The sequence below is a fragment of the Marmota flaviventris genome, chromosome 9, assembly GCF_047511675.1.
Source record: "Marmota flaviventris isolate mMarFla1 chromosome 9, mMarFla1.hap1, whole genome shotgun sequence".
Lineage (NCBI taxonomy): Eukaryota > Metazoa > Chordata > Mammalia > Rodentia > Sciuridae > Marmota > Marmota flaviventris.
Genome location: NC_092506.1, coordinates 58,057,194 through 58,201,372, shown reverse-complemented (window position 1 = coordinate 58,201,372; position 144,179 = coordinate 58,057,194). Strand labels below are relative to the sequence as shown.

Sequence of the window (144,179 nt, the reverse complement as noted above, 5' to 3'; positions counted from 1 at the left end):
AAGGTCTCACTACATTGCTGAGGCCAGCCTTAAACTTGCAATCCTCATTTCCTCAGCCTCTGGAGTTGCTAGGATTACAGGAACCACCACACCCAGTGCATAGAAAATATTTACAGGGTTGTGGACTAATACATATTTTTCTTTTTCTTTTTTTTAAGATTTGTAATTCCAGTACTTTTATTTGTAATTAGATGTGGTTTAGTTAACTTATATCACTATAACAAAATGTCTGAAATAATTAACTTATAAAGAGAAAAAAGGTTATTGTGGTTTATAGGTTTAAAATATTTAGTTTCCAATTAGGCAAAGTACTGAGAATGGGTAAGAAAATTTTGAAGACAAAATTGCAGATCATATCAATAATTTAGAAAGCCTTAGTTGTATTGGAATAGTATTGATGTAAGTTTACAGAAAAAGACAACTGAAAGAATACTGAATAATAACAAGAATATTCTAGACTTCTGAGAATTTTGCCTCAACTGATGTTGTCTGATTTATCTAGAGCTGAATCTCCTAGGGGTTCAATATCCAGAGGCTATTATAACCCCTCGTGACATTCCATTTCAAAATAATTACTTAATATGATGGCTTTTGTCTCTTATGAGGAAATGGGAGTGGAGTGGCCCATCTAATCTGAAGACCCTCTGGGAATATGAGCAAAAATGTATAAATGTTTCATTTACCTCTTACTACAATCTTTCCCAGTTTGAAATTATACTCAGTTTATTCTAAATAGATACTTCCTACTAACCCTGTTCATTCAGAGACAGAATTCAGAGTCTGGTGAGTTAAAAACTTCAGTTACTTAGTGAAGAGAAAGGCCTTCAATGGCTCTGTCATTTCATTAGGCAATGCAGACTCCCTTTACTCAGAGTCCAAGTATGGGCTGAGCCCTGAAGGATCTGGCCCTGGGAGAAAGCGGTTCTTTTGGCACCAATGATTCTATGAAAAGCAGATAGAGCCTGAGGAGGCTATTGACTTCAAGTGCAGACTGGCAAATATAGCTGGAGATGAAGCCAGGAATACAGAAGGAAAGGGCTCTTTGGGCAAAATAAGTGAGATCAGAATAGGTTTTGATTGAAGCAGAAGACCTTGGTTTGGATGTGTTGTTTTGCCTCCCTTTTTAGTTGTCATGATGGTTGGGTTTTCTCTTTCTGAAATGATTTCCTTGTGACACTGAGGAAATATGCTTCCTGTTTCGGGAAGGGGAACAAATCTACTACATGTAGATGAACTCTGTCCTCTCCAAAATTCCAGAGACATTTGGAGACTATCTTGGATAATCTGCTTTTGAGCCACAGAAGACCATGTGGTCTTCATCATTTTAAGTAGAATTTCATGGGGACCCTGTTGCTATACAGTCTCTATAGAAGCTCAGTCCCTATAGGAGTTCAGTCTGCATCAGCCTGAAAATGGAACTTAGAGCAGGCATTCATATAGGGTGCTGGCTGCCTTGGGCAATGGGAACTAGTAACATTTCTCCTAGGTAGATGTAGTATGTTTGCTTGGGCTGACTGAGGACTCAAATAAATCAAAACTAAGAGAGAGTCCTCCTTCTGTAAAGCTTTGACTGGGACCTAGAAGAGATGACAAGAGATCCCTGCCAAACACATGAAAATGCAGCTGTTGTGACTTGCTTGCAAGGTCCACTTCCTATCCTAAAAAGCTGTTTTAATGACTACAAATTTGTCAGGGACGGTAAAAGCCCAACCTCTTCAAAACTTATTCTAAGTGTGGCTCATGTTCTGTTTGGTTCTGGTGTATCACTGTGCCCAATTCCCATTCCTTCCCTTACAGTGATTGGTATATAGTTCATATGAAGAACTCTATCAAATACATCACAGAAATGGAGTTAAAGGTTGATGGGGATTTTCAATGCAAAAGCCACTCCTGCAGGCTTGACGCTATTTAATGCAAAGTTGTAGATACCCAAAGATGATGTTCAAACTCTGTTAGTCCAGAAAGGAGAACTTTGGGGCAAAACTTCTTTTTTATTCTTTAATTAATCTCCAGCAGGGGAAAGTCTGCTGTGTTCAGTTTTGCCTGTGACAGATTGCGCTGGCTGTTTTCAGTTTTGGAGGCACTGTCAGACTCACTGATAGCTTGAGCTGTCTTCCCTATCGACAAGGGGGAGCAGCCTCTAAGGTTTTGGATATTGCCTCTGAAGTCCTAAATTATCTTCTGAACTCACTGCTCTCTAAGCAGGGGAATGTTCAATTATCCTTGTGCATTCTCTATTGGATGCATTCAATAATATTCACATCTCAGTAAGGATAATTCCTAATATAAACCATACTTCCATCACTGTGCAATAAATGTTCCCACACCACCCTGGCACTAAAATACTCCTTTTCTTTCACTTTTTATTATTTTTATCCTGAATTATTCAAACTCTTCAGTTTATTTTGCCAAATTCATTGCCTGAAACATCATATTTCCTCTATAAAATTTGTATTTATTTTACAAATATCATATTACCTCTATAGAATGCTCCCCACTCCAGCCAGTTCATATTTATTTAGTATAATATTTTAAATATTTTTATCCCTCAAATACCCAGTCCTGTCTCTCCTCAGCCCTTTTTCATTCATGCACGCCCCCACACACCATTTGAACTAGGCTTATTCTAAACAATCTGCATTGAGAAAGAAAATCATTAAGTGGAATAAATTAAAATTTCTAACTTACAAAAATAATCATTTTATATGGTTCCATAAGTGTATAAAAATCCATATTCCATAAGTATATAAAGAAATGAACCAGGGCTAATGGAAAGGGGAAAGTGCTGTGGCTACTTAATTCCACATGTGCCAGCTCACCAGGGATAGCCATTCTTTTAATGTAGGAACCCTGAATGTGACAGTTGCAGTAACCAACTATTTTCAGCTCCACAGTAGAATTGGCAGATTTCATAATTCACACTGACAGCTGGTTTGTCCTTAGGCTCAAGAACCAGTGGATCCCAGACTGAAGAGACCATGTATAACTCAAGCTGCTACAACCCAAGTTCCTTCATCCTTCTTGGAATACCTGGCCTGGAGCACTTCCACCTCTGGATTGGGATTCCCTTCTGTGTCATCTACCTTGTGGCCATTGTGGGCAACTGCATCCTGCTCTACCTCATTGCAGTTGAGCGCAGCCTCCATGAGCCCATGTTCTTCTTCCTGTCCATGCTGGCCAGCACGGATCTCATCTTGTCCACTGCCACAGTGCCCAAACTGCTCAGTAACCTCTGGCTTGGCTCCCAAGAAATAACCTTCTCTGGTTGTCTCACACAGATGTTTTTCCTGCACTTCAGCTTTGCAGTGGACTCAGCCATTCTATTGGCCATGGCATTTGATCGCTATGTGGCCATCTGCTTGCCCTTGAGATACAACACCGTCTTGACCCCACAGGTGATCATCAAGCTTATGGTGAGCATTGTTGTGAGGAGCTTTTCCGTCATCCTGCCAGATGTGTTTCTTTTAAAACGGTTACCATTTTGCCGGACCCGCATCATCCCACATACATACTGTGAGCACATAGGTGTTGCTCGGCTTTCCTCTGCTGACATCTCTGTCAACATTTGGTATGGATTTTCTGTACCTCTCATGACTGTCATCTCAGATGTCATCCTTATTGCTGTGTCCTATGTCTTCATCCTCCGTGCTGTCTTTCAACTCTCATCCCTGGGTGCTCGCCAAAAGGCCCTGAGCACCTGTGGCTCCCATGTCTGTGTTATCCTCATGTTTTACACACCTGCCTTCTTCTCCATCCTTGCTCATCGCTTTGGGCACGGTGTCCCTCGGAATGTCCTTATCCTATTTGCCAACTTCTATGTGGCCATCCCTCCTGCCCTAAATCCTGTTGTTTATGGCGTGAAGACCAAGCAGATCCAGGAGAAATTTATTCTTCTCTTCACTTGGAAGAGGCCACAGTGAGTGGACACCAAAGGAGAAATTTAGGTTACTTTAGTTTTTTAAAATTTTTCATAACTTAGAAATATACAAACTGAAGATATATTTTTTACTAGTTTGAAATGTAAGCATTCTACCCATGTGAAAAACACAGGGAAGTAGAAAGTGGAGGAAAAAAAAAATCACATAAACTTCTGGAAAATCATGTACTTTTTAAAATTAATTACATTTCATTTTTGTGGAAAAGCTGATGATAGATGTGGAAAAACACCAAAACTAAGGTTCACATTATTCTTGTTGCTGACTTTGAAGATATTTGAAAGATAGATATTTCCCCACACACAACTCATCCTATCATTTCTCAGATTTTGAATTAAACTCAAAAATCTTCCTTTATCAAGTGGCTATGAATTCTTTCCACCATAGTTATCAATGTGATGCCTCAAACTTCATTGTTCCAGGAAGTATATGTTATTATTATGTCTTGGTATTTCCTTCACTTGATTTAGTTTTTCCTTGCCCATCTTAGTTTGCATAGAATTGTGTATCTTTTATACTTGCTTTCTTTAATTGCATGGTCCAAGAAAAGTTCTTCTTTATTTTAAAACTATTTGATTATATTGTTTAAACATTAACATTTTAAATTAAATAAATTATGATTATATCACTTAATTTGGTTTACAGATGAGAAGACTGAGACTTTCAATGTTAATATAAATATAATTAATGAATATAGGATCCAAACACAAGTCTGATTCTCTGAAGTCTTATATAGGGAAAATAAAAAGAGTCACAGAGACAAGATGTAGAGGCAGGAAAGATGGCAGAATGGCAGAGTAGCCAAGCTGCCAGATTTATTTATATCAATAGGTTACATTAGGTCATTGACATCAGTAGTACATTATTGTTCATCCTGTCATTAGGCAGGTTACAGAGTTATCAACATTATGCAGCTTATTCCTTAGTTACATACCATAGTTGCAATGTGCAATGTTAGGAGCCCTTTGTAGTTCTCAAGAAAGTCCATTGTTTAAAGTTACTGTTAACAGGCAGGTCCAGAAGCACTAGAGCTTGGTGAAATATTGTAGTTGTCTAACAAGAGGGTTACTTATTTTCAGGAGCTGTGTGCCTGAGATCAAGTTGGAGGCTGATAAGACTCTAATACAGAGCCTTCTCCTGAAGGGCATTGCCAAAGCAGACAGGCATTTCCTAGAAGAAAGGCATTTTCTAGCAGTCAGGCATTCTGTGCCTTTGTGCAGAAACTTCCTTAGCCACCAAGCATGCCATAGTCATGAAGCTATAGGGTACCCCAATCCTCAAAACAGACAGTCTTAGTCTGATTACTTCCTGGGATTCTACTCACACAAATATCTTTCAAACTTCTCAAAATTAGTTTCTCTCAAAAATTGACCTGGAAACTCACTACTTGCCTCTGTAAAAAGGGTTCTTTCCTGGCTTCCTTTGTGTTATATGGTACTATCAAAAAAATATAAATGCTAATGCCTAAGACATGTGACTTGTCTTTATTTCTCCTAGGATACCATCCTCCAAGAAAATTAACTCAACACTTAAATTGAACATTTAAGTCTAAGGCGTTTATTAGTCATCCAGCTGGATATAAACATCACTGTCTGACCTTTATCATGGCATTGGGTTTGACTGAGCTCTAATGTAACTTCTGTCTCTCTCAGAGCATTTCAAAGTCTTTGTTCCTTCAAACGCACCCTATTAAAGCCAGAATGGGCATTTTACAAGTCATATAGTGAGAAATATAAAGTCTGGTGGTCCCTTTTGAGAATACAATATTTAGCTTCACATGTAACATGATTTGGGATGTAAGAAAGGCAGCTTGAGAGGAGAGCAGAATGAAAAGTTACAAACAGTTAACACCAGAGTGTAAAAACTCACAGCCCTTTCACAGACAGGAGGTGAGAATAAAGAGGACATGATTAATGGAGGTATACTATGTTTATGCCAAAGGACACTCAACTCAAGGGGACTGTGCTGCCACAAAATACAAAGGGCAGTGGGGACAACTAAAAGTATGTTTCTGTAAATAATCAAGGTGACAGTAAAAGCTATGTAGCATCCAGAAAGATTATACACACACACACACACACACACACACACCAGTACTCAGACAATGAGGAGCCAGGAAGGGATCTTGCATAGAGAGGGGATAAAATGCTAGTTGGATCCAATCTGTGTGTCCCTAACCACCAGGCACCCAATCTTGCAAAAGCATTATTAAAGTAAAGCCTTAGAACTGGGGATATAGCTCAGAGTGCTTGTCTCGCATGTACATAGCCCTAGGTTTAATCTGCAGCACACACACACACACACACACACAAAAAAAAGTCAAGTCAAGTCTTGCTTTTCCCTGAACCTTGTGTATCTTAGTCTATTCTTTGGGCTTAGACCGGTGAGCGTGTTTCTCACAATATGTTATTGTGTCACTTTTTCATTGACATTTTTAAGTGATTCGAGGTCTTCAAGGTTATGCATAAACAATTTCCTGTTTTAGGGTTATTGTAGTGAATAGCAGACTTAAATGCACAGAGCTGCCTCCCATGAATCTCCATTTATTTACATTTAATTGATGTCTATTCACAATTCATCTGTGGCTCCCTGAATCTTCAAGCAAATAATTCCAGTGAGGATGTTTTTTCTTTTATGTGTCATATTTACTATCTTTTTTTGTATGTTCTTTTTTTATTATTATTGGTTGTTCAAAACATTTAAAAGCTCTTGACATATCATATTTCATACATTTGATTCAAGTGGGTTATGAACTCCCATTTTTACCCCATATACAGATTGCAGAATCACATCGGTTGCACATCCTCGTTTTTACATATTGCCATACTAGTGACTGTTGTATTCTGCTACCTATCTTATATTAAATAAATCTTGGTGTGGGTGTATAGCATGTAATTAGAAGTAGACAGATGTGAACCATTGTTATTCCTCTTAGGAAACTGTCCTAGGATACCTGCCTATTTCCTAAATCTCCACAGAAAATTCAGTGCATTTCATTGTGATGAACACATTTAATTACTTGGAAGTAAGAAGTTAACTGTAAAGTTGATATTATAACTGCAATCTTATGTATGTGTATTCATGTTTGTGTGTTCACTATTTTTTTTTCTTTCTGAAATGCCCATAAGTCAGCTCAGAAAAACTTTATGCAAGGGCTCATTTATTTGTGCCAGTAGTAACCACCATCATTATTTATTTGCTTATATATCTTTCTAACACCTATTATATATGCTCCGTGAAGGCTGAAACTCACTTTACATTTTTACATTATCTAATGAAAATACCTAACACACCATGCTTCTCAAAATGTGTTGCATGCATATTCAAACTTCATCTAAAACCTCTTCTCTAAGCCCCAACATTTTTTATCTTCCTTTATTAACCAGCTTAGTTTTCAGAGTACATTATTTCAGTGGTGGTCTTGTTTATGTCCTAAACTCCTTGTCTCTCCGACACACTCGGTTGAAAAAGAATTTCTGAGATCTTGGTGAAATTAGCTCTATAGTTTGGGGAAGTTGGGAAAATGATGCCACAGGCCAGACCCATACAACTGTTTATGAGTTAAAACAAAATCCCACCATATAATCACTTGCTTAGTTTCAGCTTTTCAAATACAGAAATTTCTGTTTACTGTTTTTTGCTTAGCAATTCCTTTTTAGGCTTCGATTAAACCTTCCTTAGATATTCCACAATTCTATATACTAGATTAGTTGTATACTTCTAATGGGACACATATTTTTGATTTTAGGATTTATTGCAACCTTAATAGGATAATCACCTGTAAATTCATTCTTTGAATGATCAATGATTTCTTTCACTCACCGAGGACCAGGTTAGCATCTGCCTTCTTTGCTGCTGGGTTCCTGTTGTGTACAGTGTTCTCAGCACCAAACAGGCATTCAAGAAACTTGCCAAATAAATGTATTAATGCAAATTAGTTTCAGTTGATGTATAAAATCCCTATTTTGCAATGATGTAAATATCCCTGGATTTATAACTTAACCTAAACAGAAAGAAAATTCTAGAATCATAAAGAAACATTTTTTCCATCATCTTATTGATGATAATTGTTAACCCACTTAATCCTCCAAGGCTGTCTTTTAAATAAGTATTTTCAATTTATTATTATCCTTTCACAGATGGGGAAACATTTCCAGAATTGTGGGCAAGGAACTTGAGGAGTTTATTTGTACTATTTTGATTTTTGGATTGATACACTGTAATTTTACATATTTATGAGGTTTGATATGATGTTTTGATTCATGTATATACTGGGCAAATCAGGTAATCAATATATCCATCAACTTAAACTTACATCATTTCTTAACATATGCAATGCATTATTGTTAACTATAGTCACTCTACTGTGCCACAGAAGACCAAAATTTATTCTTCATATCTAACTGTAACATTGTACCATGAGTTCAATATATTTATAAGTGGATAATACTTATCCACTCCTTCTGCCCCCTACTCTCCCCTATCTCTGTTAAGAACTATTCTTTTTTCAAATTTGATGAGAACTGAACTTGAATTAATCCCATCAAAATGAAACCGGAGTTTAAAGATGAAATTCAATTCTCTGGTTCACTAATTCCTTTCTGGATTCTTGTCTCACAAATTTGAAGAATAAAATTCACAGACAATAATGGAAAGGAAGAGTAAACAAAGTAGAATTTATATAAATGAGAAGAGAAGAGATAGAACACCTGCAATATGGGAGGGAATCTGATGGCAGGAAATATGGGTGTGCTAGCCTAGTGGCTTATCTATTTTTTTAGGGGTATGAGACTTGATAAAAATCTATGTTAAATAGTCATTGCAAAAGTACCAAAGTTATGTCCATCCTGGTTCATCCCCAACTTCCACCAACAGTCCTCTCACACATATTCCCACTACTCTGGCTACTCTGAGACAAAGGAGTTGGTTGCAATATTTCCACAAGTAAGCCTCATAGTCATTGTTTTTTTATCTTTTTAGTTACACATGACAGTAGAATCTATTTTGATATATTTATACAAGCATGGAAGATATCTTATTCTAATTAAGGTCCCAGTCTTGTGAATATACATGATGTTGAGAATTACTTTGGTGTGTTCATCATATATATACATAGGAAAGCATTGTCAGATTCATTCCACTGTCTTTTCTATTCCTATCCCCTCTCCTTTCTCTTCATTTCCCTTTGTCTAATATGTCTACTATTGATAACCCACCTTGTTGTGGGTTATCATCCACCCAGAGAAACATTCAACCTTTGGTCTTTTGGAATTGGCTAATTTCACCTGGTATGATAGTCTTCAGATCCGTCTTTTACTGGCAAATGTCATAAAGTTATTCTTCTTTATGGCTAATATTTCTTTATTCATTCATCTGTTGAAGAGCACTTAGATTGGCTCCATAGCTTATCTATTATGAATTGTGCTGCTATAAACTTTGATTGGCTGCATCACTGTAGTACGCTGATTTTAAGTTCTTTAAATATATACCTAAGAGTGAGAGAACTGGGTAAAATGGTGGTACCATTCTTAGTTTTTTGAGTAATGTCCATACTGTTTTCCAGACTGGTTGTACCAATTTGAAGTACTACCAACAATGTATGAGTGTACCATTTTCCCCACATCCTTGCCAACATTTATTATTTCTTGTATTTTTTTTTGTACCAGTAATTGAAGGATTCATGGATACTCAACTACTGAGCCACATCCTGAGCCCTGTTTGGTATTTCTATTAGATACAGGGTCTCGCTGCATTGCTTAGCACCTCACTTTTGCTGAGGCTGGCTTTGAACTCACCATCTGCTGCCTCAGCCTTCTGAGCTGCCGGGATTACAAGCATATGCCACAGCACTTGGCCTGTTTCTTGTATTTTATATAATTGTTGTTCTGACTGGAGTTAGAATTTGTTTGCTTGAGTGTAAAGTTTTGACTTCTTTGTATATCCTGGAAATTAATGCTTTATCTGAGGGGTGGGTAACAAAAATTTTATCCCATTCTGTAGGCTCTTTCTTCAAGCTCTTGGTTGTTTATTTTGCTGTGAAAAATTGTTTGATACCATCCCATTTATGGATTTTTGATTTTATTTCTTGTACTTTAAGAGTCTTGTTAAGGAAGTCAGGTCCATGATGATTTGGGCCTACTTTTTCTTCTAGGCATAAGGTCTTTGTTTTAGTGCCTAAGTCTTTGATCCACTTTGAGTTGATTTTTGTGGAGGGTGAGAGTTAGGGGTTAAATTTCATACTACTATGTATGGATTTTCAGATTTCCAAGCACCATTTTTTGAAGAAGCTATCTTTTCTCCAAGGTATACTTTTGGTGCCTTTGTCTAGTATAAGATAACTCTATGTGGGTTTGTCTCTGTGTCTTCTTTTCTACTTCTTTGATCTTCATTATGGTTTTGGTGTCAATACCATGCAGTTTTTGTTCCTAAAGCTCTGTAGTTTGATTATCTCAATAGATGTATAAAAAGCATTTGACAAAATACAGTATCCATTCATGTTCAAAACACCAGAAACACTAGGGTTAATAGGAACTTTATCTCAACATTGTAAAAGCTATCTATGCTAAACCCAAAGCCAACATCATTCTACATGAAGAAAAACTGAAAGCATTTCCTTTAAAAACTGGAACAAGACAGGAATGCCCTCTTTTATCATTTCTATTCAAAAAGGGCCTGAAAACTCTAGCCAGAGCAATTAGGAAAAATAAAAAATTAAAGGAATATGAATAGAAAAAGAAGAGTTCAAACTGTTTTCTAACAACATGATCCTATATTTAGAAGACCTAAACTACTCCACCAGAAAACATACAGAACTCATAAATTAATTCAAAGTACCAGGATACAAAATTAACACACATAAATCAATTATATATTTCCGGGAAGGAAGATGGCGGCGAGGGGAGTGCATTGTCCCCGTGTGCTGCTTCACTGGGTGGGAGTATGACAAGTCAGGACGGCTAAAGGATATTTTGTTAGGAATTTCCAGCAATAGTGGGGTGCTCCGGAACCTGGAGGAAGGATTTCCATCGCACGAGGATCGGCTACGGGGACTCAAACGCGAGAGGTTTGTTGCATGGAGGGTAACACTGCTTATTCAGCAAATCGCCCCGCGGCTAAAGTCTGCAGAGCGCACTGGGATAGAGACGCAGGGTTACAGCGCTGCAGTTTCTGCCAGCCGCGCAAGCACCGTACTCAGGGCTGAATTCTGGGTTCGAGACGGGGGAAGGAAGCGGTCCATCTCGGTTCTCCACACCGGTCAGACCACAGAGGAGGCCAGCAGCCACCATGTTGGTAAACTGACGTCACCACCCCTGTTTTCGTCTGACCGCAGCTCATTCAGTCATAGATCAGGTAATTTCAGGCTGCAATTCGCCTGCGGCTTGCAGACAGATTGCTAGGGTTCAGCGCCTGGGTGCTTCTTAGAACCTGATCCTATCGGAGCGAACACCGAGCGCGGGGCGGCCAAGTTCCGGCTCCCGGAACCGTCCCGGAACCGCCCTGGCCCAGGGCTGCGGAGCCTGCGGAGGCTGCTTCTTGGACCCTGCGCCTATCAGAGCATACACCAAGCACTAAGTAGCCGAATTCCGGCTCCCGGAACTGAGCCCGCGGGACTGCTTCTTGGAGCTTACACTTATAGGAGCTTACACAGAGCACGGAGCGGCCGAGTTCCGGCTCCCGGAACCGTCCCGGAACCGCCCTGGCCCAGGGCTGCGGAGCCTGCGGAGGCTGCTTCTTGGACCCTGCGCCTATCAGAGCATACACCAAGCACTAAGTAGCCGAATTCCGGCTCCCGGAACTGAGCCCGCGGGACTGCTTCTTGGAGCTTACACTTATAGGAGCTTACACAGAGCACGGAGCGGCCGAGTTCCGGCTCCCGGAACTTCCCTGGCCCGGGGCTAGGAGCCCGCGGAAACTGCTTCTCGGTCCGGGTACTGCTGAGGGCCGGTCAGGACTCACCCGTTGCTTTGGTTGCCTGGCAAGGGGAACGAAATGCTGCCATTCGCATAGGATACCAACATGGCAGAGATCTGATGTCAGCAGAAAGCGGCGGAGGAGAGAACTTCATCAATACCAGCGGTGACATAAGCAGTTGGTCTCCTGGTAGGGGGGGTGAGGCACAGTCACCCGAGTCTCCTCAATTTGTCATCGAGCCAGAGGGGAGGAGCCGGGCCGCCGCCAGCGCCCAGAGCAGGCCCAGCGACTCGCCAGCGTGGTGACCACGTGACCCCAATTGGAGAGGGGGCGGAGCGGAGCCGCCACCCGCACCCGCAAGGTGCGCAGACCCGCAACCCAGTGGTACATGGGCGTGGTAGGAGGGGCAGGGCAGAGCCGCCGTTCGCGCGGGCAAGGTAAACAGACCTGTGACAGCATGGCGGGTCAGGCCCAGTGGCTTGCCAGTGTGGTACACACATCACCCCAACTGGAGTAGGGGCAGAGCAGATCCTTCTGCCACGCCCGGATCAGGCCCTGCCGGTGTGGTGGTTACGTGACCCCAATTGGAGTGGGGGCAGAGCGGAACCGCCCCCCGTGTCCGCAGGGCGAGGAGACCAGTGATTAACCTGCAGATCAGGCCCAGGGGTCCGCAGGCGTGGTAGGAGGGGCAGGGCAGATCCGCCGCCCGCGCCTCCAAGGTAGGCAGACCTACAACAGACCGGCAGATCAGGCCCAGGAGCCTGCCGGCGTGGTACAAACACCACCCTAATTGGAGTAGTGGCAGAGCAGAGTCGCCGCCCGTGCCAGGAACAGGCCCAGCGTCCTGCAGGCAGGGTAGTCACGACACCCCAATTGGAGTAGGGGCAGAGCAGAGCCTCCACCCGTGCCCGAAAGGTGGGCAGATCTGCGACCGACCAGCGGGACAGGCCCAGTGGCCTGCCGGTATGACAGACACGTCACCCCATTTGCAGTAGGGGCAGAGTAGAGCCGCCTCCCGCGCCTGCAGGGTAGGCAAACCTGCAACCGACCGGCGGATCAGGCCCGGTGGCCTGCCGGCGTGGTACACTCGTCACCCCAATCGGAGCAGGGGCAGAACAGAGCCGCTGCCAGCTCCCAGAACAGGCCCAGTGACCTGCCGGCGTGGTAGCCACGAAACCCCAATTGGAATAAGGAGAGAGCAGAGCCGCCGCCCGCACCTGCAGGAAAGATACGCAAGCAATATGAAAAGACAAGGAAAGAAAGGACCACAAGCAATGCAGGTCAACGCAACTTTAGAAGAGGTAACAGCTGCAGCAGATGGAATGTCAGATAAAGAATTCAGGATATACATGCTTCAAATGATCTGGAGTATCAAGGAAGACATTAAACAGCAAAATCAGACAATGAAAGATCACTTCGACAACGAATTACGCAAACAAATCCAGGAAGCAAAGGATCAACTATACAGGGAGATAGAGGTTATAAAAAACAAACAAACAGAAATCCTAGAAATGCAGGAAGCAATAAACCAACATAAAAACTCAATGGAGAATACTACCAGCAGAGTAGAACACTTAGAAGATAGAACATCAGACAATGAAGACAAAGTATTTCAACTGGAAAAGAACATAGACAGCTCAGCAAGACTGTTAAGGAACCATGAGCAGAACATCCAAGAAATATGGGATAACATTAAGAGACCAAACTTAAGAGTCATTGGGATACAGGAAGGTACAGAGCTCCAAACCAAAGGAATGAGAAGTCTATTCAATGAAATAATACAAGAAAACTTCCCAGACTTGAAGAATGAGACAGAATCCCAAATCCTAGAAGCCTACAGGACGCCGAATGTGCAAAATCATAAGAGATCCACACCTAGACACATTATAATGAAGATGCCCAACATACAGAATAAGGAGAGAATTTTAAAAGCTACAAGAGAAAGGAAGCAGATTACATTTAGGGGTAAGCCAATCAGAATAACAGCTGATCTCTCAACACAGACTCTGAAAGCTAGAAGATCCTGGAATAACATCTTTCAAACACTGAAAGAAAATGGGTTCCAACCAAGAATTGTGTATCCAGCGAAATTAAGCTTCAGGATGGAAGATGAAATTAAAACCTTCCACGATAAACAAAAGTTTAAAGAATTCGCAGCTAGAAAACCATCTCTTCAAAACATCCTCGCCAAAGCATTACAGGAAGAGGAAATGGAAAATAACAATGAAAACCAACAGTGGGAGGTAGGACAGTAAAGGGGGGGGAATAATCAAAGAGGAAAACAAACCATGTTTAGTAACAGAAATAAACAAATATGGCTGGAAGAACAACACATATCTCAATAATAACCCTAAATGTTAATGGCTTAAACTCACCAATTAAGAGACACAGGCTAGTAGAATGGATCACAAAACAAGACACAACAATATGCTGCCTACAGGAGACGCATTTGATAGGAAAAGACATACATAGGCTGAAGGTGAAAGGTTGGGAAAAATCATATCACTCATATGGACTTCGGAAACAAGCAGGAGTGTCCATACTCATATCAAATAAAATAGATTTCAAGCCAAAGTTAATCAAAAGAGATAAAGAGGGACACTACATACTGCTTAAGGGAACCATACAACAACAAGACATAACAATCATAAATATTTATGCCCCAAACAATGGTGCAGCTATGTTCGTCAAACAAACTCTTCTCAAGTTCAAGAGTCTAATAGACCACCATACCATAATCATGGGAGACTTCTACACACCTCTCTCGCCACTGGACAGATCTTCCAAACAAAAGTTGAATAAGGAAACTATAGAACTCAATAACACTATTAATAACCTACACCTAATTGACATATATAGAGTATACGACCCAACATCAAGCAGTTACACTTTTTTCTCAGCAGCACATGGATCCTTCTCAAAAATAGATCATATATTATGTCACAGGGCAACTCTTAGACAATATAAAGGAGTAGAGATAATACCATGCATCTTATCTGATCATAATGGAATGAAACTGAAAATCAACGATAAAAGAAGGAAGGAAAAAGCATACATCACTTGGAGAATGAACAATAGGTTACTGAATGATCAATGGGTTATAGAAGACATCAAGGAGGAAATTAAAAAATTCTTAGAGATTAATGAAAACACAGACACAACATATCGGAATCTATGGGACACATTGAAAGCAGTTCTAAGAGGAAAATTCATTGCTTGGAGTTCATTCCTTAAAAAAAGAAAAAACCAACAAATAAATGATCTCATACTTCATCTCAAAATCCTAGAAAAAGAAGAGCAAAACAACAGCAAAAGAAGTAGAAGGCAAGAAATAATTAAAATCAGAGCTGAAATTAATGAAATTGAAACAAAAGAAACAATTGAAAAAATTGACAAAACTAAAAGTTGGTTCTTTGAAAAAATAAACAAAATCGACAGACCCTTAGCCATGCTAGCGAAGAGAAGAAGAGAGAGAACTCAAATTACTAGCATACGGGATGAAAAAGGCAATATCACAACAGACACTTCAGAAATACAGAAGATAATCAAAAACTATTTTGAATCCTTATACTCCAACAAATTAGAAGATAGTGAAGGCATCGATAAATTTCTTAAGTCATATGATCTGCCCAGATTGAGTCAGGAGGATATAGAAAACCTAAACAGACCAATATCAATTGATGAAATAGAAGAAACCATAAAAAGACTACCAACTAAGAAAAGCCCAGGTCCAGATGGGTATACAGCAGAATTTTACAAAACCTTTAAAGAAGAACTAATACCAATACTTTTCAAGCTACTTCAGGAAATAGAAAAGGAGGGAGAACTTCCAAATTCATTCTATGAGGCCAACATCACCCTGATACCTAAACCAGACAAAGACACTTCAAAGAAAGAAAACTACAGACCAATATCTCTAATGAACCTAGATGCAAAAATCCTCAATAAAATTCTGGCGAATCGGATACAAAAACATATCAAAAAAATTGTACACCATGATCAAGTAGGATTCATCCCTGGGATGCAAGGCTGGTTCAATATACGGAAATCAATAAATGTTATTCACCACATCAATAGACTTAAAAATAAGAACCATATGATCATCTCGATAGATGCGGAAAAAGCATTCGACAAAGTACAGCATCCCTTTATGTTCAAAGCTCTAGAAAAACTAGGGATAACAGGAACATACCTCAATATTGTAAAAGCAATCTATGCTAAGCCTCAGGCTAGCATCATTCTGAATGGAGAAAAATTGAAGGCATTCCCTCTAAAATCTGGAACAAGACAGGGATGCCCTCTCTCTCCACTTCTGTTCAACATAGTTCTCGAAACATTGGCCAGAGCAATTAGACAGACGAAAGAAATTAAAGGCATCAAAATAGGAAAAGAAGAACTTAAATTATCACTATTTGCAGATGATATGATTCTATACCTAGCAGACCCAAAAGGCTCTACAAAGAAACTATTAGAGCTAATAAATGAATTCAGCAAAGTGGCAGGATATAAAATCAACACGCATAAATCAAAGGCATTCCTGTATATCAGCGACAAATCCTCTGAAATGGAAATGAGGACAACCACTCCATTCACAATATCTTCAAAAAAAATAAAATACTTGGGAATCAACCTAACAAAAGAGGTGAAAGACTTATACAATGAAAACTACAGAACCCTAAAGAGAGAAATAGAAGAAGATCTTAGAAGATGGAAAAATATACCCTGTTCATGGATAGGCAGAACTAACATCATCAAAATGGCGATATTACCAAAAGTTCTCTATAGGTTTAATGCAATGCCAATCAAAATCCCAATGGCATTTCTTGTAGAAATAGACAAAGCAATCATGAAATTCATATGGAAAAATAAAAGACCCAAAATAGCAAAAACAATGCTAAGCAGGAAGTGTGAATCAGGCGGTATAGCGATACCAGACTTCAAACTATACTACAGAGCAATAGTAACAAAAACAGCATGGTACTGGTACCAAAACAGACGGGTGGACCAATGGTACAGAATAGAGGACACAGAAACCAATCCACAAAACTACAACTTTCTTATATTTGATAAAGGGGCTAAAAACATGCAATGGAGGAAGGATAGCATCTTCAACAAATGGTGCTGGGAAAACTGGAAATCCATATGCAACAAAATGAAACTGAATCCCTTTCTCTCGCCATGCACAAAAGTGAATTCAAAATGGATCAAGGAGCTTGATATCAAATCAGAGACACACCATCTGATAGAAGAAAAAGTTGGCTACGATCTACAGTCGGTGGGGTTGGGCTCCAAATTCCTCAATAGGACACCCATAGCACAAAAGTTAATAACTAGAATCAACAAATGGGACTTAATCAAACTAAAAAGGTTTTTCTCAGCAAAAGAAACAATAAGAGAGGTAAATAGGGAGCCTACACCCTGGGAACAAATCTTTACTTCTCACACTTCAGATAGAGCCCTAATATCCAGAGTATACAAAGAACTCAAAAAATTAGACAATAAGAGAACAAACAACCCAATCAACAAATGGGCCAAGGACCTGAACAGACACTTCTCAGAGGAGGACATACAGTCAATCAACAAGTACATGAAAAAATGCTCAACATCTCTAGCTGTCAGAGAAATGCAAATCAAAACCACCCTAAGATACCATCTCACTCCAGTAAGATTGGCATCCATTAAGAAGTCAAACAACAACAAGTGCTGGCGAGGATGTGGGGAAAAGGGTACACTTGTACATTGCTGGTGGGACTGCAGATCGGTGCAGCCAATTTGGAAAGCAGTATGGAGATTTCTTGGAAAGTTGGGAATGGAGCCACCATTTGACCCAGCTATTCCCCTTCTTGGTCTATTCCCTAAAGACCTAAAAAGGGCATGCTACAGGGACACTGCTACATCGATGTTCATAGCAGCACAGTTCACAATAGCAAGACTGTGGAACCAACCTAGATGCCGTTCAATAGACGAATGGATAAAAAAAATGTGGCATTTATACACAATGGAGTATTACTCTGCATTAAAAAATGACAAAATCATAGAATTTACAGGGAAATGGATGGCATTAGAGCAGATTATGCTAAGTGAAGCTAGCCAATCCCTAAAAAACAAATGCCAAATGTCTTCTTTGATATAAGGAGAGTAACTAAGAACAGAGTAGGGACGAAGAGCAGGAGAAGAAGTTTAACATTTAACAGGGATGAGAGGTGAGAGGGAAAGGGAGAGAGAAGGGAAATTGCATGGTAATGGAAGGAGACCCTCAGGGTTATACAGTGGAGGAGGTAGAGAGAGAGGAGGGGAGGGGAGGGGAGAGGTGGGGAGGGGGGAGGGTGGAGGACGGGAAAGGCAGCGAAGCACAACAGACACTAGTATGGCAATTTGTAAATCAATGGATGTGTAACTGATGTGATTCTGAAATCTGGGTATGGGGTGAAGGTGGGAGTTCATAACCCACTTGAATCAAAGTGTGGAATATGATATGTCAAGAAATTTGTAATGTTTTGAACAACCCACAATAAAAAATTAAAAAAAAAATAAAAAATAAATAAATAAATTATATTCCTATACACCAGTGATGAATCAGCTGAAAGAGAAATTAGAAAAACTACCTCATTCACAATAGTCAAAAAAAAAAAAAAAAGGAAATAAAGAAAGGAAGGAACTTGGGAATCAATCTAACAAAAGAGGTGAAAGACATCACTATAGAACACTTAATAAAGAAGTTAAAGAAGACCTCAGAAGATGGAAAGACCTCCAATGTTTTTGAATAGGCAGAATTAATATTGTCAAAATGGCCACACTACCAAAAGTGTTATACCAATTTAATGCAAATCCTATTAAAATTCCAATGATGTTCTTCATAAAAATAGAAGAAGCAGTCATGAAATTTATTTGGAAAAACAAGAGATCCAGAGTAGCCAAAGTAATCCTTAGTGAGAAAAGTGAGGCAGGAGGCATCAAAATACAAGATCTTAAATTATACTTCAGAGCAATAGCAACAAAATTGGCATGGTACTGGCACCTAAATAGACATGTAGACCAATGGTACAAAATAGAAGACACAGAGACAAACCAATATAAATTCAGTTATTGTATACTAGAAAAGGGCACAAAAACATATATTGAAGAAAAAATAGCCTCTTCAACAAATGTTACTGGGAAAACTGGAAATCCTTATGTCATGAAATGAAATTAAACCTCTTTCTCTCACAATGCAAAAAAAAAAAAATCAACTCAAAGTGGATTAAAGGCTTAGGCATTAGAACAGAGACCTTACACCTAATAGAAGAAAAAAATAATCCAAATTAAAAAAAAAGACAAAAAAGAAAAAGTAGTCCAAATCTTCATCATGTCAGATTAGGACTCAACTTCCTTAAAAAGACTCCTAAAGCACAAGAAGTAAAATTAAGAATAAATAAATGGGATGGATTCAAACTAAAACGTATTTTCTCAGCAAAAGAAACAATCAATAACATGAAGAGAAAGCCTATAGAGTTGGAAACCAAACTTTACCACATGCACCTCAGATAGAGTACTAATCTACAGGATACATAAAGAATTCAAAAAACTTAACACCAAAAAAACCCCACAAATAACCCAATCAATAAATAGGCTAAGGAATTGAACAGACACTTCTTAGAAGAAGAAATTCAATCGATCAACAAACAGGGGAAAATGTTCATCATCTGTAGCAATTGGAGAAATACAAATCAAAACTACTTTTAAGATTTCTTCTCACTCCAGTCAGAATGGCAATTATCAAGAATACAAGCAATCATAAGTGTTGGTGAGGATGTGGGGGGAAGGTACACTCAAACATTGCTGGTAGGACTGCAAATTGGTGCAATTAGTCTGGAAAGAAGTATGGAGATTCCTTAAAAAAACCTGAAATGGAATCACCATTTGACCCAGCTATCCCACTCCTAATATATACCCAAAGTCAGCACACTACAGTGACACAGCCACATAATGTTTAGCAGCTCAATTCACATTAACTAAACTTTGGAACCAACCCAGATGCTCTTCAACAGATGAATGGATGAAGAAAATGTGGTAACTATACACAAAGGAATATTACTATATCAAATGAAATTATGGCATTTGCAGGTAAATGGCTAAAACTAGAGAACACCATGCTAAGTGAAATAAGCCAATCCCCCAAACTAAAGGCTGAATGTTTTCTCTGATAAGCAGATACTGATCCATAGTGGAGTAGGGGGAGGGTAGGGAAGTATGAAGGAACTTTGGATTGTGTAGAGGGCAGTGAGCAGAGGAGTGGGGCTGTGGGGATGGGAAGGATGATAGAATGAGACAGACATTATTACCCTATATAAATGTATGATTACGTGACTAGTGTGACTCTACACCATGCACAGCCAGAGGAATGAGAATTCGTGCTCCATCTGTGTCAAAATGCATTCTATTGTCATGTTTAACTAATTAGAACAAATTAAAAAAAAATAGAAAAAAATAGCATCAACTCCATAATTTTGAATTAATATCCTGATCACTTCATTTTTTTGTCAGCTTGCTCCTGACTCTCTAAAACTATCTTTCTGCTTGTTCCCATTGTTCACTTGGATGACTTAAGTCACACACTTCATGTTCATTGTAACCTAATCTGAATTTAGTCTTCTACACCTAGTCCCACTCTAACCATACCTAGGCATATGAATAACATCTCCTTTCCCACTGCCTGTTCCAGGACCTTGGAGCTGCTAATCCAACTTATCCTATTACCTCAAGAACAACATCTCACATCATAAACAACCCACCACACACATCTCGAGTATTCCAGTAACATTTATTATTTTGTGTTACATTAAATGTGCCATGGTACCTCTAATTAAACATTTTTAAGTTCCCAGAATTCTTTCATTTCCCACCCTCACACCTATACCATATTGAAATGCTTCTCAATCCTTTGACCTTAGATCAAGATGGTATTACTTCAGGAAATCCTGACAAGGAGATTATTCCCTTCAATACACGCTTTTATATTACAGAGTGCTTTTGTTTAAAACATTTATCTCAGTCTACAATTCTATATTTGCTTGCTTTCTTATTTAGTATTCTATTCCTTCACCCCTTGTAGACCAGAGTTTCCATGAGAATAGAGAAAATGACCTCATCAATCATTTTAATAAAGTCTATCATATTTTCCAAAGACAGTAGAAACTCTGTTTTTGAATAAATAAATGTTTTCTTCTTTTAATATATTTAAAGAAACTGCCTAACCACAGAATTTAAATTTCTCTGTATTTTTGTGCCTAAGAACAAATCAAATCTTCCCATCTATCATAGAAACACCTTGGTTTCATGAGTGCAACTATTTTTCTATTTATGCAGGTTCTGAAGTTGTATTAATACTAATTTAAAAAAAAAAAAAAAACCTTATCCCTGCATTAAATACCTTGTTGCACTTTTGGGATTTAACATCTTAGGAATTCACTTTCTCTGTGGGCCTTTCTCTCCTCATGCCTCCAAAGGAGGCCTATTACCCTTAGATCATTTAGCTGTTTACTATTTCCCATAAATTCTTGACTTTCATAATTTGTGTGTCATATCTCAGACGAGAATACATCTTCATCTCTTGACAAAGCTTCTTTCTCAAAATGCTCTATGTTTGTCCAGTAGGAAACTCCTTCCACTGTGAAGATATCAGACTGTGAGTCTCTGCTCATAACCACAGTAAGTTCTAAAACCATATTAAGGGCACACTGGCTGAACCTCAGATCATTTGTTGCATCATTCTAAACAGAATGGTGTTTTGGTAACACCTGGCAAAAGAAATTGACCTTGCCTTATACCCTAGTAGGATACACAGGCTTGTAAAGTGTTTGCAAAAGGAGTTATAGATAGTATGAGAAAATATGAGGACAATATGGTACAAGAGAAGATACTTGTCTGTAAAGAACTTCCATATTGTCTTCAGTATTAATAGTATATTAACTGTTTTTGTAACAGAATCATGTTTTATTTCACATTAGAATCTAATTGTTAAAAAAAATGGCAAAGGCAACTCTTCTTCTGTGAGCTCAAATCCTTTGTTAATTGTTTCCAACAAATGTCAACTAGGGAGAAGCATAAAGAAGAAAATAAGGAAAACCAAACATAGAATTACTATATGATTCAGTATATGTTCACAAAAGATTTTAAATCATTATGACAAAGAGATGCCTGAAACATTGCAACATGATTCACAATTGCCAAGTTATGGAATCAACCTAAGTGCCCCTCAAGAGATGGATGGATAAAGAAGAGATGATACATATGAATAAATAGTACTCAACCCTAAAGAAAATCTCTTTTTAAACATTAAGGGAATTAGATAACATTGTGCTTAGTGAAATAATCCAAACACAGAGACAATACTGCATGCTCTCACTTACATGTGGAATCTAAAACAATTGAACTCCTAAAATCAGAGAATAGAATTGTTGCTACCAGAGTCTCCAGGGTGGGGAAATGGGCAGCTGGTCCTCAGAGGGGACAAAGCCTCAGTTAAGAGGAATAAGTCTAATTTTTAGGTCAATTGCACAGAATCTGGAATATAGGTAATGATTGAGTCTGTACATTTCAATATCACTCAAAATAAATTTGTAATATTCTAATGAAAATATTTAATATTTCAGGTGATGGGTACATTAATTAATTTAAACATTTAGAATTATATTAACATTAGAATAACACATTGTGTCCTACCAATATATACAACCACGATTTATCAATGTGTGTAATAAAATAAGTAAATAAATAAAACATGCACTTTACAAAGAAGGAAATGGAGTATATGAAAGATAAAAGGCTATATGATATAAGAGTGTGAATAATATATGAGGGTTTCACAAAGTACAAGGTTTTATACAATCAAATGGCTCCCATGCTAGTTGTCTTTTGGAGCCATTATATGAAAGCTCAGAGAAAAAGGTAGTATTATCTTTACACCTGACTGTGCCTTTGATTCATTAAATTGTGTTACAGATAGGTTTAGATGATTTTATTCTTCATCAAATTACATTCATCAGAAACATAATGATTTTTATCTCATTAGAGAATGTATTTTTTAAACATGAAATCTGTGAGAAATATCTGAAAGGAAATACACCTAGTTGTGAGGAATAATCTCTTCTTGTGATACTACAAGAGAATTGTGTTTTCTTTCCGTTTTCTCTGCACTTAATAGTAATTATGTCAAAATAGACCTATAACTAATGTAATTGCCTACATCCTATTTAAAGATATCATCTTAAAATTTCATTACTAAGAAGACCTAATATTTCTTTTTTTTTTCTTGCTCACAAATATACAATAGCATTCATTATGGCAAAAAACAACAACAAAAAACTGACAATGAAATGCCTTGTAGAATCAACAGTTGTTGTAAAGAGAACATATGCTGGATCTATTCAAGTATTATGTACCTCTGAAGTCAGGATACAAGGAATTGCAAACCAAGATATGATGCTCAGTTGTGTTTGCATCACAGCTCAGAGTGCCCTCTGCACAATGAAAGTGTTTGGGGATCATTTGAATGAAAGAGTATAGGCCTAAATGATTTTAACCAAGGTAATATCAATTTTAGAGCATATTGTTGGGAGAACTGTGAAGAAATGAGAAGCAATTGCAATGAGGCAGGTTACAGAAGCAGTAGTCCTGAAGAATAAGGGTACAAATGAGTGAATCAAAGTAAAGAAATGCACAGGATGAGGGAGCAATTGAATATGGAAAGAGCAGGCTGTTTTGCAGTTTTCAGGCTTGACTGGTTTGGTGATCATACAAGATAAGAAGAACCTGAAAACCAATTATTATTATAATTGATAATATTATAAGATATTATCTTTTAAGGAAAGATAATAAGTCCAATTTTAAACAAAATTCTGAGCATCTCCTTAGAGTTCTTTAAATATGATGGATAAGTCATTCTTGCTTACTAGATAGGATAGAATTCATACTTAGTGGTTGTGAAGTTTCAGTTATAACAAATTGAGTTCTAGATATCTTCTGTACAACACTGTACATATTATTAACAATACTGTATCATGCATTTAAATTTTTAAGAGGGTACAAATTGTATTCAGTGTCTTACCAGCATGACTTTTCAAAATCATATTACTTGTACTAAATTCTGTTTGTAAAATTGTCTAAGACTCAATCAGGAAAAGAAAAGTGCTAAGGTCTATATCTGAAATATCTGGCCATTTATTAATTATTTTCCTGTAAAGGTATTATTTTTCTACCTTCTCAGATGTGCATGCAAAAAAGTACAAAAGGAAATATTTTTATCCACAATCTACAACATAGTTTACTTATTATAAATCTTTTGAAGTTCGCTATAACAAATTCTTGTCAGACTATATAAAATATCAATAGATATCTATATCAAATTGGAATGGAATAGCTAAAAAGATCAGTTGGTCATAATTGCACACTAAAAAAATCTAATTATTATTAGTTAAAACATCTGAGTCAAGCAAAATTGGGAGAAATAAAAAGGAAACAAGAACATCCACTGTATTCCAAAATTTTTTTTGAAAAAAAGAGAAAAACTAAGTTCATATTTATATGGTGGTTCACCCTGAGATAATTGGAATTGAGAATAATACAAATAGAGATTTAAGATTTATGTTGAAATTTCCATGGATATTCAATACTATAATTAACTTTTTTTTCTTTTTTGATAGTGTTAAGGATCAGACTCAGTGCCTCATGCATGCTAGGCAAGTGTTCTGTCCCACTGATCTGCACCCCCAGTTCAACCATTGTGACTTTTAAAATTACCTTCTGCTGCTAAAATCCTGGAACTTTCTTGTAATTCATCTTAAATTACTATAAGAGATAGACAACAACAGTCATTTTATTATAGCCCCAATCTATATGCAGAGAGATAAAAAATAATGTTTAATAATGATAATATTCAGAGATAACAACATTGAAAAAATTTTTTTCTCATAGGAAAATATGTCTGCATCTTTAAAGGGCTCCAATAGCTCCAAATTCCAGGTCTCCGAGTTCATTCTGATGGGATTCCCAGGCATTCACAGCTGGCAGCACTGGCTCTCCTTGCCTTTGGCATTGCTCTATCTCTCCACAATTGGTGCAAACATCCTCATTCTCACCACCATCTACCAGGATCCTTCTCTGAAGCAGCCTATGTACCTTTTCCTGGGCATCCTCTCTGTGGTGGATATGGGCCTGTCCACCACCATCATGCCAAAGATCCTGGCCATCTTCTGGTTTGATGTCAAGGCCATTAGCCTCCCAGAGTGCTTTGCTCAGATTTATGCCATTCACTGCTTTGTTGCAATGGAGTCTGGTGTCTTCCTCTACATGGCTTTTGATAGATATGTAGCTATTTGTCATCCTCTTCGCTACCCATTGATTGTCACCAATTCCTTCATCACCAAAGCTACCCTGTTCATGGTGCTTAGAAATGGCTTGTTTGTCATTCCAGTGCCTGTACTTGCAGCCCAGCATCATTATTGTTCCAGGAATGAAATTGAACATTGCCTGTGCTCTAATCTTGGAGTCAGAAGCCTGGCTTGTGATGATAGGAGGCCCAATAGTATTTGTCAATTGGTTGTGGCATGGCTTCTAATGGGTGGTGATCTTAGTCTTATTGTACTGACCTATGCCCTGATTCTGCGCTTCATCTTTAGGCTGAACTCTGCTGAAGCTGTCTCCAAGGCTCTGAGCACTTGCAGCTCCCATCTCATCCTCATCCTCTTCTTCTACACTGTTGTTGTAGTCATTTCAGTAACTCACCTGACAGAGACTAAGGCTACTTTGATTCCAGTTCTACTCAACGTGCTGCATAACACCATCCCTCCTTCCCTCAATCCTATTGTTTATGCACTTAGGACCAAAGAACTTAGAGAAGGCTTCCAGAAGGTGTTTTGCTTAGGTTTACAAAAGAAATAAGACATTAGATGGGAAGTAATACTATCCAAATTATAGTTATTTGCATGTACAAATGTGTAACAATAAATCCCATCATTATATAGACCTGCAATGTAAAGATAAGAAATGTGGAAAAAATGTTGAATATTCAAAAAAAAATGAGGGAAAACAGTCTGATGAAAAAAAGTGTCTCAAATTGCTAAATGGACCTAAATTTTCCAAGTGTTCACACACATATATTATAATAAAGCCTCAACTTCACTCTTAAAAACGTCAAATTTTATTCTGTTGAGGCAGCAAATACCTAGGTCGTGTGTGTGTAAACCATTAACTTTCATAAGCTGTCATATGCTAGTAGGTGACATTTTACATCCATTGTACTTTATTTATTTATTTATTTTCTTTTATTTATTAATTTTTTTAATTTTTTATTGTTGGCTGTTCAAAACATTACATAGTTCTTGATATATCATATTTCACACTTTGATTCAAGTGGGTTATGAGCTCCCATTTTTACCCCATATACAGATTGCAGAATCACATCAGTTACACATCCATTGATTTACATATTGCCATACTAGTGTCTGTTGTGTTCTGCTGCCTTTCCTATCCTCTACTATCCCCCCTCCCCCCCCTCCCCTCCCCTCCCCTCCCCTCTTCTCTCTCTACCCCCTCTACTGACATTCATTTGTCCCCCTTGTATTATTTTTCCCTTTCCCCTCACTTCCTCTTGTATGTACTTTTGTATAACTCTGAGGGACTCCTTCCATTTCCATGCAATTTCCCTTCTCTCTCCCTTTCCCTCCCACCTCTCATCCCTGTTTAATGTTAATCTTCTTCTCATGCTCTTCGACACTACTCTGTTCTTAGTTACTCTCCTTATATCAAAGAAGACATTTGGCATTTGTTTTTTAGGGATTGGCTAGCTTCACTTAGCATAATCTGCTCTAATGCCATCCATTTCCCTGCAAATTCTATGATTTTGTCATTTTTTAATGCAGAGTAATACTCCATTGTGTATAAATGCCACATTTTTTTTATCCATTCATCTATTGAAGGGCATCTAGGTTGGTTCCACAGTCTTGCTATTGTGAATTGTGCTGCTATGAACATCGATGTAGCAGTGTCCCTGTAGCATGCTCTTTTTAGGTCTTTAGGGAATAGACCGAGAAGGGGAATAGCTGGGTCAAATGGTGGCTCCATTCCCAGCTTTCCAAGAAATCTCCATACTGCTTTCCAAATTGGCTGCACCAATTTGCAGTCCCACCAGCAATGTACAAGTGTACCCTTTTCCCCACATCCTCGCCAGCACTTGTTGTTGTTTGACTTCATAATGGCTGCCAATCTTACTGGAGTGAGATGGTATCTTAGGGTGGTTTTGATTTGCATTTCTCTGACTGCTAGAGATGGTGAGCATTTTTTCATGTACTTGTTGATTGATTGTATGTCCTCCTCTGAGAAGTGTCTGTTCAGGTCCTTGGCCCATTTGTTGATTGGGTTGTTTGTTCTCTTATTGTCTAATTTTTGGAGTTCTTTGTATACTCTGGATATTAGGGCTCTATCTGAAGTGTGAGGAGTAAAGATTTGTTCCCAGGATGTAGGCTCCCTATTTACCTCTCTTATTGTTTCTTTTGCTGAGAAAAAAACTTTTTAGTTTGAGTAAGTCCCATTTGTTGATTCTAGTTATTAACTTTTGTGCTATGGGTGTCCTATTGAGGAATTTGGAGCCCGACCCCACAGTATGTAGATCGTAGCCAACTTTTTCTTCTATCAGATGGTGTGTCTCTGATTTGATATCAAGCTCCTTGATCCATTTTGAATTCACTTTTGTGCATGGCGAGAGAAAGGGATTCAGTTTCATTTTGTTGCATATGGATTTCCAGTTTTCCCAGCACCATTTGTTGAAGATGCTATCCTTCCTCCATTGCATGCTTTTAGCCCCTTTATCAAATATAAGAAAGTTGTAGTTTTGTGGATTGGTTTCTGTGTCCTCTATTCTGTACCATTGGTCCACCCGCCCGTTTTGGTACCAGTACCATGCTGTTTTTGTTACTATTGCTCTGTAGTATAGTTTGAAGTCTGGTATCGCTATACCGCCTGATTCACACTTCCTGCTTAGCATTGTTTTTGCTATTCTGGGTCGTTTATTTTTCCATATGAATTTCATGATTGCTTTGTCTATTTCTACAAGAAATGCCATTGGGATTTTGATTGGCATTGCATTAAACCTATAGAGAACTTTTGGTAGTATCCCCATTTTGATGATGTTAGTTCTGCCTATCCATGAACAGGGTATATTTTTCCATCTTCTAAGATCTTCTTCTATTTCTCTCTTTAGGGTTCTGTAGTTTTCATTGTATAAGTCTTTCACCTCTTTTGTTAGGTTGATTCCCAAGTATTTTATTTTTTTTGAAGATATTGTGAATGGAGTGGTTGTCCTCATTTCCATTTCAGAGGATTTGTCGCTGATATACAGGAATGTCTTTGATTTATGCGTGTTGATTTTATATCCTGCCACTTTGCTGAATTCATTTATTAGCTCTAATAGTTTCTTTGTAGACCCTTTTGGGTCTGCTAGGTATAGAATCATGTCATCAGCAAATAGTGATAATTTAAGTTCTTCTTTTCCTATTTTGATGCCTTTAATTTCTTTCGTCTGTCTAATTGCTCTGGCCAGTGTTTCGAGAACTATGTTGAACAGAAGTGGTGATAGAGGGCATCCCTGTCTTGTTCCAGATTTTAGAGGGAATGCCTTCAATTTTTCTCCATTCAGAATGATGCTAGCCTGAGGCTTAGCATAGATTGCTTTTACAATATTGAGGTATGTTCCTGTTATCCCTAGTTTTTCTAGAGTTTTGAACATAAAGGTATGCTGTACTTTGTCGAATGCTTTTTCCGCATCTATCGAGATGATCATATGTTCTTATTTTTAAGTCTATTGATGTGGTGAATAACATTTATTGATTTCCGTATATTGAACCAGCCTTGCATCCCAGGGATGAATCCTACTTGATCATGGTGCACAATTTTTTTGATATGTTTTTGTATCCGATTCGCCAGAATTTTATTGAGGATTTTTGCATCTAGGTTCATTAGAGATATTGGTCTGTAGTTTTCTTTCTTTGAAGTGTCTTTGTCTGGTTTAGGTATCAGGGTGATGTTGGCCTCGTAGAATGAATTTGGAAGTTCTCCCTCTTTTTCTATTTCCTGAAGTAGCTTGAAAAGTATTGGTATTAGTTCCTCTTTAAAGGTTTTGTAAATCTCTGCTGTATACCCATCCGGTCCTGGGCTTTTCTTAGTTGGTAGTTTTTGATGGTTTCTTCTATTTCCTCAATTGATATTGGTCTGTTTAGGTTGTCTATATCCTCCTGACTCAATCTGGGCAGATCATATGACTTAAGAAATTTATCGATGCCTTCACTATCTTCTAATTTATTGGAGTATAAGGATTCAAAATAATTTTTGATTATCTTCTGTACATCTGAGGTGTCTGTTGTGATATTGCCTTTTTCATCCCGTATGCTAGTAATTTGAGTTCTCTCTCTTCTTTACTTCGCTAGCATGGCTAAGGGTCTGTCAATTTTGTTTATTTTTTCAAAGAACCAACTTTTAGTTTTGTCAATTTTTTCAATTGTTTCTTTTGTTTCGATTTCATTAATTTCAGCTCTGATTTTCATTATTTCTTGCCTTCTACTTCTTTTGCTGTTGTTTTGCTCTTCTTTTTTCTAGGATTTTGAGATGAAGTATGAGATCATTTATTTGTTGTTTTTTTTTCTTTTTTTAAGGAATGAACTCCAAGCAATGAATTTTCCTCTTAGAACTGCTTTCAATGTGTCCCATAGATTCCAATATGTTGTGTCTGTGTTTTCATTTATCTCTAAGAATTTTTTTAATTTCCTCCTTGATGTCTTCTATAACCCATTGATCATTCAGTAACCTATTGTTCATTCTCCAAGTGATGTATTCTTTCTCCTTCCTTCTTTTATCGTTGATTTTCAGTTCCATTCCATTATGATCAGATAGGATGCATGGTATTATCTCTACTCCTTTATATTGTTTAAGAGTTGCCCTGTGACATAATATATGATCTATTTTTGAGAAGGATCCATGTGCTGCTGAGAAAAAAGTGTAACTGCTTGATGTTGGGTGGTATATTCTATATATGTCAATTAAGTCTAGGTTATCAATTGTGTTATTGAGTTCTATAGTTTCCTTATTCAACTTTTGTTTGGAAGATCTGTCCAGTGGCGAGAGAGGTGTGTTGAAGTCTCCCATGATTATTGTATGGTGGTCTATTAGACTCTTGAACTTGAGAAGAGTTTGTTTGATGAACATAGCTGCACCATTTTTTGGGGCATATATATTTATCATTGTTATTTCTTGTTGGTGTATGTTTCCCTTAAGCAGTATGCAGTGTCCCTCTTTATCCCTTTTGATTAACTTTGGCTTGAAATCTATTTTATTTGATATGAGTATGGACACTCCTGCTTGTTTCCGAAGTCCATATGGGTGATATGATTTTTCCCAACCTTTCACCTTCAGCCTATGTATGTCTTTTCCTATCAAATGCATGTCCTGTAGGCAGCATATTGTTGTGTCTTGTTTTGTGATCCATTCTACTAGCCTGTGTCTCTTAATTGGTGAGTTTAAGCCATTAACATTTAGGGTTATTATTGAGATATGGGTTGTTGTTCCAGCCATATTTGTTTATTTATGTTACTAAACATGGTTTGTTTTCCTCTTTGATTATTTTTCCCCCCTTTACTGTCCTACCTCCCACTGTTGGTTTTCATTGTTATTTTCCATTTCCTCTTCCTGTAATGTTTTGCCAAGGATGTTTTGAAGAGATGGTTTTCTAGCTGCAAATTTTTTTTAACTTTTGTTTATCGTGGAAGGTTTTAATTTCATCTTCCATCCTGAAGCTTAATTTCACTGGAAACACAATTCTTGGTTGGAACCCATTTTCTTTCAGTGTTTGAAATATGTTATTCCAGGATTTTGTAGCTTTCAGAGTCTGTGTTGAAAGATCAGCTGTTATCCTGATTGGCTTACCCCTAAATGTGATCTGCTTCCTTTCTCTTGTAGCTTTTAAAATTCTCTCCTTGTTCTGTATGTTGGGCATCTTCATTATAATGTGTCTAGGTGTGGGTCTCTTATGATTTTGCACATTCGGCGTCCTGTAGGCTTCTAGGATTTGGGATTCTGTCTCATTCTTCAAGTCTGGGAAGTTTTCTCGTATTATTTCATTGAATAGATTGCTCATTCCTTTGGTTTGAAACTCTGTCCCTTCCTGTATCCCAATGACTCTTAAATTTGGTCTCTTGATGTTATCCCATATTTCTTGGATGTTCTGCTCATGGTTTCTTAACAGTCTTGCTGAGCTGTCTATGTTCTTTTCAAGTTGAAATACTTTATCTTCATTGTCTGATGTTCTATCTTCTAAGTGTTCTACTCTGCTGGTAGTATTCTCAATTGAGTTTTTAAGTTGGTTTATTGCTTCCTGCATTTCTAGGATTTCTGTTTGTTTGTTTTTTATAACCTCTATTTCCCTGTATAGTTGATCTTTTGCTTCTTGGATTTGTTTATGTAATTCATTGTTGAAGTGATCTTTCATTGTCTGATTTTGCTGTCTGATGTCTTCCTTGAAACTCCAGATCATCTGAAGCATGTATATCCTGAATTCTTTATCTGACATTCCATCTGCTGCAGCTATTACCTCTTCTAACGTTGAGTTGACCTGCATTGCTTGTGGTCCTTTCTTTCCTTGTCTCTTCATACTGTTCGCGTTCCTTTCTACTTGGTGAAACTGTTGTGCTATTGAATTTTCCCCCTATATATTTATATTGGTCTTGTATAGTTGCAAAGTCTCCCTCACAGGCGCGGACGGCGGCTCTGCCCCTCTTCCAATTGGGGCAATGTGCCTACCACGCCGGCAGGCCACTGGGCCTGCTCTGCCGGTCGGTAGCAGGTCCGCCTACCTTGCAGGCGCGGGCGGCGGCTCTGTCCCTCTGCGGGCCGCTAGGCTTGTTCTGTCGGTGGTCGCAGTTCTGCCTAGTTTGCAGGCGCAGGTAGCGGCACTGCCCCTCTGCAGGCCTCTGGGGCTGTTCTGCCAGTGGGTCGCAGGTCCGCCTACCTTGCAGGCGCTGGGGGCGGAGGCTCTACCCTTCCTCAGGCCACTGGGCCTGTTCTGTCTGTTGGTTGCAGGTCTGGCCTGTTCTGATGGTGGTCACAGTTCCTTCTACCTTGCAGGTGCGGGGGAAGGGGGTGGCTCTGCCTCTCAGCAGGCCGCTGCTCCTCTTCTGCCGGTGGGTCGCAGGCCCGCCTACCTTGCAGGAGTGATTGGAAGCTCTGTCCCGCTGCGGGCCACTGGGCCTTTTCTGTCAGTGGTCACAGTTCCGCCTACCTGGCAGGCGCGGGGGGTGGCGGGCGGCTCTGCCCCTCAGCAGGCCGCTGGGCCTGTTCTGTGGGTGGTCCCAGTTCTGTCTACCTTGCCGGCGCAGGGGGAGGGGGCGGCTCTGCCCCTCAGCAGGCCACTGGGCCTGCTCTGTGGGTGGTCACAGTTCCCTCTACCTTGCCGGCGCAGGGGGAGGGGGCGGCTCTGCCTCTCAGCAGGCTGCTGCTTCTCTTCTGCCGGTGGGTCGCAGGCCCGCCTACCTTGCAGGAGTGATTAGAAGCTCTGTCCCACCGCGGGCCACTGGGCCTTTTCTGTCGGTGGTCACAGTTCCACCTACCTGGCAGGCGCGGGGGGTGGGGGGCGGCTCTGCCCCTCAGCAGGCCCCTGGGCCTGCTCTGTGCGTGGTCACAGTTCCCTCTACCTTGCCGGCACAGGGGGAGGGGGTGGCTCTGCCTCTCAGCAGGCCGATGCTCCTCTTCTGCTGGTGGGTCGCAGGCCCGCCTACCTTGCAGGAGTGATTGGAAGCTCTGTCCCTCCGCGGGCCACTCCATTGTACTTTAATTTAAACATTTTTGTTCAACAATTTGATCATGTTTATTGAAGTTTAAAATGTACCTTCCTTTTGCTCAACAGATTTTGAATAGGGGATTTTAGGAATTACCATAAAATAATATTTTCACAATGTGAAATAATATATTCAAAACTGTTTAGTTTGTCATTGTTTTAATAAACTAAAGCTGGAAATAAACAAACAAGCAAAAGACATACAAACTTCAGCCTTTTTTAAACTGTGTAGTAGAATTCCAAAGAGGGTGGAGGGGTGCACGTCTTTGAGATCCCTTTTTCATATTTGTACATAAATAATTGTGAAAGCTTCTGAAGGGGAAAAAGAAAAACTTTCATAGACTTTTCAAATTTGGCAAAAGTTAAATGTATATAATATTAAAGGGCTGTCTGCTAAACCTATCAAATGGTATTTAAAACAAAACCCCAAACTGGGAATGAATTATATGCCATGCTCTTTTCATAACCTTAAAACCAATGAAGAAAGGAAGTAGGACATGATATATTTTGACTTGTATTTCAACCCGATCCAGGCTGCTTTCTTCTGTATTCAGGTTTAGAGTATATTATAAAAAATTTGGGATATTTTATAGGATATATCTTCAAATATGAGTATTAATTTGGGTAAAAGCCTTAGAAATCCATTTTGTGCTGTCACTCTCCTTTCAGTTAGATAAAAATGGTGACTCAGGTATAATGAAAATAACATGAAATGCTTTCTTTATTAGCATGAATTGATTTCTTTAGAAATCAGTTAAATTGAATTTTCTTGTGAAGACTGATAAAGACAAAAGACACAGTGTTTTATGGATTCATGAAATAATTTTTTAATGATGATATATTTTAGGACATTAAGACAATTTAAGGAAATATATGCTTGATATTTACAGTTTTTGCTAAGTAAGCACTGCCAGTGAAACATGACAGGAATGACAGCTTTTTTCCCATAATTTTTATTGGTGCATTATATCCAGTAATGCATGATTTCCAGCAGAAACAGTGCACACATTACAGTCCAGCAGAATCAAAACTGTCATGAATATATGCAAGAGCCTCTTAATAAAATGTCACAAAGCAAAAAGAAAATGAAATTGTGAGAAGAGATAAGGAGTATAGACCATGGATTTCCAAAGTAAGCTATGATATTATCAAAGAAAAGAAAAAAAGCAAAGGCAACCCAGTGTTCATTGGAGATGCAGATTGAAGAGTGCTTACTCTATACCACTGGGCTTTGCCCACCATTTCTCTTGACACAGATGATTACTTAGTTAAATTATATTAATTTCTTTTTAAGAAATGCTAAGAGCCAAGTATATGATGCATCGCATTTTTGGTTGAAAGGTGACACCAGCTAGCCATTGAGATGATATGATTATGTTTAGATTTGCATTCATATGGATATTGGACTCCTGTTGTTCACCTGGACCTGCTACGGGACTCCTGGAGAGTTCCCATTGGTTGGGGAAGTACAGTAGAAGGGAGTTCCGGAGGAGGAGCTCTCTCTGGCGGTTCCGGGAGGAGGCCGCATGTGTGGATCGGCAATCTTCCCGGGGGTGTACAGGACATTGGCGGCAATTTCAAAAAATAAAGTTTGTTCCTGCTTGAGTGGCTCGTGATTTTGTGCCCAGCCAGACTGCGGCAAAGAAACCATTATTCATCTATTTTCTTTGGGTTGAATACATAGAACATCACTGAAGAGTACAGACACGTGAATTGATTTATGAAATATATTTATGGTTAAATAATATCTTCCTAAAGTTGAAATTCTATAAATATTCTTATTATCAAGATTAGAAGCATGTTACAATTGGAAAATATTACTTAATATCTTTTGAGATTTGGGAATCATAAACAAGTAGATAAAACTTGAAATTAATTTAAAAATTATGCTTTATATCCCAATAATAGACAATATTTTTTTCTGGATATATATATATATATATATATATATATATATATATATATATATTAATTGTCAGTGGATTTTTATTTTATTTATCTATTTATTTATTTTTATGTGGTGCCGAAGATTGAACCCAGTGCCTCACACATGCTAGGCAAGTGCTCTACCACCGAGCCACAACCCCATCCCCTTTTCTCCAGTGTATTTGAAGCATTCACAAAAATTTTGGATTTATCATTTCAAGAAAATTGTATTAGGTCAATAGGAATCTCAATGAGATTCACAAGGAATAAATGATAAAAACAATACTTCAGAACGGAGTGCAATAAAGATAGAAATTAAAAAGTATCTTCAGTTACTAAACAAATTGTAAATTAAATGTTATTGATATATCCATTTGTCAAGTGAACTTTGCATAGACTTTCTAATGACAGACCTGACCATGACATAACAGAATGGAAGTTTATACACTGCTAAGCATTTGTTTTGAATAAATAATAAAATCAGAGGTGTCATGTGTGAAACATGAACAGGTACATTTATTATAGCTTTTATTAAAAATAAAATGATATCAAAAGAAAGAAAGTCATTAATATAAATTATATTCATCTTTGATAGAGTTCTATGCAGTCTTAAAAAACCTCTTAAGGAAAAATGTTAATGTACTAATTGTATACTCATTTATAAGCACAGCAATATTTACATAATGATTTAGTATTATTACATTTCCGTTCAAAACATCTACCTGAGCACATAATCTTGTTAGTAAAATAAGAATACATTAATAGATTTACTTTAATGCAGGGACAAATAAATATATTTTAAAAGATAATTTTAAAACGGCAATTTAAGTAATGATTATGTGAATACTCCAGATGATCCTTGAAGGGTATTGGCTAACCCAAGTTTTTCTATTAGCTGATGTACACAAAGCCTACAGTCTCAAGATAACAGAAAAAAGATTAACTTTTTATATTGTTGTTCTCCTTTTTTCCTTTGTTTTATTACTAACATTGCTTAACACTAATTTAGCATATCTCAGAGGTCACAAAGCGTTTTTCAATGCATTTAAGCAAACCTTTACTATAATTATAGACTAATAAAATATTTCTCTGCTATGTAATATAAAATTAAATTTTCTAATGTGTGCTATGTGTGTGACTGCAGCTAATCTTCTGAATGTGATTACTAGATTTGTCATCCCCTATACAATACCACTTAGTAGGTTTATTAACTTTTCCTTTAAATATTTGAGAAGAAAATTTTTCTTGCACAAGCCCTTCTTGGTACTGATTTTTTCTTTACATAATTAACCTAAATCCTCAGAATTCAAAGATTAGGCCCTAATCCATAGTCAACCTGTGTTAGTTTTTCATTGCAATGAAAAGTACCTTAGGAAAGCAGCTTACAGGAGGGAAGATTTATTTTGGATCACAGTTTCAGAGGTTTCAATGCCGTCCTGAGGTAAATATGGGCCTGAGGTAAAGCAGAACATCTTTACATATGAAAAAAGCCTTTGAGGGGATTCAATGAGAGTTTGAGATCCTAGACAGGAAGAAATAGGTATTATTATGGGTTGAGGGGGAGGTCTTACAGTGCTTACTTTATAAGAATGGCCAGAACAATATTTTGTACTCCATATATTTTTCTGTGAAATTTCTGCCACTTTCACAGGAGAAACAATCTAATTCCCATCCCTTTTTCAGAGAGGATCATGATGATTTCTTTGAGAAACAGAAGGTACATGTTAAGACATTTGGAATAATGTTATAAGAAAAATTACAGTCTTCTTATTATTACCTTCAGACATTTACATTTTGGATATTTTCCAATACACAACCACCATGCTGTGAGAATCCCAAGCCACATTGTTGTAGGACAGATGAAGCTGGACACAGAGGAATTATCAGGTTTATTGGCTACAGCCAGGTTGAGGGGGGTGGGGCTTTTGCCACAATCAATCCATCCCTCTGAACCCCAAGTTCAGAAGGTTTTAGAAGTGTATGCTCAGTGTGTAGGGGGAGGGGCTCAGAGCTCACAATCTGCAGAAGTCCACATAAAAGTAAGTTTTTTCCTACTGTTCTTGGCACCCAACTCAGGCCAGGTTTCACAAAAATAACCCCAAGGTTGTTCTCTGTGAAAATTGGTGCCTGGGAAAGGGAGAGTTCCCCTCCTCCCTTTTCTGACAGCTGGTCTCCAAGGACCTAGTTCACCATTTACTTTTATCTTTTGGATTGTCAAGGACTTTCCCTAGGATCTGACTACTGTCCTTTGAGATGCAAATGCCTCTGTGAAGGCCTTGAGTTAGTTTTTCTTATCACACTGTGCTTCTGCAAACATACTCCCAACCCCAAACTCTTCTGTAGAAATTCTTGTTGATAGTCTAAGGACAATTATGGTGAGGGTCTCTGGAGAATCATAATTAAGATTTTCTGTGGAGGAGGGGGGTGCCACTACAACATGGAGAGAGGTCATGTACTTGACAGTCCTGGCTCACCTACTAGTCCTTCTAGTTAATAACTAGCATCAACTCCATTAATTCTGGTTAAGCTCAGAGATGAAGACAAATCCATCAAAAATCTGATTTTAGTTACCTGAGAGAGATAAAGCCAAGTGACAAATGCCCAACTAATACCTGTAAATCTGCAGAATCATAAGAGATGATAATAAATTGTTTTAAACACACTACTTGAGGGGTAATTTTGGGAACAAGTGATTATGGTCAATTTGATTCTTAGTATGCTGATTTTTTTTTTCTCCCAAGATATTGCCTATCCCACCTTTGCAACTTATATCCTTGAAAATACCTCAGTAATTGTATTTACACACATTCATGCAAATTAATAGTAGGCTAAATTTCAGGTATTTATCCCAGGCACGCATCCCAGCTTTTAAAAAATATTCTTTTATGTCTTCCTTTTAAAATTACACATCTCACTTGGCTCCAGTAGTTTTTCTCCTATATTATTCTAAAATTATCATGTAAACTCTAAACATTTTTTGCTGCTCTTTATGTAGATTCACTGTCTATTGATCTCATTTGACCTCAGGGCTTTATTATTGCCACAATGATGATAATGGCTTGCAAATATTTATTCCCATGTGGATCTATTCTCTGAGCTTCTGACTTGTGTATCAACAACTGCCTACAGGTCATTTTCTTAACAGATTATGGGAAAAATCAGCACCTTCACACTGAACCCTAACTAGCAAGAACTTTAATTAAGTAGTTAATCACCTGGTATGACTTGATCAAGAAGACAATACAAGAAATTGCCCAATTAAAGGTACAAAGAAGTGGCATGGAAATAAGGAATCAAGTTCAAGATACACACAGAGAAATGCAAATTAGACACAGTGATTATGGTCTTGAAAGCAAGTGGTATGTGGTATTAGATTTGTCAACAAAAGGAAACTGCAAATTCCAACACAAGAAGCATCCTTTATAATTCTGTCCAAGACTCCTCCCTTCTTCCTGAGTTGCTTTCCCTCAAATTCTGGCACAGTTTGATTACATTTTTTTGGTCCCAAGGCTAGGGAGCTATTAATGACATGGCACAGGGTGATGATGACTACTTCTCCTGTATAGAAATATGCCCAGTCTTTGAAAGTAGATCCTGACATGACTCCTGGCATGTCTTTCCAGGGATCATATCCAGAAAGTCACCTCTATCTTTATTTATCAGGGGACCATTGGTGCTCTGAGCCAATCTCAGCCTCTGTGGACCCCAAGTGCTTTCACTCAGCAGCATAAATGGAAACAGACCTCAGCGGCCAGAAATATGCTCGCTGTGCTGGATCATATCACAAAACGATATTGATGCTTTTAGCTACTCTAGAGGTCATCTTAGACTTTCCTGCAACTTCATTATAGAAACTATGGTTCTTTGGACACTTCAGGTATTTGGATAGCCATAATGTGTGTGAAAATATATTTTTATCAGTAAGTCTTTTGCTTTGTACCTGAATTCTTCCCGTTGCTTTTTGCGATTTTAGTTTCTTTCTGTTTTCTTCGTGGTTTCAATATAAGGCAGATAAATCTCTAGGAGCAGTCTTTCTGAAATTAATAAGGCTAGCATCCACTTTTCTTTTTTACACTATTTTTTTTGTGTGTTTTTAAGGTGTATATCATGATGATATGAGGTATTTATTGATATTAAAATGCTTACTCTAGTGAAGTCCAGTAGTTGCATCTTGGTCTCACTGATACAAACCAAGCCCAGCAGGTGTGTATAAAGTGATGTATAAAGTTATTATTGAGTTACTTTGTCCCTGAGTACTTACATCCCTCACAATGCTCCCAGAAAGCCTAGCAGATCAGGAAGCTCATTTGATTTTCTATCTCCCCAGTGTTTGAGCACAGCAGCTCCTACCTCATAAATCTAACTTCCTTCATGTAGATAACCCTGGATTTTCATGTGCATAAACCTTAGAGACTGATCAATCAACAAATCCTTGCTGCTAGTTGCTGCTGGCCCCTCCCCCGACACCAAAATTGGGTGAGTACTTCATTAAGCACCTTAATGAAGTTCTTCCTTTACCAGAAATAAGATAACTACTCCTTCCTTCATCTTTACTCTGCTGTTAGTGAGAACATAGAACAAATTTGCTCCTTCTGAATTGAAAGACCGTAAATGCCACTATAGGTCTTTCTTATCCAGGGAAACCAATGAGGGGACTTCAATGATATTGGCAGCATGATGAAACTGGGATTGTTGAGGAGCCACCCATTTCACTTCTTGTGAGAAGGCACCTACCAGCTAGCTGAGAACCACACTTGGATATTTCTGAAGCCATCCCTTGATTTGACATATCAGTGCCCTCACCCTGGGATTACAGACTGAAGACAAACCACTGTGTCTTTCACATTGAGGTTTTCAAATGACATTTCCTCTCTCTAAAAGTAAGTACATAAATTAATGGATTCAGAGATATGAAAATCATGGGAGATAACAAGGAGTATTTTAGTTAATTTGTATTCACTCATAGATTTTTCTCAATACATAATAATAAAACCTTATGAAGTATTATTATCTGAAATTTCTACTAGGAAACTGAGGACAGAGGGGAATATCAAAAGCACCCAAGGTAATGTAGTTAGCAAGTATCTGTAATAGAGCCATATTTTTGAACTCAGGCAGTCTAAATCTAGGTTGATCCCTCATTTTTCAAATTGGACCCCAGAAAGAGCTACAGGAAAGTGTAAGTAGATGGGAATTGACTTGTTCAAGAGATGTTTAAAGCATTTGAAGAAGGCTTGGCTTTGGAGACCAAGTCTCATTTGCTCTAAGCAGCCTTCTGTGAGTATAAACTGGTTCATGAAAATTTATCTCATAGCATATATCAATAAACTAATTTATAAAAATAACCCTAATTTATGCAAATATTGAAGATTATTTGATTTAATTATATATTATTATCAGGCTAAAACTTAAATATATCAGCAAACAAGCATGTTCTTATTCTTCAATTTATATGAAACCCCTAGAGGAATAAATGGTTCATAATAGACTATAATTTTAATTTGTTTACAAAGAAATGAAATAAAAGAGCAGCCTTAGAAAGAAGATAAGTATTGATAAAAATGAAAACCAAAGACACTGGGGAGAAATTGCAGAGTTTATTGTGGGTTGTGGACACAAACATTAGTTCAATGAAAAGACTAATATTCTCAGTCTTAGAGGGTTTGAGGTTGAGAGTTGCTGCCTGAAAAGAGCACAAGTTTCCTGTCACGAGATGTGCAATACACTTTCAGGCAATCCATCTTCAGGATTTTGTATTTGGGAGTCCAACATCACATATTTATTGTTCCACAAATGCTTTGTAACTTTTTTCTCAACAAGAGAACAAGCTTATATCATATTGATAGATCTATTGTTTAAAAATCTCAAATATTACCAAGATCAAACCCAACACTTTTAAACTTTGCCAAGATAGTCATTGACATGTTTCCCATCACATTTTTTGTTAAAATTGAATATTTGAATTTTAAGCATATACCCAAATAAAGAAAAATCACTTTTTGTTAAAATTGAATATTTGAATTTTTAAGGATATACCAAATTAAACAAAAATCTGCAGTAAATTCTATTGTCCTGGTAAAAAGGCAAATAAAAGGATGATTTCATTAGCAATTAAAGTTTGTAATAACATTATTATCTATACAGTTTCCTGTGACTCAATATAAACTTGCAGTAGCAAATGAAAAATATATATTGTAATTATGAACAAGCAAATTTATAGTGTACTATTAATTGCTCTTTTATAATGTAGTTTCAGGTAAGCAGTGGATCAAAGGAAGAATATTCTTTATAATTATTATAGAACTTTTTAATCCTATGTTTTGTTCCTCCACATTCTAAAATTCTTCTTAGGTGAGAAGGATTGAATGAACTTAATGTTGGTGTCTCCTCTCAATAATGAGAATCTTTGATGTCCAAAGAGTGGACTCTGACAATGTAAAAATGATTCTGCTTTCACCTACAGTTTTCCTAAGGCAAGATGGCTCTAGAATTTTCTTTCTTTTACCCCTATTTCCTATTGGCATAATCTTAAACAAACTCTAAATCTTAAACTCTAAAGCCAGAGAAACAGAATAAGGCAGAGTTTTTTTTATGATCAAGATAATTCATATGCCTAAGCAGGAAAATATAAATGTATGCTATAGATTAGATTAAGGTATACTTTATTATATCTATTAATATCACATATCTTGTATGTACTGAGGAAGAGGTGTGGTAAGGAGCACTTCTTGGAGTACATACAGTGGAAAGAATCATAGATATAGCAAGGAACGATATTTTTCAATTCATAAGGTAGGATCCCAAGAGAAAAAAAAACACTTTTCAACTTTAGTCACTATCATTCATCTATTAAAAATTCAATCAGTGAGTTAAATATTTTAAAATATTTATTTAACATTATTTGTTAGTCTAATATATATAAGGCATAGATCCTGGATAAAAAGAAAACTAGAACTTAGGTGGGTATAGTGGCACATGTCTGGAATCCTAGGAACTTGGGGGGCTAAGGCAGGAGGATTGTAAAGTCAAAGCCAGCTTCAGCAACTTATCAAGGGCCTAAGCAACTTAACAAGACCCTGTCTCAAGACAATAAAACAAAAACAAAAATAACAACGACAACCAAAAAAATAACTGGAGATGTGGCTCAGTGATTAAGAACCTTTGGGTTCAATTCCCTGTATCAAAAAAAAAAAAAAAAAAAAGAAAGAAAAAATAGGACTCAGAAATTTCATAGTGTAATGAGGAGATGGACATTTACATAATTATTAAACAATTTTATATTTTCAAAGGAACGCAAGTTGAAGATTTATCGTTCTCTCTCCAGAGGAAAAAGATATAGTAGAAGGGTTTCATGGAGGGTGATATATTCAAATGATGTTTGAATAATTTTTTAGCTTGCTAATTGACAAATGGAAAGAGCTATTGCCTGCAGTGAAAACACCCTATGCAAAGTTATCCTGGTGCAAGAAAGTATGCTTTCAGACACTTCACACTACTACATATGGCTGGAATATTAAGTATGTGACAAAAAATGTTAGTAAATAATGCTAGATAAGGAGGCAAAAGCAAGCTCAAGAGAAGCTTTGTATCAGGATCCAAGCAGGAAACAAATCACCTACTCAGTTTTGGTAATTTAGGAGAGTTTAAGATAATACAGAAAACATTTTATTTGTTTATTTATTTGTTTGTTTGTTTTATTACCAGGGATTGAACCCAGGGATGCTTAACCACTGAGTCACATCCCCGGTCCTTCTTATTTTTATTTTGAAACAGGCTCTTCCTAAGTTACCTAGGGCCTTACTAAATTGCTGAGTCTAGCTTTGAACTTGTGATCCTCCTGCTCAGCCTCCTGAGCTGCTGGGATTACAGGCATGTGCCACTGAACCCAGCCAGAAATCATTTTAAAAGAGGTGGGTATGTATTAGGAAATCATAACTGCTTTTTAAATTCCCTAGGTGAGTCACAGTAGGCATAATTACAACCTTTGAACAGAATGGACAAGAGGAAGGCACTATTGCCAGAGATAACCCAAACCAGAAAGACTGTTTAGACAGTAATATAGGGAGCTTGTAACAACCCTGCCTGAAGGGAGCAAGAGGAATAAACATCTGACCTCATTCTTCTTTCTCCCTCCAACTTCCTATTGATATTTCCTTTGCCAGATCCAACCAGCAGTGACAGGGTGAGGGAATTTGTTGAGGTAGTCTGTAGAGGTCAGTGTTCAGGTTCCAGAAGATGATAAAAAGTAGTGGAGGGTAGACCAGAGAAGGCAAAATTTTGCACAGGATACACAAAGAAAAGTTATATTTGTGTATAGCTGATTATACTTGTGTTAAAATATTTGGTCAGTAATGTAGAGGCATCACTTGAAAATGCAAATTCTAGAAGCAGGATAACACCAGCAGTCACAAAACTATTTAAAGTATCTAGACAAAATGTGAGAAAGGCATAAACTTGAGCAGAATTACTGTAAAAAAAAGGCAGACAATGGAATGGGTATTCAGAAGGAATAAATGACATCTATGATGACATCATTTCATTTTCTAACTCCTTTTAGGAAGCTAAAGACCCTTTTTTTTTCTTCACCATTATGCACTCTGCATCTGTGCCCAATAACACTGCCTTCCACCCTTTGACATTTCTTTTACTTGGAATCCCTGGGATGCAAGACCAGCACATTTGGATTGCCATCCCCTTCTGCTCCATGTATATCCTTGCTTTAGTTGGCAATGGCACCATCCTCTACATCATCATGACAGACCGAGCTCTGCACGAGCCGATGTACCTCTTTCTGTGCCTACTTTCCATTACGGATCTGGTACTCTGCTCAACAACATTGCCCAAAATGCTAACAATCTTTTGGCTTAGGTCCCACATAATTTCCTACCAAGGCTGCCTCACCCAGATGTTTTTTGTTCATGCAGTCTTTGCCACAGAGTCAGCTGTTCTGCTAGCCATGGCTTTTGATCGTTATGTGGCTATCTGCCGTCCACTACATTATATGTCCATCCTCAACGCCACCATGATTGGGAAGATTGGCCTGGCGTGTGTTATCCGTGGTCTTCTCTTTGTCTTCCCATTTGTCATCCTCATCGAACGCTTACCCTTCTGTGGACATCGCATCATCCCCCACACCTACTGTGAGCACATGGGCATAGCCAAGCTGGCCTGTGCCAGCATCAAGCCCAACACCATCTATGGTCTTACTGTAGCTCTCTCAATCACTGGCATGGATGTGGTCCTCATCGCCACCTCCTACATCCTGATCCTGCAGGCTGTGCTGCGATTGCCCTCCAAGGATGCTCAATTCCGAGCATTTAGCACTTGTGGAGCCCACATTTGTGTGATTCTTGTCTTCTATATCCCTGCCTTCTTCTCCTTTTTTACCCACCGCTTTGGCCACCAAGTACCCCCTCAGGTCCACATTGTACTTGCAAATCTTTATCTCCTTGTGCCCCCTGTTCTCAATCCCCTGGTCTATGGCATTAATACCAAACAGATTCGTCTGAGAATATTTGACTTTTTTATAGGGAGAAGGTAACTATACTCTCAACCTACTCAGAGGACTAGTGGGAACTTATAATTATTCTTTTACCTTCTTCAGCACTCCTTATCCTTAGGTTAGAGGTTGCCACTTAGGCTAATCCCAGAATGTCAGTATCTCATATTATCTGAGATTTTGAAGTATTTAGAGCAACTCATCCATACCTGATAAATCCATAAAATACCATTTCTCTGTAAAGGTATGTAGGCTGTTAACAGGCCTATAGGTCTTAAAAAGAGATTAGCAGTCACTGTAGTACACTTGAAAGTAAAAGCCGGGAGAATTATTCTCTCCATGTAAACAAATCCCAGTGTTAGAGGTAGGAGAGAAATGGTCATAAAAGAACTATTAATTTATCACTTCATGGAATTGAGAAAACACATGCACACGTGCAGGTACACACACACACACACACACACACAATCTTACTTATTTATTAGCAAATTACTGCCAGCACTTTCTTAGACCAAGAGGGTCTTCAGAATGAGAGTGCAAGTCCCAGACAGAGATGGCTAAGCCCCAAACCTTATGGACCTCGGATTAGGTTTGAAATAGATGAAGATGGCTTCTAGGTGTTTCATTGAGAGTAGTCAGGAATCACATAACTGCATGGGAAAGCCTTGGCCTTTGAGTGTACAAAAATTTTCAAGACACAGTTTCCTGCCTACGCTAACCAGGCTGATAGCCAGGGGAAAAGAATCCTAACACAGTTGGCCTGCATGCTTCAGCACAGGCTTAACTTCCATGAGTGTTGCCATGTTTTTGTTTGCTTGTTCGTTTTGTTTTGTTTTGTTTTTTTGGCATCCCCCTCCCCCATTTTTTGGAAAATAAGATGAATGCAAGTGGCCAGTCTATTCTTTTACAAACACAATAACTATATAGATAGTCATTTTCACCATGTATTATTTGTTACCAGAATTCTTGATCTACTCAGTTATTTATTCCACTTTTCAACTTGAGTATTTATATTTCTTTCTTTTTATAAGGACTGAGATTCAGACTACCCATAGTTGACTTAGTTCATAATATGATTTTTGGTGAATGAGGGTCATATAAAAAGACCACTCTATTTTCATTGTGCCATTATAAATATATATACAACATAAACTCTGCCATCTTACTCATTTGAAGTATACACTTCAGTGACATTAATTACAGTTATAATGTACCAATCATCCCCACTATCTATTTATAACACTTTCATCACTTCAAGCAGAAATTTTGCTACCACTAAGCAATGACTCTTGTTTGCCTTCCCCTGCCCAGCTCTGAAATTCCTATTTTCTGAAGCATACATACCTTTTTAAAAGAACTTTAAAAACACTATTCTTTTATTTATTATTATAATTTATCCCAGAGATTCAAGGTTTGTACAACATATGGAAATCAATAAATGTAATTCATCACATCAATAGTCAAAAAGATAAGAACCATATGATCATCTCAATAGATGCAGAAAAAGCAATCGACAAAATACAGCCCCCGTCCCTTCATGTTCAAACACTAGAAAACTAGGGATAACAGGAACTTATCTCAACATTGTAAGAAAAGATGCTATGTTTTTAAATTAGTAACAGTGAAGGCAAATATGGAAAACTGATTTATGTTGCCATGGATAAAGACAATAAGGTAAAAATGTTTAGAAAAGATAAATGATAGAGAAGAGGCAGCATAAAAGTTTTTGCTGTTAATAAAGAAAATTCACAAGGACTAGAGTATAAACAGTATTCAAACTCATAAATAACATAGTAAAACACTATTTAATCCTGATACATTTGTTCAAGTATAAAGAAAGTCCACATAGAAAGAAAAAGCATTTCAAGAAACTGGTGTAGACAGTCTAAAAACATGTACTGCAATAATAATAAAAAGAAAATTCAGTCCACATATAAAAGAAAACAATGGGTTAAACTTAAAGAAAATAAAAGAAAGGAATGATAAAAATAAATAAGAGGAAAGGAGAGTGCAAGAGATGAAGAGAAGAAGGAGCTAGTAGATGTAGATTCATATTCTGCAAACCAAACTAGAAAAGAATAAGGTGATTTGTTCAGAGCTTTGAAATGTCAAAGGTTATACTTAAAACTATCCATGCTGTTGTTAGAAACATTAGTTTTATCACTTTCATTTATACATATTCTAATTTATGAATATAACATGTCATCAATTTATGAATATGGATATTCTAATGTGTGAATTTATTTATTATACTCTTGAGAGATATTTTTGTGGAATCCTTGAATAATGCTGCTACAAACCTACTTACATATGTTTTATGGAGAACATATTTAAATATTTCTTTGGTTTAGTGCCCAAGATTGGATTATGTCAATCACAGAGCATTTTCAGTTCACTATTGGTATATTGCATCAGCTAAATTCCAAGACAGCTGTACTTGTTTCAGTTCTCACCAACTATGTAAGAATTCCACTGACACACACACACCTTCCCCATGCTTGGTATTGTCCGTTTTGTAAAATCTATCAATTTAATTTCCATTTCCTGCTGACCAAGAAGGTAAACCACAATTTCATAAGTTCTTATGTATTTAAATATTTTTTTAATCTTGAGTAGCAGCTCAAAACATTTGCCATTTCTCTAGTGAACTTGTTTTGATGTACAGGATTTCATTATTTGTTATGATAAAGCTTCTTTGTCAGTTATATATATTGACATAGATTTCTTACATTTTTTCTTTAATATTATTTTATGTGATATATTTATAGTGGGAAAATTGCATTTGTTTTTAAAGGTTTAGGCAATATTTTTAAAATTTGATTTTTTACATCTCTATAGTTTAAATATGCATGTCATTGATCCACATATAAAATATATATTACACATATATATATATACAATGTGTATTTACACTTTTATTATCTTATAATTTTGTGTTTAAAAAGACAGAATTCAATTCAATAATTTTAAAATTATTCTTGCTTTTTGATATTGCATAAGGAACAAACATCTATACCAGTTTGTAAACATTCATGTACATATTATCGGTTATCTTAAAATATACTCTCCTATGATATATAGTCAATAGAATTGGTAGAAAAATGCATCTTTAATTTTACAAGATGTTTTATAATTATGTATACCAGTTTGTTAATTTTAAAACAATGGAAAAATAAAAATTAATCATTCTCACCTTTTGTCCTATTTTTAATAAAAATTTTATGATGCTAAATCTTGAATATATGATCATATATCATCTCCTTTGGTATTATTTTATCATTCTAATTGAAAGTTACACTATGTTTTGGGCTGGGGATGTAGATCAGTGATACCATGGGGATGTAGATCAGTGATACCATGCTTGCCTAATACCTGTAAGGCCCTAGGTTTGATCCCTAACACAACACAACAAAACAAAAAACAATACACTATGTTTGACTGTTGTTAATGATAGAATTCAGAACTAAGGACTTACTTTTCTCATATGGTAGCCACTGACCCATCACCATTTGTTGTGCTCATTAGCCTTTTTCCTCTTAGCAATGCCACCTTGCATATACGGGGTGTTCAAATAAGCATGGATTTGTTTCTGGACATCCCCTTGTGCTCAATGTGTATATTTCATTTTAAGATTGAACTTGGGCTGGGATTGTGGCTCAGTAGTAGAGTGCTCCCCTAGCATGGGCAAGACCCGGGTTCCATCCTCAGCACCACATAAAAATAAAGGCATTGTGTTGTGTCCATCTACAAAAAAAAAAAAAAAAAAAAAAGATTCTCTTCTCTCTCTCTCTCTTTAAAAAAAATTGGACTGTATTAGTTATTATACTTTCATAGTATACATCATTAGTCAATAAAGTACTCAAATATTGTTCTTTTTATTTAAAAAACAGTAGCAAAACTTTCCAGGAACAGAAGACAACCCAAAACAAACTACAACAACAGCAGGAGATACACTACATGGTTACTGGAGGAAAAAAAAAAAAAAGACTAAACTGTGTATTCTACAATTGAATGTTCTTCAGCCACAATTTGTGAGGTTTTTAGTAGTTCTGGGTCTCAGCAGGGTCTAAAAGTATTATGTAAGTTATTGCTGCTTTTGTTTTTCACAATAAATGATAATATCTCCTTATTTTTTAAATAATAATTTCTGGAATTTGACATTTCACTAAGTTTATATATTACGTTAAGATGAACTTTGTACCGTATCAGTCTTCTAATCTGTGGACATAGTTTTTATTAAGCTTTCAGTAAAGATTTTCACATCCTTAATTTAATTAAATTCTAAATATTTAAAACTAAATGCAAATGGTGTCAGTTTTTAATTTTAATTATCTAATCTATTAATAGATATTGATAAAATATAGTTTTATTTACCAATGACATTTGTTTCTAATGACATTCTTAAGTTAATGAATTAGTGCTGATAATGTGTATGTAGTTTTTACTTACCTTTTCTGCATTTATAATCATTCTGAAAAAAATTACCTTTAATTATTTATGTTCAATCATTACCATTTTTTGCCATCTTTCATTAGATGGAATTTTAGCAAAGTAGTGAATAGATGTATTTATAGCTGAAACCCTAGGTTTGGTCTAATCTCTGAATAAATGCCTTTAATTTCACTAACTATAATGCTTATTATATATTTTATATACCTTAATTGTACCAATAGCTTGTGGTTTTTCTATATATATTTATTTTTATTTATTTATTTTTTTGGTTCCAGGGATTGAACCCAGCGACACTTTGCCATTGAGTCTCATCTCCAGCCCTTTTATTTTATGTTATTTTTTTATTTTGAGACAGGTTCTTGCGAAGGTGCTTAGGGTCTCACTAAATTGCTAAGGCTGGCTTTGAACTTTTGACCCTTCTACCTCAGTCTCCAAGTAACTGGAATTATACATGTGCAGCACCATGACTGGCTCCATTAAAGTTTATTAAACCTAATAAAGTGTACTACTCTTGTGTTCAATTTGACAAGTTTTGGCAATAGTATAAATCTGTATATTGCCCAATAAAATAGGAAAAAGAACATTTCTATACCCAGAGATATTTCCTTCTTGCTCCTATGAGTCATTATTATTCCTCAGAGAATATCACTTTTTCTTTTCTATCAATTTAAGATTAGTTTTGCTTGTGTTTGAACTGCCTATAAATGGACTCATATAATAAGGTCTTGTGTTTGACTCTGTGCCATGTTTTTGAGATTCACCTATGTTGTATTTCATACTTTATTCCTTCATATCATTGTATGAAACCACCACTCAATCCTGTACCATTTATAACAATGCTTGTGTTATATGTACATTCCTGTATGTCTTTTGCATTAAAAACCTAAGAATGAAATTTCTAGTGTATTTGTAACTTACAAAACTATTCAACTTCCTGCAGTTTTTTAAATTAAATTACACATACACCAATCATATGAAATAGTTGTATCATCCTATACTTGCACTATCAATTTATTAGATTCATAATTTTGACGCAGGGTTTTGATATACTTTGCTTTTTTTATTTTTATTTTTGTATTGGAGATTGACCTCAGGGACACTCAACCACTGAGCCACATCCCCTATTTTTTAATTTTATTTAGTGACAGGGTCTCACTGAATTGCTAAGTGCCTCACTTTTGCCGAGTTTGGCTTTGAACATGCCATCCTCCTGACTCAACCCTCCTGAGCTGCTGAGATTACAGCCATGTACCACCACGCCTGACTGTGATATACTTTGAATTAAAACTTAAAGATTGCTTTCAACATTTGCTTTGGGTTTGGCAGAAATCTTCAGATATTCACCAACTGGAGTGACAAAAACAATTTAAATTTGTTTTCTAGTCCCTTCAGAATCGGTTTTTTTTATAATAATAAAATATAAAAAGGAAAAGTTAGGAAACAAAATGTATACAAAGTATGTTTAGAACTGTTTTGCCACAACTTTTGCCCTCCAAAATAAACATGTGAACATTCATATGCATATTTGTGAACATTTATGTATTCATCAACTTGATAAACTCAAGACAAAGCATAACTAGACAGGCACAGTCCTCTATTACTCAACTATGTATAATTTTATATTTCATAAGTCTTTATGAAATATATGTATCTGTATAGATATTTGTGTATATGTGTGTATTAATGTGTCATGTATATACACACATACATATGTATGTATATGGTGAGTGGTGAGCTGTGGTGAGCATAATATTGTGATCAAGATAAATGAAAAATGTTTCCTAGGACTATCAGATCCTTGGTCAGAAGTTCAGGGAGAAGATAAAGAAATATGACACTATTTTTTTTTTCTGTAGTTTCCTCCCTGCATAAAAAGCTGAAAAATGCAGAAATTGTCTCAAAAGTCCCAAAGGACCTTTTCCTTTGAACCAGAGCCTCCTGAGACACTGAACTGCAGAGACCCAAGCAGGTGCACACATTGGAGTCTGGATAATCTTCAAAAGGTGCAATGATGCTCAGAAGAGGCAGAACCTGACTGCTGTGGGACTTGTGGTGCTCAGAATTCTCAGGCATGCACACCAGTCTGGTCTTTGCTAACACTGAGGTGAGTTAGGTTGAAGAATCACATTTTCAGAAAATGAAAACTTCTAGTACCAGAAATACAAGTGTTTGAGATGTGGTTGATGGCAAACTCGGGATTTACTTTTTTACTCACCCTAATACATTACCATTTATCTGGGGAATAAGAAGGGAAAGGTTTTCCCTAGTTGTGAAATAAATTTAAAACCTACCTCATAATTCATTGGAGATAGCAAAATACATGCAGTCTTGTGTTGCAATGAAAGGAAGGAAGAAAAAAAAAGCTTTGCCTTAATTATTGGATCACTACACTCAGAATAGGTCCAGTGGGAATGGTCTTTGTGGGTAAGTGGACAGTGACCCATGAATCCTAGAAACATTGAGGACACTTGCTTCAATATAGAAATCCTCCCACATGCCTGTGCAACCAGGTGCCATATAGAATCTGTGTAAATAAGTCCAGGGATGAAAATCCAGCTATAACACAAACACATTCTCTCTGTTCAGAGAGCTCCTTAAGCTAAAGACTGACTTGCTGTAACTTTTACTTGGGTTAACTTCTCACATTTGTTCTATCTCTTACTTAAGATGCAATTAAAAAACATATGTGCATGTGCTAATACACCACAATGAATTCCACTATTATGTATAACTATTATGCACTAACACAAGTTTTTTAAATAGATTTTTCTTTCCTTGAAAATCAGTTTCTTCCTAGGTCATCCTGACTTGTTTAGTCTAGTTATGTGCAGCTTTTGCAACTGTTATTCAGTGTTTAGGATCAGTAAATTATTATAACAATGGAGACGGATTCAATATGTGGCTTTGAAGTAAAAGTTTGATTTGAACCTCGAATCTACCAGTTTTAATTTTTATGGGCATAGATATTTTGATTGCTCTTGCATCTCCATCTCCTCATGTATAAAATTATGGTTATAACATATATTATTGGTATTTAGATTGAAATATTAGCACCCTGAATGGAAGGGACTTTATCTGGTTGGTTAATATATCCCTAGAAATTAGGAATGCTACCAGGAATGTTGGAAATAATAAATACCTGTTAAACAAATAATGTATGTCTCCTAATATATCTGACAATTTTTTAAATTGATAACATGTTTTAATAACCATGTTCCAGGTATTGCTAAAATGATTATCATTTAGTCATTCTAACATGTCTATGGTATTTATTATTATTATTATTATTTTTTAAAGAGAGAGTGAGAGAGAGAGAGAGAGAGAGAGAGAGAGAATTTTTTTTTTTAATATTTATTTTTTAGTTTTCGGCGGACACGACATCTTTGTTTGTATGTGGTGCTGAGGATCGAACCCGGGCCACACGCATGCCAGGCGAGCGCGCTACCGCTTGAGCCACATCCCCAGCCCCTATGGTATTTATTATTATCACTCTTCTTGTGATTATGAATATTATGCAAGGAGAAGTTTGCAACTTGCTCAAATCCCCCCAGCTAGTGAATGCTGGAAACGAGATTTAACCCAAGGAGTTTGGGGAGTCCATGGTGCCATAGTAAGCAAGCAAAAAAAAAATCACTGTTATACTTCAGAGAGAAGACACTTAGTCATCTACTTTTACTTTTTTTGTATATATTCTAGTTTTATAATTAGTTTGCCTAATAGCAGAATCCATGCAAATCTTTGAGTCTTATTGTGAGGGAGATTATACACAAAAATTCATAAACTGAGGAGGGGGAAGAATGAACTAGCTCTGAGTTTGTGTCTGTTTGTAAATTACCAAGTATGGCTTGATGTTTATTGATATTACAGATGCTTGGAAGAGTTTGTGATGGCTGATAAGCTCTATGAGCCAGCAGTACAAAGTCTAAATTTCCTATTTCTCCTGATATCCTGGTCTTTTCTCCAGTCTTGTAGCTCTACAGGCTTCTGGCTATGTGAAAAGAAACAGAGACACCCAAGTTAGCATTTCACACAGATCAGTTCTCTTTGTGGGGATTCCAATTGACACAGGCTTAGTTTCCTTAAAACTAGCAAGACTTTTGAAAGGATTTAGCTCAATGAAATTTTCCTGGATTTCATTCACATTTTAAAAGACATTTATGTATATATTTTATCCTATTTAAAACACAAAAATATGTTTTAAACTCCTGACAGTCATAGTAAAGTATTTTCTAAATCTGACTTCCCAATCTCTGGATATAGCGGAGATTTTCAAAATTTCACACTGTCTTTTTAACCCCAAATATACAATGCCACTTGAGTTAAAGTAGGCTAAGCATGCTTAATTTGAATTTATATTTATTAACCAAGGTACTTTTGATCTCTTGGGATGCTCTAAACTGGCATAGAAGTAACAATAATAATAATAACAAACATGATTACTGCTCATATCTGTTAAGTATTCATGATGTACTATTCAAAGTTTAGCAATAATATAAAATTAACTTATTGAATAATCCTGAAAACAATGCAATAATCTCATGTTATATGGAGAAAACTGAGGCATAATGTAGTTAAACAACTCGTTCATATCACACGCTATGTGAAGTGAGAAACAGGTGGAGCATGAAACTAGACAGAGTGACTCCAGAGAAATCCAATTACTTCTCATTCCAAAGGCCTTATTGAAATCATACAGTTACACCACCAGTGACATTCCACATTATGTACAATCCAAAGAGTGGAATCCTAATTAGAATAAGTTATAATCTATGTTTGTATAATATGACAAAATATATTCTACTGTCATGTATACATATAAAAATAACAAATTTTACAAAATAAACCACAGATTATAAAAAGGGGGGGGGGGCGGTTTTCATGTTCTCTACCTTTGGTTTCCTTTTGGGCCCAGGGAACTATCACTGTCACCATTTGACCCAGCTATCCCTCTCCTCGGACTCTCCCCAAAGGACTTAAAAACAGCACATTATAGTGACATAGCCACATCGATGTTTATAGCAGCACAATTCACAATAGCTAAACTGTGGAGCCAACCTAGATGCCCTTCAATGGATGAATGGATAAAAAAATTGTGGCAAATATACACAATGGAATATTACTCAGCAATAAAAGAGAATAAAATCATGGCATTTGCAGGTAAATGGATAGCATTGGAGAAGATAATGCTAAGTGAAGTTAGCCAATCCCCAAAAAACAATTGGCAAATGTTTTCTCTGATATAAAAAGGCTGACTCATAGTCGGGTAAGGAATGGGGGCATGGGAGGATTAGATGAATTCTAGATAGGGAAGAAGGGTAGGAGGGAAAGGGAGGAGACAGGGGATTAGCAAGGACGATGGAATGTGATGGACATCACTATTCAAAGTACATGTATGAAGACTTGAATTGGGTGTCAATATACTTTATATACAAACAAATATAAAAAATTGTGGTATATATGTGTAATAAGAATTGTAATGCAAAAAAGTACATGTATAAAGGCATGAATTGGCATGAACATACTCTATATACAAAGATATGAAAAATTGTACTCTATATGTGTAATATGTATAATGTGTAATGCATTCCACTGTCGTGTATTAAAAAAAAAAATAAAATCAATTAAACTAAAAAAAAAAAAAGAGTGTGAAATGCTCTCCTCCTGTCAGTCATTATATCTGGAGCCAACAGTTCCAGCCTGACACCAGGATTCTTTTTCTTGAATGGTGTTCCTGGGCTGGAAGCTGCGCACACCTGGATCTCCCTGCCATTCTGCCTCATGTACATCATTGCTCTTGTGGGGAATGTGGGACTCATCTACCTCATTAGTCATGATGAAGCCCTGCACTGGCCCATGTACTACTTCCTAGCCCTGCTCACCTCCACTGATGTCACCTTGTGTACCACCACTGTGTCCAACATGCTGTGTACATTCTGGTTCAACCTCACGGAGATAGACTTTAATGGCTGCCTGGTCCAGATGTTTTTTGTCCACATGTTGGCTGGGATGGGGTCTGGGCTGCTCATGCTCATGGCCCTGGACTGCAGATGTGGCCATCTGCTACCCCTTATGCTATGCCACCATACTCACCAACCCTGTCTCGCCAAGGCTGGTCTTGCCACTTTCTTGAGGAGTGTGATGCTCATCATCCCATTCACTTTTCTCACCAAATGCCTGCCCTATTGCCAGGGCCACCGCATCCCCCACACCTACTGCGACCACATGTCTGTGGCCAAGGTGTCCTGTGGCAACGTCAAGGTAAATGCTATCTATGGTCTGATGGTTGCCCTCCTGATTGGGGTGTTTGATATCTCTTGTATCTCTGCATCTTACACTATGATTTTGCGGGCTGTAGTGAGCCTGTCATCAGCAGATGCTCGTCACAAAGCCTTTAGCCCCAGCATATCTCATATCTGTGCCATCGTGATCACTTATGCACCTGCTTTTTTCACTTTCTTCACTCATCGATTTGGAGGCCACATTATTCCCCATCACATACACATCATCTGCTGTTGCCTCCTACCATGAACCCAATTGTTTATGGAGTCAAGACCATGCAGATTCGGGAAGGAGTCATCAAATTGGTGACTCATTAGGTGAGACAATATTGGCCTCACCTAAGACAAATGAATCATAAAATGCATTGCCTGGCATGGAGAGAAAATAATGGAGAAGAATTCATAAAAGGTGCAAATGAAATATTAAATCATTCTAAAATGTAGATTTTCTAAAGTCTTTGCAAGTATATATTTTAAACTGATTCCTGTTAGTAAATATCTGCCAAAATAGAGAATGTAGAATTAAAAAGGTAAAATACTCATTCCCAATAAAGATTATGTTTGTCATGAATTTTTATAGAGTCATATGTCTAGTGACACCAGAAAGTTAATAAAAGGCAAAAAGTAAGCCTGATGTACCCACACATTGTGTGGAGAAGTAGGAGGCTAGACTAATGTGGGCAAGCACATCCTCTCCACTAGGGACAAATTCTATGCAGATCAAGTGCATTTTTGCTAGGTCAGAAGGGTCCAGTGTTGCAACATTTTCCAATAATTTGCAAAGATAAGCAAGATTTAGATGTTTTATAAAATGTTTGAGTTTTGTTTGCTATTGTTGAAAAAAAAATAACTTATGCTTCATACAAAAATATCTAAGTGTTCTATTTTGTCCCATGTAATCACTTTGCAACCTCCATTTAAAATGTATCTAAATATATAGTTGTCATGTTAAATACCAAGGAGGCAAATGTGTTGTTACTAGTGTACCTAATAATTTATTCACTCTTTCCTTCATTCATTAATTTTGAGACACTAATTTAGTTAATCTTATAAATCATGCCTTGAATTTAATGAGTAAGGCAGAGTTGAAAATAATACAGTCTTGGGCCTCAGTATAGGCCTCTAGATTCTGGCCCAGGATACATGAGAGGAAACATGTGTGAAAAAAAAGGAGGAGAGAGAATTTGAAAAATGGATGAAATGTGGAGGAACCAAAAAGTTAGTAGGAAAGAGTTTGGGGAAATATAACATGAGTTTAATATCCAGTTAGTCCCAAAGTGTAAGTTCTCTGTCTTTTAATATGTAGTGACCAGACTTTAAAAACCTACTTAATCTAAGTCTCAGCTTCCATATTTTTACAAGTGAGGAAAAGAAAACCATCAACAAAGATGCATCTGGCCAATTGCATGGTCTAGTACAAAATTAAAAACAAAAGTATGTAGCATGGTTTTTGACACATTTTGCTTTTTTATGAGTTAATAGCTTCTACACTGACTCATTCTGAACATCACAGTGGCAGGAGAAATCTTTCCAATTGTACAGGTAGTGGACCATTAGTGTTTCTGTGGTTAAGGTTGCATTGAGTTTCCACAAATATTTTGTCAATATGAGCAAACAAGTTTTCCTGGCTACCCTCTAGGTACCTGGCTCCATGTTATACGCTGAAAAATATAAATGATTACAAAAACTCTAGTGAATTCTACTCTCCTAGTGGATATAAAATGCATGGAATGGCTACCATACAATGTAAAGATAGTTGTGCAACAGATTTTCAAAAATTATGGAAACTAAGAAAAGGATCTTCAATATTTATTAGAGTTAGTATGTAAATTCTTTATAGGGAAGATAGGATTTGGGATGAATCTTGAATTATACATGAGTATTTAAGAAAGAGAAGATGGGATATTTGAAACAATAAAATATTTTCATATATTTTGTGTAAAATGTGAAGGTTAAACAAACAATATCGAGCTTGGGCAGATAAATGTCTTCAGAAGAAAAAGAGAAAGAGGAAGACAAAAAGAGGGGTCTGGAAAGGTAGAATCCCTGCTGGGAGGTGCATTGCTTGTGAGCCTGGGCAGGACACCAGGAGCACCAGGTGCTGCTCCTCCATCACCACTGAGAGGCCACAGGGGCCATAGAATGGCCCTTAAACTTGAGCAGCTGCTGCCCATTGGTCACTTTCCTGGGCTGTTCATATCTGCTCCATAACCTCTGTATCTTAAGGCCCGTCTCTCTCCCTGCTTTCTTCTGTCTCCCATATAAACTCTATTTTCTCAGTTCTACTTCTTCAGTGAACCAGCCTGAGTTCTTCAAAGGGTGTTCCTGGCTAGAGAGTGTAGATTCCTTGTGTCTTTCTCTGTAATTACTTCTTTTGAAGGCGTTGAGCATTCTCATAAGAACATAGTTTCAAGATTATAACAACAACAACAACAAAACATACGGAGCACTTATTTTCCAGATATTTTTCTGAGCATTATATGCTCATTAGTTTTTAAAACAAGTCTAAGGATGGCACTATTTCATGTCCATTTTACAGGCAGGCATACTGGGGCATAGGAAGGTTAGAAAATGAAAGCCACATAGCTAGCATGTGGCAGAGCTTGGGTCCAGGCCACCTGGATCCAGTGTCTTTATTTTTAACAACTATAATATACGACACCGTTTTCTAAGCAATTAAAAGTTTGTAGCATAGTTTTTTATGATTAGGATGGTGAGAAGTCCCTTATGGTGACCTTGCCCTGTATGAAGTGATTCTCTTTTGTTCTTTTTTTGACTGAAGAGTATTTATTCTCTTCTGAGAGAATGGCTTCTGTAAATATAGAGCTGCCATTAAATTCTTATGGGTTCCACACAATATTTGACTCAAGAACCTGTAACACAAGAAAGCCTGTGTTCTCTATCCTGCTCTTGTAATTTTCATGGAGCATATTACTTTAAAAATTTTAACTGGGTGCCCTCCCCAACCCTACTCTTCAGATGATTAGTGTCATGACCTGCTTCTTATCCTGTTATCCTGTTGGCTAAGATCAAGTTTAGTTTAGTAGTGTCATGAAATCAGGATATTCACCCAATTTGTGTCCAACATATCTCTCTTCCAAAATGATTGTCTGCCACGTGGTAGGTTCAATAAGAGCATATCATCAAGCACCTCACAAGATCCAAAAAGGATTTGTAAACTATGTTTATGCTGGTAATAATTTTTATAGCTCTCACATTATTTCATAATATACCATAAACATTTATAAGATTCTATATGTGAGAGATTATATAGTGTTTGTCTTTCTGTGCCTGGCTTATTTATTTTGCTTAGTATGTCCTCCAAGTTTATTTATGTTGTCACAAAATAACACAATTTCCTTCTTTTTAAATGCTGAGTAGCATTTCCTTGTGCACATACACCACATTTTCTTTATCCAATTATCTTTCAATGTGTTGTTTCCACCTCTTGGCTCTTGTGAATAGTGCTGCTATGAATATGATTATATGCACCTCTCTTTGAGATATTGATTTAATTTCCTTTAGATACATACCCAGCAAAAGAAAATTGCTGAATCGCCTGATAGCTATATTTTCAATTTTTTGAGGAACTTCCATCTTTTTTCTATGATGGTTTCACTAATTTATGTTGCCATCAACATTGTACAAGTGTTCTCTTTTCTCCATATTCTTGCAATACTTGGTATCCCTTGTTATTGTAAACAAGTTAAAGTCAATAGGTTTTCCTTTATATTATTTCTTCTTTATTCTATTTATGAGTAAAATCATACAGCACTCATCTTTCTGTGTCTGATGTGTTTCACTTAGCAAAATGATCTCCTGTTAACACTATGCTATGCACATGATGGTTTTTTGTTCTTTTTTTTATGATGGAGAGTATTAATCCATGTATATACCACATTTTCTCTATGAATTATTCATTTTACTGTTGGCTATTGTGAGTAATGTTGCAATAAATTTTGTAGCTCAAGTCTTTGAAATACTTTTGGGGTCTCATTAAAAAATCCATACTCATTCCAATGTCCTAAATGAATTTTCTGTATATTTTCTTCTAGTAGCTTCATTGTTTTAAGTCTTACATTTAAATTTTTAAATCATTTCATATTGATTTTTAGAACTGGTAAGAGATGGGGCTCAACTTGCATTCTTCCACATGTGGATATCCAATTTCTCCAGTCCCATTTCTTGAAAGGACTATCCTTTCTTTAATGCATATTCTTAGTAGTTTTGCCAAAAATCAGTTGGCTGTAGATATCTGGATTAATTTCTAGGCTCTCTATTCTGTTCTATTGGTCTATATGGTTATTTTATGCTAATACTATGCATTTTGATTAGTATATTACTGGAATTTTTTTTTAAAGATAGAGTGAGAGAGGGAGGGAGAGAGAGAGAGAGAATTTTTAATATTTATTTTTTTTTTATTTCTCGGCGGACACAACATCTTTGTTTGTATGTGGTGCTGAGGATCGAACCCAGGCTGCACGCATGTCAGGCGAGCGCGCTACCGCTTGAGCCACATCCCCAGCCCCCCTGGAATATGTTTTGAAGTCAAGTAGTGTGAAGCCTTCTGCTTTGTTCTTTTTTGCTCAAGATGGCTTTGGCTACGTGGGGACTTTTGTGGTTCTTCATAGATTTTGGAATTGTTTCTTCTACTATTATGAAGAATGTTATGGGTATTTTGACAGGAATTACATTGAATCTATAGATAGCTATGGGTTGTATGGACATTTTAACAATATTAATTTTTTTTCACTACATGAACAAAGTATACCTTTACATTTTCTTCTATTCTTTTCTAATTCTTAATTAGTGTTTAATCAACATAATTATAGAGATCTTTCAGCTGCTTTTTCAAATTAATCTTAGGTTTTTCTTTGTAGTATTATAAATAGGATTGCTTTCAGATAATAGAACTTTGTTAAATTCATTCTCTAATGATAATAATTTTTTGGTGGAATATTTCAAATTTTCCACATTTAATATCATATAATCTGCATACAATGACAATTTGATTTTCTTTTTTCCAATCTAGAAGCTCTTTGTTTCCCTTGCTTCAGTCTGGACTTTCATCATTCTATCAAATAGAAGTGCTGAAAGTGAACATTGTTTTCTTGTTTTGGATCTTAGAAAAAAGCTTACAGCTTTCTCCCACTCGGGATGTTAGCTGTTGGCTCATTATATATGACCTTTATCATGTTAAGATAGGTTCCCTCTATGCCATATTTGATTGTTTTTTTTACATGATGTTGAAATTTAGATACAGGATATGATTTCAAGCTTTCAAATTTGTTGAGACTTGCTTTGTGGCCTACGGTATAATTTATCCTGGAGTATGTTCAGCGTGCTGTTGAGAACCAGTGTGCATTCTGCAGCTGTTGAGTGGAATGGTCTGTAGATGTTTGTTAGGTCCATTTGGTCTAGGATGGAATTTAACCCTACTATTTATGTGTTGGTTTTGTGTCTGGATGATTTATCTACTGCTGAAAGAGTGTGTTGGGGGGGGGCGATAAAGTCACAAAATTTATTGTACATACAAACTATTATTGTATAGTTGTATTATTATTTAATATATAATATTATTATTGTATATTAAATTTATACTAAATTTAATATTCTTCTGAAAGAGAAAATAGTACACATAACCTTGTAAGGTACACACACAGAGGAATTGGAAGCAAGAAAGATGTGATTCATAATTTAGAGGACTAGAGTGTGTGCCCAAGATGTATTCTTTAAAATAAACATTTTATAAAAGTATAGGCTGTGTACCCCGCTACCCCCCCCCCCCAAAAGAGCACATAAGTGACAACTTTATGAAATGCTATTAGTTGATATGCCCCATACCTATCACCCAGGTCAAAATCAATCAATGGAGTACTCCAGCAGCATCCTCGTTTTCATGGTCATTCATTTCCAAATGTAAACATTATCCTAATACCCAATATCATAAGTTAGTTTTGCCTGATTCTAAGCTTTATAATAAATGAAAACATGATATACATTCCTTGTATTTTCCATTCACCATTATTGAACAAACAACTATGTACTTATGTAGTCTAAGATTGATGGACACTGGTATTGTTTCTAGTTCCTGGGTATTGAGTGTTCTTCAGTTTTTACCTCTTACAAGATTTTTTTGGCAAATGCATATATGAATTGCAACTGGATAAATAGCTGGCAAAGTTGGAATGGAAAGCAAGATATAAGAATGTAGGACATAAAAATGAAAATTAGACTATTTTGGCAGTAGAATGCTGAAATAAATACGGTAGCACACATATCAATGGGTATGGTCATCTATTGCCAGGGATTAAAAACTTTTTAAACCTGCACCTTCAGTCCTAATGATTCAACCACTGTGCACCAGGTGTAGATTGTATTGAGGAGATATCAGTCTGTAAAGATGAAATGAGGTGAACTTCAAAGTCCTTTACACTAAAGAGACATTGAATTTCAAAGAATGGGAATTTATCTACACAAACAGTATCTTAGTCTTTCAAAGGAGGTAGAATACCCTGAGTTGTAGAAAAATATTCCCTGCGGACACATACCAGGTTTTATTTGGAGGTTTTCCTGTTGATTATTTGATCTGACCTGGCTAAGGAAGCTCTTCTCAGAAGACTACATTTAAAGATCTAAGACAAAGTATCCTTTCTTTCAAACAATAGCCATGGAACTGTCTTAGATCTTCTTGGTTTTCACCCCATACACAATTGGGTTCATGGTGGGAGGCATGAGTAGATAGAGATTAGTAATAATAATTAGTAATAATTAATAATAATACCATAATGATGGGTATGCAGAATGATATGTACTCCAAAGTGGTGTGTCAAGAAGGTGAAAAAAGCTGGTTTGTAGGTGATGACAGTGTCACAGATGTGGATGGTGCAGGTGCTGAAGGCTTTCTGTTGAGAATTTGCTGAGGTCAGACTCACAACTGCCCAAAGGATCATGGTGTAGGAGACTATGATTCACAGGATGTCAAAGCCTCCAATCAGGAGGGCAACCATCAAACTGTGGATGGCATTGACCTGAACATCCCATAGGATATCTTGGCAACAGACATGTGGTCACAGTAGGTATGGGGGATGACATTGCCTCTGCAGTATGGCAGGTGCTTGGTGAGCAAAGTGAAAGGGATAACAAATATCACACCCCTAATAAAAATGAGCAGACTGGCCTGGGCAATGCCTGCATTAGCGAGGATGGTGACATTGTATAGAGAGTAGAAAAGTCAACAGGTTGTTAATCACCCAGGGATAAAGGTGTAGGATTCTTGACTGTATATGGAACCTAAAATTCATCAAGTTCTTCACTCATAATTTGTAATCTCTTCTCTGTGACATTTCAATTAGAATAATACTTAAATAATTAAATAGTCCTAGTTTACTTTTTTGGTTAATATTTGTATCTCAAGAATTTTAGTCAAGTGCAATAGAAGAATTAAATAATTACATAAATTGTGTCATAGATTTATAGTGAAAATGTATTCTAATAATCAAATATATACTGGAAAGGAATTTGTCATTATACACTGTGTAAACTTATAATCTATGAAATTTTTGGTCTCTTTCATGGAAATGTACAAATCTAGAGGCGAAGATAGTTGGTAAAGATGCATATCATGCAGTTATTTTAGTGAAATATCAAAGTTTCTATGTCTATGTAAAAGCATTTATCTCTGTCTACTGCAAGCAAGACCAGTAATTCAGTCTTAACTGTTGTCAAAAAGATAGACTGACTCTCAGCAAGAAAGAAGACCTGATGATCCCTAGATTGTTGCTAATGGTTGGACTCAAATACTCAATAAAATCTCAAATAAAATGAATAATCTTCATGATAACTTGCTTGACACTTGAATTATAAAGATGAGCCTTATCATGTCAGACATGCATTATTTTAAAATTTAATATCATTCATTATTATTGCGTTGCATTTTAGGATTAATTCCTTGTCTTGTTTCAAAGGATACAATGCAAGAAGCTTTTTTACTTTCATCTACTACCTTAAGATCCCTAACAAATTAAAACCAGTGCATTGCTAATAGGGACCCATGGTCTCTATTTAGCTATTACTGATCCTTGCTCTTTGTAGTCTAATTCCCTCACTGAAGTCTGAAAGAAGTTCACGGCTCTATGTAAATCAGACAGGATCTAGAGGTAGACCTGAAATTCTCTGGTCTATTCTGAGGATTAATGGGTATCTTAGATTTAGTTCTGTAGGTCTCAAAAATTTTCCAAGCTACTTGAACTTGGACATAGATGAAGAAAATCTATGTCCCCTGTCAAAATTATTGAATTTGAATTTACAGTATAGATATGGCATTATGCTGAAACAATATTGAAAGATGAAGAAGTCATCACTCTTTCATGCCTTGTAAAGGTAGATACATTTAATTTTGTATATCCATGTAGGTTGTTTCCACTTTTGGACTAATAGTGCTGTTATAAGAATTTATGCACAAGTTTGTGGAAGCTAATGCAAAATAGTGGGGGATAACAATTAGAAGAAAGATCTGTGGAGAAGAAAACTGGATTGATGGTGAGGGAGGAGGGATGGGATAAGAAAGAACATTGGAATGAATCTGACCTAACTTTCCTATGTACGTGTATGAATATACCACAGCGAATCTCACCATTAGATACATGACACTATTTTTTTTAAAAAAAGCAACTATAAGTAATTAGCAGAAAGATCTTTATAGCAGAGGGAAGGGTATGGAGGAAGGAGAAGAGGAGGAAAAGATAAAATACTGGGGACTAAATTAGAACAAATTATATTCCATGCTTGTACAATTTTGTCAAAATGAATTCCAACATTATATATAACAAAAAGAACCACTAAAAAGAAAAGAAAAGAAAAAAAGATTTTTTTTGTTATATCAGTTGCTTTCTGTTACACTGAGTCTCTGGATCTGTTGCTGGATCTGGTGCCCATTGTTTTTAAGTGCATGGATAATTTCCAAACATTTTTTCTCCCACAGGTATTCTACTATTTAACATCTCAATAGCAATATATTTATATACCTATAAATACTTGCTGACTTCTAATTTTTTTTTTTTTTAATTTTTTATTGTGGGTTGTTCAAAACATTACAAATTTCTTGACATATCATATTCCACACTTTGATTCAAGTGGGTTATGAACTCCCACCTTCACCCCATACACAGATTGCAGAATCACATCAGTTACACATCCATTGATTTACAAATTGCCATACTAGTGTCTGTTGTGCTCCACTGCCTTTCCCATCCTCCACCCTCCCCCCTCCCCACCTCTCCCCTCCCCTCCCCTCCTCTCTCTCTACCTCCTCCACTGTATAACCCTGAGGGTCTCCTTCCATTACCATGCAATTTCCCTTCTCTCTCCCTTTCCCTCCCACCTCTCATCCCTGTTAAATGTTAATCTTCTTCTCCTGTTCTTCGTCCCTACACTGTTCTTAGTTACTCTCCTTATATCAAAGAAGACATTTGGCATTTGTTTTTTAGGGATTGGCTAGCTTCACTTAGCATAATCTGCTCTAATGCCATCCATTTCCCTGTAAATTCTATGATTTTGTCATTTTTTAATGCAGAGTAATACTCCATTGTGTATAAATGCCACATTTTTTTTATCCATTCGTCTATTGAAGGGCATCTAGGTTGGTTCCACAGTCTTGCTATTGTGAACTGTGCTGCTATGAACATCGATGTAGCAGTGTCCCTGTAGCATGCTCTTTTTAGGTCTTTAGGGAATAGACCAAGAAGGGGAATAGCTGGGTCAAATGGTGGCTCCATTCCCAGCTTTCCAAGAAATCTCCATACTGCTTTCCAAATTGGCTGCACCAATCTGCAGTCCCACCAGCAATGTACAAGTGTACCCTTTTCCCCACATCCTCGCCAGCACTTGTTGTTGTTTGACTTCCTAATGGCTGACAATCTTACTGGAGTGAGATGGTATCTTAGGGTGGTTTTGATTTGCATTTCTCTGACAGCTAGAGATGTTGAGCATTTTTTCATGTACTTGTTGATTGACTGTATGTCCTCCTCTGAGAAGTGTCTGTTCAGGTCTTTGGCCCATTTGTTGATTGGGTTGTTTGTTTTCTTATTGTCTAATTTTTTGAGTTCTTTGTATACTCTGGATATTAGGGCTCTATCTGAAGTGTGAGGAGTAAAGATTTGTTCCCAGGGTGTAGGCTCCCTATTTACCTCTCTTATTGTTTCTTTTGCTGAGAAAAAACTTTTTAGTTTGAGTAGGTCCCATTTGTTGATTCTAGTTATTAACTTTTGTGCTATGGGTGTCCTATTGAGGAATTTGGAGCCCGACCCCACCGACTGTAGATCGTAGCCAACTTTTTCTTCTATCAACCGGCGCGTCTCTGATTTGATATCAAGCTCCTTGATCCATTTTGAATTCACTTTTGTGCATGGCGAGAGAAAGGGATTCAGTTTCATTTTGTTGCATATGGATTTCCAGTTTTCCCAGCACCATTTGTTGAAGATGCTATCCTTCCTCCATTGCATGCTTTTAGCCCCTTTATCAAATATAAGATAGTTGTAGTTTTGTGGATTGGTTTCTGTGTCCTCTATTCTGTACCATTGGTCCACCCGCCTGTTTTGGTACCAGTACCATGCTGTTTTTGTTACTATTGCTCTGTAGTATAGTTTGAAGTCTGGTATCGCTATACCGCCTGATTCACACTTCCTGCTTAGCATTGTTTTTGCTATTCTGGGTCTTTTATTTTTCCATATGAATTTCATGATTGCTTTCTCTATTTCTACAAGAAATGCCGATGGGATTTTGATTGGCATTGCATTAAACCTATAGAGAACTTTTGGTAATATCGCCATTTTGATGATGTTAGTTCTGCCTATCCATGAACAGGGTATATTTTTCCATCTTCTAAGATCTTCTTCTATTTCTCTCTTTAGGGTTCTGTAGTTTTCATTGTATAAGTCTTTCACCTCTTTTGTTAGGTTGATTCCCAAGTATTTTATTTTTTTTGAAGATATTTTGAATGGAGTGGTTGTCCTCATTTCCAATTCAGAGGATTTGTCGCTGATATACAGGAATGCCTTTGATTTATGTGTGTTGATTTTATATCCTGCCACTTTGCTGAATTCATTTATTAGCTCTAATAGTTTCTTTGTAGAGCCTTTTGGGTCTGCTAGGTATAGAATCATATCATCTGCAAATAGTGATAATTTAAGTTCTTCTTTTCCTATTTTTATGCCTTTAATTTCTTTCGTCTGTCTAATTGCTCTGGCCAGTGTTTCGAGAACTATGTTGAACAGAAGTGGAGAGAGAGGGCATCCCTGTCTAGTTCCAGATTTTAGAGGGAATGCCTTCAGTTTTTCTCCATTCAGAATGATGCTAGCCTGAGGCTTAGCATAGATTGCTTTTACAATATTGAGGTATGTTCCTGTTATCCCTAGTTTTTCTAGAGTTTTGAACATAAAGGGATGCTGTACTTTGTCGAATGCTTTTTCCGCATCTATCGAGATGATCATATGGTTCTTATTTTTAAGTCTATTGATGTGGTGAATAACATTTATTGATTTCCGTATATTGAACCAGCCTTGCATCCCAGGGATGAATCCTACTTGATCATGGTGTACAATTTTTTTGATATGTTTTTGTATCCGATTCGCCAGAATTTTATTGAGGATTTTTGCATCTAGGTTCATTAGAGATATTGGTCTGTAGTTTTCTTTCTTTGAAGTGTCTTTGTCTGGTTTAGGTATCAGGGTGATGTTGGCCTCATAGAATGAATTTGGAAGTTCTCCCTCCTTTTCTATTTCCTGAAGTAGCTTGAAAAGTATTGGTATTAGTTCTTCTTTAAAGGTTTTGTAAAATTCTGCTGTATACCCATCTGGACCTGGGCTTTTCTTGGTTGGTAGTCTTTTTATGGTTTCTTCTATTTCCTCAATTGATATTGGTCTGTTTAGGTTTTCTATATCCTCCTGACTCAATCTGGGCAGATCATATGACTTAAGAAATTTATCTATGCCTTCACTATCTTCTAATTTATTGGAGTATAAGGATTCAAAATAGTTTTTGATTATCTTCTGTATTTCTGAAGTGTCTGTTGTGATATTGCCTTTTTCATCCCGTATGCTAGTAATTTGAGTTCTCTCTCTTCTTCTCTTCGCTAGCATCGCTAAGGGTCTGTCGATTTTGTTTATTTTTTCAAAGAACCAACTTTTAGTTTTGTCAATTTTTTCAATTGTTTCTTTTGTTTCGATTTCATTAATTTCAGCTCTGATTTTAATTATTTCTTGCCTTCTACTTCTTTTGCTGTTGTTTTGCTCTTCATTTTCCAGGATTTTGAGATGAAGTATGAGATCATTTATTTGTTGGTTTTTTCTTTTTTTAAGGAATGAACTCCAAGCAATGAATTTTCCTCTTAGAACTGCTTTCAATGTGTCCCATAGATTCCGATATGTTGTGTCTGTGTTTTCATTTATCTCTAAGAATTTTTTGATTTCCTTCTTGATGTCTTCTATAACCCATTGATCGTTCAGTAACCTATTGTTCATTCTCCAAGTGATGTATGCTTTTTCCTTCCTTCTTTTATCGTTGATTTTCAGTTTCATTCCATTATGATCAGATAAGATGCATGGTATTATCTCTACTCCTTTATATTGTCTAAGAGTTGCCCTGTGACATAATATATGATCTATTTTTGAGAAGGATCCATGTGCTGCTGAGAAAAAAGTGTAACTGCTTGATGTTGGGTGGTATATTCTATATATGTCAATTAGGTCTAGGTTATTAATAGTGTTATTGAGTTCTATAGTTTCCTTATTCAACTTTTGTTTGGAAGATCTGTCCAGTGGCGAGAGAGGTGTGTTGAAGTCTCCCATGATTATGGTATGGTGGTCTATTAGACTCTTGAACTTGAGAAGAGTTTGTTTGACGAATATAGCTGCACCATTGTTTGGGGCATAAATATTTATGATTGTTATGTCTTGTTGGTGTATGGTTCCCTTAAGCAGTATGTAGTGTCCCTCTTTATCTCTTTTGATTAACTTTGGCTTGAAATCTATTTTATTTGATATGAGTATGGACACTCCTGCTTGTTTCCGAAGTCCATATGAGTGATATGATTTTTCCCAACCTTTCACCTTCAGCCTATGTATGTCCTTTCCTATCAAATGCGTCTCCTGTAGGCAGCATATTGTTGGGTCTTGTTTTGTGATCCATTCTACTAGCCTGTGTCTCTTAATTGGTGAGTTTAAGCCATTAACATTTAGGGTTATTATTGAGATATGTGTTGTTCTTCCAGCCATATTTGTTTATTTCTGTTACTAAACATGGTTTGTTTTCCTCTTTGATTATCCCCCCCCCCTTTACTGTCCTACCTCCCACTGTTGGTTTTCATTGTTATTTTCCATTTCCTCTTCCTGTAATGCTTTGGCGAGGATGTTTTGAAGAGATGGTTTTCTAGCTGCGAATTCTTTAAACTTTTGTTTATCGTGGAAGGTTTTAATTTCATCCTCCATCCTGAAGCTTAATTTCGCTGGATACACAATTCTTGGTTGGAACCCATTTTCTTTCAGTGTTTGAAATATGTTATTCCAGGATCTTCTAGCTTTCAGAGTCTGTGTTGACAGATCAGCTGTTATCCTGATTGGCTTACCCCTAAATGTAATCTGCTTCCTTTCTCTTGTAGCTTTTAAAATTCTCTCCTTATTCTGTATGTTGGGCATCTTCATTATAATGTGTCTAGGTGTGGATCTCTTATGATTTTGCACATTCGGCGTCCTGTAGGCTTCTAGGATTTGGGATTCTGTCTCATTCTTCAAGTCTGGGAAGTTTTCTTGTATTATTTCATTGAATAGACTTCTCATTCCTTTGGTTTGGAGCTCTGTACCTTCCTGTATCCCAATGACTCTTAAATTTGGTCTCTTAATGTTATCCCATATTTCTTGGATGTTCTGCTCATGGTTTCTTAACAGTCTTGCTGAGGTGTCTATGTTCTTTTCCAGTTGAAATACTTTGTCTTCATTGTCTGATGTTCTATCTTCTAAGTGTTCTACTCTGCTGGTAGTATTCTCCATTGAGTTTTTAAGTTGGTTTATTGCTTCCTGCATTTCTAGGATTTCTGTTTGTTTGTTTTTTATAACCTCTATCTCCCTGTATAGTTGATCCTTTGCTTCCTGGGTTTGTTTGCGTAATTCGTTGTCGAAGTGATCTTTCATTGTCTGATTTTGCTGTTTAATGTCTTCCTTGATACTCCAGATCATCTGAAGCATGTATATCCTGAATTCTTTATCTGACATTCCATCTGCTGCAGCTGTTACCTCTTCTAAAGTTGCGTTGACCTGCATTGCTTGTGGTCCTTTCTTTCCTTGTCTTTTCATACTGCTTGCGTATCTTTCCTGCAGGTGCGGGCGGCGGCTCTGCTCTCTCCTTATTCCAATTGGGGTGTCGTGGCTACCACGCCGGCAGGTCACTGGGCCTGTTCTGGGAGCTGGCGGCGGCTCTGTTCTGCCCCTACTCCAATTGGGGTGACGAGTGTACCACGCCGGCAGGCCACTGGGCCTGATCCGCCGGTCGGTTGCAGGTTTGCCTACCCTGCAGGCGCGGGCGGCGGCTCTACTCTGCCCCTACTGCAAATGGGGTGACGTGTCTGTCGTACCGGCAGGCCACTGGGCCTGTCCCGCTGGTCGGTCGCAGATCTGCCCACCTTTCGGGCACGGGTGGAGGCTCTGCTCTGCCCCTACTCCAATTGGGGTGTCGTGACTACCCCGCCTGCAGGACACTGGGCCTGTTCCTGGCACGGGCGGCGACTCTGCTCTGCCACTACTCCAATTAGGGTGGTGTGTGTACCACGCCGGCAGGCTCCTGGGCCTGATCCGCAGGTCTGTTGTAGGTCTGCCTACCTTGGAGGCGCGGGCGGCGGATCTGCCCTGCCCCTCCTACCACGCCTGCGGACCCCTGGGCCTGATCTACAGGTTGATCACTGGTCTGCTCACCCTGCGGGCACGGGTGGCGGTTCTGCTCCGCCCCCGATTGGGGTCACGTGACCACACCGGCAGGGCCTGATCCGGGCGTGGGAGAAGGATCTGCTCTGCCCCTACTCCAGTTGGGGTGACGTGTGTACCACACTGGCAGGCCACTGGGCCTGACCCGCCAGGCTGTCACAGGTCTGTTTACCTTGCACGCTCATTCGTCACAGCGCGAACCGCGGCTCTGCCCTGCCCCTCCTACCACGCCCATGTACCACTGGGTCGCGGGTCTGCCCACCTTGCGGTTGCGGGTGGCGGCTCCGCTCCGCCCCCTCTCCAATTGGGGTCACGCGGTCACCACGCTGGCAAGCCGCTGGGCCTGCTCCGGGCGCTGGCGGCGGCCCGGCTCCTTCCCTCTGGCTCGACGACAAATTGAGGAGACTCGGGTGACTGTGCCTCACCCCCCCTACCAGGAGACCAACTGCTTATGTCACCACTGGTATTGATGAAGTTCCCTCCTCCGCCGCTTTCTGCAGACATCAGATCTCTGCCATGTTGGTATCCTATGCGAATGGCAGCATTTCGTTCCCCTTGCCATGCAACCAAAGCACCGGGTGAGTCCTGACCGGCCCTCAGCAGGACCCGGACCGAGAAGCAGTTTCCGCGGGCTCCTAGCCCCGGGCCAGGGAAGTTCCGGGAGCCGGAACTCGGCCACTCCGTGCTCGGTGTAAGCTCCTATAAATGTAAGCTCCAAGAAGCAGTCCCCGCGGGCTCAGTTCCGGGAGCCGTAATTCGGCTGCTTAGTGCTTGTTGTATGCTCTGGTAGGCGCAGGGTCCAAGAAGCAGCCTCCGCGGGCTCAGCAGCCGCTCCGTGCTGGGTATTCACTCCGATAAGATCAGTTCTAAGAAGCCCCCAGGCGCTGAGCCCTAGCAATCTGTCTGCAAGCCGCAGGCGAATTGCAGCCTGAAATTACCTGTTCTATGGCTGAATGAGCTGCGGTCAGTCGAAAACAGCGGTGGTGACGTCAGTTTACCAACATGGTGGCTGCTGGCCTCCTCTGTGGTCTGACCGGTGTGGAGAACCGAGATGAACCGCTTCCTTCCCCCGTCTCGAACCCAGAATTCAGCCCTGAGTACGGTGCTTGCGCGGCTGGCAGAAACTGCAGCGCTGTAACCCTGCGTCTCTATCCCAGCGCACGCTGCAGATTCTAGCCTCGGGCCGATTTGCTGAATAAGCAGTGCGACAAACCTCTCGCGTTTGAGTCCCCGTAGCTGATCCTCGTGCGATGGAAATCCTTCCTCCAGGTTCCGGAGCACCCCACTATTGCTGGAAATTCCTAACAAGATATCCTTTAGCCGTCCTGACTTGTCATACTCCCACACAGTGAAGCAGCACACGGGGGCAATGCACTCCCCTCGCCGCCATCTTTAAACTTCTGTCTGTATCTGACTTCTAATTTTTAATGATACCTATTTTAGCAGGTATAATTATACATTGCTATAATTTGACTTGAATTTGCTAGTATATTGACAAATAATGTTAATTATATTTATAGATATTTCTTGGTTATTTGTACATTTTCATAGAGAAAACTACACTGAAGTTCTTTGCTCACTAATAATTGACAACCAAATTGACTTTCTTCTAAGCAGCACATGGAACTCTTCTTAAGGTAGGTCACATTTTAAGACACAAAAAAAGTCTTAGCAAATAAAAAAAAATAGAGATTATTTCTTGCATCTTATTATATTATACTGGAATGAAATTGGAAATCAACTAGATAAAAACAGAAGCTATCTTAACATTTGGAGATTAAGTAATACACTTCTTTGTGATAAGTGGATCGCAGAAGAAATCAGGGGAGACATTAAAATTTCTTTGAAACAAATGAGAATTGAGGTCCCACATATAAAAAAAGGCAAGCTACATTTAGAAAGTTAATAGCATTAAGGTCCTACTTAAAGAAAGATTAAAATATAGAAAGATTGCAAATAAAGTTACACCTAAAGACTCTAGAAAAAGAAGAATAAACTAATTCTAAAATCAGCAGAACATAGTAAATAATGATATTGAGAATAAAAAGATACAAAGAACAATGGGACAAAGCATTGGTTCTTTGACAAGATAAACAGAATTGATAAACCCTTAGTCAAACTAAGAGAAGAGAAGAGAAGAGAGAGAGAGAGAGAGAGAGCGCTAAATCAACAAAATTAGAGAAGAAATAGAAAATGTTAACACAGACACTTCTGAAATTCAGAGGATCATTTGAAGCTATTTTGAAAACTTATACTCCAATAAACTGGAACATGTGAGATACAGACAAATTTCTAGATATGTATGATCTACTCCCATTGAACCATGAAGATGCAGACAACATAAACAGATTGATATCAAGCAATGAGAATGAAACAACAATTAAAAGACTTCCAACAAAGAAAAGCCCAGAACTGGAAGGATTCTCAGCTGATTTCTGCCAGACTTTTAGGGAAGAACTAATGTCAATACTCCTCAAATGATTCCATAAGATAGAAAGGGAGGGGACCCTCCAAATTCATTGTATAAAGCCAGTATTATACTGATACCAAAATCTGACAAAGACACATCAAGGAAATTAAACTACAGGCCAACATCTCTGATTAAACATAGATGCAATAATTCTGAATAAAATTTTGACAAATTGATTAAAAAACACATTACAATGATTCCAATGATAAGTGTATTTCATTCCAAAGATGTAAGATTTGTTCAACAGAACTGAAGTGAAAAATTTAGTTCACTGCATAAATAGAATTAAGGACAATAACTAATTGATCTTCTCCATAGATGCAGAAAAAGCATTTGACAAACATTCTGGATGCATCCATGTTAAAAATAGTGGAAAAACTAGATAGAAGAGCTTAATATCAACATTATAAAGGCTATACAGGACAAACAAAGGTCAATTATAATGAATGGGAAAAAAAACTAAAAGCATTTTTTAAAAATAGAAATAAGACAAGGATGAACACTCTCAACAGATCTGTCAATATAGTTCTTGAAACTGTAGTCAGAGCAATAAAAAAGAAAAGGATATTAGAGAAAAGAAATACAAATATAAAAAGAAGTCAAATTATCTCTGTTTGATGATGATATGATCCTCTATATAGAAATCCCTTCCTCCCCCCGCCCCCCCCCCCCAAAAAAAAAAAACAACAACACCAGAAGACTTCGAGAGCTGGTAAAAAAAAAATTTGCAAAGTATCAGGATACAAGATCAACAGTCATAAATCAATTATTTTTATGTACTCCAATAATGAATTTTCTGAGAAAGAAATCAGGAACACAATCCATTCACAATAACCTCAAAGAAAAAGGAATACTTGGAAATAGATCTAACAGTGGAGGAAAAAGATCTCTACAATGAAAACTATAGACTACTGAAGAAAGAAATGGAAGAAAACCTAAGATAATGGAAAGATCTCTCATGTTCTTGAATAGAAGGAATTCATATAGTCAAATTGACCATACTACCAAAAGCATTATACAGGTTCAACGTAATGTCCATCAAAATACCAATGACATTCTTCCCAGAACTAGAAAAACAGTCCTTAAATTTATTTGGAAGAATAAAAGACCCAGAATAGCCAAAGCAATCCTGAGCAAGAAGAGTGATGCTGAAGGCATCACAATAGTAGATCTCAAATTATACTACAGAGCTATACTAACAAAAACAGCACCGAAACAGACATGAAGATGATTGGAATGGAAAAGAAGACAAAGAGACACACACATAGATATAGGCATCAGATATTTGACAAAGGTGCAAGAAGCATATATAGGAGAAAAGATAGCCTTTTCAACAAATGGTCTTGGGAAATCTGGATATCCATATGTAGAAGAACAAAAGTACATCTCTATCATTCACCCTGCACAAATCAACTCCAAGTGGCTCAAAGACCTATGAATTAGACCAGAAAGTCAGCAACTTCTAGAAAAACATGCAATTTCATCATTTCAACATATTGGCAAAGGCACTGACTTACTTATCAAGCCTCTAAAGTACAAGAAATAGAACCAAGAATCAATAAGTGGGAGGGCATTAATTTAAAAAGCTTTTCCACAGCAAAGGAAAGAAGCCATGAATACAGAGCTTACAGACTGGGAGATACTAGCCAGTTGCTCCTCTGACAAAGGATTAAAATTTAGAATATATAAAGAATTTAAAAACTTAACACCATGAAATCAAATACCTCAATTACTAAATCAGCAAAAGAAATAAGTAGATATGTCTTAAAAGGAGAAATACAAAAGACAAATATATACATGAACAAATATTCAACATCTCTAGAAATCAGGGAAATGGAAATCAAAACTGCATTAAGAATTAATCTCACTCCAGTTAAAATGGCAACCATCAAGAATGCAAATAATAAAAAATGCTGGTGAGGATGTGGAGAAAAAAGTGACATTCCCATTGCTGGTGAGACTTCAAATTAGTACAAACAGTATGGAGATTTGCTTGTACTAATTGGAAGCAATATGGAGATTGCTCAAAGACTAGAAATGAAACTACTATGTGACAGAGCTATAGCCACTCCTTGGTGCTTATCAATACAAACTAAAATCAGTATTCTATAGTGATTCAGGCACATTAACTTTATAGCAGTACAATACACAATAGTCAAGTTGGGCAACAATCAACAGTTGAACTGGTGCCCTTAACAGATGAATGAATAAAGAAAATGTAATGGAGTACTATGTGGCCGTAAAGAAAAATGAAATCATGGCATTTTCTATTAAATGGATGGAATTGGAGAACATTATGCTAAATAAAATAAGCCAGACTCAGAAAGTCAAGGGTTGAATTTTTTTCTGATGTGCAGAGGCTAGACCAAACTAAGGAAAAAGAGTGTTCATAGTCCCATAAAAATAGAAAGAATATCAGCAGAATATGATTGCAGGTGACAGATGGGGACAGGAAAAGAGAGGAATAGTGGAATAAAATTGACCAAATTGTACTGTGTACATATAAGAATATGCCATAGTGAATTTCACCTTATGTACATTTGTAAAGCACCAATTTTAGGAAACAAACTAAATACGTAGAAGGAAGACCAGTAAACTAGAGGAAAGGGGATAGGAGAAAAGTGGGAAGGAAAAAAGGAAGTACAACTGAACTGTAGTGGAATACATTATTTTTCATACATTCATGATTATGTCAATATAAGCCACAGTATTACATATAACTATAATTCACTAATAAAATATAAATTAATTAAAAATAAGGACACATGATAAGGCACATAAAAAAGTGCAAAAGTAATTTCCACCTTATCAGTAATTACATAAAAAAGACTAAACTCTCTAATTTATTAGTAAATATTGGTAAATAACTGATTCAACCATATCTATTCAACATCCTCTGGAAATTCTGCTCATTGCAGCCATGAAACATAATGAAAAATATATTCTCTATATCTTTTCCTTGGATTCCTTGAAACAAATAGCATCATTAATATGGTATTTGTTGTCTTGAAGAATTTTGCTTACACACAAATATTTCAAATAAAAATTCTAATGTCTTCTTCTGCAAGTATAATTGTTGCCATGAATTACTTGTGATAACTGAAAACCTGCCATAGTGTCAATATTATTTACTTCATAGTCACAGTCATTGATAAATGTAAAGGGTGAGCATATGGAGTAAATAAATAGACTGAGTATCTCCTCCATGTTAGTTGCTCTTGATGTTCAGCCCAAGCACCTTGCATAAGCCCTGCCTGAGCGCCTTGTTCCTGAGGGCATACACCATGGGGTTGAGGGCAGGGGGAATAACATTGTGTAGCACATTGAGTAGAATTAGGATGAGGGGAAGTTCCTTCCCTCCACTATGAGTGATGGAAACAACAACAATGACAGTGTAGAAGAAGAGAATTAAGATGAGGTGGGAAGTTCAGGTACTCAAGGCCTTGGATGCAGCTTCTTTGGAGTTGAGCTTCAGTACAGACTGAAGGATCAAAGTATATGATACAATAATCAAACCCAGATCACTTCCCATAACCATCCACGCCAGAAATATTTAATTGATATTGTTGATTTTCCTGTCATCACAGGAGAGGCTAGTGACTCCAAGATTAGTACAAAAACAGTGCTCGATTTGATTATGAGAACAGTAATTTCTCTGAGCAGCTAAAATGGGCACTGAAATTGAAAGCAGACCATTTCTAATTGCCATGACACAGTTGCTTTGATCACTAAAGGGTTAGTAACCATTGATGTATAACTCAGAGGTCGGCATATGGTCACATACCTATCTATAGCCATGCAGACAAAGATGCCTGACTCCTTGGCCACAAAACAATGCATGGCATACATCTGAACAAAGCACTCAGGGATGCTGATGGCCTTAGCACTAAACTATAAGATGGCCAAAATATTGGGTATGATGGTGGTAGCCAGGCCCATGTCCACCACGGCCAGGATGCCCAGGAAATGGTACATGGGCTGATGCAAACTTGCCTCTTGGTAGATGGTGGTCAGGATCAGGATGTTGGCCCCAAGAGCTAAGAGGTAGAGCAGAGCCAGGGGTAGGGAGAGCCAGTGCTTCCAGCTGTTGATGCCTGGGAATCCCATCAGAACAAACTCAGAGACCTGGAACTGAGAGCTGTTGGAATCTCTGAGATTCCAACAAAAAGGAAAACCTGCCACAGTGTCAATATTATTTGTAAAAGGAAAAAAAGTTTAATGTTACACCTCTTAAATATCAATCTGAGAGTGCTGGAAAATTCTAACCCAGGATAATGGTTCTTTGTCATTGACAATGTATCTTTATTATTCCCATCCTGACACTCATACTTACTTTTCTTACAACAGTGGAACTGTGATAAGTGTAACATTCTCGGCCTCATTCCTAAAATACATAATGTGGCTCAATTTTTTTCCTTCATCTCATAAATGACAAATAGACTATTAGGGAAAATCAGTACTTTGTCCATGACCTTCCAAGTAGAAAGTCACTGAATTAGAACAATTTGAACATTATCTGATCATTGTCTGACTGTGAGATTTGGTTTTGCTAATAAGTTGGTTGCTTCAGAGACCTAATATCCAGATCTTCTTGAGGCTTTCATGCATGTAGACTTCCTTAGGAACTTAGATTATCTGAAACATTAAAGAATTATTTGTTCATTCAGGTACTTGGGAATTTATAAAGTACCAATGTGCTTTTTTAAATTTTGGTAAGCTTGTATGAAGCAAAGAAGTAGACCCACTTCATACTAAGGACACTGATGTACTAAAACTCTCTATACCTTCCTAAAGCTGAGCAACTATAAAGCTACATAATGTAGGTTGAAAGCCCCAGTGATCTTTAAATTTCAATGATTATTTATTTTTCTTTAAGTATATTATCTCCACAATGTTTTATATTAACTTTGGTATATCGTTAGTTCTTAAAGTCGGTATATCATGATTCAATAAATGGGCATGACTTTAAAAAATAAAGAGCAAAATATATGCATTTATATAACTGCTTTGGTAAATGACTTACTAATATTAAAACATTCTATACTTCAGAGACTTCTTTAATATAACCATTTGCTAATATTTTAGTGCAAAAATTAAAAAAGGATGTCCACTATGTGTTCTTTTTTTAAAAAAATTTAATATTTATTTTTTAGTTTTTGGCGGATACAACATTTTTATTTGTATGTGGTGCTGAGGATCGAACCCGGGCCGCACGCATGCCAGGGGAGCACGCTACCGCTTGAGCCACATCCCCAGCCCCCACTATGTGTTCTTACCAGATGTTACCATGCACATTTTCTTTCTATTTGAAGATTTCAAATTTTTAGAATAAAAATTATTTATACACACAATGTTTTAAAATATTGTGGTTAGAATGATAGAACCAACAGAAGATGTAGTACAGGTGTAGACCTGGTGAGTACATTCATCTTAACCCCAATAACATCCTCATTTGTCCTTAAAATGAATGAAGTTACATTATTAAAAATATTTAATTATAGAAATGTATTTATTTTTTAACATATATTATCACCACAATTTCTGTGTTTTCCTCATTTATTTTCACAAATTTGTTTTAGAGTTAGTACAGAATTGTCTGCTTATTTTTCACTATGAATTCAGACTTTTGTTCTAAAGTTCATATTCAAATCTTTTTATCTTTGACAACTCACTCAGACTTAATAAAGGGCTTTGGAAAGCTGTGCCAAGACTGTGGATGAGTGAGCATCATTGAGAGGATCAATTTTGAGTGCTCTTCTCTAACCCCTTTGCTTCTTTGTAGACATTCTTAATTCGCACTATTCACAGGTCTTTCAAAAACACTTCATTATTTTTAAAAAGTAGCCACACCAATATAAAAATTGTTGAAATAAAGAAATGACAATGAGCGTCTTAGGCTTGAGTAACAAAAAGTTACTGTGAATCTCATACTTAAATATGAATGTTGATTCAAACCTCCTTTTAGAGTGCCTCCTCTTTGGCCTTGTTCATATATAATGTACATGTGTACATATTATTAGTTGAAATGTCTACTTTGAATAAACTTTCAGACATTAAAAGAAGATAGTTTATATTACTTAGGCTGTCGGACAAATCAGACATAGCTCATTGTTCCTCATTTGCTGTTCTTTCCCTACTTTCCTGTTTTGCACTGAAGAGTGACAATGAGAAGGCAACTTCTTCTGGAAGCAGCAAAGAAACAGGATGAATATTTTAATAAGAGTATTGCTCAAAGCTCTTTTCTTGTGTTATAATAAGATGTTAGAATCCTGCAGGAATATACAGAAATGGCAAGTAGGTGATCAAGAACAACTTCTAAAGGGAAAAGACAAATGTTCTTATACCAGAAACATTGCTGGTATTCTGCCAGATCAGAGTTCTCTTCAGTTGTTATTTCTCATTTCCTATTCACATCATGCTAACATTCTTTTGCTTTGTGATTTTGCAGTTCTTTCCTTGATGCTGTGACCTCACCCTCCACCCCACCACATCCAGCCTCAATAATCCCTTTCATAGGGAAACTCAGCTCTTTTGGAGAAGATAGCGGACCACACTTCAGATCACCATAACAACATGTAGCTAGGAAATTGGAAGGCTTGTAGGAGGGAATATATAGGCTGATGGAATCTCTCTCTGTTGTTATTTGAATATAATGGTACCTGATTATCTGTTTATAGTTTTGAATCACCCATAAAAACACAATTATAGTATTTGAACATATTGCATGTTCTTTATATTTGCAGCATCTAACAAGGCATGATGTATATAGCTAAATACCATTTGAGAATTAATGAGAAGATTAATGAATCAATGAATATGATATCATAATAGATTTTAAAAATTATTAAATCAGGAGGTATATATTGTTTCCTTGGAAAGATTAAAATATCTACAAGAAATTTAATATGTCTACCTCATAGATTGTCAGAAGAAGTACATTGCCCAGAAAAATTATTATCATAAAAAAAGAAAGAAGTAAAGAAACCCAAGAAAGCAAAAATTTAGGAACCAGTCAAATCAAAGGTCCTGGTTTGGGCAGTAAAATCAATTTGTTAAGACCCTTTATAAGTCATCATACTTCATAGATACAATTTATATAATGTATATGCAAAAATGTATAGACATGCAATAAAAAGATATACAAACAAAACCATAAGCCAAAATATATCTAAAGATCTTTTGGCAATCAAAAACTACACAAACATTAAAACCTTGTAAAAAAAAGTTAATAGGAAACATGAAAGTCACATAATTTTAGAAACCAAAGACATGAAACATTGTCTCAAGATCATGTTCAGAATCAGTGTATAACATGCTTGACACAGTGTAATTCAAGCTGATAGTGCCAAATTATTTTATTCTATGTGTTTATCAGTTTAATTATTTCCCACATGTAAAATAATAGGAAAAATTGAAATTGGCTTCTTCGCTGTATTTGTCCACAGTACAGAATTGAAATATGGGGAATCTACTTAATCAGAGCATTTTATCTGATGCTTTGTTTCCTATCCTACAGCACTGTTAAGAACTATGGTCATAATTACGAGGTTAACAAAAACCAAGTAATTTATACTATGAACACAGATTAAGATGAATTTGTAAAATAAGAAAATATTTCCTTATGTGCCAAACTTGTCATCAAAATTTTTTTCTGTCTGGTTTGTTAAGTTTTATCTACTGTTTGTGCTCAATAATACATTTTTCAAATTTCCTTGAAAATTTTTCATTAAAAATGAAATTAATTCTTTCATACATGTATATGCAGATATATATAAAACTAAGTCATACATAACTTATAATTGATTACTATAAAAACAAGCTATATTTTGAAATGAATTCTTACTAGTTTAAATATGCATGTGTATCAAAAGGACACAAAAATGGATGCAGAAAACATTAATTTAAAGTTCATTTCATGAACAAGCAGTGAATACATTCATGTGAATAAGAAATGGACTCTCTTCTGTCATGCTCTTGAACAGCACTGTGTGTTTCCCTTCTCCTCAAAGGCAGCCAAGTAAGAGCTAATGCTGTAGATCAACTTTGCCTTTCTATTCAATCTTTTATTAAAATAATTTTAAATATGTACAAAAATAAAATTTATACACTATCTCTTAAGCGCAAAATTGTCACAGATTGCTGAAAATGTAAGATCATTATTTATTACTTTGTCTCAATTTATTTGAATGCTCAAATCTTAGCTCATATTTGTTTTAACAATAGAAATCAAGTAGAAAATTAAGAGAAATGTAAATACTTGTGAGTAGAGAATAGGAAATACATCTTTGAGATGATTTGTGCTATATTCTGAATAATTTATTTCCTAATAATGAGATAAATGTCCTATTTATGACCCACATGATTCCTTCATGAGTATGCTTTTAACTTCTAATACATGAGAACATCTATTTATTATCTTCAACATATCAAATTGCTGAGTAAAGGTCCAAGTTGATGCCAGGCAATGTGGCAATAACTACTAATAAATTAGATTGTCTCAGTACAAATTTAAAGTGTTTTCAGTACTGTTTGAATTTACTTTTCTGTGGGGAAAACAGACTCATATTATGCTATGAGTGAGCAGGTTCATTGAAGTAATAACCATAAATGCAAATATCACCATAGAAAACACAACTTTCAAAGCATCTATAGTCTGTCTTCATAATAGCACAGTATGTAGTCTGAATTCATAACAATTTTATTCAAAACAATAAGTTTGTGTTCACACTTGATCATCCTCAATCCTTACAACCCATGGTCAAATCTTTTGGTAGTGGGCTCATCTAAATCAGTTTTGCCATCAAAAGTGGATGAAATAGTCATAAGTATTCTCTAGAGAGACTTGCTATGAAGCAAATAAATTAGATTTTTCTTTTGAGTAACAAGTGAATGCAGGGAAGAAGTAATAGGGTTCTAAAATTGTCACAAACTCCACTCTAGCTACTTTAACTCACCATGGGATAATTTAACCTGTCTTCTAGCATCCAGTTATTCTTCTTTGGTCAGGGAAAGAATAGATATTCACAATCACCATGAAAAGTCACCTTGAATTGCAATATGAGAACTTGGTTAATTAATATTTTCCAAGACAAACCCATCTTTTACAAAATTTATGCCTTCAACTGGGTGGTGGAAATCAATTTGCATTTTGACAACATTATAATCACTTAGTATATACTCTATATACTCAAACAGTGTTCACATGAACAAAATCTCTCTTCAGTGTGCTATTAACAACAACAAAAAGAATCTTGACACTACTTTGTCTGCCTTTTCAGGCCCTTTATTACCTAATTTCTGGATGAAAAACCAGTCAGCTGAATACAATCTGGTCCAAACAAACAGGGTAGGGTATTTTAAAAAATCAGAATTCTGCAACATTTATACATGTGTAGCCCTCAATATCTAAATCCCTTGATATCTGTAGGATTGAAGTAAGCCTTTACACAAAAACCCCAAAGGGATATTTAGCAGCTTCAAGACACAGATGCTAATACAATTCAAGATAATTCACATGGAAGGAGGAAAAGAGCGGCTGCTTTTTATCTTTACTGGCTGCATGATATCACATTAATACATGAATAATTTCTTATGCCTATGTCAGTACATATGCTTGAGGGTGGCCATGTGTAGGTGGAGGGGAATGAGAATGAACACAAGATAATTTGAATGAAAATCTATGATTTTCCTATTATTTCAGATTGTTTCTGCTTAAGGTCTGTTGGGAAGAAAAGCATTTCTGTATAGAATATTTTAATCACTCACACACACATGCATTCATATGTTTCTTTATTCATTTATAGTTTCATAAGTTTACAGTACTTAGTACCCCCCAAAGCAGGCACATAACTATGAAATAGATAAAGCATTAGATAACATGGACTCTGGTTTTCAAAAAATTTATTTTCAAGTGAGATTGATGATGAATATTATGACATCAGAGAAACTCATAAAAAGTACAGGTAAACTTTTTTTTACTGAAATTTGACAAAGGTACCTAAAACATACATTGAAAAAAAGACATTTTTTAAAAACAAATGGTGTGGAGAAAACTTGTTATCCACATATAGAAGAGTGAAACTAGACCTTTATCTTTCATCCTGCACAAAAATCAATTCAAAGTAGAACAAAGACCTAGGAATTAGACCAGAAACCTATAAAACCCCTAGAAGAATATGTAGGGTCAACACTCCAGTATATAAAACAGGCAATGACTTTCTCAGTACGAGCCCTAAACTCTGGAAATAGTCAAAAGTTGATTAATTAGATGACATAAAACTAAGGACTTCTCCAAGTTTGTATAAATATGCCAAAATATACTGTACTATAATATGTAACTAAAAGGAACAAATGAAAGCATTTAAACAAAATTAAGGACTTCTGCAGAGCTAAAGAGACCTTTAGGAATATGAAGAAAGAATGTACAGAATGGAAACAATATCTTTGGTAGCCACTCTTCTGACAGAGGATTAATATCAAGAATAAATGAAGAACTAAAAAAACCCATAACACCACAAAAAACAAATATCCCAATTAGTAAATTGGGAAATGAAGTAAACAGACAGTTTTAAAAAGAAATGTGAAAGGTCAATAAATGTATGAAAATATTCAACTCATTAGCAATTAAGAAAATGAAAATCTTGGGGCTGGGGATGTAGCTCAAACGGTTGCGTGCTCGCCTGGCATGCGTGCAGCACAGGTTTGATCCTCAGCACCACATACAAACAAAAATGTTGTGTCCACCAAAAACTAAAAAATAAATATTAAAAAAACTCTCTCTCTCTCTCTCTCTCTCTCTCCCCCCTCTATCTTAAAAAAAAGAAAATGAAAATCAAAACTACACTGAGGTTTAATCTCACACTAGTCAGAATGACAGTTTTCAAGTATACAAATAATAATAAATACTGAGAGTAAGTGGATAAATAGGAACACTTTTACATTGTTGATGGGATGGTAATGACTACAACCATTATGGAGATCAGTATGCAGGTTCCTCAAAAGACTAGGTATGAAACTACCACACGACCTATGTATACCACTCCTCAGTAGTTATTCAAAAGAATTAAAGTCATCATACTATAGTGACACATTCATACCCATATTTATAACAATACAAACTATAAAACTAACCTAGATGTCCATCAAAAGATGAAGCAAGAAAGAAAATGTGGTGTGTATACACAGTGGAATTTTATTCAGCCATAAAGAAAAATAAAATTATGTAATTTCCAGAAAAATGGATGGAACTAGAGACCATTATGTTAAATGAAATAAGCCAAAATGAGAGCGTCAAAGTTTGTTAGTTTTCTCTCACATGTGCAAGGTACAGAGGAAAAAGGAAAAGAAATGTGGGGGGTTTCCACATAGGTAGAGAAGGAGTGGCAAAGTGCTAAGGAGTGATATTGGCCAAAATATATGGTTATATTGTGTGCATGTACATAACAACAAATCCCATCATTATGTACAACTCCACTACAACAATTAAAAATGTGGAAAAAAGTATAGAAATAAGTGTGTGGGTAGCATGTACAGTACTTTGTCAGTTTTGTTCATTTGGTTCCTTTATTTTTTAATTATTTTGAATTATTACTGTACTAAAGTTTGGATTTGATTTTGTAGTATTTAGCAAGCCCTTAACCCCTTAATTGAATCAAACTTTTAAAAATGAAGTTTTATTGTGTATATCAAGATTTACAAGATGATGTGTTAGGATACATCACAAATAGCAAAATAGTGAATATAGTGAAACTGAAATCTTTTATCTCACAGTTATTTCTTGATGGAATAATCTTGTTTTGTACAGATAAATATATCTAAATTTGTTCATTCATTCGAAAACTTATTATATATAGCATGCTTCCAATTTTGACTAATACTGTTACTATAAACAATCATGTACAAGTTTTTGTTTTCACACATGATTTCAGTGATGTTAGATCTACACATCAGAGTTAAATGCTGGGACCTATCATCATTACAATTACTGAGAAAAGGTCTAAAGTTTTCACATCTATGATACAATTTTACATCTCAACAGCAAAAAAAAAATGAAAAGATAAAATATGGTATGTATGCACAATGGAGTGTTAGTGATAAACAGAATGAAATTATAGCAGTTGCTGGCCAATAATGGAACACCATGCTAAGTGAAATATGCCAGCCTCAAAAAGTCAAAGGTCAAATGTTTTCTTCAATACACAGAAAAACTAGAGGAAAATAATGGAAAAAGTGGGCTTGTGGGAGGAATCCCATGAAAATACAAGGAAGATCTGTGGAGTAGAGGTAGGGATTGAGGGGAAGAGAGCAGGAGTAAGAAAAGTAATGAAATGACCAAATAAAGCTATGCATGTAAGTAAATATACCATATGCAATTTTATTTTTGTTTATATGTATAAATCATCACTTTAAAAACAAACAAATATAAGGAAGACCAATAGAGTAGATGAAAGTGAACAAGAGAATGAAGGAGAGAAAGGAAAGAGAAAATACTGGGAACTGAAGTGGAGCAAGTTACATTCCATGCATGTGTGACTATGTCAAAATTAACACCACTATTATGTGCAAATATAATGCACTAATAAAACATTTTTTAAAAGACTAGGATAAGAATCACTGTATGACACAGCTATATTGCTCTTCAGTAATTATCCAAAAGAATTAAAGTCAGCATACTACAGATATTCCTACTATAGTGACACATAGTGAATACCTATTTTTTTAGATGTATGGACACAATACATAGTTTATTTATTTATTTTTATGAGGTGCTGAGGATTGAACCCAGTGCCTCATGCATGCAAGGAAAGGGCTCCACCACTGAGCCACAACTCCAGCCCGAGCACATCCATTTTTATAACAGTGAAATTCATAATAGCCAAGTTATTTAACGAGTCTTGGAGTCTGTTGATAGGTGAATGCATAAAGAAAAGGTGAGAGATCCAACATGGCGGCGGGCGCGGAGAGATCAGGTCTCTGACCTCTTCAGCTGTGCGGGCATAGGGAGTCATAATCCGTCTAAATGCTGTTTGCTCAAGATCACTAGGCAATGCTGAGCTGACGTGGATCTGGGGCGAACAGTCTGGGCCTCTCAGAACACACACCAAGCCCGGATCGGCTGAATTCAAGCTCCTGTTCGCCTGCTTCTCGCAGACAAACTGCTGTGACTCAGCACTAAACGATCCCGCTGAAACAACTGGTCAGCCCTTCTGATCCTATGGAGGTTAATGCCAACCGAGCCTTCATAGGCAGTGGCCACAGGATTGAAACGGGGCTTGGGAGAGACCGTCAGGACCCACCCGTTGCATTGGTCACCCGGCAAAGGGAACGAACTGTCGCCATTTGCATGGGATACCACCATGGCAGAGAACTGACATCACCAGAATGTGGCGGAGGAGATAACTTCATTGAAACCAGTGGCGACAGGTGTGTAACCCCCTAGCCTTCCCTCTCCACACAGCGGGGAAACCTTAAGGGCCCCTCCCAGCTCTCCCGTGAGCGTGATAGCCAGACCGAGGGAATCAGGAGTGGCGCGGGACCCGCGGCATGGAACTCTCTGCTACTGCTCCCACCAGTGCTGACAACTGAGGTCTCTTGCACCAGCTACCGGGGGCGTGGCTACCGGAGGGCAAGCAAAATTTGCTGAGGGTTCTCAGCCCCAAGCTCTACAAACTTAGGGTGTGAGGGAATGGCAAACAGGGAGAGTGTGCCCAGTCGTTCATGAAAATAGGGCTCCCGGGAGCAACAAACCTGGTGTGTAGCCAGTATTGTGGTGAGCGTCACTGGTGAGCGGGGCCTGGCTTGAGGAAAAGTGGGGAAGTGACTAGACACAAGAGAAGGCCCTAGACACTCAGGATTGTAGACCTGCCCAGTCTGGGAGGAGGAGCTGCTGCACAGTGATTGGTTCCTGCGTATTGAGAGGAGAAGCTTGGCCCGGTGGGCACAGCTCCACCTACTGGAAGAGAAGTTAATCAAACTCTAAGACTGCATTTATTAATTGTTTTTTTTAAATTTGGGTTGTTTTTCATTTTCATTTTTTTGTTGTTGTTTTTTAATTTTTTTTAAATTTAAATTTTTATTTTTTAATTATTTTTTAAATTATTTTTTCTTTTTTTAATTTTCTATATTTTTTCTTTTGCCTTTTCATTTCTTTTCAATTTTCTTATTCCCCCTTCCTTGAATTCTACCTGCTTACTCTCATTCTCTTTAGTGACTTCTTCCCTTCCCCTCTAATACCTTTCCTCCCAAACATCAAATAAATTTATAGGAGTAAACAGTAACTCAGCAGTCAAACAGAACAAGAAGTAACATGAGCAGCATGAAAAAGCAAGGAAGAAAAGGAGTACAAACAATGCAGGACAGCCTAAATATTCAGGAGGACCTAGAGGCATCAGAAAAATGGTCAAATAAAGAAATCAAGGAATACCTTAGACAGATGGAATGGAACCTTAAAGAGGATATGAGACAGCAAATTCAAACAGTGAAAGAACACATTGAAAATGAATTACATAAACAGATAAAAGAAGAAGTTAAGCATCTTTATCAGGAGATAGAGATTAGAAAAAATATCAAACAATAATTCTAGAAATGAAGGAAACTATAAACCAAATTAAAAACTCAAAAGAGAGTATCACTAACAGAGTGGAGCAAGTAGAAGCCAGAATGTCAGATAATGAAGACAAAATATATCATCTTGAAAAGGTCTAGCCAACTCAGAAAGGCTGGTAAAAAATCACGAGAAAAACATCCAAGAGATATGGGATAACATAAAAAAAAACAAACTTAAGAGTCATCGGGATAGAGGAAGGTATAGAGATTCAAACCAAGGGAATGAGTAACCTGCTGAATGAAATAACTACAGAAAACTTTCCAGAAATAAAAAAGGAAACGGATATACAAATTGTAGATGCATACAGGACACCGAGCATACAAAATCGGAGTAGACCAATGCCAAGACACATTGTTATGAAGATATCCAATATACAGAACAAAGAGAAAATATTAAAAGCTACAAGAGAAAGGAGGCAGATTACATTCAGTGGTAAACCAATAAGGTTAACAACGGATTTTTCATCACAGACAATGAAAGCGAGAAGATCCTGGAACAACGTATTTCAAACACTGAAAGACAATGGATGCCAACCAAGAATTCTGTATCCAGCAAAATTAAGCTTCAGGTACGACAACGAAATAAAAATCTTTCATGATAAACAAAAGTTAAAAGAATTTGCAGCCAGAAAACCAGCATTGCAAAGCATCTTGAGCAAAACACTACACGAGGAAGAAATGAAAAACAATAACCAAAACCATCAGTGGGAAGTGCCTCAGTAAAGACAGAGGGCAGGGGGAAAGCTAATCATGGAGAAACAAACTAAATTAAAAAAAAAAGATAAATAATCAAACATGGCTGGAAGTATAAACCATATATCAATAGTAACTCTAAACGTTAATGGCTTAAACTCTCCAATAAAGTGACATAGGCTGGTAACATGGATTAAAAAAACAAATCCAACAATATGCTGCCTCCAGGAGACACATCTGATTGGAAAAGACATACACAGGCTGAAGGTGAAAGGTTGGGAAGAAATATACCACGCACACGGTCCTTGTAAGCAAGCAGGGGTGGCCATCCTCATATCGAATAAAATCGACTTCAAGACTAAGTTAATCAAAAGGGATAAGGAAGGACATTATATACTGTTAAAAGGAATCATTCACCAACAAGACATAACAATTATCAATATTTATGCACCAAATAATGGTGCTGCGACGTTCATAAAACAAATTCTCCTCAAGTTCAAGAATCAAATAGACCACAACACAATAATTATGAGTGACTTCAACACACCTCTCTCACCATTGGACAGATCCTCCAAACAAAAGTTGAATAAACTATAGAACTCAATATCACAATCAATAACTTAGACTTAACTGACATATATAGAATATATCAACCATCATCAAGTGGATATACTTTTTTCTCAGCAGCACATGGATCCTTCTCAAAAATAGACCATATATTATGCCATAGGGCAACCCTCAGTAAATATAAAGGGGTGGAGGTAATACCATGCATTTATCTGATCATAATGGAATGAAACTGGAAATCAATGATAAAAGAAGGAAGGAAAAATCCTACATCACATGGAAAATGAACAATATGTTACTGAATGATCAATGGGTTACAGAAGACATAAAGGAGGAAATCAAAAAATTCTCAGAGATAAATGAAAATACAGACACAACATACTGGAATCTATGGGACACAATGAAAGCAGTTTTAAGAGGGAAATTCATCGCCTGGAGGTCATTCCTCAAAAAAAGGAAAAACCAACAAATAAATGAGCTCACACTTCATCTCAAAGCCCTAGAAAAGGAAGAGCAAAACAACAGCAAATGTAGCAGAAGGCAAGAAATAATTAAAATCAGAGCGGAAATCAATGAAGTGGAAACAAAAGAAACTATTGAAAAAATTAACAGAACTAAAACTTGGTTCTTCGAAAAAATAAATAAGATAGACAGACCCTTAGCCATGCTAACAAAGAGAAGAGGAGAGAGAACTCAAATTACTAACATATGGGATGAAAAAGGCAATATCACAACAGATGCTACAGAAATACAGAAGACGATTAGAAATTATTTTGAAAACCTATATTCCAATAAAATAGAAGATAGTGAAGACATCGATAAATTTCTTAAGTCATATGATTTGCCCAGACTGAGTCAGGAGGATACACACAATTTGAACAGACCAATATCAATGGATGAAATAGAAGAAGCAATCAAAAGACCACCAACCAAGAAAAGCCCAGGACCGGATGGGTATACAGCGGAGTTTTACAAAACCTTTAAAGAAGAATTAATACCAATACTTTTCAAGTTTTTTCAGGAAATAGAAAAAGAGGGAGTTCTTCCAAATTCATTCGATGAGGCCAACATCACCCTGATTCCAAAACCAGACAAAGACACCTCAAAGGAAGAAAACTACAGACCAGTATCTCTAATGAACCTAGATGCAAAAATCCTCAATAAATTTCTGGCGAATCGGATACAAAACACATCAAAAAAATTGTGCACCATGATCAAGTAGGATTCATCCATGGGATGCAAGGCTGGTTCAATATACGGAAATCAATAAATGTTATTCACCACATCAATAGACTTAAAGATAAGAACCATATGATCATCTCGATAGATGCGGAAAAAGCATTCGACAAAGTACAGCATCCCTTTATGTTCAAAACTTTAGAAAAACTAGGGATAACAGGAACTTACCTCAACATTGTAAAAACTATCTATGCTAAGCCTCAGGCTAGCATCATTGTGAATGGAGAAAAATTGAAGGCATTCCCTCTAAAATCTGGAACAAGACAGGGATGCCCTATCTCACCACTTCTGTTCAACATAGTTCTCGAAACACTGGCCAGAGCAATTAGACAGACGAAAGAAATTAAAGGCATAAAAATAGGGAAAGATGAACTTAAATTATCACTATTTGCAGGTGACATGATTCTATACCTAGCAGACCCAAAAGGGTCTACAAAGAAAATATTAGAGCTAATAAATGAATTCAGCAAAGTGGCAGGATATAAAATCAACACACATAAATCAAAGGCATTCCTGTATATCAGCGACAAATCCTCTGAAATGGAAATGAGGACAACCACTCCATTCACAATATCTTCAAAAAAAATAAAATACTTGGGAATCAACCTAACAAAAGAGGTGAAAGATTTATACAATGAAAACTACAGAACCCTAAAGAGAGAAATAGAAGAAGATCTTAGAAGATGGAAAAATATACCCTGTTCATGGATAGGCAGAACTAACATCATCAAAATGGCGATATTACCAAAAGTTCTCTATAAGTTTAATGCAATGCCAATTAAAATCCCAATGGCATTTCTTGTAGAAATAGAGAAAGCAATCATGAAATTCATATGGAAAAATAAAAGACCCAGAATAGCAAAAACAATGCTAAGCAGGAAGTGTGAATCTGGCGGTATAGCGATACCAGAATTCAAACTATACTACAGAGCAATAGTAACAAAACCAGCATGGTACTGGTACCAAAACAGGCGGGTGGACCAATGGTACAGAATAGAGGACACAGAAACCAATACACAAAACTACAACTATCTTATATTTGATAAAGGGGCTAAAAGTATGCAATGGAGGAAGGATAGCATCTTCAACAAATGGTGCTGGGAAAACTGGAAATCCATATGCAACAAAATGAAACTGAATCCCTTTCTCTCGCCATGCACAAAAGTGAATTCAAAATGGATCAAGGAGCTTGATATCAAATCAGAGACACGCCGTCTGATAGAAGAAAAAGTTGGCTACAATCTACATATTGTGGGGTCGGGCTCCAAATTCCTCAATAGGACACCCATAGCACAAAAGTTAATAACTAGAATCAACAAATGGGACTTACTCAAACTAAAAAGTTTTTTCTCAGCCAAAGAAACAATAAGAGAGGTAAATAGAGAGCCTACATCCTGGGAACAAATCTTTACTCCTCACACTTCAGATAGAGCCCTAATATCCAGAGTATACAAAGAACTCAAAAAATTAGACAATAAGATAACAAATAACCCAATCAACAAATGGGCCAAGGACCTGAACAGACACTTCTCAGAGGAGGATATACAATCAATCAACAAGTACATGAAAAAATGCTCACCATCTCTAGCAGTCAGAGAAATGCAAATCAAAACCACCCTAAGATACCATCTCACTCCAGTAAGATTGGCAGCCATTACGAAGTCAAACAACAACAAGTGCTGGCGAGGATGTGGGGAAAAGGGTACACTTGTACATTGCTGGTGGGACTGCAAATTGGTGCAGCCAATTTGTAAAGCAGTATGGAGATTTCTTGGAAAGCTGGGAATGGAACCACCATTTGACCCAGCTATTCCCCTTCTCGGTCTATTCCCTAAAGACCTAAAAAGAGCATGCTACAGGGACACTCCTACATCGATGTTCATAGCAGCACAATTCACAATAGCAAGACTGTGGAACCAACCTAGATGCCCTTCAATAGACGAATGGATAAAAAAATGTGGCATTTATACACAATGGAGTATTACTCTGCATTAAAAAGTGACAAAATCATAGAATTTGCAGGGAAATGGATGGCATTAGAGCAGATTATGCTAAGCGAAGCTAGCCAATCCCTAAAAAACAAATGCCAAATGTCTTCTTTGATATAAGGAGAGTAACTAAGAACAGAGTAGGGTCGAAGAGCATGAGAAGAAGATTAACATTAAACAGGGATGAGAGGTGGGAGGGAAAGGGAGAGAGAAGGGAAATTGCATGGAAATGGAAGGAGACCCTCAGAGTTATACAAAAGTACATACAAGAGGAAGTGAGGGGAAAGGGAAAAATAATACAAGGGGGAGAAATGAATGACAGTAGAGGGGGTAGAGAGAGAAGAGGGGAGGGGAGGGGAGGGGAAGGGGGATAGTAGAGGATAGGAAAGGCAGCAGAATACAACAGACACTAGTATGGCAACATGTAAATCAATGGATGTGTAACTGATGTGATTCTGCAATCTGTATATGGGGTAAAAATGGGAGTTCATAACCCACTTGAATCAAAATGTGAAATATGATATATCAAGAACTATGTAATGTTTTGAACAACCAACAATAAAAAATTAAAAAAAAAATAACGAAATGTAAACTCTTCACATCTTCCCTTTGGATATCTTGAAACAAATAGCATCATTTTGTTACTCTTATCATAAGATTTTTGCTGGTAATACAGAGATCTCAAATATTATCTCCACATGTCTTGTTCAGAAGCTTTAGTTGCTGCCACAGCTTCCCTATGAAAACTGAAAAGATGCTATTGTATCCCATTATTGACTTTTAGTATTTGTAGTCACTGAAGACTGTAATGGATAACTATGTGGAGAAAATAAGAAGCATGTCTTCTCCATGTTAGTTGCCCTTGCTATTCACCCCAAGCACCTTACATAAACCCTGCCTGAGCTCCTTGTTCCTGAGGGCATACACCATTGGGTTGAGGGCAGGGGGTATAACATTGTGTAGCACGTTGAGTAGAACTAGGATGAGGGGAAGTTTCATTCCTCCACTATGAGTGACAGAAACAACAACAATGACAGTGTAGAAGAAGAGAATTAAGATGAGGTGGGAAGTGAAGGTATTTAGGGCCTTGGATGCAGCTTCTTTGGAGTTGAGCTTCAGTACAGACTGAAGAATCAAAACATATGATACAATAATCAAACCCAAATCACTTCCCATAATAGTCCAAGCCAGAAATATCTGATTGATACTGTTAATTTTCCTGTCATCACAGGAGAGGCTAGTGACTCCAAGATTAGTACAAAAACAGTGCTCAATTTGATTATGAAGACAATAATTTCTCTGAGCAGCTAAGATGGGCACTGAAATTGAAAGCAGACTGTTTCTAGTTGCCATGAACATAGTTGCTTTGATCATTAAAGTGTTAGTAATGATTGATGGATATCTCATTGGCGGCAAATGGCTACATACCTATCTATAGCCATGCAGACAGACAAAGATGCCTGACTCCATGGCCACAAAACAATGGATGGCATACATCTGAGCAAAGCACTCAGGGAGGCTGATGGCCTTAACATTAAACCATAAGATGGCCAAAATCTTGGGCATGATGGTGGTAGCCAGGCCCACGTCCACCACGGCCAGGATGCCCAGGAATTGGTACATAGGCTGATGCAGACTTGCTTCTTGGTGGATGGTGGTCAGGATCAGGATGTTGGCCCCAAGGGCTAAGAGGTAGAGCAGAGCCAGGGGAAGTGAGAGCCAGTGCTGCCAGCTGTGGATGCCTGGGAATCCCATCAGAACAAACTCAGAGACCTGGAACTGAGGTCTGTTGGAATCTCTGAGATCCTGGAACATCCTTTAGTAATAGAAAGAAAAAAAAAAGGTGAATGTTACACCTCTTAACTGTCAGTGTGAGAGTGTTGGAAATTGTCTAACCCAGGATCATAATATTAAGGAGAATTTAGTCTCTTTCATGTTCTCATCCTTTCACTTACTTATTTTTACTTCTTTCTTATGAAAAAAAGTAACTCTAATAGGAGACACAATCCATTCATTTATTCTATAAACCATTTTAAAATTCCATAAATCAGGTAATATTTTTTCCATGTTTCTAATTAAAGAACTGACTATTAGAGAATATCAGGACTGTGTTAAAGATCATTCATGTTATAGGTCGCAATAGCAGCAGAAGATGAAGGTGATCTGATATCACAGTCTGACTGTGAGGTTTAGGTTTGCTAATGAATTGGTTGCTTTAGAGATGTAAAGTGAAGACACAATAAAGGTTTTTATGTATGAAACTTCTGCTGCTGGAGGTTACATAGTAACTTTTTTTAAGTTATGTACTTGAGATATTAGGTACGTGTGTGTGTGAGTGTGTGTGTGAGAGTGTGTGAGTGTGTGTGTGTTGTATGTGTGTAGAGATACAAATTTAAAGAAACATGTATGTTATAATTAATTATGGTGGAATTAAGCTATACATTGAGATGCAATTTTAATAGTTAATATTTAAATGGTATTGGAGTCTCACACACTCTGGGCAATCACTGCAATGCTGAGGTATATCCCAGCTGTGCACAGTAAAAACACTTCTTTAGCAAGAAACAGACCAGCTTCTCTTATGCTCCCTGAAAATTGTATTCTCCTTTTCTCCTCCCCAAAGGTAAGCAAAATGTTAAGAGCTAAAATGGTAGATGACCTTTATATTTTTATAGAAAAAATTTATTCCAAATTTTTAAATATCTACAAAATAAATGAAATAGTATAATATATCTATCTCTTATCTTCAACATTGTCACTAATTGCTGAAAAAACTACAATCTTTACTTGTTCATTTCTGTCTTAGCTTTTTTCTGCTGTTGTCTAAAGAGCTGATGATAACAATTTTAGAGGAGGAAGAGTTTATTTGGGGGCTCACAGTCTTGGAAGTCTCAATCCATAGATGGTCGACTCCATTACTCTAGGCTGGGTGGAGGCAGAACATCATGGCAGAAGTGTGTGTCAGAGGAAAGGCATAGGGAACAAGGCACTGGGAAGCAGAGAGTGAGCTCCACTCACCAAGAGCAAAATATTTACTCCGTAGCCAAGTCCTCAGGGATGCACCTCCTCCAGCCACACCCTACCCTACATTTACCACCCAGTTAATCCCCATTATGGGGATTAATGTACTGATTAGGTTAAGGCTCTCGTAACTCAATCATTTCACCTCTAAACTTTCTTGCATTTTCTCACTCATGGGCTTTTGGGGGATACCTCATATACAAATCATAACACACTCTCTCAATAAATTCGACTTAAGAGTCAACTCTTAACTATTATGTGTTCATGTAACACAGACTAGTGGGAAAACATAGATGCCATGAGTTGATAATAGGATATACGTAGCTGGGGTGAACTGTGTTGTATTCTCAAGAGTTTATATCTCCAAACTCTCTCTAAATATCCTATCTATGTCCCTCATCACACTTTATAGTTATAATTTTAATTGATAATATTGGTTTTATTGTAACAAAAGTCTATATTTCATCTTCAATGTTCTTTTAAATTTCTGGGTTAAAAATCCAAACTGATACCAAATAATATAGAACTAAGAACAAATTAAATTAGACATTTTACAGCACATTTAAAATGCTTTTAATACCATATGACTTTACATTTCTGCAGGGACAATGGGCTCACATTATTCTGTGTTAGGTCCACTGAAGTAATAACTCTGAACAGGAGCATCACCACAAAGTATTATTTTGAAAGCATCTAGTGTTTTTTCTCACTTCAAAGCCCATAATGGTAAGTTTATTTCCTCACTTGATCATAGTCAATTTTTGCAACCCAAGTTCTTCTGTCCACGTGACAGTGGGCTCATTCTAGTCACTTCTGCCAAGATGAGTGAAACAGAGTCATGCCTAAGTCTGGGTAGAAAAGAACAATTTAATGAGATTCTGCTCTGGATGGGCAAGGAAGGACAGGTAAGAAGCAACAGGGCTCTGACCATAATTATCAACGCTTTTCTAGCTATGTCTTCTTATCATGGGTGATGCTATTACAGAGTGCATGAGAATTACAATCCACCACACATATTGAGCCAAATAGAAAGGGGGAAAAAGTCCTTTAATGAACATGCCTGGCAAGTGGCTGGGAGCAGGCTAGCACCTCAAAGAACTCCCAGCACCTGAATTTTGGAAGTATAGAGTTCATAAAGGCAAAAATCACAAAAACAATTGAGCACATATAGGTCAGAAAGAGTCTGTTGAGACAGATATTTTGATTACATGAGAAAATTGTTTGATTACACATTTCAGAGTCATCTTTGTTCTATATCATGGCCATAGTCAGGGATTCAGAAAAGTCCTACTGTACTGTCAACAGAGATCCAGGAGGCTGAAAAAATAACCTGTTAAGCAACCATAAAATGGAGTCAGGTCATAACAAAATGGCATTACTTTGGTTCTTTTCCATTTCAATTTATACCTGATTGCCACCATTTCTAATAGTGTCAATTTGTCTAGGGAAAACAAATATTCACACTCATTATGAAAAGTGGCACTGAATAGAAATCTAAGAATTGTAAAAAGTAAACATTTTCAAAGACAAAAGCAATCTTCGCAATGCTGTCTGTGTTTGAACTAGGTGAGTGGAATCAAAAATGTATTTCTGAGAAAAAGCTATCAGTCAGGATATATTCAAAGCAGCTCTGCACATTAGCAAAATCTCTCACCAATGTATCTACTAATATCAACAAAAAATACTTTTTAAGTAGTACTCCTTTCCCGTGTCCTTTAACACCTCATTTCTGAATGACAAAACAAGGAGATGAAAATGATCTTATCTAGCTATTCTGGGTCTTGTTCAAAACATATCAGAATCTACAGTATATACATGCCTGGTACTCACTGTCTAAATCTTTTGATATCTGTAGAATTAAACTGAGCCTTTAAAGGAAAATGTATCTTATATATCCTGAAGTATATAACAGCATTGGTGTGTAAACAAGATTACTCTACGGAAGAGGAAAAAGATTGCAGAGCTTTCTATGGCCTGTGTGATAATACATAAAAAAGTAAAATAATTTCATTTGCATGTACCTATGTGCATGTTTTCACATGAGCATATGAACACTGAAGGGAGAATGATCATGTTATTTTTAATAAAAATCATGATTTTAATGGCATTTTCAAGAAATTTCTTTGTATTTAAGGCCTTGTGAGATACAGATAGAAAAGTATTTAAGTACAGAATGTTTCAATCATTCACATTTGTAGATTCATATATTCTTTTTGGTTTCGATGTTGTTACTGAGTTACTTAGGCTATTTCTAAAACGTGCTAAATATCACATGGATCTCTGTCTTCAAAATTTACTTCAAATTTTTTTTATTATACAATATAGTTTGTTTCATTTTGTCATGTATTGTACATGCTTATAACATGGTTTAATCAAATTCACTCCCTATTACCTTCCCTTTTCTTCCCTTATCTCTCTATGTTGATTCCCTTACTTTACACTAATCTTGTCATATTTACATTCATGATATCCTTCTCCCCATTTGTTCTAGTTTTGTCATATGAAAGAAAATATGCAATATGTGTCTTTATGACTTTTTTTGCTCAAGATGATGATCTCTTTTGCAGGAGCAAGTGGCATAATTGCATTCTTCTATATTCATTTTATTACATTTTAAAAAATAATGTGATTGAATAATTTGAAATTCAAAAGTCAGACTAGGAACTAAAAAAATCATCACATAACATGAGTTCAGGTTTTCATAAAATTTAATTTCAAATGAAGCTGGTGATAAATGTTATTACCTTGTAGAAATTTATCAAAAGTTTGGGTATTATGCACACTTAAAAAACTTAATGCAATTAAACATTGAATGTTTGAGATAGTAATGATTATAGTGAACATACTACTAATAAAACACAATAAGTGACCCTAATTTTATATCCCTTTACATTAGTACCAAAATTATGGCCAACCTGTATATTTTTATTAATTAAAAAATTAATATGTGAAATAAAATGTGTTTGAAAAGTTATATATAACTCTTACATTGTATAATGTAGACATGTCTTCTGAGACATTTCTTAATATATAATTATTATGTTTAAAAATATTTTGGTTAATAACATATTAAACCATAAATTTTATCACTTAAAATTGACATTATATTTTAAGCATATTCAAAAAAGGATTATTCAGTTTCAGTATAACTCATCCAAGGTACAGTGTATATTTATATGTTTTTTAAACCACTCTCCTATTCATAGACATCTATATTCTTTTATCTTATAGTATATGATAAAACAAATATATATGCAGAGAACAATTTTAGCACAAATCTTAAACTATTTTTATTGAGATGAAAAGTCTATAAAATAAAAGTGACCACTTTACCCACGTTAAAATGTTCTTTGAGGGACTTTTAATACATTAACAATGTTATGCAACAATTGTCACTATATAATTACATAATATTTCCATCACTCCCAAAGAAAACTTCATAACTATTAATTAGTATCTCCTTATTGTCCTGTGCCCCCAACCCATGCAAAAACAAATTTGCTTTTTGTGTTTGTGGACTTAACTTATTCTGGAAAACCACATAAAAAGAATCACACAATAGGTAGACTTTTTGTCTGGCTTTCTTAGTATAATGTTTTCAAAGTTCATGTCACAGGCTGTCCCAGTACATCTTTTCTTTTTAATCCAGAATATTGATGCAATTCATAGAACCACTCTTTTTGTTTACACATTAGTTAACTAATGAACATAGAGATTCTCTACCCCTTTTAGCTAATAATACTACAATAAATACTCAGAAATAAGATTTAGTTTAAACACCTGTTTTCCATTATTTTGAGTATGTGCTGTGTCATATGCCAATTCTGTTTAACATTTTGAGTAACTGTCAAATGTTTTCCTTCAGACACTGTGTCATTTTACATTTTTTATATCAGTGTACCACAAATCTGATGTATTCAAAGTGTTAAGTCCATTTTGTGCTACAATGATTGGATACCACAGAGTGAGCAATTTATGAACAACAGAATTTGATTTGGTTCACAATTTTGGAGACTGGAGAGTCCATTCCAATGAAATGCATCTGGTCAGAGCTTTCGTTTTGTGTCATAACATGGTGGAAGGTATCACATGGGTAAAAGGAAGGGACAAACTTATCCTTTAGAATGACCCTTTTCAGGCAATAATGAACTCATTGTCATATAATAACATTAATCTATTCATGAAGCAGAATCCTTAAACATCCCAGCTTTCAACGCTGTTGTTTTGAAGAATAAGTTTCTGACCAATGAACTTTGACACAATGAGGACACATTCAATCCATACCATTCTGTACCTGGTCCTCAAATTCATGTTTTTCTCACAAGCAAACTATATTTACTTTATTCTACTAGTCTCAAATGCCTTACTTCTACCCAGATCAACTCAAAAGTCTCATCTATATCAGATATGGATAAAACTTGGGGCACAATTAATCTTGAAGTAAACTGTCTTCCAACTGTGATTCTGTGAAATCAAACAACTTATGAACTCCTATAATGTAATAGTGGGTCAAGGATAGGATTGACATTCGCCTTCCAAAAAGGAGAAAAAGGCAAAAAGAAAAGAGTAACAGGCCTCAGGCAGGAAAGCTTTCAGGAGGTTTCTTGAAAGAAAGGTAGGATGTGAAAATCTCTTCCCATATTTTTAAATTATGTATATACACAAATTTCTGAGGGATTTTTCTCTCAACTTGTGTCTCTAGGATTTTTTCAATTTTGAGTGAGAGAAGGCAACCCAGGAAATAATTGGGTTGGGAAAGCTCTAAAGATTAAATAATACTAAGTGATCAATTGATTGATTAGCTACCAGAGGAGAGAAACTTGAAGTTCTTACATCTCTGTGTGTTTGACTTAGATAGTCTGAGCTGTGTTACATAAAGGGGAGGGAGTATGAGGCAATTTTCTCTTTGACAGTCTGCAGAGTAGCCTATCTCTCTCTGGGTAACCTTAGTAATAGTCCTCAAAACACTCCTTCTCTTCCTCCCAAACTCACATAAACCTACCTATACGAGTCAGAAATCCACATGATCTTTTAATTCTTGGTTGTACAAGATTATTGATGAATATGCCTAGTTTAGTAGTATTGAACAATACACATTCATAAACTACTTCCTGCAATGACAACTTTACCTACATGCAAACTAGATCCAGGATTACTTTATATATTTCACAATAAAAATTTAATAAGTCCTTATATAATAATTCCAACATGTTATAAGTTATTTTAAGTATGTTACATGTTTAAAAATAATCCTGATAACAACCCTAATTGAGTTATGTGACATTATTTTTACATTTTATAAATGCAGAAACAGATGCACACAATATCATGAAACATGTTTGAGATCACAGAGTTAGTATATTGGATAAATGAACTTGGAATTCATATGCTCATGATTTCCCATTGATATTATCTATATCCACAATAGTTACAGGGCTATTTTACTTCTCTAAATAGATTAAATTCTCTTTTAGCCAAAGTTTAGCAGATTTTGAGACCCATTACAAATATAATTTTAATAAAAACACATTGTCTAAGAGCACATTTATTATAATGTCAACAAAAGTAATAGTACTGCATTTGGAGGGGATAACTGGGAATTGAACTGAAGGGCCCTTGATCACTGAGCCACATTCCCAGCCCTATTTTGTATTTTATTCAGAGATAGGGTCTCACTGAGTTGCTTAATGTCTTGATTTTTCTGAGGCTGGCTTTGAATTCATGAGCCTCTTGCCTCAGCCTTCTTAGCCATTAGGATTACTGGTGTGTGCTACTGTGTCCTGCATTAAAATTTTTTTGTTAGTTATATATGACAGTAAAATGCATTTATGCACTTTTATATGTCTTACATAAATAGACTATAATTTACCATTTATCTGATTGTAGATTTTTTAGAATCACACCAGTCATGAATCATATATGTATATAAGTAGAATGTTTGATTCATTTTAATATCCTTCCTATCATTTATCTTCCTATCATTTATCTGATTGTAGATTTTTAAGAATCACACCAGTCATGAATCATATATGTATATATGTAGAATGTTTGATTCATTTTAATATCCTTCCTATCCCCATGTCCTCTCCCTTCCCTTCACTCCCCTCTATCTAAACTAAAGTAACTGTCTTCTTCCCTAGTCCCTCCCTATTGTAAATTGGCATCTGTGTATCAAAGAAGAAATTTGGCCTATGGTTTTTTTTTTTTGATTGGCTTATTTTGCTTAGCATGATATTCTCCAACTCCATCCATTTATCTGCAAATGACATAATTTCATTCTTCTTGAAAACTGAGTAACATCCTATCAAATATATATATTACATTTTCTTTATCTATTCGTCAGTTGAAGAGTACCTAGGTTGGTTCTATAGCTTAGTTATTGTGAATTGAGCTGCTATAATCATTGATGTGGCTGCATCATTGTAGTGTGCTGATTTTAAGTCCTTTGTGTATAAACAAAGCAGTGGGATAGCTGGGTCAAAGGATGGCTCCATTCCAAATTTTCTGAGGAACCTCCATACTGCTTTCCAGAGTGGTTGCACCAAATTGCAGTGCCACCAGCAAAGCATGTGAGTACCTTTACCCCCAAATCCTCACCAACATTTATTGCTGCCTGTATTCTTGATAATTGCCATTCTGACTGGAGTGAGATGAAATATTAGAGTAGCTTTGCTTTACATTTCTTTAATTGCTAGAAATGTTGAACACTTTTTCATATATTTGTTGATCAATTTTGTGTTAGAAGGGTCCATAGCAATACCACTCCCTGATATTTATTCAAAAGAATTAAAGTCAGCATATAATAGTGATACCTGCTTACCAATTTGTTGACTTGACTGTTCCAGCAACAATTTGCAACAGCCAAGTTACAGAACCAACCTAGGTTTGACAACAGATGAATGAATAACAAAAAGATGTGGTATATATACACAATAGAGTTTTGTTAAGAAAAAAGTTAACCAATTCACAGAAAAACAGATGGAACTGGAGAACATTATGCCAAGTGAGATTTCTCTCATATGTGGAAGCTAGAGAGAAAAAAGGAAAGAAAAGGGACCTCATGAAAATATAAGGGAGACCAGTAGACTAGGAATTGGGGGATCAGAGAAGGAATGAGAAAAAGAAGTGAGGCACAGGGGAGAGAGATATACCAAATTATGTGTTGTGCATATAGGAATGTATCACAACAAATCCCATTATTATTTATACTTATAATGCATAATTAAAAATTACAAATTAATAAGCATCCACTTTTTTCATTTGCATATGGACATTCTGTTTCACCAAAATATTTTATTGAAGAGGCCATCCTTTTCCTGTTGTTTATTCTTTCCACCTTGTTGAAGATCAGTTGATCCTACAAGTGTGGGTTTATTTCTCAGCTCTCTGTTTTCTTCCATTGGTCTATGTCTATTTTTGTCCCACACTGTTCTTATTCACTATATTGTTTTAATGAGTGGAATTTTATAAGGAATATTGAAATAATTAAGTATGAGTGCCCAACTTTATTCTTCTTTCTCAAAATCATTTTGGATATTCAGATTTCTTTGTGGTTCCATATGAATATTATGATTGTTTTTTTCAATTGCTATACAAATTTTACTGTGACTTATAGATTGTGATGTGTCTATAGATCACTGAATACTATGGGTATTTTAACAATACCATTTTAACAATAGCAAGTCTTCTAATTCAGGAATATGGAACATCTTTTCACTTTTTTGTATTATCTTTAATATTTTCAGTTTGATTTTGTTTTCACTACTCAAATATTTTGCCTGCTTGGGTAAACTTATTTCTAGGGATTTTTATTCATTTCTATATTATTACAAATAAGATTGTTTTATTTATTTTCTTTTTGGAATATTTGTTTAGTGTATAGAAACACCGCTGACATTTCTCTGTTGCAAAGTTAGCAGACACATGTTTTTAACAGAAGTTTAAAATTCAGTTTACTCTATATTCCTTCTATAATTGGCTTACTTAATGAGGAATTAATATGAAAAGATCATTTTATCCAGTTTCTCATTTCCTTATTGTATCAATAATTGGAAATATGCTAAAACAAATGGATTTTGATCACTTCTCATGTGGTTCTTAGAAAAAAATATATTTATTGTTACATTTGGTTAAGAAAACTACCTCTCTTTCCAGAGTTTGTGCTTTTTTTTTTTAATTTTTTATTGTTGGTCAGAGTTTGTGCTTTTTAAGGGTCTGTTGGAGAAAACTAAGTGTCCAATTATTCTGTTGTGAAATACCTTTGTATGTGACCAGACTAGGAAAGACATATTGTCTAAAATTATGGTTCTATCAAGATGCCTAAAGACTTCAGACTCATAATAATAAATACTTCACGGGGTACATTCCATCTTCCTTTTCAGTAAGAAGTCATTGAAGAAAGCCATTTTTAAAAAAAACTATAAAAATATAGACGAAAGATCAATAGAGTAGAGGTAGGTATCAAGAGAGAGAGAGAAGGTGAGGAAAGGAGAAGTACTGAGGATTGAATTAGAGCAAGTTATATTTCATGATTGTATAATTGTGTCAAAATGATTTCTAATGTTATGTATAACTAAATTTATATAACTAGAAGAAAGAAAAAAAAAAGAAACATGTAGTTGGGCATGGTGGTACATACCTGTAATCCCAGTAGCTCGGAAGAGAGGTTGAGGCAGGAGCATTACAAGTTCAAGGCCAGCCTTACCAACATAGAAAGGCTCTAAGCAACTTGGTAAAACCCTGTCTTAAAATAAAACATATAAAAGGCTGGGGATGTGGCTCAGTGGCAAACCACCCGGAGTTCAACCCCCACACCATTCCCTCCACCAAAAAAAAAAAAGAAAAAAGAAAAAAAAAGAAAAGAAAAAAGAAAGAAAGAAAGAAAAAAAGACAAAGAAAATAAATATGTAGCACATATTTCCAGAAGAATGTCACTACTAGCCATCAATCTGGAAATTACTATTTGAAAACAATACTCAGATAACATTATTACACTTTATTCAATTTTCCCTAGGTCTTTTTAAAGGAAACTTGGTGTACTTATTAGTCTACTTTTTCACAGATATCAGAAGGTGAGAAATTCATAGAAAATTGCTGGGCATGCCAGTGACATTAAAATTTCCAAGGCACTTTTGGAAAATGCACTATTCTACAAGCTCCATCTGTATGTGTATGTGTGGTTAAAACAGATGTATTATCTTACACAGCTAAGGAATTTACCATCTCCTGAAAAGAAACAGGCAAATTTTAGATATAATTATTTTCTTCTCTTCCCCTTGTACATGCTTATTTATTTATATGTTGTGGGACTTGGTGTCCTTAGAACCTGAAAGGATCCTCATGACACAGTCTCATATCTGCTTAGTTTTCACCCCATAGACAACAGGGTTCATGGTGGGAGGCAAAAGCATATAAATATTGGCCATGATGATGTGACAAGATGGAGGGATTGTGTGGCCTCCAAAGTTATGGGAAAAGAAGGAGAAGAAAGCAGGACTCTAGGAGAAGACGATGGCACAGATGTGGGTGGTGCAGGTGCTGAAGGCCTTTTGCTGAGCATCTGCTGAGGAGAAGCTGACCACCACCCAAAGGATCATGGTGTAGGAGACTGTGAAGAACAGGATGTCAAAGCCTCCAATAAGGAGGGCTACCATTAAACCATAGATGGCGTTGACCTTGACATTGCCACAGGATAAAATTTGGCTACAGACATGTGGTCACAGTATGTATGAGGGATGACATTGCCTCTGCAGTAGGGAAGGTGCTTGGTGAGGAAAGTGAGCAATACCCCTCTTAGGAAGGTGGCGAGCCCAACCTTCCCAATGACATCATTGGTGAGGAGGACTGAGTAGTGCAGAGGGTAACAGATGGCCACATAGCAGTCCAGGGCCATAAGCATGAGCACCCCAGACTCCATCCCTGTGAAGGTATGGATGAAGAACATCTGGACCAGGCATTCATCAAATCCAGTTTCCTTGAGGCGAAATCAGAAGATGCAGAGGACTTTACGGATTGTGCTAGAGCATATGACAAGGTCAGTTAGAAAAAGCATAGCCAAGAAGTAGTACATGGGTCTGTGCAGGGAGTTCTCATAGAGTATGAGGTAGAGGAGTCCACAATTCCCAACCACAGCCACAACATTCATGGAGCAGAATGAGAAGGAAATCCAGATGTGCATGTCCTCCAGCCTGGGATCCCATTAAGAATGAATGAAGCTGAGGTTACATATGTTTTCTTCAGGGTCAGCATGATCAAACTAGTATGGTCACTAAACAGCTTAAAATTACATGAGTTTCCTAAAGTAGGAAAGAGAGAGAGAGAGAGAGAGAGAGAGAGAGAGAGAGAGAGAGAGAGAGAAAGCATAGATTATGGTTACTGTCTTCCCCCATCCCTACTTTATAAAAAATTACATAGAACATTTTCATGATCAGACAATCAAATTTTTCTGAGTGCCAAGGTACAGCTTTGTTTGCTTATTATTTGTTGTTAATTCATTGATTCATTCAATAAGTTCTTATCAAGCAATCTAAGTGTTTATCAGAGAAACTGATTGTACATCAATTACTTTAAGCGGCAGATTCACACCTTCATAATTTATAATCAAGTATAATAAGGAATTTTTGTTAGAATACCTTATTTAACTGTTAATTATTTCACACTCACTATGAATGTGATCCTAAAGAAGAAGACTTTGATCACCTCACTGATGAGCCAACAAACACAAAATTAAAAACACTTTTAGAATTCTTAATTAATGACTCATGACAAGCAAGGTGATGTGTACAGTAATTCTAGGAACTCATAAAGGCGGGAGGATGGAAAGCTTGAGGCCAACCTCTGCAATTTATTCAGGCTCTAAGCAACTTAGTGAGACCATATCTCAAAATAAAATATAAAAAGGGCTAGGGAGAAAGATTAATAAATTGTATAGAATCAAACTAAAAAACTTCTTCACAGCAAAGGTAATAATGAAGAATGTGAAGAAAGGTTACTGAATGGGAGATAATATGTGCCACCTGCACCTAAGATAGAGCATTAATCTCCAGGCTGTATTAAAACACACACACACACACACACACACACACACACACACACACAGAGAGAGAGAGAGAGAGAGAGAGAGAGAGAGAGAGGGAGAGACAGACAGAATCCCAAATAACCCAATCCAATAATGGGCAAAGGAATTGAAGAGACACTTCACAGAAGAAGAAATATGATTGGTCAACAAATATATGAAAAGTGTTCAACATCTCTAGCAATTAGAGAAAAGCAAATCAAAACTACACTGAGATTTTATCTCACTCCAGTCAGAATGACAATTATTAAGAATACAAGCAACAATAAATATTGGTGAGAATGTATGTGTGGTGGGGGAAATACACTCATACATTGCTCATGGGACTGCAAATTGGCTCAACCACTCTGGAAAGCAGTATTCCTCAGAAAACTTGGAGTAAAACCACCATTGACCAAGTTATCCCACTCTGAGTTTTGGACCCTAAAGACTTAAAATCAATATACTATAGTGACACAGCCACACAGATGTTTATATCAGCTCAATTCACAATAGCTAAACTATGGAACCAACCTAGGAGCCCTTCAACACATGAATGGATAAAGAAAATGTGGTACATATTCACAATTACATATTATTCAGTCATAAGGAAAAATGAAATTATGGCATTTGCCCATAAATGGATGGAACAGGAGAATATCACGCTAAGTAAAATAAGCGAAACCCAAAAAACCAAAGCAGAATATTTTCTCTGATATGTGGATGCTAACTCACAATAAGAGAGGAGGTAGGGAAGAATAGAAGTCCTTTAGATAGAACAAGAGGAATGAAGGGACAGGAGTGGGTTGGGAATAGAAGGATAGTAGAATGAATCATTCATTACTATTGTATGTGCATATATGATAACACGACTAATTAAATAAATGTATATCATATACAACTAGAAGAATGAGAAATTATACTCCAAATACATATAATATGTCAAAATACATTCTACTATTATGTATAACTACTAATAAAAATATATTAAAAAATAAAAGACAAATTATTAATATCTAAAAATATTTGCAATTTACATTATGCACTTCAAATATTCATGGTCTAAAGGAGAATTCACAAGATAAATGAAAAAAATAACATATTTAATTATTGATTTAAATAAAATAAAACAAAATTCATCGGGAATTTTATATGCAGTTAAAGCTTCTCTTTCAGGAAAGCTTGTTCCCTTAAATATCTTATATTAGAAAATTAAAAAATAAAAGGGCTTGGGATGTTGCTCAATGGTTAAATACACCTGGGTCATTCAATCCCTAGTACTAAAATATAATTAAAAATAATGACTGAGATTTACTGTTGGTAACCAAGCACTGTTCAAAGCATTTTGGAATCATTATATGACTTTCATCTCAAAGGATCCTAGGATCTCACAAGCCAGTGATATTCTAGTTTTAGTCTTCTCACTTTCTATGATGTATAGTTCTTATCGTTTCCCACATCCAGTCTATGTGCATTTTAAGAAAACTTATTTTTTTCTCAAATTAAACTTCTACTCATAATTGAAAATTGCTTAGGATGGTGCTTAGGATGGTGAATCTATGAATGATGACAAATCATTTATTTTGTTCTTTCCATAAATTTGCATGTTTTATGGTCAGGCATTGACCACTGAGAATAATTCATTAAAAATAAAATCACATTGCTGGGGAAAACAGAAGATTGCTAAAGCATACTGGCATTGTTGAAGTGCTCAGGGTGTATTTTCTTCTCATCATAAAGCAACATCTGGAGGACAAGTGAGATTTATCATAACACAACTTCTTTCAAAAATTGTGAAGAAACACAGGTTGTACACACTCTTCAAGGGCATAGTTTTAGGCTTTTACAATATCTTATAGCTATTATAGTATCAAAGGAGCACCTGTGTATCTAACCTAGTCTCAGGAGGAGCTTTTAGTGAAATGGGAAAATGCTCTAGATCTGAAGCATTATGACAATCCTGACATATCAAAATGGGAGGGATCATATTCTTTCCTATTTGCTATTTCCTACTTACATAAACCGGTATTCTTGGCTTTGTGATGGATAGTCCTCTATCTTTTGGTGTTCCCTTGACCTACCCTCCTCAAAAGTGGCTAATTTCTACTCATTATTCAAGCAAAACCATCATCAGGAAGACTCAGATGTCCTTTGGACTTGATGGTGATTCATCCTCTAAATGCCCCCAAAATAATGTAGTCTCCAAAAGCTGTGATGAGTGGTAAGAGACCCATTGAATTAAAATTTATACTTTTTTAGTTCTGCTTACCTTATGAATGAAAATTAGTTCATATTTAGGAATCTTTCACAGTTTAATAAAATCATTTATGTTAGGGATATTGTTCAACAAATCATCACCAATGTCTAGCAAATCAAATCACACATAGTACATACTCAATAATTGTATTTTTAAATAAATATATAGATGAGTAATGAATGCATGACATGTTGAATTTTACTTTGAGAAATACTAGATTATAATCTAAGTATTATCATTTAGAGTGCATAAAGGATACAAGCAGAAGAAAAAATGCAGATTATATTCCTTAAGATTAATGGAAAAGATAAATAAAGCATCACTATCATAAACTACAGAGACAAAGAAAATCCAAAGAAAGTGGAAAGAAAACATAAAATGACAAAGATGGGACACATATATTAGTTTGGGTAATAAATATAAATCATTCAAACTTCCCATTACAAAACATAATTATTTTTAAATGACATATACAGCATGAATGAGCACATAGAATAAAAATTACATACAAAGGTTTAAAAATGAATGAAGATGTTTTTTAAAAAGTGAACAGTATCCCAAAGTATCAGGGAGGTTGTATTAATGTTATACAAAGAGAATTCAAAGCAAAAACACTTGGGTCAAGATCCCTTTGGGGAAGCAAAATGCTTGGTAGTTTTCAATTAAAGCTAATTGTACCAAATTGTTTGATTTCCAGCCTAATGAGATATTTTCATAATACAAATGATGAAGAACACATTCATATTCTTATTGTGCAGATACAAAAGGAAAGTTGAAATATAGACTTCTTATAAAACTACTCAATTTTCTGTGTGAGACAACTGGATTAGTCACAAGCTAAAACGTTAGCTTTCTGATTTCAAGGAGTGTATTAATTTTTCTTTTAGAATAAAGCATAAAATTTTGCCTTTTCAATATAAGAAATGCTTTAACTTGAAAACTAAAATTACAAACAAGATTTTGTCTTTAATCTTAGTAAACTTGTAAGTTATACCTGTAGTCAACATATTTTCAGGTTTCTTACACATATATTTTTAGGCTAAACATATATAGTCTGTACATGTACATATAGATGTATATATAAACACACAAACATATAAGTAATATGCATTTAATTAAGGCTGCAGTGAGAAGTTGATAAAATTATGTTTCAATAATTTATAACTATTTGGAATGAACTAGTTAATAGGGTCACTATTCTTTTCTCCCTCTATACCACTTTAATACATTGAACAGTGTCTCTTAATTGTAAAGTTCAGTACTTGCTTCAAGGTATATATTGCATTGTAAACATCAGTGCACAAAGCACATTCATAGCTTCTCTTGGAGTTAAATAATTTTATACAAAAAGTAGAGAATGATAGATTAGTGTCTTAATGATATTTGTTCAGAAAGAACAAGTGCCTGGGGGGACAAAAAGATATTGTGGCTTGCCGCAGTCTGGCTGGGCACAAATCACGAGCCACTGAAGCAGGAACAAACTTTATTTTTAAAAAGCAGGAAAACACTTCACACAGCTCCCAGGGAAATCCTCCCGAAAGCGCCACGAGGCTTGTCCAGGAACCCCCAGCCGGAACTATATCTCCCGGAAATCCCTCCTCCTGCACTTCCCCAACCAATGGGAACTCTCGGGGAATCCCCGGAAATCCCCACGAGAACTCCAAAATAGTGCGAGAACTCAAAAGTTGCGGCAGAGGCGGACAGGCAGAGGCGCCTGTCAATCAATACTGTTGGCAAAATGCCAGGGGCCATACAGACTCAGCCGTGGCTCTCAGCATCTCCCCCTTTTTGTTTAATTAAACAACAAGCAATGTGGCTTAGGGACCGTGCCTGTTAGGCAGTCCAATTCAACATATGGTCCTTACCCGTCATCGGATGAACTGACCTCTAGGCGTCAGCCTCCTGTCTTAGGTTGGTACCACTGCAATTGGATCATACCCGTCACTGACTACCGGTCCAGCATACAGCCATACTTGTGGATAGGTCTATGCACCAGTGGGGGGGTGAGGTTCTTTGCCTCACCTCTGTTGGCCCCCAAATTTGGCCTTGGTGCCAGTGGGGGAGTGAGGTTAATGTGGCTTAAGGACCGTGCCTGGTAGGTTGTCCAATTCAACATATGGTTCTTACCCGTCATCGGAAAACTGACCTTTAGGCGTCAGCCTCCTGTCTTAGGTTGATACCACTGCAATTGGATCATACCCGTCACTGACTACCGGTCCAGTATAAGCCATTGGCCCCCAAATTTTAGACCATCACTAGCAGAAGGGAGGAGGATGCAAAATGCCATGACACTAAGCCAATTGAGGGCTCCTTTGAAAAATTGTACCACCGGTGACACCATCAACAAAAATACTCCAGCACTACCACAATTCGCTGTACCAACAGATAGTTCACAATGCATACAAGTGATACATAGTCCAGGCAAGGTCTGCAAGCAATTCAAAGCAGAGGAATCTGTCAATATGTCCATTTCCTCCCAAAGTAAATCGACTCCTTGATTGAGCATTACTTGTGGAGTTATTATTCATTGATGCATCAGTTTTTACAGTTTGTTGTGATAACTATCGAAGAAGCTGTAGTTTGGTTTTATCTTTGTCTTCACCGGCACTGGGATGAAGATAGGAGTTCTGGCAATGATGCTAAGAAAAAAATTATGTAACATTCCAACAGGCACTAAGAAAACAATTTTTTGAACAATTTACATTATCCTGAACAGAATTATTAAATATAATGAGAAGGAAAGGTGAAAGTAAACAAACAGATCTGTTAACCTCCTATTTGTTCACATATTAAAACAATTTTCAACAGCTGTTTACCCAATCTAAATTAAACCATTAAAATCACGTGAATAAAAAAATTCGGATCCATTTATTCATGAGCGCTCCTCATATATGATATATGGACATACACACATACAGACATACAACACAAAACAGAAGTGTGCACACATAACATACAACACTTAAGACAATAGTAAAGGCCTTGAAGCTTTACCTAGGTGAAATCTCCATTGCAATGCTTAAAAACTCCACAGTCAAAAAATAAAACTGATCAGAAAAACATTAACCTAGGTCTGTATGAGCTCAAAAATAAAATAGAACTTTATGATGTGGGAAAAGGCAAATAATAAAATAAATATTGAAAAAAGCATCCTGGTTAATCACTGTCGCAGATGTAAGAATAGCCAAACTGGAGTTCTGGATATCAGCTGTTATGGATTTGAGTCAAATCATCTTCCTTTTGGCCTGTAGAAATTGTTTTAGTTAATCTCTCTGGAATCCAAATCGGCTGCTGTTCTCCCTGTGGAAAAACACAAACAGAACCCCGACTCCAGACAATCACTGGGTCAGGACCTTTCCATTGTCCTGTTAGAATATCCTTCCAAAGTACCTTAGGCTTATGTACATTTTTTGGACACATATGCCTTTCCGCAGCACTAAGCCCTGAGGAATCCAAATTTAAAAAGTTTAGAGTAAAAAGGGTTATTTTAAGTTTATCTTTTGGTGACATATACCCCTTTCCAATTCCCTCTTTTTGCTTTAGTAAGTACATTTTAATAGTTTGATGAGCTCTTTCAACTATGCCTTGTCCTTGTGGATTGTATGGAATTCCTGTTATATGAGTAATGCCAAATGATGAGCAAAATTGTTTAAAAGAGGTAGAAGTATAACCAGGACCATTATCTGTTTTTAACTGTTTTGGAACGCCCACAGTGGCAAAATTTTGTAAGCAATGAGCTATAACATCTTTAGTTTTTTCTCCGGAATGAAGGGAGCCCATCAAAAATCCGGAAGAAGTATCAACTGTAACATGCAAATATTTTAATTTTCCAAATTGTGGCAAGTGTGTGACGTCCATCTGCCAAATATGGTTAGGTATCAGTCCTCTAGGATTGACTCCAAGATTAACTTGTGGTAAAAAGGTCACACAATTTTGACATTGTTTTATTATTTGTCTAGCTTGTTCCTTAGTTATTTTAAAACGCTTTTGTAAAGTATTAGCATTGACATGGAACCTTTTATGAAAATGTGTAGCTTCTTCTAGTGTAGAGAAAATATGTATGTCATGTGTAGTTTTATCTGCTAAATCGTTGCCCAAACTAAGGGCTCCAGGCAATCCTGTATGTGCTCTGATATGTCCTATAAAGAATGGATCTTTTCTGTCCCAGATTAGACTTTGTATAGCAGAAAACAAAGAGAAAACAGTAGAGGAAGGGGAAATCCTGCCAGCATCTTCAAGGGATACTATAGCATTAACTACATACTGACTATCAGAGAATAAATTAAATACAGAATCTTTAAACATCACAAAAGCTTGTAAAACTGCATTAAGCTCTACCTTTTGAGCTGATTGTTTGGGTACTAAAAATGTAAAAGTTTGATCAGGGGTAACTACTGCTGCTGTACCATTATTTGACCCATCAGTGAATACATTTGGAGCATTCATGATAGGGGTTTTTCTTGTCATTTTTGGAAAAACTACAGGATGCGAAGACCAAAAAGACAACAAAGGATTAGATGGTAAGTGATTATCAAATGAAACATTAGATTTACACATGATTATTGCCCAAGTATTTAACTCATTAGCTAACTCATCAATTTGATCCATAGTATATGGAGTAATAATTTTATTGGGAGAAATTCCAAACACTCCCTTTGCTGCTTTTATTCCTTTGAGTATTAATTGTCCTACAGCCTCAGGATACCTAGTAAGAATAGTGTTAGGAGAATAAGATAAATGTATCCACAATAATGGACCTTCTTGCCAAAATACTCCTGTAGGAATATTTTTTGTTGGTATTACAATAAATAATAAAGGCAAAGTTATATCAATTCTATCCAAATGCATATTTTCCATATATGTTTCAATAATTTTTAATGCCTTTCTTGCTTCAGGCGTTAACATGCGGGGTGAATTTGGATCTGATGGACCTTTTAGGATATCAAATAAAGGTCCCAACTCTCCTGTTGGTATGCCTAGATAAGGCCTTATCCAATTTATGTCTCCTAATAACTTTTGAAAGTCGTTAAGTGATTTGAGTTGATCTACTCGTATTTGAATTTTTGGTGGACGGACCATGGTTGAGGATAATAGAACTCCTAAATAATTAATTGGAAAATTTAATTGTACTTTATCTATTGCTATCTCTAGATTATAATTTTTTAATAAATTTGTAAGTGTGGCATAACATTCTAGCAATGTGTTTTTATCTTTGTGTGCTAACAATACATCATCCATATAGTGAAATATTTGTAGTTTAGGATTTTGATTTCTAAGTGGCTGGATTGCTTTGTTAACATAAATTTGACACATAGTTGGGCTGTTAGCCATCCCTTGAGGGAGTACTTTCCATTCATATCTCTGATCAGGACCTTCATGATTCAGTGCAGGGATAGTAAATGCAAAATGTGGACTATCCTCAGGATGAATTGGAATTGAAAAAAAACAATCTTTAATATCTATAGCTAAAACGTACCAGGTTTTTGGCAAAGCAGACAATTGAGGAATCCCCCATTGAGCAGGTCCCATAATAACCATCTCATTATTAATGGCTCTTAAATCTTGCAATAATCTCCATTTACCAGATTTCTTTTTAATGACAAAAATGGGAGTATTGTAAGGAGATACGGAAGGTTGTATATGTCCCTCCGCTAATTGTTGCTTGACCAGGTCATGGGCTGCTTGTATCTTTTCTTTAGTCAGGGGCCACTGAGGAACCCATACTGGTCTATCTGATTTCCAAGTAATTTTTATTGCCTCAGTGACCCCTTCTGAAAACCCAGTCCATGTCTATTTATTCCCTGATCTATTTGAATGGGTGCTGCTATGCCTTGTTCTCCTAATCTTTTTTCTTTCCTGAAACCTTGTCTAGCCCTAATAGTGGGCGCATTTGGATTGATGTTATTTGTTAATGTCAAACCTAATTGATCTAGGACATCTCGTCCCCATAAATTTATAGGAAGATGATCCAATACATATGGCTGTATAGTTCCTTCGCATCCTTCAGGATCCTTCCAATCTAATACCATTGCACTTCTATGGGGATTAGTTGCCACTCCTAGGCCTCGAAGCGTTTGAGTGGCTTGTTGTAGCGGCCAATGTTGTGGCCATTCTTGACGAGATATGATGCTAAGGTCTGCACCTGTATCCAGCAGCCCATTAAATACATGTCCTTGAATATTTAGTTTGAGCATGGGGCGAGAATCTAAATTTAAAGACAGCATAGCCCAATCTACACCTGTGGAGCCTAATCCCCTGGAACCTCTTTCTATAGTACTACTGGAAAATTTATCATGTAGGCTGGGTATTATTAATAACTGTGCTATTCTATCTCCTGGTGAAATTACTGATATACCCTTTGGAGAACTAGCTATAATTTTTATTTCACCTTCATAATCGGGATCAATTACCCCGGGACTTATCATAAGTCCTTTTAGCGTAGAAGAACTGCGTCCTAACAATAAGCCTACTGTTCCTTGGGGAAGAGGTCCTTTTACTCCTGTGGGAATGATTTGAACTCCCATCTCTGGAGTTAGTACTGCTCTGGCGGAGGCGCAGATGTCCAACCCTGCGCTCCCTCTGGTTCGTCTGATGAGAGATCTGATGGATAATGTGTCCTGGGCACTACCCTGATGGTATTGCTGGGTTCCTCCATGGTGTTTCTGGGTTCCTCCAGTGCCCCGTACATTTGTGGTCGTGGGCCCCGGAGCATTGGGCCCCCCTGTCCGTTTTTTGGCAATGGAGCTCGATGCCTTTCTCCACGATATCGTGGGTAAACACTTGGTCCTTGTCTGTTTTTTGATAACGGAATACCCTCTATGGTGGTTTGAGAACGGCATTCATTAGCCCAATGTTTCCCTCTACGGCATCGTGGGCAAATACCCGGTATTCTATTCGTTTGATATCTAGCTTTGTTAAACCCTCCTCCTACGGGGCAACTCCTTTTAAAATGTCCTGTTTGATCACAATTATAGCATGTTTTTGGCCTGGCATCTAAAGCCTGTTGTACTGCTGCTAAGACTTGCCCTTGTTCATTAACGTCTCTACATAATTTAATATATGTGTTTAAATCTTCATGTCTCCATGGTCTAATGACCTCTCTGCAACAACGATTTGCTTGGTCATAAGCCAGTTGTTTTATAAATGGCATTGCCTGTTCTGTATCCCCAAAAATTCTGGAAGCTGCTTGAATAAGCCTATCTACAAATTCAGCGTAAGGTTCATTAGTTCCTTGTATTACCTTAGATAATTGACCTTGTAAACCTCCATGCCCCTGTAAAGTTTTCCATGCCCTAACCGCATCTACAGCAATTTGTGCGTATACGCCAGGATCATATTCAATTTGTTGCCGTTGACCCTCATAAGGTCCTTTTCCTAACAACATATCTAGATTTCTTTGAGGGTAACCGGCTGCTGCATTTCGCCTAGCTGTCTCCCTGCAAAATTCCTCATTGGCAACCTTCCATAACAAATATTGTCCTCCATTTAGCACAGATTTACACATACTAGCCCAATCTGCTGGCGTCATGTCCAAGTTGGTAATGGATTCGACCATGCTTACAGTGAAGGGTGCTGTTGGTTGAATTACGCCCTCTGGTGATAGAACGGTGTTAGTAGCAGCCTCCTGTTGTAGCTTTTTCCCTAATACCTGTTTCTCCTCTAAGCTTTCTTCCTTTAAATTTTCTTCCTCTGTCTGACTAGCTTGAGAGACCTTCTCTTTTGCTTGATCTAAAATGTCTTTCTCCATGGTCTGAACCTCTAACAATTTACTTAACACTCTTTCAGTTTGTTTTTTACTAATTTCTAATCTGTTATAAAGATAACGCAACCCAATAAGATAACACAAAACAAAACCGAAACAGAATGAAACAAAAACGGAACAAAAAATCGTTGTATCAATTTTCCTATTTTCTTGATATGTGCATTTGTGGTCTATTTCTATCTCTTCCTCAGGGGCGAACAACTTCAAACCTTGAGCCAACCATTTTTCCCAATCTGCCTGATAAAATTCTAGGGATAGGCAGCTTGAAACAAACACAAAACAAATCAAAACAAGAACACATTGTTTTTTAAAATGGTCACCCATTCTCTCGCCTTCCCTTAGGGGCAATCAATTTCACTTACCCCGAAGCTTCAGACGTTCCCCGTACAGGCCACCAAATGCCGCAGTCTGGCTGGGCACAAATCACGAGCCACTGAAGCAGGAACAAACTTTATTTTTAAAAAGCAGGAAAACACTTCACACAGCTCCCAGGGAAATCCTCCCGAACGCGCCACGAGGCTTGTCCAGGAACCCCCAGCCGGAACTATATCTCCCGGAAATCCCTCCTCCTGCACTTCCCCAACCAATGGGAACTCTCGGGGAATCCCCGGAAATCCCCACGAGAACTCCAAAATAGTGCGAGAACTCAAAAGTTGCGGCAGAGGCGGACAGGCAGAGGCGCCTGTCAATCAATACTGTTGGCAAAATGCCAGGGGCCATACAGACTCAGCCGTGGCTCTCAGCAGTGGCTATACACATATATCCAAGTATGAGCAGGTAGTTCTATTACACTTTAAGTATGTATCCATGTATCAGCAACATGTAGAAAAATTAAGGGAAATTTCTGGTTGGTGGTGCAAGACTTTAATCTCCAAGACTCTCAAAAGGCTAAAGCAGAAGGATTGTCAACTTAGTGAGACCCTATTTCAAAATAAAAAATAAAATTGGCAGTTGCTGCTGGGTTCAATCCCTAGTGACACATACACACACAGAATAATAAAATATTAAATACTTCCTAAACAAAATATTTTTCTTGATTACTTGTCCACTTTTCTGAAGTATTTTAAAATAGTAAATACACATTTTCTCATATTTACTTATTGTGTGTATGGCTTTATCACTAGAACTGGTCTTTTGCTTACACAAGTTTGTCTCCTATTCAATATATTCATGAAGATTTCTAAGATCTAGTTTCTAGTATTAACTACAACTGTAAGTATTTGCCTTTGCAAAACAGACCTAAAACAATTGCAACACATCATTTAATTTCTTCTGCAAAGAACAGTTGTTTAATTAAGGCAAATATTTCTTTTCATCTAGTGTAACTATTCTGATAGTCGCTTCTCTCTAATTTGACTTTGTAGTATTTTAAATTGATAATCTTTCATTAACCAACTTTGAGTTACTAGAACAACCTCACTTGGTCACAATTTATTTTCCTCTGTAACACCTACCACACATACATGTAGAGGTGTTTATGGGAATTATTAAGTAGCAGATGCAATTTCATTATAAATGCAAGGCTACTATCACTTTGCAGTTCTTACATCAGTTGTAGTATGTTTAACATGTATCTATTTTATCTCCGTTTTCAATTGTTTGACAAAAAGTTGTCACTAAGACTCTCCTTTTGCTTATTTTGGTAAACATTTTATTTATTTATTGAAGGATAAAAAATATCTACTTAAAGCTGTCGGGTGTTATTTTCTATGTGTCAATTAGGTTAAGTTGCTCATTTTCTCAGATCTTCTATGTTAATTCGATTATTCTAACTCCTTGTCCTTCAGTTACTGAGAAGATATGTTAAAATATCCAGCTGTGATTTGACTATCAATTTGGCAATTCCCCTTCTAGTCCCAGTAATTTCTTCTATGGGCGAGTATGTGTGAATCTGTAATCTTAGGCACCTAGAAGTTCAGATATTTTATGTTTATGTGTTGACTTGATAATGTAATATATAAAATGCTGCATTTTATTTCTCCTAATATTTCTAGTGCTAAAACCTGTTTTTCCTGCAATTGCCACACCAGCTTTTTCAAGTATTTATAAATTTAAATTTAGTAATTTTTAATTGAAGGTAATCATTTTCTTTTTTCAATTGGTTGCCTGGTCAACTTACATTAATCTAATTATTGAAGAAACTTTTCCCCAAGTTTCCTCATTTCTGTTTATTTTAATTTAGTCCTATACTTTTTCCTTACTCTTTTTAGACCAATGAAATTGGTATTATCATTATTTTTGTTGTATTTTCTCCAATATCAGTTTTTTGTTATTCAGCCTTACATTTTGATGCCGAAGAATTTATATGATATTATTTCCACCATTTCAAAAAGTAAATATTCATCCATGATTACTCAAATATTTTCCTGACTATTGCATTAATTTCTGCAGTTCTGTTTTCACATCAGTAATTATTATTCTATGTACTGAATAACATATTTTAGTATTCCCTCTCATCTTTTATTTATAAGTATTTTATCTTCCTTTTGAAGGATGTTTTAATTGGATATATAACACAAGTTGATGGAATTTTTTTCAGCACTTCAAAACTATGACTTTCCAGACTTCTTTCTTCATATTTTCTATTGCGAAGTTGACTACTAGCTTAAAGGCTATAACACTAAGGGGAATGTTCATAGAATATTCTAAATAAAATATTTCCAGTTATGTTTTGGATGTGAGGTGTCCTCCAAATGTTCACATGTGAGACAATGCAAGAATGTTTATAGGTGAAATGATTGGATTATGAGAAAGTTAACCTAATCAGTGTATTAATCCCCTTATAGTGATTAACTTGGTGGTAACCCTAGGCAGGTATGGTGTGGCTGGAGGAAGTGAATCTTTGGAGGTGTGCCTTTGGGGTTTATATTTTGTCTTGTCATAGTGGGAGTCTTTCTCTCTCTGTTTCTGCTTCCTGGTGCCATGTCTCCAGCTGCTTTCCTCTGTCATGTACTTACACCATGATATTCTGTCTTTCCTCAGGCTTGAGGAATAGAATTGGCCATATGTAGAATGAGACCCCAATAAACTTTTCATGCTTAAAATTGTTCTTGTCAGGTCTTTGGGTCACAGCAGTAAAAAGGCTGACTAAAACACAGACCCACAATGAAGTGTGTGTGTGTGTGTGTGTGTGTGCGTGTGTGTGTGTGGCAGAAAGGCCTATGAGCAAAGATAATCACCATAGGATCATTTGTGGTAACAGAGAGACTGGAAAAATATAGATATCCACAATCTGGGATGGCTACAAAATTATTCCTGGTTGCATACTATGAAAATCTGTAGAATAATCAAATGCAAGAAACAAACTATAGCTAAGTAGACAAATGCATTATGAAAACAATTTAGTTGAAATTGAGCCACATATTATTATAATACAAAAAATGGACACAAGCTATAGAATTTAGCCAGTCCATATTCATATATCTAAAAAACTTTGCAGACATACTATAAAGGATGCCAATTGGTGACAGGAATGAGGAGAAAAAATTGAATAAGGTGATGAAAGTAAAATAAAGAGCAAAACAAGAAAAGAACCTAGCAGTAACAGAGTTAATGTTCCATTGAGAAAAGCATAAAGTAAAGCTAACTTCACCTTGAACTAGCACCTGAGCTTCAGTGATCCATTGAGTTAATATGTTCAAGAGTCATAGCATACAATGTGTTTATGGCTACTTATATTTCAATATCTAGGGACTATGTTCAAGAAGGAGACAGGTGAACCCAGGGATATTCTGATATGAAGAAAAAGGAAATCAAATTATGTAGAAAGGTTTTAGTGAGAATGAAGAACAACATAGAATGTATAGTGTTTTCAAATGTCAAGAAAAGGGTCTGTTTCTAGATAAAAAGACTAATGAGTATTGTTGAGAGATGGAAACAGATGAGCACAGAAAAGAACCTACTGTGCCTTCTACTAGAGGATGACTCAAAACCGGACAAAATGGAAATTCCTGAGCATGATTAGCATCAGAAAAGGAATGTGGATTCTCACAAGTTGAATAGAAAGAACTGGCTTTTTAATCCTCTTCATGGTATATTGACATTGCTGTGAAACCACTGTTCTCTGTTCTTTGTTCATTGTGTCACTTGCAAGTATGTGTAGTTGTAAATTCCCCAATCCCTGGTGTTTAAGGGGGAAGGGACATCATTTTCCTTCTTTCTAAAGCAATCACTTTGTATATTTTTGGAAGAGTATCTTATACTATACAATCTCTAAGTTTTTGCTTATGTTTGTTTCACCTTCAAGGTTTACAATTATAGTTTTATTCTTTCAGGATTGAAAGTTAGAAAACAATGAAAAACTCCTTCAGTCCTTTGTGTTTTCTTAAGTTTCCCCCTTTGTACCTTTCCTGACTGTTTTGAACATTTCTTTAGCTTGCCTTTCACTTCCAGCAGCTTAACTCCAATGTTTCTCATTCAACTCTTATGTGTCAAATGTGGGTTCTCTTTGACTTTAACCTATTGCTAGACTTCTTGCCTTTATGAATTTGTAGTTTAGTAGTCTTAAAATTTATTTGTCATCGTTTCTTAAAATATTTATTTTTCCTCATTTCCCCCTCCTGTCCTCCATATCTGTGTCCCACATGTCATTTGTGCCTCCTATTTGTTTCTTTCATTATTTTTTTAAATTTGTGCTACAGTTTGAAGATATTTCTATTAATCCATATTTATTTATTAATTCTTTCTTGTTTAGGGGTCACTATGAGAATGTATGGAATGAAATCTGAAGATAGATGTGAGATCTGTGAAATACATTTGGAAATCAATGGGCTCAGATCAAAACATTTCTCATCTGCTATCCCACAGGGAAAGAGAAGGAGGGGGAGGGGGACAGGGACTGAGATCTGTTTCTGCTATGGCTGGTGTCTTACTTGAGTGGGGGTCCCAAGAGTTCCTATTCTCTGAGGAAGTGATATTAATCTTCTTTTGATTTTAAAGAACAAAGGTTCCACTCAAAAAATGCCTTTAGCAAAAAAGATGCATTTTTCTGTTCAGTATGTTTGTAAGAGTAGAAATGTCTTTGATCACTCCTGATCCAAGTATTCAAACAATAATAGTCTTCATATTTTTATACCTTTTTCCCCGTTTTCTTTTATATTGACTTCAGTCACAGACAGATCTTTTCAAATGATGGCAAGATGAGCACTGATATCTCTAGCTAGATTTATATTCTGTAAGCTAAGCCCACGAATTAAAAATGTCCCTGTTCTCCAATTACAAAGGTTCCTGTTCCCCAATATTTGCAGTAGAAGAGAAGATGCACCAGTCACCAGTTTAAGTCATGGGCTCATCCCTGAATCAATCGCAAGAGTCAATAGAGTGAGCTGTTTCATTTTTTTTCTCCACTTACTGAATTATGTGTCACCCTTTGAGTCAAACAGAACCCAACCAAAGAAAAGCAGGTGGGAAATGCTGAAACAAACAAAAACTTTTACCCACTGTCTAATCCTTCAAGAAATAGATTCTGAATACTAATACAATTCAAGTTCTGATTATAGTCAGGTTGGGTTCAAGATTTAATCATCAGCAAGAGACAGTGGCAGTGGAAGGGGTCTGTTAAGCATTCCATAGATCATGAATCAAAGAAGAAATGAAAAAGCAAGAGAAACTCCTAGTGCAGAAAAGAGTGCAGACCCTTCTAATATATATTAGGTGGTATCTCCTACAGGAAGACTTCTTCTGTTCTGGGAATTCAGTTCTTCCATCCATAGTCCTCACTTCTCTGGACTGAGATTGGATGGAGTGAGAAGATAACCAAGATGCATCCCTGAGAAACATCAACATTTGAAAGTCAGGTTTGTGAAGAAAAGTTAAGGAGAACAGGGAAACCATTACAGGGATAGAAAAAAGAGTTATATGGGATTACAGAAGTCACACTTGAATAGATTTTGCAGAAGTAGATCATGGCCAATAACACATGGTCTTGGTTTAAATTTCCAAGAGCATGTAAGGAGGCTTCTTGAGTAGAAAAAAGGTTAGATGTAAATGAATATAGCAAAAGAGATGTCCAAAGTCTACAAGAATATTTGGATTTGAGATGTATACTTCTAATTGTTTCATTGAACTTTATGGAATAGAAATTAATGTAACATTTGAAGCCTGAGGAGAAGGAATTTTACAAGGGAGTTAGATGAGATGAAAACTTAATATAAAATATGCAATACATAAAAATGTAGACAACTAGCATTGAGATCCCAGTTTTTTAAAAAACATGAACAAGTGTTTTTTTTTTTTTTCTACGTGAGTATCTGTAGGCTTTTTTCAGAAGTACTTCAAACTCTGTGTGTAAGAATCTAAAACAGAGTACAAGATTGTTCCAGAGTTAGGTTTGTAAGTTTTTGTGTTAACAATATGGTCAATGAAGTCAGGCAGGAATTTTGCACACCTGTAATCCTCAGTAAAACTCTGGAGATTGAGGCAGGAAGATCTCAAGTTCTAGGATATCCTCAGCAATTTAGTGAGAACCTTTCTCACTAAAAGGTGGTACGACTCAAGGGTAGAGAACAGCCTAGCATGCATGACGCCTTGGGTTCCATCCCCATTATGAAGAAAGAGAAAGAGAGAGTGAGAGCAAAAGAGAGAGAAAGAAAGAATGACAGAAAGAGAGAAAGAAAGGGAGAGAGAAAGGAGATGGTTTAAAGAATAACATAAGTAATTCAGTTGAGGATTAGTAGTATTTAGAATTGTATGTAATTATTAAAAATTTGTTAAGATTATCTCAATTTGAGGTTAAAAGGGAAAATTAGAACTAGTGTCAGCTGATGCATTGACAATTTTCCTATAGAATAACACAATGATTATCATTGTTTTCAAAAATAGACAATGCCCAGAACAGTTTATTAAATTTCAAAATATACAATCTGCTTATCTCTAGCTATCTGAAGTATTCCAATCAAAATATTTATTTTCTTAAGAATGGGAGCTCTCAAAAGCTGGATCCTGGTGTTTTACCCTCAGTGATGGTGCTTTCCAAGGGTGGAAGGATTTGTGAATGTCCAGGACAGGGTTTGTGTTCCACCCATCGAACAGGGTAGTGTGGCATGTGGAGAGGGTGACAAGTAGAAAGTGCTTAGCATTAACAAAGCCAAAGAGTGATAATTATTCATGGAATGTGATAGACCAATAATCTAAAGATACTTTCTTGGAGATCAGAAGGCTCAGTAACTGGTTTACAATCCCAGTTTCATGAATACAGTTAAGAAATTTTTACCACATGTGCTTAACTGGAATTGAATTTGACCCTCTTTTCTTACAGATAAATAGATAAGCTAATAAATAATGAATGAAATAACTAAGACTTTCCATTCTGATTGTTTTGGATCAGTCACTGTCCTTAACAGTGATATCCAGAGTCAAGGACTTCTGGATATCCCTCCCTGTGGTATGAATGTATAAGAATATTTGAAAATTGATAGAGCATGATACACAAAGTCACTTGGACCTTGACTCCATAGAGAGTGAAGACTGGAATATTATTTGTGGGCTAGATTCTGAGCTATTTCTGACCACTCCTCTACCCTTCTTCATAGTTATACTGACTTGTACTAAAGGATCTAAGTTTCATGTCCTCACTCTATGGCTAGTAATATTGTGAGTGTTGGTGGATCTCTTCTTTATTCCTGTGTTTAAAGTTTGATCGAGAAATATTGGATTTAAACGAAAACATAATAAAGTTCTTGAAGTTCTAATTTTGTTTAACTGTGGCTTATCTTCTAATCCTTGCAGATGGTAAGACAGAAGTGACAGTGTAAGGTATGAAATTAGAAATCCATGCCTGGAGCACCGGGGAGAGGGCCAGGGCTGTGCAGAGGCCCTTTAGAACTGCAGTGGGGCAGACTTTATCCAGAGCCTACATGACTGTTTTCATTGCTGAGGTACTATCTAAGTTGTAAGAATCTTCCCATGTTTATACTTTCCTGGATGGAGAAGAAGAATGATAAACCTCATTGATCTCCTCTGTGATTTTTATCAGTCTTGGAAATGATCTAGAAGGTTCTGCAAAGAACACTATTTCACTATTAAAACCTCTTTCCAGTCTCAAATACTGAAGATTTCTTAATCATGAAAAGTTTCATTTGTTGTTGTTGTTGTTTTGGTCTACACCCCTTCTATAATACAGAATCACTCAGATGCCTTTAACCCAGTTCTCTGTCCTCTCTGAAACACCCTGAAAACCCTTTCACGAATCTCCTTGGTCTTGACTCCATACACCACAGGGTTAAGAGCAGGTGGGAACAGCAGATAGACATTGGCCAAAAGAATATGAATATGGAGTGGAACTTGGTGGCCAAAGCGGTGTGTGAAAAAAGAAAAAAGAGCAGGTGTGTAAGAGATGAGGATGACACAGACATGGGAACCACAAGTCCCCAGGGCCTTGGACCGAGCTTCATGGGATGAGAGGCGAAGGACAGCTTGTGCAATGAGGGCATAGGAGAGTCCAATGCAGAATAAGTCAACCCCAATGACCAACAGTGCGGCTGTCAGTCCATACACACGGTTAGGCCTGGTATCTCCACAGGCCAGCTTCACCACAGCCATGTGCTCACAGTATGTGTGGGAGATCACGTGGCTTTGGCAGAAGCTCAGGCGTCTGATGAGGAAGGGACACGGGAGCATGAGCAGGGAGCCTCGCACCATAGCTACCACCCCAATGCGGGCAACGATGGTGTCAGTGAGGATAGTAGCATAGCGAAGTGGGTGACAGATGGCCACATAGCGATCAAAGGCCATGGCCAGCAGCACTGTAGACTCCATCATGCAGAAGGTGTGAATGAAGAACATCTGTGCCAGGCAGGCAGAGGCAGAGATGTGTCCAGCTCCACACCAGAGGATGGCCAGCAGCTTGGGAACTGTGGAGAGGGAGGCAGCTAAATCGATGGTCGAGAGCATGCACAGGAAAAGGTACACTGGCTTGTGCAAGGCTGGCTCAGTGGCAACAACAACCAGGATGGTTATGTTGCCCATGATTGTGGCTGTGCCCAGGCAGCACACAGGAAGTGAGAGCCACATGTGGAATTGTTCCAGACCTGGGATGCCCAGGAGGAAGAAGATAGAAGGGTCCAGGTTAGTGTGATTAGGAGAGTCCATGGTGTGGCCAAGAGTGCTGGACATCTTCTCTCATCAGAAACCCCCTCACAGCATCACACTACCTGGAGAGACAACACTAAATAGAAATATAAATGAGACTACAGTAATGCTTATTAGCTACAGAATGGTTGGCAAGCTGCATCATCCATAAAATGGCAATTATTAGTACTACTACTTAGAGTTTAGAGAATAATATGGATATATACTTATAAAAAGCTTCAGATAGTACCTAACAGATAATGCTTGTTAAATGAATAAATATGAGAAAGGGCTCAAATAAGCCCTTTAAATAAACTAGAATTGTCTCCCATCTAGGGGCTCTCATCTTTAGAGAAAGGGATGCACACTGTTATTTGGAGGAATATAACTGAATACTCACATTTTATGGATATGGGAAGACATCATGTAGGACCATCAGTCTAGAACACAAGATGCAAATAAAGTTTCCTGGATAAAGATGAATTTCATTTTTGTGGCCTTTAATTTGGAATAGATTTTGATTTGGGATTTGGTTCCTGGCAATTGTCTTTTGGTAAATTGTTCCTGATAAAAGTTAGCCTAGTAGCTTCCAGTCTTTTCATTAATCAACAAATATTTTCCCACATATCAGCTCAATCTTCACCTAAAACTGCATAAGCTGTTTCACCTGTTCTTATATACCCAGTTTTTTTACCCAACATTTTGGCTTATCTTAAAAGCATTTTTTTAACTTCATTTTATTTCTGAAACAGAAAATTTCAACCTTCTCTTGTACTCTCTTTCATCTGTCTTTTATTGATATTTTATCTTCAGTGCTTGGTGAATTCAAAGAAAAAATGCAATTAGATCCTTATTCTAACCTTTTCACAATGTCAAGAAGTGATTTTATAAGATTACCCTGACTTGTAACTGGGCTTATTATCTTTGTGCAATAATCTTACATTATTCTTTCACTTATCCTACCTTTCCCACACCAGTAGCCCTAAGAGAACACAATCTGCCATTAGGAGTACCTGTGCTAAAAGGAATTATGCTGAATATGGGAAGCAATGGAAAGGGAAGAAACAGAGAGGTAAACCTTAGGATATATAAACTGAAAAATCCTTTTAACGGGAATTTTCAAGATGAGAATGAGAACGTCACTTCTTGAAAATTCATATCTATTTTTTCAACTACGAATGTTTAAGGTGCAGCTTATATTTGACTAGCCCTATTCTAGAAGATTGAGATAATGTAAAAGTTAGTACAAAAGAATGAAAAAATTTAGGGAGTGAGAAAATAGTTATTATAACTATTATATAATAACTATTATATAATAGTTATTATAGAATCAAGTCATTGCCACTACTCTTTCTCACTGAGGGCAAACATGTTAAGACGAAGGAGATGTAAACTTTCCTATTCCTAACAGACCATCTACTCTGTGTATATAGACACTGGAAAACTAAATTAAAAGAAGAGGTTTCTCAGTTTTTGGACCTTAGATATTCCTTAATTATAATATAAGGGAATTTAAGAAGCTAAACAATATCAGAAAGTCCAAATATGTTGTTAAGATCAACTATTAATTTAGTGTTATTGTTCTCCCAGACATAGAGACAAACAGAAGGCATGGAGCTTGGTAACAATTTTATTCTAATCAGAGCTCAAGACAGTATAATACATGACCATCAGAGGAGAGAGGAATGATTGTGAGTCATAACAGGGTTGGTATGAAGGGTCCCAAACACACTGCTATATGATTAATACCCAGGATAACAAATTCAGCAAAGATCTGGGTTTCCAGTTCTTTTGAGCTATGGATTTATCTTCTCTAAACGTATCAAGGTGAAAATACAGACTTGAGCAAATATACGATCATTATTGATGTGATTTTCAGGGAAGAGTGTAGGCCACATCTCATGCTTGCCTTCATGGGTGCTTTGAAAAGGAAGGATATTTCAATGGCATGGGATCTTGGCATTTTTAAAACGTCAGGGTATGTTGGGAAAAACAATATAAACATGGGAGCACATCAAATTTGGAATACATCTGTGTATTTCCTTCAATATTTCATTATTGGCAGTGTTGACTTAAAGAAGTCAAATTTTCTCTATGATTCTATACTTCCCTGATCTGTAAAATGGAAATAATAATACTTTGCAAGTTTGTGATAATTTAAAAGAAAGAATTTGCAGATGTTTTTAATCCACAGAAGGTACTCAGTGACTGTCATTTACTATTAGCATCATCTTCATTGTAAAGGGACAATAACCTATTATCCAAAACACAATGTTTCTTGCAGCTTTTTAACCAAATAGAATCTAGTCTTGCTTTTAAAATATATGTAATAAGTAGTTAATATGCAATGCAACTTGTCCTATTGCAGGGCAAACTTGTTGATAAGCAGATATTGTTAAATTTTTTTTTTCTGTATGCCCTTTAGGGCCATAAAACACTCATTAGAAATGCCACACATGCCTCAGTTTTCAATCTTCTTACTAAGTCACTCACCCAGAGCCAGAAGACTTAGCTGGATAATTCTTTGAGGCTCGTTCATGCTCATTAAGGCTCTGACTCTGTGCTTTATGACATTTATTTTCCTTGTAGAACTGAACTGAGCACAGATTGCCGAATACTTCTTGACTAGATGGCTCCTTATTTGTTTGATATGACTGAGTATTTATTTGCAGTCCCTACCACTTTTTTCTCTTTCTTAAGAAACCCAAACTTTACAGACTCCATTCCTTCATAGGGTCATGCATTCTTATCCCTCTCCTAGTTCTGGAGTCTCACATATTTATTGTACAAAATATTTTGTCGTAATGACAGATATTTGTGACCATTCTCACACTTTACTATGGATTTGTCCCTCTACCCAATCAATAATCCAACTCTTACTATGACATTAATCCAAGCCTTCAGTAAGATAAAATTTCTTTAAAAAATTTTTTTTGGACACCATGGATTGAACCCACGATTATTTAACCACTGAGTCACAACCTCAGCCTTATTTATTTATTTTTTATTTTGACACAAACTCTTGCCAAGTTGCTTAGGGCCTCACTAACTTGCTGAGGGTGGCTTTGAGCTCTTGATCATAGGCATGCACCATTGGACTGGGCAAGATAAAAGTTCTAACATCACAGTTGGGGGCACCAAGGATGGGAAAGACTTCATGCCTTGAAGCTGCACAACAGACCAAAGGCTGCCAGTTTGTCTGACAGAGAAAGCTCCACTTGGGCTCCCTCTGTCCATCTTGGGATTGCTGGATCAGGGAGTTGAACATTGTCATTAGGTTCCACTGATTCCTCTGCCAAATTTCTTTTGGTTGACCTTCATAGTCTGTCTCACTGGGCACAGAACTTTCTCTTAGGTGCTGAGAAATGATTTCCTATTAGTAACTTCAAGAGTAGCATAGTAAATGCCTTGAACAAAGCATAGTAAATGCTTTCACAGTACCTTCCATTTCCCTAGTTTTCTCAACATCTCTTGCTTCTTCCTTTATTAGCAGCATTGTGCTGAACCTCCGTTTCCAAGGACTCAGCCTAATGTCAAACTATAGTTCCTCTTTTAGGAAGCCTTCTAGTCAAAATGCCAGATCACAGAGACATTATTCAGAAAATTTCCTTTCCTGGTCTTTAAACCTTATTGTCCCTGCTTCAAAGAAAATTTCCCACAATCAATAACACACACACACACACACACACACACACATATATATATATATATATATATATATATATATATATATATATATATATATATATATATATCTTTAAGGCTAAGAAATGCCCTCTCCAGAGTATTTTCTTAGCCCAAACTTACATGACTCCAGGAGAGGAGAAATAAGAAGGCACAGCACAGTAAAAGCATCCTTTGAAGATTACAAGAGCATTACTAGTGTCTGCCCACATGCAAATATATGACACTGGCTCAGAGGTTGTTATACTGACTGACTCCATCTCTCAGCCTCCTGAGAATTTGATGGGTGGCACTAGGTTTAAGATTAATCCTATCTAGGGAGGTCTGTGTTTCCTAGGAAATTGTGAATTCAATCTTTTCTGGTTGACCAGGTCAAAATGTAGAATTGAAATAGCATCTTTTGCTAAAGAGGCAGGGAAGGCATAATTTGAGTCAATTCCTTTGGAACTTTTTGTCTGTTTTGTTTTGGTTTTTAAGTCCTCAAATCTGATTACTAGCATTATTTACACAAAGGCATCTAACATTTTAGGACCACTGAGTCTTCAATTTAGATCCCTCTGTTTCCATTCTCCTAGGATTCAGAACATGCTTTTCCTTTGGTTCTCCTTTGTGATTATCCTGGGTCCATTCTGCTGGTTTCTCCTTCCCAAGACTCTACTAGTTTAGAGAACTTATTGCACATGCTCCCCAGTTGGCCATTGTCACATAGCAGCAGTTTGGTTCTCACAACCCAGTTTTAAGCTTACAACTCATTTACTCAGTACTAGTACTCCAATATATAAAATATTTATTTGTTTTGGACTTACAACTAATATAATTCACTCCAGCATGCACCTCAAACCTTATTCAGAACATGAACAAGTATATTAAACTCTTATTCTCCCTTATCTCCTCACAAAATAAAACAAGGCAAATAAACAAACAAAAACTTGTTACATAACCTAGAACCTGACATTATGCAAAGAGGCTTCCAAGAATTATCATTATAGAATTATAATCTCTCTCTACAAATTACCACAGGTAGTCTCCTCATCATTGTCTAGTACTTCTCTGGTTATTTTCTCTTTCAACTACATCATATCTAAGGGGATATATTCTTGTTATGTGCATTCCCACAGCTGGAGTAGATCAAAGTTCTGGTCAATGCATATGCTTGATTTTAGATCTTAAGATACTCTCTAAGCCAGAGGTGTCCGAGTTTTATTGTACTCAAAATGACCCATAATTCTTTGTTAAAGTACAAACTGCAATTCCATACTGATTCAGTAAATTAGAAGAACCCTAAACTCTCCTTTCTAACAAGTTCCCAAGTAATTCTGATATTGCTAGTCAAGAGATCAAACTCTAAGAAAATGAATATTTAAAAACATTTTTTGATTAGTTGTCCTCCTCAAATTGTTCTCTTGCCTGAGCTACTGCTGAGTTTTACTGAACAGTGTAGTAATTACTATCATCTTTAATAAGCTATTGTTTTTTTTTTTTTTTTTTTGTATGGAGGATTGAACTCATGGACACTCCAACACTGAGCCACATCTCCATCCCTATTTTGTATTTTATTTAGAGACAGGGTCTCATAAATTGGTTAGTGCCTTGCTATTGCTGAGGCTGGCTTTGAACTCGAAATCCTCCTGTCTCAGCCTCTTGAGCTGCTGGGATTACAGGCATGGGCCACTGCACCTGGCATTTTACTAAGTTACCTTAACAACCTTGAGCAGAACAGGCTTCTAGTAATACTCCTTTCCCAGAATCCTGCCATAAAAAAATCTTAATTTGTCTAGAGCTGAAGATGCCTCCAAGAAACCTTTAATCCAAATCATTCTTATTACTAAAAGAGAAGAAACAATAAGACAATGAAGACATAAACTTTTGAAATTCCTTTGTTCACCTTCCCTAAACAAGTCTAAATCTCAGCATATTCTGGGAAAGTCCTAAATGGTGCATTCTATCAATGAAACGACAGTTCCAACTTGGCTAGGCTTCACTCATTCCCTAGAGTACCTCTCTGTTTCCATGTAAGAAGGGGTATGACACAGTTTCTCTTGAGGGTTAAAAGATGGAAGGAAAAAAGCAGTCATACACATACATATAACTCCTAGTGATTCAAACACTAACATATGTGCTGCTGCAGAGGGATTTCATAGATGTACTGAAACACCCTAATCAGACTGACTGACTTAGGGAAGGGGTGGGCATGGGCCTGACTTAATCAGAGGGAAAGCCTGTAAAGGGGGTTTAGACCTTCCTTGAGGAAGAAGAGAATTCTATCTGTAGAAGCCAGCTTTATCCCATGCCTGTGAAGCGCCAAAATCCAAACTTATTGTGATCTTTACTTCCTAACTACATGCCCTGTGGACTTTGGACCTGCCTCTCTCTCTCTCTCTCTCTCTCTCTCTCGAGAGAGAGAGAGAGAGAGAGAGAGAGAGAGAATTTGTAGAAAATTTGTTAGTCTATTAGGAGTACACAACAAGATTGACAGGTACAAGATAGACATAAATAGATGGGTAAATAATGAAAAATTTTGGAATGGGATACTTCTATTAAGTATGTGATTAAAGAGAACAGTATACTATAAACCTGGACAAAAGGCAAAATACCATGAAGACAACTAATCTCCCCATATGACTCTATTAATTAGATGTGACTACAATTGAAATCCCAAGAGGAATTTCATAGACTTACATATAAAAAGATCTACTAATAGCCACGTATGTAGGAGCAATGTGAGAAAACTTTCTTTATTTAGACTTTATGAATTATTAAAATATATAGTAGCTGTATCAAATTATTTGTACAATAAAACTTGAATGAATAGAAAGGAAAACTAAGAAGAAGACCTATAGATTTATTTGACATGGTATGGTATTGCTGATCAGAAATAATAGAATATTGTAATCAGTACTTGACAGTGGCTGCTAATATTATTAAACACAGAATGAAATATTGCCGCAGTCCGGCTGCAGCAAAATAACCGGGGGGGGGGGGGGGGGGTGACGAGGAACTTGTGTAGATTGATATAGCTGGAGTGGGAGCCCTTTACTTTAGGACCAGAGGGGTATTTATACATTCCACACAGCTTATCTGATTAACATAAACTAGATACAGCAGTCATCCAATAAGGAATCTCCACACTTAATGGCTCCCTGGTGTTACTTCACAAACCACTCCCTCTGGCAAAATGCCAGGCGCCATCCAGACTTGTTTACAGACTCTTAACATTTCTCTGGCAAAATGCCAGGGGCCATCCAGACTTCTTTACAGACTCTAACAAAATAAGATCATTTCATGACCCATAACTAACATAAATTCTATATAGATAAAATATTTTGATGTTGCTGGATGAACAATAAAAAGTAAGACAAGAATGTATTAATTGTAAATGAAGTAACTACTGCATTTCTTCTTAAATAATTAATCTTATATATGAAATGAAATAACTACATTCAAATTAAAAAGTTTAGGAGAAAATAATTGACATATATGTAAGTAAATAGCCTCAAAAAATACTTGGGAATCAATCTAACAAAAATGAAAACTATAGAACACTAAAGAAAGAAATTGAAGAAGATCTTAGAAGAGGAATGATCTTCCATGGTCTTGGATAGGAAGAAATAATATTGCCAAAATGGTCATATTACCAAAAGCACTATACAGATTGAATATAATTCCAATCAAAATTCCAATGATGTTCTTCCTAGAAAAAGAAAAAGTAGTTATGAAATTCATTTGGAAAAAATAAGAGATTCAGAATAGCCAAATCAATCCTTAGTGAGAAAAGTGAAGCAGGAGCCATCACAATACCAGACCTTAAGTTATTCTACAGAGTTATAGTAACAAAAATGGCATGATATTGTCACCAAAACAGGCATGAAGATCAATGGAATAGAAGACACAGAGACAAACCCACATAAATACAGTTACCTCAAACTAGGCAAAGGTGCCAAAAAATATACCTTGGAGAAAAGATAGCCTTTTTAACAATTGTGCTGGGAAAACTAGAAACCCATATGTAGTAGAATAAAACTTAAGCCCTATTTCTCACCATGCACAAAACTCAATTCAAAGTGGATCAAAAACCTAGGAATTAGACCAGAACAAATCACTCGAAGAAACTGTAGGCCCAACAACTCCAACATGTCAGCTTAGGAACTGACTTTCTTAACAAGACCCATAAATCACAAGAAGTAAAATAAAAAAAAATTAATAAATAGGAGAGTATTAAACTAAAAATCTTCTTTACACCAAAGGAAACAATCAATAACATGAAGAGAGACTCTACAGAATATGAGAAAATCTTTGCCACTTGCTCCTCAGACAGGGCATTAGTATCCAGGATATGCAAAGAATTAAAAAACATAATGCCAGAAAAACAAATAACCCAATCAATAAATGGGCAAAGGAACTAAAAAGATACCTCTCCAAACAAGAAAAATAAATGGTCAAAAATGTATAAAAAGATGTTCAACATCTCTAGCAATTAGAAAAATGCAAATTAAAACTACACTGAGATTTCATCTCAATCCAGTCAGAATGGCAACTATCAAGAATACAAGTAACAATGAAATTTGGCAAGGATGTGGGGAAAAGGGTATACTCATGTGCCACAGTCTGGCTGGGCACAAATGCCGCAGTCTGGCTGGGCACACAATCACGAGCCACCACACAGCTTGTAGATTCAAACAGCAACTCTTTATTCCCGAACTCACACCAGCCGTCTACAATCACGTTCTGGGGAAATCCACGTTCTCTGCCCAAATCCAAATCCACTGGGCTTCTCTCTCCAAAATATACTGTCTGAATCCCGTGAGAACTCAAGGGGAACTCAGGCAGCAGGATACGCCCTATTCCCAGCAGGAATAATCTTAAACCTTAAACCTGGAACCTAAACTGGGAACGCCCTAAACAGGATTATCTTAAAACCGGGAACACCCTAATCTGCCTTGGTCCTTGAGCAAGGTCACCTACATTCAATGTCGCTGCAACATGTCAGCAACATGGGGTACGCTGGCAAGGAAATTGTCATACCTACTTGGCTAATGGCTCCCAGCATCTCCCCCCTTCTGATTAATTAAACAACAAGCAATGTGGCTTAAGGACCGTGCCTGGTAGGTTGTCCAATTCAACATATGGTTCTTACCCGTCATCGGAAAACTGACCTTTAGGCGTCAGCCTCCTGTCTTAGGTTGATACCACTGCAATTGAATCATACCCGTCACTGACTACCGGTCCAGCATACAGCCATACTTGTGGATAGGTCTATGCACCAGTGGGGGGGTGAGGTTCTTTGCCTCACCTCTGTTGGCCCCCAAATTTGGCCTTGGTGCCAGTGGGGGAGTGAGGTTAATGTGGCTTATGGACCGTGCCTGGTAGGTTGTCCAATTCAACATATGGTTCTTACCCGTCATCGGAAAACTGACCTTTAGGCGTCAGCCTCCTGTCTTAGGTTGATACCACTGCAATTGGATCATACCCGTCACTGACTACCGGTCCAGCATAAGCCATTGGCCCCCAAATTTTAGACCATCACTAGCAGAAGGGAGGAGGATACAGAAATGCCACGACACCAAGCCAATTGACGGCTCCTTGGGAAAAAATTGCATCACTGGTGACACCATCAGCAAAGATATGTCAGCACTACCACAATTAACATGGGGTGCGCTGGCAAGGAAATAAAAATTGCATCACTAGTGACACCATCAGCAAAGATATGCCAGCATTACCACAATTCGCTGCACCAAACGATAGTTACATAGTCCAGGCAAGTTCTGCAAGCAGTTCAAAGCGGAGGAATCTATCAATATGTCCATTTCCTCCCAAAGTAAGTTTCCTCCCAAAGTAAGTTGACTCTTTGATTGAGCATTACTTGTTGAGTTCTTCACCGGCACTGGGATGGAGATAGGAATTCTGGCAATGATGCTAAAGAGACATTATCCTGAAAAGAATTATTAAATATAATGAAAAGGAAAGGTGAAAGTAAACAAACAGATCTGTTAACCTACTTTAAAAACAATCCTTAACAGCCTTTTACCTAATTTAAACTAGTAAACAAACAGATCTGTTAACCACCTTTAAAAACAATCCTTAACAGCTGTTTACCTAATTTAAATTAAACCATTTAAATCACGTGAATAAAAATAAATAATAATAATTCGGATCCATTTTTTCATGAGTGCTCCTCATATAAGAAATATGGACATACGCACATACAGACATACAACACAAAACACAAGAGTGTACACAAACGTACAACACATAAGAAAATAGTAAAGGCCTTGTAGCTTTACCTGGGTGAAATCTCCATTGCAATGTTTAAAAACTCCACAGTCAAAAAATAAAACTGATCAGAAAAACATTAACCTAGGTTTGTATGAGCTCAAAAAATAAAAATAGAACCTTATGATGTGGAAAAATGCAATAATAAAATAGCTATTGAAAAAAGCATCCTGGTTAATCACTGTCGCAGATGTAAGAATGGCCAAGCTGGAGTTCTGGATATCAGCTGTTATGGATTTGAGTCAAATCATCTTCTTTTCGATCTGTAGAGACTGTTTTAGTTAATCTCTCTGGAATCCAAATGGGCTGCTGTTCTCCCTGTGGAAAAACACAAACAGACCCCCGACTCCAGACAATCACTGGGTCAGGACCTTTCCATTGTCCTGTTAGAATATCTTTCCAAAGTACTTTAGGCTTATGTACATTTTTTGGATACATATGTCTTTCCGCAGCACTAAGTCCTGATGAATCCAAATTTAAAAAGTTTAGAGTAAAAAGCGTTATTTTAAGTTTATCTTTGGGGGATATATACCCCTTTCCAATTCCCTCTTTTTGCTTTAATAAGTATGTTTTAATAGTTTGATGAGCTCTTTCAACTATGCCTTGTCCCTGTGGATTGTATGGGATTCCTGTTATATGAGTAATACCAAATGATGAGCAAAATTGTTTAAAAGAGGTAGAGGTATAGCCAGGACCATTATCGGTTTTTAACTGTTTAGGAACGCCCACAGTGGCAAAATTTTGTAAGCAATGAGCTATAACATCTTTAGTTTTTTCTCCGGCATGAAGGGAGCCCATCAAAAATCCAGAAGAAGTATCGACTGTAACGTGTAAATATTTTAATTTTCCAAATTCTGGCAAGTGTGTGACGTCCATCTGCCAAATATGGTTAGGTATCAGTCCTCTAGGATTGACTCCAAGATTAACTTGTGGTAAAAATGTCACACAATTTTGACATTGTTTTATTATATGTCTGGCTTGTTCCTTAGTTATTTTAAAACGCTTTTGTAAAGTATTAGCATAAACATGAAACCTTTTATGAAAATTTGTAGCTTCTTCAAATGTAGAGAAAATATGTATGTCATGTGTAGTTTTATCTGCTAAATCATTGCCTAAACTAAGGGCTCCAGGCAATCCTGTATGTGCCCTAATATGTCCTATGAAGAATGGATCTTTTCTGTCCCAGATTAGACTTTGTATAGTGGAAAACAAAGAGAAAACAGTAGAAGAAGGGGAAATCCTACCAGCATCTTCAAGAGATACTATAGCATTAACTACATACTGACTATCAGAAAATAAATTAAATACAGAATCTTTAAACATCAAAAAAGCTTGTAAAACTGCATTAAGCTCTACCTTTTGAGCTGATTGTTTGGGTACTAAAAATGTAAAAGTTTGATCTGGGGTAACTACTGCTGCTGTACCATTATTAGACCCATCAGTGAATATATTTGGAGCATTCATGATAGGTGTTTTTCTTGTCATTTTAGGAAAAACTACAGGATGCTTAGACCAAAAAGACAACAAAGGATTAGATGGTAAATGATTATCAAATGTAACATTAGATTTACACATGATTATTGCCCAAGTATTTAACTCATTAGCTAACTCATCAATTTGATCCATAGTATATGGAGTAATAATTTTATTGGGAGAAATTCCAAACACTCCCTTCGCTGCTTTTATTCCTTTGAGTATTAATTGTCCTACAGCCTCAGGATACCTAGTAAGAATAGTGTTAGGAGAATAAGATAAATGTATCCACAATAATGGACCGTCTTGCCAAAATACTCCTGTAGGAATATTTTTTGTTGGTAGTACAATAAATAATAAAGGCAAACTTATATCAATTCTATCCAAATGCATATTTTCCATATATGTTTCAATAATTTTTAATGCCTTTCTTGCTTTAGGAGTTAACATGCGGGGTGAATTTGGATCTGATGGACCTTTTAGAATATCAAATAAAGGTCCCAATTCTCCTGTTGGTATACCTAGATAAGGCCTTATCCAATTTATGTCTCCCAATAACTTTTGAAAGTCGTTAAGTGATTTGAGTTGATCTACTCGTATTTGAATTTTTGGTGGACGGACCATGGTTGAGGATAATAGAACTCCTAAATAATTAATTGGAAAATTTAATTGTACTTTATCTATTGCTATCTCTAGATTATAATTTTTTAATAAGTTTGTAAGTGTGGCATAACATTCCAGCAATATGTTTTTATCTTTATGTGCCAATAATACATCATCCATATAGTGAAATATTTGTAGTTCAGGATTTTGATTTCTAAGTGGCTGGATTGCTTTGTTAACATATATTTGGCACATAGTTGGACTGTTAGCCATCCCTTGAGGGAGTACTTTCCATTCATATCTCTGATCAGGACCTTCATGATTTAATGCAGGGATAGTAAATGCAAAACGTGGACTATCCTCGGGATGAATTGGAATTGAAAAAAAACAATCTTTAATATCTATAGCTAAAACATGCCAGGTTTTTGGCAAAGCAGACAATTGAGGAATCCCTGATTGAGCAGGTCCCATAATAACCATCTCATTATTAATGGCTCTTAAATCTTGCAATAATCTCCATTTACCAGATTTCTTTTTGATGACAAAAATGGGAGTATTATGGGGAGATATGGAAGGTTGTATATGTCCTTCCGCTAATTGTTGTTTGACCAGATCATGGGCTACTTGTGTCTTTTCTTTAGTCAGGGGCCACTGAGGAACCCACACTGGTCTTTCTGATTTCCAAGTAATTTTGATTGTCTCAGTGGCCCTTTCTGAAAATCCAACCCATGTCTGTCTGTTCCTTGATCTATTTGTACTGGTGCTGCTATACCTTGCCCTTGTTTTCCTAATCTTTTTTCTTTCCTAAAGCCTTGTCTAGCCCTAGTAGTGGGCACATTAGGATTGATGTTATTTGTTAACGTCAAACCTAATTGATCTAGGACATCTCGTCCCCATAAATTTATAGGAAGATGATCCAATACATATGGCTGTATAGTTCCTTCACATCCTTCAGGATCCTTCCAATCTAATATCATAGAACTTCTATGGGGATTAGTCGCCACTCCTAGGCCTCGAAGCGTTTGAGTGGCTTGTTGTAATGGCCAATGTTTTGGCCATTGTTGACGAGATATGATGCTAAGGTCAGCTCCTGTGTCCAGTAGCCCATTAAACTCATGACCTTGAATATTTAGTTTTAGCATTGGGCGAGAATCTAAATTTAAAGACAACATAGCCCAATCTACACCTGTGGAGCCTAATCCCCTGGAACCTCTTTCTACACTATGACTAGGAAATTTATTATGTAGGCTGGGTATTATTAACAACTGTGCTATTCTATCTCCAGGTGAAATTACTGATATACCTCTTGGAGAACTAGCTATAATTTTTATTTCACCTACATAATCGGGATCAATTACCCCAGGACTTATCATAAGTCCTTTTAATGTAGATGAACTACGTCCCAGTAATAAGCCTACTGTTCCTTGGGGAAGAGGTCCTTTTACTCCTGTGGGAATGATTTGAACTCCCATCTCTGGAGTTAATACTGCTCTGGCAGAGGCGCAGATGTCCAACCCTGCGCTCCCTCGGGTTTGTCTGATGAGGGATTTAATGGACAATGTGTCCTGGGCACTACCCTGATGGTGTTGCTGGGATCCTCCACTGCCCCGTATATTTGTGGTTGTGGGCCCCGGAGCATTGGGCCCCCCTGTCCGTTTTTTGGCAATGGAGCCTGATGCCTTTCTCCACGATATCTTGGATAAATACCTGGTCTTTGTCCGTTTTTTGATAAGGGAGTACCTTCTATGGTGGTTTGAGAACGGCATTCATTAGCCCAATGTCTCCCTCTACGGCATCGTGGGCAAATACCCGGTATTCTATTCCTTTGATACCTACTTTTGTTAAACCCTCCTCCTATGGGGCAATTCCTTTTAAAATGTCCTGTTTGTTCACAATCATAGCATGTTTTTGGCCTGGCATCTAAAGCCTGTTGTACTGCAGCTGCCAAGACTTGCCCTTGTTCATTAATATCTCTACATAATTTAATATATGTGTTTAAATCTTCATGTCTCCATGGTCTAATAACCTCTCTGCAGCAACGATTTGCTTGGTCATAAGCCAGTTGTTTTATTAATGGCATTGCTTGTTCTGTATCCCCAAAAATTTTGGCAGCCGTTTGAATTAGCCTATCTACAAAGTCAGCGTAAGGTTCATTAGCTCTCTGTATTACCTTAGATAGCTGACCTTGTAAATCTCCATGTCCTTGTAAAGTCTTCCATGCCCTAACTGCGTCTGCAGCAATTTGTGCATATATAGCAGGATCATATTCAATTTGTTGCCGTTGACCCTCATAAGGTCCTTTTCCTAACAACATATCTAGATTTCTTTGAGGGTAACCGGCTGCTGCATTTCGCCTAGCTGTCTCCGTGCAAAATTCCTCATTGGCAACCTTCCATAACAAATATTGTCCTCCATTTAGTACAGATTTACACATGCTAGCCCAATCTGCTGGCGTCATGTCCAAGTTAGTAATGGACTCAACCATGCTTACCGTGAAGGGAGCTTGGGGACCATAGGTTGTTACAGCCTCCTTTAACTGCTTCACTGTTTTAAAATCTAATGTATGGTGAATTCGCTGCCCTCCTGCCTGTTCAAGTACAGGGCATGCTAATCTTTGAGGTCCTGTCTCAGGATCCCATTTATCAACTACGGGGTTTGAGGGCCACTCAGCTGTCTCCATCGGTGGGGCTGTTGGTTGAATTACGCCCTCTTGTGATAAAACGGAGTTAGTAACAGCCTCCTGTTGTGGCCTTTTTCCTAACAACCCCTTTTCCTTTAAATTTTCTTCCTCTGTCTGACTAGCTCGAGAGACCTTCTCTTTTGTTTGATCTAAAATGTCTTTCTCCATGGTCTGAACCTCTAACAATTTACTTAACATCTTTTCGGTTTGTTTTTTACTTATTTCTAATCTACTATAAAGATAACGCAACCCAATAAGATAGCACAAAACAAAGCCGAAATTGAATGAAACAAAAACGGAATAAAAAATCATTGTATCAATTTTCTCTTCCTCAGGGCCGACAAACTTCAAACCTTTAGTCAACCATTTTTTCCAGTTTGCCTGAGAAATTTCTAGGGACAGGCAACTTGAAATAAAAACAAAATAAATCAAAACAATAACACATTGTTTTTTGAATTGGTGACCCATTCTTTCTCTCTTCCTCAAGGGTGAGAAATTTCACTTACCTCTAAGCTTCAGAAGTTCCCCTCACGGGCAGCCAAATGCCACAGTCTGGCTGGGCACAAATGCCGCAGTCTGGCTGGGCACACAATCACGAGCCACCACACAGCTTGTAGATTCAAACAGCAACTCTTTATTCCCGAACTCACACCAGCCGTCTACAATCACGTTCTGGGGAAATCCACGTTCTCTGCCCAAATCCAAATCCACTGGGCTTCTCTCTCCAAAATATACTGTCTGAATCCCGTGAGAACTCAAGGGGAACTCAGGCAGCAGGATACGCCCTATTCCCAGCAGGAATAATCTTAAACCTTAAACCTGGAACCTAAACTGGGAACGCCCTAAACAGGATTATCTTAAAACCGGGAACACCCTAATCTGCCTTGGTCCTTGAGCAAGGTCACCTACATTCAATGTCGCTGCAACATGTCAGCAACATGGGGTACGCTGGCAAGGAAATTGTCATACCTACTTGGCTAATGGCTCCCAGCACTCATGCATTGCCAGTGGGACTACAGACTGGTGCAACCACTCTGGAAAACAGTATGGAAAGCCCTCAAAAGGAATGGAACCACCATATGATTCAATTATACCACTCCTTGTTATATACCCAAAGAACTTAAAATCAGCTTACTACAGTGACCTTCAATGTTTGTACTAGTACAATTCACAATAGCCAAGCGATGGAGCCACCTTAGGCATTCTTCAACAGATGAAGGGATAAACAAAATGTGGTATATATACACAATGGGGTGTTATTCAGTCATAAAGAAGAATGACTTTATTGCATTTGCCAGTAAATGGATGGAACTGGAGACTATCTTGCTAAGTGAAATAAACCAGTCCCCAAAAGTCAAAGGTCAATTTTTCTCTCTGATGTGCAGAAGCTAATCCAAAATAAGGTGGTGGTAAAGAGTACAGGGGATTAAAAAAATAAAAGAAAAGAATAAAATATCAGTGGAATAGGCCCAGGGGAATGAAAGGCAGGGAGGAATAGGGAATAGGGAAAGACAATGGAATAAATCTGAGCTAACATTCCTATGTACATATATGAATATACCAAAGTGAATTTCAACACCATGTACATCTACTATACACCAATTAAAAAAAAACTGTAAGCAAATAGCAAAAGATCATTTGAGTAGAGGGAAAGGAACAAGGAGTGGGAGAAAGGGAAGGGAAGGGGAACTGCTAGGGACTAATTTAGAAAAAAATATATTCCATTCTTCTATAATTATGTCAAAAAATGTGTTGTTCTAGCAAACCAATTAGGACACTGAAAAATGTACAAGAAGATTAAAAAAAAAAGAATGTCCTTTACAACATTATTTGTAGAAGTCAAAAAGTTAGAACATTTGAAATATATATATATATATATATATATATATATATATATATATATATATATATATAAAATTTGGGCTGAGGATGTGGCTCAAGAGGTAATGCGCTCTCCTGGCATGTACAGGGTGCTGGGTTCGATCCTCAGCATCACATAAAAAAAAAATAAAGTTGTTGTGTCCACCGAAAACTAAAAAATAAATATTAAAAAATTCTCTCTCTCGCTCTTTCTCTCTCTTTTAAAAAAAAATCATAATATATATATTTGAATAATATATATATTTGAAATATGTATTATTGAAATATATATATATATATATATATTTTTTTTTTTTTGCTAAAAGATAGGCTACTACACCCATAGTTAAAATTAAAACTAGATTAGGCAAAATGTTGCCTTAAAAATTTATGCAGTCGGGCTGGGGATGTGGCTCAAGTGGTAGCACACTTGCCTGGCATGCATGGGGCGCTGGGTTCTATCCTCAGCACCACATACAAATAAAATAAAGATGTTGTGTCCACCAAAAACTAAAAAATCAATATTAAAAAATTCTCTCTGTCTCTCAAAAAAAATTTATGCAGTAAACCTTTTACATTTAAACATATACACAAAGCAAGATAATATATTTTCATAGCTCAATCCATGATTAATGAAGAAACACAATATGTAAAAAAAAAAAAAAAAAAAAAAGGTCAGGCTACGTTTTTGCTATGCATTGACTTTAAAATGGGAAAGAGGAATGTCTCCACCTGGTGATAGAATTCTGCACAGTCAGAAACTGCCATAAATCCATTAAGAGATATTCGTGTGTGTGAAAAATATCTCCATCAGTATCTAGACCAAAACTAAAATAAACAGAAAATGCTTTGGTTTTAGATGTGTTTTGTTATATTATAGTTGCGTAACAAAGCCAGCCCACTCTATGGTTTAGGTGATAGGTAGAATAATGTTCTGATGATTTATGAAAAGAAAGTTTTTAATACTTATTTTCAAACATGTCTAACAACTTTATTTTTTTCTGTAATAGATGCATATCATATTAATTTTTTATGGTATAAGTTAGTGAAGTTTGCATTTTTCCATGTGAACTTCAAATTATCAGGGATATTTGTTGAAAGAATTTTCTTTATTTCATTAATGGCCTTCACCTAAATGCAATAAACAATTGATGTTATTTATTTGGATCTATTTGGGGACATCTGTGTGGCTACATAGATCCAGTTCTCTTTTTTACACCAATATGGTACTTTTGATTGTTGTAACTTTATAAAGGTCTTTATTTATAGTAGTATAGTAAAACCAGACAAAAACCCATCTAGGAAAGAAAACTACAAAAAATATTCTTAATGAACATAGATGCAAAAATCCTTAAAAAAATATTATCAAACTACATTTAAAAACATATTAAGAAGATAATAAACCATGATCAAGTGGCCTTCATCTCAAGGAAGCAAGGTGGTTTCAACATTTGCAAATCAATAAATGTAATTCACCACTATAAATAGAATTAAGAATGAGAATCAGATGATCATCTCATTAGATGCAGAAAGGGGCTTTGATAACATCCATTACCCATTCATGTTAAAAAAAAAAAAAAAAAAAAACGCTGGAGAAACTGGAGATAAAATGAATTTATCTCAACATTATAAAGACTGTATAAGGCAAAACCAAAGCCAAAATCATACTCAATGGTGAAAAATTGAAAGGCCTCAAATCAGAAACAAGAAAAAAGATTTCCATTATCACCATTTCTATTCAATATAAAACACTAAAACTCTAGCCAAAGCAATTAGGCAAGAGAAGAAAATTAAAAGGAAACAAATTGGAAAAGAAGAAGTCAAACAATCTCCATTTGCCGATAAGATCTTATATATAGAAGACCCCCAAAAACTGCACCAGAAGACTTCTAGACTGATAAATGAATTCAGCAGCAGTAGGATGCAAGATTAGCATCATAAATCAATAGCTTTTCTATAGTGTAACAATTATTCTGCTGAAAGAAATCAGGAAAACATCCATTTCCAATAAATTAAAAAACAACAAAACTGGGAATTAATTTAAGAAAGAAGATAATGCATCTTTACAGTGAAAACTAAGAAAGAAATGGAAGAAGACCTCAGAACATGGAAAGGCCTCCCATGCTCTAGGATAGGCAGAATTACTATTGTCAAAATGGCCATACTTCAAAAAGCAACCCACAGATTCAGAGCAATCCCAATCAAAATACTAGTGAAATTCTTCACAGAACTAGAAAAAAAAGCAGTCCTAAAATTTATCTGGAATAGTAAGAACTCCAAAGAGTCAAGACAATTCTGAAGATGAAAAGTGAAGCAGGAGACATCACAATACTTGACCTCAAATTATACTGCAAATCTACTAGAGCAAAATGGCATGGTATTAGGGTCACAATTGTCCTCAAGACCAATGAAATAAAATAGAAGAAAAAGAAACAAATCCATATACTTACAGATATCTGATATTTGACAAAGGTGCAAAAATATATGTTGGATAAAAGATACCTTTTAAAGAAATAGAGCTGCGACAACTGTATATTCATAGGTAGAAGAATGAAATTAGATAACAGTCTTTCATGCTGCACAAAGTCAAATCAAAATAGGGCCAAAGACTTAGAAATTAGACCAGAAAACTTGCAACTGCTAGCAGAAAGCATAGGGTCAACACTCCATCATATAGTTGAGGCAATGACTTTCTCAACAATACCTGAAATAAATGTTCACAAAATAAAAACAAGAATCAATAAGTGTGCTGCTATCAGAGAAAAAAAAAGCTTGTTCAGAGCAAAGAAAATGATTAAGAGCCTGAAGAGAGAGCCTACAGAATGAAAGAAGATCTTTGCCAGTTGCTCCTCTGACAGGATTAATATCCAGAACATATAAAGATCACAAAAAAATTGAATGTCAATGTAACCCAAACAATCCAATCAATCAACAGGCAAAATATAAACACACATTTCTCAAAGGAAGAAACACAGACGGTCAATAAATACATGGAAAAATGTTCAACATTTCTAGCAATCAGGATAATGCAAATGAAGACTTTACTAAGATTTCAGCTCACTTCG

The 144,179-nt window shown here is 36.7% G+C and overlaps 4 protein-coding genes and 5 pseudogenes across 4 annotated transcripts; 4 read left to right on the top strand and 5 right to left on the bottom strand.

Moving 5' to 3' along the window:
• Nucleotides 1-2,978: 2,978 nt before the first annotated feature.
• LOC114098495 (olfactory receptor 52H1-like) lies at nt 2,979-3,920 on the top strand. Its single transcript, XM_027942744.2, has one exon. The coding sequence runs from the start codon at nt 2,979-2,981 to the stop codon at nt 3,918-3,920; it is 942 nt and encodes a 313-aa protein (XP_027798545.2).
• Nucleotides 3,921-24,803: 20,883 nt separating this feature from the next.
• On the top strand, nt 24,804-25,763 carry LOC114098530 (olfactory receptor 56B1-like). The gene has a single exon (XM_027942785.2). It carries the CDS (start codon nt 24,804-24,806, stop codon nt 25,761-25,763), a length of 960 nt encoding a protein of 319 aa, XP_027798586.2.
• Nucleotides 25,764-43,216: 17,453 nt separating this feature from the next.
• On the top strand, nt 43,217-44,167 carry LOC114098514 (olfactory receptor 52D1-like). Its single transcript, XM_027942764.2, has one exon. It carries the CDS (start codon nt 43,217-43,219, stop codon nt 44,165-44,167), a length of 951 nt encoding a protein of 316 aa, XP_027798565.2.
• Nucleotides 44,168-54,241: 10,074 nt separating this feature from the next.
• On the top strand, nt 54,242-55,173 carry LOC114098555 (olfactory receptor 52N2-like; annotated as a pseudogene).
• Nucleotides 55,174-61,536: 6,363 nt separating this feature from the next.
• On the bottom strand, nt 61,537-75,408 carry LOC114098554 (olfactory receptor 52N1-like; annotated as a pseudogene).
• Nucleotides 75,409-75,502: 94 nt separating this feature from the next.
• Nucleotides 75,503-76,664, bottom strand: LOC114098553 (olfactory receptor 56B2-like; annotated as a pseudogene).
• A 15,573-nt stretch (nt 76,665-92,237) lies between these two features.
• On the bottom strand, nt 92,238-95,072 carry LOC114098552 (olfactory receptor 56B2-like; annotated as a pseudogene).
• Nucleotides 95,073-103,756: 8,684 nt separating this feature from the next.
• LOC114098475 (olfactory receptor 52N4-like) lies at nt 103,757-104,654 on the bottom strand (annotated as a pseudogene).
• An 18,945-nt stretch (nt 104,655-123,599) lies between these two features.
• On the bottom strand, nt 123,600-124,589 carry LOC114098638 (olfactory receptor 52P1). The gene has a single exon (XM_027942880.2). The coding sequence runs from the start codon at nt 124,587-124,589 to the stop codon at nt 123,600-123,602; it is 990 nt and encodes a 329-aa protein (XP_027798681.1).
• Between the last annotated feature and the right edge of the window lie 19,590 nt (nt 124,590-144,179).

Coding starts and splice junctions, on each gene's coding strand:
- LOC114098495 (XM_027942744.2), top strand. CDS start 2,979: ATGTATAACTCAAGCTGCTACAACCCAAGTTCCTTCATCCTTCTTGGA.
- LOC114098530 (XM_027942785.2), top strand. CDS start 24,804: ATGTCTGCATCTTTAAAGGGCTCCAATAGCTCCAAATTCCAGGTCTCC.
- LOC114098514 (XM_027942764.2), top strand. CDS start 43,217: ATGCACTCTGCATCTGTGCCCAATAACACTGCCTTCCACCCTTTGACA.
- LOC114098638 (XM_027942880.2), bottom strand. CDS start 124,589: ATGTCCAGCACTCTTGGCCACACCATGGACTCTCCTAATCACACTAAC.